The sequence below is a fragment of the Martes martes genome, assembly GCF_963455335.1.
Source record: "Martes martes genome assembly, chromosome: 1".
NCBI classification, from domain to species: domain Eukaryota; kingdom Metazoa; phylum Chordata; class Mammalia; order Carnivora; family Mustelidae; genus Martes; species Martes martes.
Window position 1 is genome coordinate 154,254,955 of NC_137888.1, and position 112,471 is coordinate 154,367,425.

The window sequence follows — 112,471 nt, forward strand, 5'->3', positions numbered from 1 at the left end:
TACTTGCAGATTTCCATCAAGGAGATAATTAATGCCTATATTACTTATAAGACTTTTACTTAGGAATCATGCTACAAAAGTATACTGAAGTGATAATCATTTAGTAGGATACTGAACAGCGTAAAATACACTATATAGTTTAATATAAATTATATTTTGTATATTTTAACATATATTTATATAAATGTATTTTATAGGAATACTATGTATTTTATAAATATATATTTTGATATCTAAACTATGGTGTTGTGTTAAAAAAGAAAGTTTCAGAATAATAACTGTGCAATACTTATATAAAGTTGAATGATTAATAATGTGTTATTTATATGTTTTAAACATGGACTAGAAAGATATATACTATCTATAGCATAGTGGATATCACTGGGAAGGGAGTAAAGGAAATGCAATCAGGAAGGGAACATAAACTGGACTCATCTGTTCTAATAATGATTTGCATATTTTTCAAAAGAATATTCAAAGCAAATGTGGCAAATACTAACTTTGTTAAATCTGAGTGGTAAATAAACTTGTCATATTCTTCATTTTTTGTTTGTGAAATAGCTCATAATTATGATGAGGAGGATTAAAAAACTCTGGCTTAAAAAAAAAACAAAAAAACAAAAAACCCTGGCTACTTAATTTTCCCGTGTTTATAATTGAAATAATCTCAAAGTCATATTTTAGAGAATTAAAGTATGTCTAACACACATACATTTTTTTCTACACTTGTAAATTAGAAATGCCCACTGGAGGTGGCGCCAAAGAGTCATGAAAAACACTAGGCTATATGATAGAATAATTCTCTCTCTCACTCTCTCCCTTTTTTTTTTTAAATTTTATTTATTTATTTGACAGGCCCAGAGAGAGCAAAAGCAGGGGGAGTGGTAGGCTCCCCAGGGAGCAGGGAACCCCATGCGGGACTTGATTCCAGGACCCTGGGATCATGACCTGAGCTGAAGGTAAACGTTCAACGACCTGAACCACCCAGGCACCCCCAGACTAATATCTAGGTACTAGATATAATTGTGAAATCCCACATATATTATTAAGACTTCTAGCAACAATATCTTGTATCTGCATATTAGTGGTTCAGAAATAATGATAAAGACACAAATATAAATGCCGTTTGTAGGACGCCTCCAGAAGGAATATCGAACCTCCTTTAGGAGGGCTTAGGATGAGAAGAGACTCCCCAACTCAGTATGTTGTTTCTAAGTCTTTTGCCAAAGGATTTTTTTTTTTAAGATTTTATTTATTTATTTGACAAGACAGAGATCACAAGTAGGCAGAGAGGCAGGCAGAGAGAGAGAGGAGGCAGGTTCCCCGCCAAGCAGAGAGCCTGATGTGAGGCTCGGTCCTGAGCCAAAGGCAGAGGCTTTAGCCTACTGAGCCACCCAGGCATCCCTGCCAAAGGATTTCTATTGGTCAGAGTCTAACTAGGAAAACAGAAACCACTCTAAGCATTGAAAAAAAGGGGAAAGCCCCAGAGGGAACCTCATACAGGGAATTGGAGGGAGGATCCCAAAAACCCGGCTAGGCAAGGAGGCAACTCAGCCCTTAAAAGAGCTGGACACCACTATTGCCCCCCACTGGAGCAAGGCAAGGGAAGAAAGGAAGCTGCAGAAAATCATCAAGTCCAAGGGCTAGGGTCATTGAGCAAATCCCTGTCGAGGGAAGAAGAATTTGCCAGAAAGACTACCTGAGGCAGAAAAAGAAGAGGAGAAATACCCCTGGTTTCTCCCTTCCTCTTGCCTTTCGAGTTCCCAGTGATGCCTCTCATTGGCTGGACCTGGCCAGAAATCAGCTAACTTGGGAGCGTGGGAAATAGTCTATAGGAGTCAGCCGGGTGGTACAAAGCAGAGCAGAGCAAGGGCAAAAATGAGACCTGAGGGCAGAGTGGATCCACCCTATCAGTTGTAGACTTAAGTAGTTATCGTTGAATTTTCTTTTTTTTTTTAAGATTTTATTTATTTATTTGACAGACAGAGATCACAAGTAGGCAGAGAGGCAGTCAGAGAGAGAGGAAGGGAAGCAGGCTCCCTGCCGAGCAGAGAGCCCGATGGGGGGGGGGGGGGCTCGATCCCAGGACTCTGGGATCATGACCTGAGCTGAAGGCAGAGACTTTAACCCAATGAGCGACCCAGGCGCCCCTTGTTGCATTTTCTTGTTTCTCATATTTCTTTTCAAAATGGTTCTTGCACACCTGGGTGGCTCAGTTGGTTGGGCATCTGTTGTCAGCTCAGGTCATGATCCTGGAGTCCCAGAATCCAGTCCTATATCCCACTCCCTGCTCAATGGGGAGTCTGCTTCTCCCTCTGACCCTCCCCACTCTCATGCTTTCTCCCTCTAGCTCTCTGTCTCTCTCAAATAAATAAAATCTTTAAAAAATAATAATAATAAAATAAGATAAAATAAAATGGTTCTTAACTCCTGGATACCTTGAGTTGTCAGATTTAGGCAATGGGAGGGGAGACATGGGATGCCAGTTGAATCTGAATTTCAGATAAACAATCCAATATTTGGAATATATTTATAACAATGATATTTATCCAAAATTCAAATTTAACTGGGCATCCTGTGCTTAAAATTGTATCTCACACACTGTATACCATATACCAAGTACAACTCTAAATGCAACACTTTAAAAGCAAAATTACCTTATACACCCAACTATACAAAACCAGAATTTATCCTAACTTGTACACCTGTAAGACAGTAGGAAAGACTATTTCACAAAATTGGATAATGCCACTATGCTCCTAACATTCTGATGACATAGCCTTTGGATACAGGGCCCACACATAGGGTAAACAAGTGAAGCAATGACCTTGGGTGCAAAATTTAATGGAGTGTCAAAAAATTTAGAAAGCAATTAAGATAAATAATACATTAATGCAATATTTTGAAATAAAAATAAATACAAAAAAATCCACAAAGAACAAAAAATTGAAAATTTTAATATAACGGGATCAGTAACAGCGCTGTGCTGAGACATACTGAAACCTGAGAAAAAAGGAAGGATCAGTATTTACTTACTTTAAACCCATCTTTACTTAAAATATTGATATACTGCTCATCATGAATATATTAATTCCTGATTTTTAAAAATATTGTCTTAAAATATTGTTCGTCTTGATTACCGAATTTTTTGGCACTTCCTTAAATTTTTCCACTTGAAATGAGTGTTCAGCACTGTTTGGATCCATTTCAGGGTTACACAAAATTCACCAGATTTGGGTCAAATGATTACTGGCACTCTTTAAGTTAGGACATAGTTTTGCCTTAGAAGCTTGATTTGAACAGATTGTGAATGAAAAGTTAAGTTGGGACAGGAGCTTGATGTCAATCCCTTTGGATGTAACTGCTTTGGCAAAATGGGTAGAAATATATGCTTTCACATCTTTGAAATATTTCTTGGTAATTATGTATTCACTGTGTTGAATTATTGGCAAAATAATTTGTAGTTTCCACCAGAAATTTGATTATGGGAATAACATTTGATTTAGCCCTTTGTATCATTAAAAAGAAAAAAAAAAGCCCAGGTCTAGAGTCCAAGAACTCTTTCCAAGTTCCAGTTCTGACACTTATTAGCTGAGCAAAATGATTCATAGAGCTACTTCTTGGAGCCGCAATTTCCTCACCCTTAAAATGGGTTTGAATATCCATATTGCAACAATTTTGAGGATGAAAAGAAACAATCATTGCAAAACCTCTTTAAGAAACTGTAAAAGAGGGGTACCGGGGTGGCTCAGTGGGTTAAGCCTCTGCCTTTGGCTCAGGTCATCAGGTCATGATCTCAGCATCGTGGGATGGAGCCCTGCATCGGGAATCTCTGCTCAGCAGGGAGCCTGCTTCCCCCCCACCCCCCACCCCCCCACCTCCCCCCACCCCGCTCTCTCTGGCTGCCTCTCTGCCTACTTGTGATCTCTCCGTCAAATAAATAAATAAAGGAGCGCCTGGGTGGCTCAGTGGGTTAAGCCTCTGACTTCGGCTCAGGTCACGATCGCAGGGTCCTGGGATGGACCCCCCATATCAGGCTCTCTGCTCAGCAGGAAGCCTGCTTCTCCCTCTCCCACTCCCCCTGCTTGTATTCCCTCTCTCACTGTGTCTCTCTCTGTCAAATACGTAAATAAAATCTTTTAAAAATAAATAAATAAATAAATAAAATCTTAAAAAAAAAAAAGAATCTGTAAAAGACCATTCAGAAGTGTCAACACTCCTAATACACTGGGGAATTCTCGTCTTTGTAGGGGGAGGGACAAAGGAGGAGGGAGACAGAATCTTTTTTTTTTTTTTAAGATTTTATTTATTGGGGCACCTGGGTCGCTCAGTGGGTTAAGCCTCTGCCTTCAGCTTAGGTCATGATCCCAGGGTCCTGGGATCAAGCCCTGCGTATGGCTCCTCTGCTGGGCGGGAAGCCTGCTTCTCCCTCACCCTCTCCCTCTGCTTCTGTTCTCTGTGTGTGTGTGTGTCTCTCTCTCTGTCAAATGAATAAATAAAATCTTTTTTTAAAAAGATTTATTTATTTATATATTTGATAGAGACACAAGGAGAGAGGGAACAACACAAGCAGGGAGAGAGGGACAGGGAGAAGCAGGCCTCCCGCCCAGCAGGGAGCCCCATCCCGGGCTCCATCCCAGAACTCCAGGATCATGACCTGAGCTGAAGGCAGACGCCCAACGACTGAGCCACCCAGGCGCCCGGGGAGACAGAATCTTAAGCAGGCTCCACACCCAGTGCAGAGCCTGACACAGGGCTCCATCTCACAACCTTGAGATCATGACCTGAACTGAAATCAAGAGTCGGATGCTTAACCGACTGAGCCACCTAGGCATCCCAGAATTTTCATCATCTTAAAGTCATGCTGCATATATACACATGCTGCATTTGTTGGCATGCTTGCTAAGCATCAATATAATGATGATATTTAAAGACAGTATTTGGAGATTACAGCTGAGGTGACCGAGAGAGGATTCATATCAAGAGATTGTTTCTGTAGTGCAAGAGAAGATTTGAAAATGGTTAGTACAGTCTTTGGCAGTCAGGAACATCTTTTTGAGAAAATGATGCCCGTGTTTCCTGGGAAGGAAATGGCATAAGCTACAAAAGAGGGTGTGTATGGGATAGAAACTGAAAAGGGATTATAAGCAGGTCATGAAGTGTCTTAAAAGTCATTTTAAGGAGTTTGGAACTGGGGCTAAAAGCAAGGAAGTGTCTTAAATGGGTATGGACATGATCAGATTAGCATTTTAAAAAACCTGTCTTGGGGCACCTGGGTTGCTCAGTCCATTGAGCATCTGCTTTCAGCTTAGGTCATGATCCCATGGTCCTAGGATCAAGCCTGACATCCGTGTTAGGCTCCCTGCTCAGCACGGGGGTCGACTTCTCACTCTGCTTCTCCCTGCCGCTCTGCCTGCTCATGCTCTCTATCTCTCTGTCAAATATAAAAATAAAATCTTTTTTAAAAAATTAAAAAATAAAATATCTATCTCTGGCTAAATGAAGACATTCTGGAAGGGGAAAGACTGGATAACAAGGTTGCTGTGGCATTTGTCTCAGAGGCAATAATGACTTGGGAATAGAATGGCAGTGAGAATGGAAGGATCCATTAAGTGGAGGAGGTAGAATCCACAGACCTCAGTTGGTTGGTTGAACCAGATGGGGAATGAAGAACTGGGAGATGGTGTTTCAGTTATGTATTATTACACCCTCAAATTTAGCAGTTTAGAAGAACAACTTGTACATCCATATGCAAAAGAATAAGGTTGGGGAGCAATTGGGTAGCTCAGAAGGTTAAGGATCTGACTCTTAATTTTGGCTCAGTTCATGATCTCAGGGTCATGAGATTAAGCTCCGAGTGGGGTTCTGAGCTGGGTGTGGAGCCTGCTTGGAATTCTCTCTCTCCCTCTCCACCTGCTCTCCCCCACCCGCCCCTTTTTTTTGAGAGAGAGCGTGCATATGTTTGAGAGGGAGAGGCAGGGAGCAATTGAGGGGAAATGGAAGACAGAAAATCTCGAGCAAGCTCTATGCCCAGCACAGAGCCGAGCCCAGGGCTTGATCTCACCACTCTGAGATCATGACCTTACCTGAAATCAAGAGTCAGATGCTTAACCGACTGAAATAAAAATAAAATCTTAAAAATAAGGCATTCCTTAAAAATAAAATCTTTAAAAAAAATTTAGAAATTGGTAATGACTGTACAACATCATTAATGTACTAAAAACCACAGAACTGCACACTTTACAAGGGTGAATTGCATGGTATGCTAATTATATCTTAATTTTTAGAATTAGATTTAAAAAATGCAACAACAATGCCTTAATATTTTTTGCCATTCTGGGGGTTGACTGAGCGGCTTTTCTACTTTGTATGGTATTAGATGGGATCATTCATGTGACAACATTGAGTTGATAGCTGAGTTGAGCTAAAAGATTCAAGAAGGCTTCATTCTTGGGGTGCCTGGGTGGTTCAGTCAGTTGAACGTCCAACTCTTGGTTTCAGCTCAGGTCATGATCTCACTGTCCTGGGATCAAGCCTGGTGTCAGTCTCCGTGCTCAGCACAGAGTCTGTTTGGGATCTTCTCCTTTTCCCTCTCCCTCCCCCTCTGCCTCTCTCCCAGCTCACACATGCTCACTGTTTCTCAAATAAATAAAAAAATAAAAAATAAAATCTTAAAAAAAAAGAAGAAGAAGAAGAAAAGAAGAAGACTTTATTCTTTTTTTTTAAATTTAATTTTTAAATTTTTTAGTAAACATATAATGTTTTTTATCCCCAGGGGTACAGGTCTGTGAATCGCCAGGTTTACACATTTCACAGCACTCATCATAGCACACACCCTCCCCAATGTCCATATCCTCACCACCCTCTCCGTCCCCCCTTCCCCCAGCAACCCTCAGTCTGTTTTTTGAGATTGAGTCTTTTATGGTTTGTCTCCCTCCCAATCCCATCTTCTTTCATTTTTTCTTTTCCTACCCCCTAAACCCCCCACATTGCATCTCCACTTCCTCATATCAGGGAGATCATATGATAGTTGTCTTTCTCTGATTGACTTATTTCGCTAAGGATAATACCCTCTAGTTCCAGAAGACTTTATTCTTATGTCTGGAACTTTGGTGCTGGCTGTCAGTTGGGGCATCTTGGGTCTCCTTCATGTGGTCTCTCTCCAGCAGGACAGCCTGAGCTTCCTTACCCCTTGGTGGCAAGAACAAGAGAGGAAAAGTGGAAGCTGCCATACTTTTTAAGGACTTAGACCCAAGCCTGGCTCACCGTCCCTTCTGCATTCTGTTGGTCAGAGCAAGTCACAGCTTGGTTTCAAATAAATAAATAAATAAATATTTTTAAAAATTATATACATATATGTGTGTGTTTGTGTGTGTGTGTGTACTGTATGATCCATTTGTATTAAATTTGAATAGAGGTGAAACTAATCCATGGTGTTAGCCATCAGTATAATGACAACCCTTGTGGAGGAATGGAGGAGGCATGAGGGGGGCCTCTAGTTACAGATAGTTTGTTGTCCTTTCTCTGGGTGCTAGTCATGTGGGTATGTTGAAAATTCAATAAACTGCACTTATGATTTGCACACTTTTCTATGTGAACGTTAATGTAAATAAAAGAGGTTTTTTTTTTTTTTTAAGTGGGCAACCACTTAAAAGGGACACAGGAGCCTACTGAAAAAGCTCCTAATTAATAAAGGTGAAACAATTTCAACAACAAAATAACTTAATATTGGATTGTAAATATAGCCATGAGTCCATACTCATGAGATTTATGATTAAATAAGTAACTAAATGGGGGAGAAGAGACAAATCTCCCTTAGAGAAGATTATCTACATACACTCTCCTCACTGCACGAGGTAGAGTTTAAAACATCCTCCACGCCCCAACCTAAGTGTGAACTGCACTTAATGACTCATTTCCAAACAGTAGAGTGTGGAGGTAATTTTACATACCCTACCTGAGCCAGGTGATCACAGTTAACATCATCATTTGCTAGCATGTACTCTTCACTTGATGTGATGGGAATGGCAAGTCACCTCTGGTTTTCCTCCTAAAAACCCATAATCCTAGTCTAACTGTAACTGAACTCAACGGGTGGTACACTTGGGATGCACAAATCCCAAAGAAGTGTTGAAAGCAAAGAACCTCTCTTTTTTTCAAACTTTTTAAAGATTTCATTTATTCATTTGAGAGAGAGAGAGGAGAACACAGAGGGAGAGTGAGGAGAAGCAGACTCCCTGATGACCAGAGAACCTGATGTGGGACTTGATCCCAAGACCCTGAGATCATGACCTGAGCCAAAGCAGATGCTTAACCAACTGAGCCACCCAGGCACTCCAAAAACAAAGAACTTTCTATTACTTGTTATGTGTAAGGAGACAGTTCTCAAAGCACTGTCTGCCCATGGATTAGCACAGGATGCTTTTAGTCACTGTTTTAGCGGCAGGACAGGTAGCTTGCATATAGATTAAGAAACTTATACATATTCTATTACCAACACTCTTTGCTTCAACTATGCTTGTCTAACACATTAACATGCTAGTGCATATAGGTATGTTAAAAAAATGGCAGAAAACCCCACCTATAGGAGGAGGTATTAGTACTATAATGAACTAAAGGCAACTTCAAGACAACTCAGGGGGATAAATAATAATAATAATAATAAGCAAACAAACAAATAAATAATGGGGCTCTTGGCTGGCTCAATTAACAGAGCATGCAGCTCTTTGATCTCAGGGTTGTAAAGTCAAGCCCCATGTTGTGTATAGAGATTACCTAAAAATAAAATCTTCTTGGGAGCACCTGGGTGGTTCAGTCCGTTAAGTGTCTAACTCTTGATTGTGACTCAGGTCAAGATCTCAGGTTTGTGAGATCGAGCCCTGTGCCAGGCTCTGTGCTGGGTGTGGAGGCTGTCTAAAATTCTCCCTCTCCTTAACAACAACAACGACAGCAGCAGCAGCAAAAACAACAACAATAATAAATACAATCTTAAAAAAGACAACTCAGTGGGGCTTCTGCACAGATCCTCAGCTCCAGTCTCTCTCACACTGGCTCATGTAAGGGGCTACCAGGTGAAACACCTAGCTGGATAGTCTCCTTGGCTGGAACTGCTGATTCTGGAAAATGAAACGCATTCCTTCCCTGCTTTTGTCCCTTCCCCCTCCTTCTTCTGCTGAGAGCTTTTAGCCCTCTGATAGAAGTAACTCCCCCGCTGGAGGCTTGCTAATTGGGCAGGGGTGTCCTGAGAAGGTAGACCCTGTTGACTGAAGGCCCGTGAAGTTAGCAGGTGTCCTGGGTGCCACCTTGTCTGATCCTCTGTAGGTCTTTTCCATTCCAAGATACTTGGAATCTAAAATATACCTTTTTTCTTTATGTTAAAGATTTCATTAGGTATATTTGGTAATTGTATCTCTAGTGTAGTGTTGACTAACTACTTGTCCCATAGGTTGCTTTTGAAAATAAAGCAGGCATTCCTATTCCTTGAAGCTAGGCCTATGTGTTCCTTCTTCAGTCCAGCCATGCCTGGGGACAATTTGACTGCTTCTGTTCTGAATTGACAAGATGAATGTCTGGGTGCCAACTTCATAACCATGAACAAAATAAATCAAATCAGATGTGCATTCTTCAAAAGTCCTGACCAGTACTCCTTAAAGCTGTCAAAATCATCAAGGACAGGAAAAATCTGAGAAACTATCACAGTCAAGATGAGCATAAGAAGACATAACGAATGTAACGTGGTGTCCTTGACAGAATGCTGGAACAGAATGGGGGCATTGGGGAAACTGGTGAAATTTAAAAATAGATTTTAAGAAATATTTAAAAATAATAATAAAATTATTATTTCGTTATACCAATCAAGGTCGTTTCTTAGACGTGACGGATGTACCAGTTATTTAGTCAAAATTTAAGATGCTCACAACACGGGAAACAAGGTGAGGAGTATACAGGAACTCTATGTATCATCTTTGCCATATTTCTGTAAATATAAAACCATTCTAAAATAAAATGTTTTGTTTTTATTATTATTTTTTAAAATATTTTATTTATTTGACAGAGAGAAATCACAACTAGGCAGAGAGGCAGGCAGAGAGAGAGGAGGAAGTGGCTCCCTGCGGAGCAGAGAGCCCGATGCGGGGCTCGATTCCAGGACCCTGAGATCATGACCTGAGCCGAAAGGCAAAGGCTTTAACCCACTGAGCCACCCAGGCGCCCCTAAAATGTTTTGTTTTTAAACGGGAACTGCAACAGTGCCTTCTCACAAAATTGGGAGAAATCAGTGAAAGCGTACAGGCCAAGCGCAGGGCTCATTGCTCAGCACACAATGTTATAATTGTGATTTTACGTAAAATGCGGGAGGAAAGTTCTGACACTTCAGAATTTTAAATAGTCTCAGCTACAGGTAACCTCGTGCAGACCCCGCCCGCGCTACCCAGCACACGCCCACAGCCGCAAGATACCATTCATCGGGTCGGGCGCGCACGCTTACGCACACACGAGCGCCGCCGTGGGCGGGGCGCTCGGGGGACGCCAGCGTGGGGCGGGACCAGCTTGCAGTTCCCACACGGGCGGCGGCACCCGGAAGTGGTGTATACCGGGAAACCGTGCAGCGGAAGCAGTGTCTGGCCGGAGACTGTGGGGCTACCCGGCGGGAGACGCTGCCTCTTGTTGCTAGACGACGGGAGCTAGCCTTCGTCACTTCCTAAGCCCGCGTCAGCCCACTCCCCCAGGCCGGAACCCAGGGGCCCGGAGCCCGGGTGGACTCGTCTTCCGAGGTTCAGGATCGCAGCCTGCTCGGCAGCTGGAGTCAAGGCCACGCCACCTGCGGTGAAGAACAGAAGCTGGGGTGGGAAGATGGCTGCAGACAAGCCTGCAGGTGAGGTGCCCATGCCGGTGTGCTAAAGCGGTGGGACACGCAGGGGTAGGCCGACCCTGGCGCGGAGTTGGTGGGGACACGAGGGCGACTTGAATCTGGATGTGCATTTCTCTCCCCCGGCCTCTCCCACGGCCGTCCCAAGTGTGAGTCTTTGGGTCCCAGATCTATAGGTTTTTTTACCCAAGTGCAGTATGAAGTCACTACTGACCGCCTCTCTCCAGAATATCTGACTTAAATTTATTTAACCACTTCACAGGCTTTTCGGTTTTCCAGTGGGGAAGGCAGAATAGGTAAAGTTCACCCTGGAGCACACAGCTGCCTTGTGTCCTCTGGCTCAGGATAAGACTCATCTGGGCTGTTTCGCCCCACATAAACCTGCCTCTGGTCTGCGACGTCCTATGTAATTGCTTTGTGAAAACTACTTGTTTAAGTAGACATAAAATTAGAGTGTCTCTCTTCATTCTGTGCTCTCAGATATCTTGCGTTTGTAACCTATTCTCCCTTAGTTCCTTAAAGTTAATTAATTTAATCTCATTTATTTTTTTTATGGATTACTTCTCCATTCCTAGAAACTTCTCCATTATGGTATATAAAATTCTTTCTTGCCTACTTCTGGGACGGTCTGCCATATGTGTCTTGTAAGAAATTAATGTTCTCTGTGGCATCTCATTTATGTTGGGAGAACTTAACTGACAGATCTTCGAAGTGAGCAACACTTAGACTTTTTGCAGTGAAATTTAGAAAAAAAGAAAAGACAGTCTCTATATTCTGTAGGTTTTGATCTCAATAACTGACAGATGGACTTGATTTGAAATAAAAGTGAGCCGATCCTCATATAGGTACAGATGAATAAAATTGTTGAAAGTTTCTTCAGTAAACTGAAAAGAAAAACAATAGAGAAAGGGTTTACAAAGTGAGGATAATAGAGTATGCTACAGAATTTCAGGTAGGCTGGTCACAGAAGGGCTTGGGTGAGGTGATGTTTGAACAGATACCCACATGAAATGAAGGAGAGAGCCATGTGGAAGGGGTAGGATGGGTAGGGAGTATGTTCCAGGCAGGAAATAAGCATGACTTGTCCAAGGCTGGACCAAGTGGACCAGCATCTTCCTTCTTAATTGAAGGCAGTATCTGTTTCCCAGGTTTACCATTCCTACTTGCCGGTATTTTTTGCACTTGCCTGGAATGACCTTTTTAGGCCGAGAGCCCATCTAGTTTTCAAGTCCTATCTCAGTTATAAAGCACTCTTCGACTTGTTCATTCACTCACAAAGATTAAGTACCAGGCACTGCCTTGGATATTGAAGAAATGAATAGAACATACTCCCTGCCTTTGAGGACCTACTGCTCAGTCTGTGAGACATCTAACATAGTAGCATATCCATTTGGTAGTATGTATGTAATATAGCCAGGTACCATAGCTGTGTAATATGTGTAGTGGAAGAATAAGGTCCAGGGCGTTTGGGGACTGTGTCTTTGGTTGAAGTTTATAGGTCACAGTGTAGGAAATTCTTACCTAGATAATGTTAAATTTATATTAAGTAGATGAGTGTTTAATATGGTTCCTTTGAATCTCTCCTCCTCTCCATCCCCCTTTCACCTGCTGTGATTCTAGCCTTTATTTTTTAATGTGGTCTGTTTCACATTAAGCAGCCTTCTGACTGGTGTTTGTTTCTCTTCCTATCCGGTCCATTATTCTCACTACTGTATTTTTATTTCTAAAACACTAATTGGAACATACCATTCCCATGCCTGTAAACTTTCTAAGATTGTACCATCTTGTGTGCATCAAATCCTCACTCTTTAATGTCATTTGTGAAACTTTACAGTCTGTTCCCAGCTAATGTTTCTATATCAACACACCTAGTTCTTCACACCAGAAAGGACTCTCTTGAAAAGCATTGTGTTCTTTTGAGTTTCTGAGTGGTAAGAAAGAAGAGAAAGTGGTATCTTCCTTTCTCTTCTCAATCTGGTAAACTGTGTCTAGTTTATATGCTGCTTCATCTGTGAGCTCCTGAGCTCAGAGCCCTTGTCATGGAGGGTATTGTGTGCTTATTCTTAATTAGTTAAGAAAAGAAACCCATGAAAGCTTTTAAGAACATAAGTGACCTGATCACAGTGTGGGAGGGGGTAGATTTAAATGAAACAAGACTGGAAGCCCAAAGAATAGCTAAAGCCAGCTAATGTTGTTATATTAATTTATTCAGTAAATATTTACCCATGGCCTGCTTTGCCAGGCACTAACATAACTTTGTAGTTATGAGGCTTATAGTATGAAAGACAGGGTAAACAAAATAAATAATTGTGTTTTTTTTTTTTTTTTAAGATTTTATTTATTTGACAGAGTGAAAGAGCATGAGCGGGAGGAATAAAAGAGAGGGAGAAGCAGGCTCCTTGTTGACAGGGAGTCTGATGCGGGCTCAATTCCAGAACCCCGGGATTACAACCCAAGCCGAAGGCAGACACTCAACTGTCTGAGCCACCCAGGCGCCCCAGGAATTATGATTTTTAAGTTGTGATAAATATTGTGAAGAAAAGGAAGATGAGTAGGATGACACAGGATAACTGAGCAAGAACCCTATTTTGAATAGATTGGTTAGAAAAGGAAGGGCTCTCTTAGAGGTAACACTGGAACAGAGACCCTGAATATAAAGAGCCAGCCATGTGGGGAAAAAAATGATCCAGGTAAGAAGAGCAACAAATGTATAGACCCCTTGGAAAATGTTTAAAGAGAGTGAGAAGACCCCTTGAATATAAGCACCCCGAAGAAAGGTACTTTTATCTGTGTTAGTCTTGCTCTTATCTCCAGTGCCTAGAACAATGGCTGGCATATAGGAGGCACTTGATACATATTTACAGTGTAGTGAGCAAAGGAACATAAAAGAGATGAATTCAGTTGTGTCAGGGGCTGGCTTATGTCAGTTTGAGTTCATTGTAATCAGAAGCCATTGGGAGATTTCAGCAAGAGCATCGTGTGACCTGATGTATCTTTTAACGGAGCTAGGTGAGAACTGATGAAGAAGTTAAAAACAAGAGAATTGAAACCAGACAGCCTGGGTTCATCCTACCAAGACACCACTTGGTATCCGTGTGACCTTGGGCAAATTTTCTTTTTTAAAGTAGGCTCCACGGGGTGCCTGAGTGGCTCAGTGGGTTGAGGCCTCTGCCTTTTGGCTCGGGTCATGGTCCCGGGGTCCTGGGAGCAAGCCCGGCGTCGGGCTCTCAGCAGGGAGCCTGCTTCCCCCTCTCTCTCTCTCTGCCTGCCTCTCTGCCTACTTGTGATCTCTGCCTGTCAAATAAACAAATAAAATCTTTTAAAAAAATGAGAATAAAGTAGGCTCCACACCCAGCATTGGAGCCCAACAGAGGGCTTGAACTTGGTGACCCTGAGATTAAGACCTGAGCTGAGATCAAGTGTCAGACACTTGGGGTGCCTGGGTGGTTCACTTGGTTAAGTGTCCAGCTCTTAATTTCAGCTCAGGTCATGATTTCAGGGTTGTGAGATTGAGCCCCATGTGGGGCTCTGTGTTCAGCAGGGAGTTTGCTTGAGATTCTCTCTCTGCCCCTCTCCCCTGCTTGCTTGCTCATGTGCTCTCAAATAAATATATAAATGAGTCAGTTTAACCGACTGAGCCACCCATGTACTCCTTTGTTAAATGTTAAGACCCTTTTTTTAAGCCTCAGCTTTCCTCTGTGTAAAATAGGAATGATAACAGTATCTATGTCTCAGCATTAGTAAAGGTTAAAATGATATCATCTGAGGCCCTGATTTTTTTTTTTTTTAAAGATTTTATTTATTTATTTGACAGAGAGAGATCACAAGTAGGCAGAGAGGCAGGCAGAGAGAGAGGAGGAAGCAGGCTTCCCGCTGAGCAGAGAGCCCGATGCGGGGCTCGATCCCAGGACCCTGGGATCATGACCCGAGCCGAAGGCAGAGGCTTTAACACACTGAGCCACCCAGGCGCCCCTGAGGCCCTGATTTTATTTTAAATGTGGGTTAGTATTACTTTGGGGTTGGTAGGATGGTGAGGAGAGGCAGATATGAGAAATGTTTAGGGAGTAAAACTGGCAGAGTTCGTGACTAATTGGGTATAGTAAGGTGAGCAGAAAGCCTTGCTCCTTAGGAAAGGTTCTTAGTTGAACCTCAGTTTCTTCTTTTGTAAGATGGGTGTTCTGACAGTTTTCTAACTTTTTTTTAAAGATTTTATTTTTAAGTAATCTTTCTACCCAACATGGGGCTCAGACTTAACCCTGGGACCAAGAGTCACATGCTTTACAAACTGAGCCAGCCAGGCGCCCCCTAACTTCTTTTTTTTTCTTTTTAAATTTTATTTATTTATTTGACAGAGAGATGGTGAGAGAGGGAACACAAGCAGAGGGAATGGAAGAGGGAGAGGCAGGCCTCCTGCTGAGCAGGGAGCCTGCCCTGGTATTCGATTCCAGGACCCTGGGATCATGACCTGAGCTGAAAGCAGATGCTTAACAACTGAGCCACCCAGGCACCCTACCCCCTAACTTCTAATAACATTATATTTCATTTATTTTTTGTCTTTTTTTTTAAGATTTCATCCATTTATTAGCATTTTTTTGTTGTTTTTTCTTGTTTTTTTTTTTTTAAGATTTATTTATTTGTTAGAGAGAGAGGGAGAGCACAAGCAGGCAGAGTGGCAGGCAGAGGCAGAGAGAGAAGCAGGCTCGCACTGAGAAAGAAGCCCAATGTGGGACTCGATCCCACGACCCTGGGATCATGATCGGAGCCAAAGGCAACCACTCAACCAACTGAGCCACCCAGGCATCCCCATTTATTAGCATTTTTGACTAAGAAAATACCATCAGTGTTTTAGGATGATTTATTTGACGTTATTTTTTTATGGCTATCTGAAAGGAGAAAATGGCTAGAGTTAGGACACAAAATCCTAGATTAGAATTTATCTGAGAATTTGAACTGTGAGCCTGGCTGTAGTAGGCTTAATACGAAAAGATTGATAATATGAATAAGGGTAAGATCAGACCTGATGGGTAATATGAAATCAGGAGAAGGGTACTTAAAGATGGCTTTGAAATTTTAAGCCAGAATGGCCATAAAAATGATAATAACAGGGGCGCCTGGGTGGCTCAGTGGATTAAAGCCTCTGCCTTAGGCTCAGGTCATGATCCCAGGGTCCTGGGATCGAGCCCCGCATCAGGCTGTCTGCTCCTTGGGGAGCCTGCTTCTTCCTCTCTGCCTGCCTCTCTAACTACTAGTGACCTCTGTCTGTCAAATAAATAAATAAAATCTTTTTTTTTTTAAGATTTTATCTATTTATTTGACAGACAGAGATCACAAGTAGGCAGAGAGGCAGGCAGAGAGAGAGGAAGGGAAGCAGGCTCTCTGCTGAGCAGAGAGCCGGATGCAGGGCTTGATCCCAGCACCCTGGGATCATGACCTGAGCTGAAGGCAGAGGCCCTAACCCACTGAGCCACCCAGGTGCCGCAAATAAAATCTTTTTTTTAAAAAATGGTAACAACAAACAAATGGGAAAATTTTTAGCCAAGGCTATTTTTATTTTATTAAAGACCCAAAACTGATGATTATTAACAAATGTATAAAGTAAAAAGTGTTAAATTCTCTGCTGGCTCTACCCAGTCTTTACCTCCAGGTAGCTTACACTGAGAATGTGTGTTCTTCCAGACTTTTCCTATGCCTACTCAAACTCATATTGACTTAAAAATATATAAGGGGCGCCTGGGTGGCTCAGTAGTTAAGCATCTGCCTTCAGCTCAGGTCATGATCCCAGAGTCCTGGGATCGAGCTCCACATCGGGCTCTCTGCTCAGCGGGGAGCCTGCTTCCTCTTCTCTCTCTGCTTGCCTCTCTGCCTACTTGTGATCTATCAAATAAATAAATAAAATCTTTTAAAAAATTATATATATATGCAGGGTTGCTTGGTTGGCTCAGTTGGTTAAGCTTCAGACTTGTGGTCTAAGCTTCAGACTTGTGGCTCAAGTCATGAACTCATGGGTTGTGGGATCGAGACCCACTCCATGCTCAGGGCAGAGCCTACTTGAGATTCTTTCCCCCTTCCCTCTGCTCCTCTACATCCATGCACGTTCACACTCTGTCTCTCAAATAAATAAATAAAATCTTTGTTTATCTAACTATCTATGCGGATGAGGAAATAAACTATGCAGTACTCTTCTACCATTTACTTTCTTCAGGGTTCTGTAAGGAATCCATGCATATTTGATATTTTTTCAACTTTGTATTACAGATGATTTCAAACACCCAAAAAATTGAAAAAATGAGTATCCATGTGCTCACCACCTAGTTTAACGATTGTTACATTTTGCCATATTTACTTCCTCTCTCTCTAGCTACAACTTTTAGTGTTGAATCATTTCTAAATATTTCTAAATATCAATATTTCTAAATATTCATCTCTAAATATTTCACCATGCAATTTTTTCAAGATTTTATTTATTATTTGATAGAGCAAGCAGGGGAAGTAGAAGAGGGAGAAGCAGGTTCCCCACTGAGCAGGGAGCCCAACACAGGGCTTGATCCTAGGACCCTGAGATCATGACCTGAGCCAAAGACAGATGCTTAACCATCTGAGCTACCCAGGTGCCCCTCACCATGCATTTTTAAAAAATAAGGCCATTCGCTTATATAACCATTGTCATACTTTAGAAAATTAATATTTGAATATATTACTTTTCCCAGTTGTCCCAAAAATGCTATTTGAAGCCTTAAAGAGGCTGTGCTTACCTGGCAAAGTATCAGTTAAAAGATAATAGTAAGTTAAAAAGATGAAAAGTACAGCATAGGAAATAGAGTTAATAGTACTGTACTAACGTTTTAACTGCACATACTGTGGCAAGCACTGAGTGATGTATATACTTGTTCAGTCAATGTGTTGTACACCTGACACTAATATAACACTATGTTAATTAGACTTCAATTAAAAAAAGAAACGTGTGCTTTTCAAACTAAGATCCAGTCATGGTTTACACATTTGTGTGTGTGTGTGTGTGTGTGTGTATAAAATATATATTGGGTTTGTAAGTTCAAGCCCCACATTGGGTGTAGAGACTACTTAAAAGTAAAATCTTTAGGGACACCTGGGTGGCTCAGTTGGTTAAGCAGCTGCCTTCAGCTCAGGTCATGATCCCAAGGTCCTGGGATCGAGTCCCACATCGGGCTCCTTGCTCATCGGTGAGCCTGCTTCTCCCTCTGCCTCTGCCTGCCACTCTGTCTGCCTGTGCTCTCTCTCTCTGAAAAATAAATAAATAAAATCTTTAAAAAAAAAAAAGTTAAAAAAAAGTAAAATCTTTAAAAAAAAAGTCTAAGTTGAATATAAAAGCTTAAGGGAAATCTAGGATTTCTGAATGTAGAGCCTTAATAAATCAGGTATTAATATTTGAAAACCAGAGTAAATCTCTTTTCTGTACATAAAAACTACTCTCCAGTATGAAAATTAAAATACTCCCCAGCAGGGGCACTGGCTGGCAGTCAGTGGAGTGTGCTCTTGATCTTGGGTTGTTTGAGCCTCACAATGGATATAGAGATATACTTAAAAATAAAATCATAAGAAAAAAATACTCAGCATGGTAGAGGTCTGGTTTGCCTATCTTCCACAAAGCATGTTATTGTTAATTCTTGATTATTTTCTTCCTTTATTTCTGTCGTGCTGCACATGGTGCTCAAGTCTGAGGCATTGCTGGTCACATATTTCTCTGATTATGTAATAATCAACTGTTATATGTGTAGGGTTTCGATAAGTCAGAGACACTTGTCCAAGTGATAGAAAACCACGTGAGCTATGTGAACTTTATTTATATGGTGACTTTGACAGACCTGAATGATTTTTCTTTGAAATGGCATCCTTCTTTTTTTAAAACTTGCTTTCAAAAAGGCATCAACACTACTTTATGACCATATTAGTAGGTTTCCTTAGTTTTTAACATTCCTTTATTCCTATGGGGACAAAAATATCTTTTCTTGAACATCATTGGAGCTGTATTTTAAAATGTGTAGCTTGTGTGGAAAACCCTCCTCCAATCAGATTTGAATTGTTAACATTCTGTATTAGAATGTGTCTGTGCTTTCAGTTAACTGACTTCTTTCAGTTTTTAAAAAGCAGTGTATTTCTTTTCTACTTACTTCAAACCTAAAGGCAATTGTTTGGTTCAAAATGAAGCCTATTGGCTTAAAGGGTGTCAAGGTTTTTGCTCCTAAGAGCTCTGTACACCTGGAAGGTCAGCCATGTTCATTAGGCCAGAGTAGAAGGAAAGTCAAGCTTATGGATGAACGGCCATACACTCTTACAATTGGCAATGGAGACTACTTTTGGACAAATAAAGACACATTATGGAATTACGTGCAGACTCTTTCTGGTAAGAACTCTGAAGTTACAAATAATGTTTTAAAAACTGATTACAGGGGCGCCTGGGTGGCTCGGTGGGTTAAGCCTCTGCCTTCGGCTCGGGTCATGATCTCGGGGTCCTGGGATCGAGTCCCATATCGGGCTCTCTGCTTGGCAGGGAGCCTGCTTCCTCCACTCTCTCTGCTTGCCTCTCTGCCTACTTGTGATCTCTCTCTGTCCAATAAATAAATAAAATCTTTTAAAAAAAAATGATTACAAAATAACACCCATTCCATACAGAAAATTTGAAAGGTGCAGAAAGATAACAAGGAAAATAAAAATGGTAAACCCATTGGAGTATTTTTGTTTTAAAGTTTTATCTTGAAGTAAAAGTGCAAATAAAATAATGTTTGGTTACCTTGGAAAAGGCTACCTCTTGCACTGATTTCTCCAAAATATCTGTAGAAATGACTATTTCAGAGTCTCTTGTCAGCCTTAGAGTCTAGCTTGTTTATTAAAGTTGGCATCTCTCTTTGCTTGGAAGATTGTAGGAGGCTTTTACAGTTCCTGAAGGATAATGGTAGAAAGTAGAAACTTAAACTCCTTTTTTTTTGAAGGTTTTATTTATTTATTTGACAGACAGAGATCACAAGTAGGCAGAGAGGCAGGCAGGGTGGGGGTTGGGGGTGGGAAGCAGGCTCCCTGCTGAGCAGAGGGCCCAATGCGGGGCTCGATCCCAGAACCCTGGGATCATGACCTGAGCTGAAGGCAGAGGCTTTAACCCACTGAGCCACCCAGGCACCCCTGCAGATTTTATTTTTAAGTAATCTCTACACCCAGCATGGGGTTTGAATTCACAACCCCCACATCAGTAGTCACATGCTCTACCAACTGAGTCAAGAGGTGTCCCCAAAATAAAATCTTAAAAAATAATAATAGTAAATAAGTAAAGTAATTGATCCTTACTGTTATTGTATACGTAAAAGTTTTGGAAAACAGATGTATTGTGAAAACAGGTTAACAGTAACTCATTGTCATTGACTTTCTAAAGAAAAAACTGTTTAACAGTGTCTTTATTCATTTACTTATTTATTTATTTTTTAAGATTTTATGTTTTAAGTAATCTCTACACCTGGGGCACCTGGGTGGCTCAGTCGGTTAAGCATCTGCCTTTGGCTCAGGTCGTTTTTCCAGGGTGCTGGGATTGAACCCCCACATCGGGCTCCCTGCTCACTGGGGAGTCTGCTTCTCCCTCTGCCCCAAAACGCACCTGTGGTTGCTTTCTCTCTCTCTCTCTCTAATAAATAGATAAAATCTTAAAAAAAAAAAAGGTATGAAAATTTTCAAAATTAAAAGTTCGCAGAGAGGGTTGGAGAATAAATTATTAGAAAAGTTGATTGGTGGGTTTTTTTTAATTTTTTTATTTTTTTTTAATTTTTTTTTTAAGATTTTATTTATTCATTTGACAGAGAGAGATCACAAGTAGGCAGAGAGGCAGACAGAGAGAAAGAGGGGGAAGCAGGCTCCCTGCTGAGCAGAGAGCCCGATGTGGGATTCGATCCCAGGACCCTGAGATCATGACCTGAGCCAAAGGCAGCGGCTTAACCCACTGAGCCACCCAGGCACCTGGTGTTTTTTTTTAAATCAAAAGAAAGTTTCCTTCCTTCCTTCAAAAAGAGCATAAGCAGGGGGAGCAGCAGGCAGAGCCTGGCAGAGGAAGAAGCAGACTCCCCGCTCCCCGCTGAGCAAGGACCCAGATGTGGGACTCAATCCAGGGTCCTGGGATTACGACCTGAGCTGAAGGCAGGTGCTTAACCCACTGAGCCACCCAGGCGTCCCAAAGAGAGTTTTCTAAGTGGGAAATACTTGTAAATTGTAGAGGACAGTTTCTAAAGACTGATCTTGACTAAGTACAAGCTTTCATTTGAGCTTAGTACCTCAGGGAAAAGCAGGAATATCATGAGTAATTTGAGATTAAGTGAAGTTAAAATAATCCATGGCATTATAGCTGGCTATACCTTCTCAAGGTGCTATCTTTCCTCTCTTCCCTGCAATTCCCGTTCCCATAGTCTTTATTATTATTATTATTATGCCATTGAATAAATGTGAAAAAGGCTGAAAGACTTAAAGGATTTAACTTTTTTTTACAGTCCTTTGATATACTAGATGCTGCATTTTTTTTTTCAAGAATGAGGAGTGTTTTGTGTTTTGTTTTTTTTTAAGATTTTATTTATTTGACAGAGATCACAAGTAGGCAGAAAGACAGAGAGAGGGGGCGGGAAGCAGGCTCCCCGCCTGATGCAGGGCCCAGTCCCAAGACCCTGAGATCACAACCCAAGCTGAAGGCAGAGGCTTAACCCACTGAGCCACCTGGGCACTCCTAGATGCTGCATTTTTATTAGCTATGTAGTTACGGTTACCTGGAAGTATTTATGCTTACTAATTTTTATGACTTTATTGTTTCCTTTCCTTTAAAGAGTAATTAAGAGCTCATGTTTCTTAGTGTTGAATGGAAACTATGTTTTGTGGCTACTACATGTAATTTTACAGAGGAAACTTGAAAGTTTGTGAAAACCGGATAAGCATGATGCTGTCTCCAGAGTGTGATATTATGGTTTAGGTTCTTGTCAGTTATCTGACATCAAGGCCCCAAATCCCAAGGAAAAGAAAGATTTCTGCCAGCCCCTCTCCCAAAAAATCTCTGCCACAGTATATAGATGAGGCTTAGTCCAGAAAGATCTCTTGTGAACAAGAAGAGATGGGATCATTTGACTGCATTGTGCTCACAAATGTTGGGATCAATGATGCTGCTGCTTTCGTGAAAGAAAAAGTATTTCTTCGGGATGCCTGGGTGGCTCAGTGGGTTGAGTATCTGCCTTCCGCTGAGGTCATGATCCCAGGGTCCTAGGATTGAGTCCCACATCGGGCTCCTTGCCCAGTGGGGAGCCTGCTTCTCTCTCTGCTGCTCCCCCTGCTTGTGTTCTCTCTCTGACAAATAAATAAAGTTTTTAAAAAAGATGTGTTTATTTTGAGAGAGGGGGAAAGAATCTCCCACAGACTCCCCACTCAGAACAGAGCTCAATGAGGGGCTCAATCCCACCACCCAGAGTTCATGACCTGAGCCAAAACCCAAGAGTCAGACACTCAATCTAACTGAGCCACCAAGGCACTCCAGAAAAAGTTCTGTGTTTTTTTGTTTGTTTTGAAGCATTTGTCAGAACAGTTAGAAGTATTGAACTCGAGTAGTTTGAAACTTGATTTAGCGGAGATTTTTATGTTTATTTTGGAATTTGGTTTTCAAATAAAAAATGTCTAATTTTGAAGTACTGAATTGTGGGGCAGGAATCATTAATCTTAGAAGGTATATGGATACTTAATCATGTTAAGGAAGCTTTTTAAATGTGTTAATCTTGGCTTTTGGATTTCTAAGCCTATGAAAGTATTCTTGGCCTAGAAATTAACTATGAGTTCTTATCAAAGTAGTTTTCTAATTGTTAAATGTTACTGTATTCCAACTGGATTATAAACTTTTTGAAGGTATTGTATATATATTTATAATCTTTTGTCTCTGGAACGTAGTTTCTGGTATATGTAGGACTTTGATATATTGTTGGGGGGCAGATCTAATCTTTTTAAGGGAACACAACATTCTCAGCCCAGGTGTCCTGATGGACAGAGCTGTAATCTTTACATAAGCAATGGTGGATTTTCATTGTGCTTGACCATGGCTAAAGAAAACATTTCTTTAAGTTTTTGGAGGAGTGGCTTCTAACTCACCTATAACACTAATATGCCATCGTAGCTGAGAAAACCCTAACTGTAGCAACTTCATTAGGAGGAAGACAAAAGAAAACTGGGGCACGTTCACTGTATAACTTTATTTCTAAACAACTGTGAAACTTTTGTCCTTGCAGATCAGGGAGCAGAGAAACATGAAGGGGCAAGTCAGTCCTCTGGGATCACTGATCAAGAGAAGGAATTGTCCACCAGTGCTTTCCAAGCTTTCACAGTAAGCAGTGGTTTCTTTCTGTCGGCTCTAGTTTTAGGGTCTGTCGAATATGAATCTTTTCACAGTGAATTTTTTAAATTTAAAATTTTTGTTCTGTAATAATTCAAGAATTAAGTTTAGGGAGTAGGTTTAGTTTTAATATTTAAAAAATTAGAGTTTAAATATGATAAAAGGAATGGAAGTAATTGGAGCCATTACCAAGTTTTTGTGTTTTCATAAACATGTTTAACTCTCATAGTCCTTTTTAAGTCTTTAAAACTTAGATTTGTAAATATGTGGGTCACTCTTTTTAATTCACTGCTTTGTTCAGTTCTTTTTCTCGAATATGCTTTAAAATGGAACTCCAAAGGTTTCTTGTCAAAACTTTAACTTTTCTGACATTAAGCTATATGAAAGTAAACCTTATTTGATTTTCAAGTTATATACATGTAAGCAGAAGAATTTGGTACTTGGGTATTCAAAGTGTATATACTGGAAATTAAAAATTAGAATAATTAATCATATTACCTTTCTTGGCTAGCCTCAGCTATTATGTCCTACTAGCAGTATACACCTATAAATAAATAAATAAATAAATAAATAAATAAATAAATATTTGTGTATATCATGTTGTTTTATGCAGATATAGAGGTGTATGGTATACCTCTGTGTCTCTGTATGTGTCTTATACAAGTATTGGTGTTTGAGTTTGAGCCTTAGGAAATATCTACAATTTTTTTCCAGCTTTATTGAGATATAACTGACATATCCCAGTTTCCTTCTCTTTTTTTTTTTTTTAAAGGATTTTATTTACTTATTTGACAGAGAGAGAGTGAGAAAAGGAACATAAGCAGGGGGAGTGGGAGAAGAAGAAGCAGGCTCCCCACCAAGCAGGGAGCCCATTGTGGGGCTTGATCCCAGGATCCTGGGATCATGACCTGAGCTAAAGGCAGACATTCAACGACTGAGCCACCCAGGCACCCCGACATATCCAGTTTCTTTTTTCCTTCCCCAGTTTCTTAATTAATATGAATATTGCTTCACCTAGTGACTTTAATTAGTGTACTTAGGAGAGTTGTAGGTCTTTTTCTTTCTTTTTTTTGTTGTTGTTGTAGGTCTTTTAAAGTTTGTCTTTTTTTAACTTTTTTTTTTTAAGACTTTATTTATTTGTCAGAGAGAGAGCACAAGCAGGGGGAATGGCAGGCAGAGGGAGAAGCGGGCTCCCCGCTGAGCAGGGAGCCCAACATGGGGCTCAATCCCAGGACCCTGGAATCATGACCTGAGCCGAAGGCAGACGCTTAACCGACTGAGCCACCCAGGCACCCCTTTAAAGAGTTTTACAATGAAGAATGAAATATATTTGGAAATGATTGTATAGTTTTAAAGCTGATATGTAATTCTGTCTGTTTTTGTGTTTGTTTGTTTTAGGCTGGAAATTACGATGCCTGTCTGCAACACCTTGCTTGCCTACAAGAAGTAAACAAAGATGATTATAAAATAATTTTGAATACAGCAGTGGCTGAGTTTTTTAAAAATAACCAAACGACAACAGATAGTTTGAGACAAACGCTTAACCAGCTGAAGAATCAGGTGATACACAAATGAATTTAGCTGTAAAAGTACTGTGGTAGTCTCTCAATTGTTCAATAGAAATACTTAAGGAAAATTAATAGGACATGTCTGATACTGATAGCATAATTTCTAATGTATCTAAAACACTTCCATCAGTTTTATTTATATAAAATTATTATTCCAGGAAATGAAAGATATGTTGTATAATTTTATTTTCTGTTGTATTTTTAAATTGAACAGAATAGACTAATAGACCAAATTTGAATGAGTTTGGGAGTTTTGAGTAAAAATTAAAGTGGAAAATATATGAAAAGCTTAGCTACTGAGATTATCTTTTTTATAACTGCAAAGATCTGATTATAATAATGTCAAGATTGTTTTAGCACGTTGGATCAGGACATGATTAATTGATTAAATAGAAGATATTCTGATTTATATATGGTTTGGGGCTTGTCTTGGTCATTGGTCATAGCAGCAACATTTCTCAGATCACAGAGTTAGAGCTTTGATAGTCAAGAGGGCTGATGGTGATGATAGGATCAGATAGTAGACATTTATTGCTTATTATGGAACAAGGCCCTGCCAAGAACCTTACATGCAAAGTGTCACTTACACTTCCCAGTAGTCCTATGAAACAGCTACTATAATTTTTCTCATTTTACAGATGGGAGAGCTGAGGTACAGATAGCTTGTATAATTTGTCCAAAGACACAAATCTCTTAAATGAAGAGAGTTCCATCAACCCAGTCCTGTTTGACTCAAGGGCCTGTGCTTCTAATTATTGCTTCATGCTGTAGAAGCACTTAAGACCTTTTTGAGCCTTTGTCCTTGTTCATGAGTACCACTGTATGGTAGAGTATCACCCTAATATGTGATATAGACCCCTTCAGGACCTTTATAATTTTTTTATAGGAGTAAAGCTACCCTGCAGTATCACCCAAACATGGTATTGTTAGAAATAAGTAACCTGTTCATGCTCTTCCTAATTCTTTACAGGAGTGATTTTTCAACCCTATTACAGTTCTTCAATGAAAATGAGAATAATAAGGGTGCCTGCCTGGCTCAGCTGGTGGAGCATGCAAATCTTTTTTTATTATGTGAACACATAATGTATTTGTTTCAGGGGTACAGGTCTGTGACTCACTAGTCTTACACAATTCACAGCACTCACTCTAGCACATACCCTCCCCAGTGTCTATCACCCAGCCACCTCATCCTCCTACCACACCTCCCCTCTAGCAACCCTCAGTTTGATTCCTGAGATTAAGAGTCTCTTATGGTTTGTCTCCCTCTCTGGTTTCATCTTGTTTCATTTTTTCCTCTCTTCCCCTATGATCCTCTGCCTTGTTTCTCAAATTCCACATATCAGTGAGATCATATGATAATTGTCTTTCTCTGATTGACTTATTTCACTTAGCATAATACCCTCTGGTTCCAGCCATAGAGCATGCAATTCTTTTTTTTTTTTTTTTTTTTAAGATTTTATTTATTTATTTGTCAGAGAGAGAGAGAGGGAGAACACAAGCAGGCAGAGCGGCAGGCAGAGGCAGAGAGAGAAGCTGGATCCTGCTGAGCAAGGAGCCCGATGTGGGACTTGATCCCAGGAGGCTGGGATCCTGACCTGAGCCGAAGGCAGTGGTTTAACCAACTGAGCCACTCAGGCGTCCCATGTGCATGCAATTCTTGATCTCAGGGTCGTGAGTTCAAGCCCCCTCTTGGGTATAGAGATTACTTTAAAATATAATTTCTTTCTTTTTCAAGAAAAGAAAATGAGAATAATAGCCCACGTATATTAAACACTTATGTGATTCCAAATTCCTTGTTAAGTGCTTTTTAAGTTTTATCTCAAATAATCCACACATTCAATCCTTAATATAGGTACTTTTTATCTCAGTTGTAAAACTGGGGTTTAGGGAGCCTGATAATTTTAATTTATATAGCCAGAGAGGGGAGGAGCAAGATTTGAATCAGACCTCTGATTTTTTTTTTTTTTTAAGATTTTTATTTATTTATTTATTTATTTATTTTGACAGAGAGATCACAAGTAGGCAGAAAGGCAGGCGGGGGTTGGGGAGCAGGCTCCCTGCTGAGCAGAGGGCCCAATGCGGGGCTCAATCCCAGGACTCTTGAGATCATGACCCTAGCCAAAGGCAGAGGCCCAACCTACTGAGCCACCCAGGTGCCCCTGATTTTTTTTTTTTTAAGGCAAATTTTACATGCGGGTTTGAACTTACGACTCCAAAAATCAAGAGTTACATGTTCTACAGACTAAGCCTTCTAGGCACCCCCAGACCATCTGACTTTTGAGCCTGTTTTCATAGCTACCCCATTCTTCACAAATTTATATGACATCACATTTCTGTATTTCTCTAGCTTAGTAACTGTGACTTTATCTGGAGCTCCAGAATCAAAGGAAAGATGATGTTTGTGGATATCTAGTACACATACCCTATGACCCCATAGACTGTTTATTCCAGGGAATATTTATTTGGTCTTTGAGCACAAGTTCATCCTTAAAACCCTTTTTAGGGTAAGAGACTCCTGCAGACTTCTTATTAAGCCAAGAAAACAGTTTTGGTTTTTTTGGGTTTTTTTTGTTTTTTGTTTTGTTTTTTTTTTTAATTTTTAGAATATTTTATTTATTTATTTATTTTAAAGACTTTATTTATTTATTGGACAGACAGAGACACAGCGAGAGAGGGAACACAAGCAGGGGGAGCAGCAGAGGGAGAGGGAGAAGCAGGCTTCCTGCGGAGCAGGGAGCCCGATGTGGGGCTCGATCCCAGGACCCTGGGATCACGACCCGAGCCGAAGGCAGACGCCTAACGACTGAGCCACCCAGGCGCCCCTTATTTATTTATTTGACAGAGAGAGAACACAAGCAGGCAAAGCAGCAGGCAGAGGAAAGGGAGAAGCAGGCTCCCTACAGAGCAGGAAGCCCGATGCGGGGCTTGATCCCAGGACCCTGGGATCCTGACCCAAGCCGAGTGCAGATGCTTAACCAACTGAGCCACCAGGGCACCCCAAGAAAACAGTTTTGAAATCCTTTCACCAGCCTTAGTTCTTTTTTTTTTTCTTTTATTTTTGATAAGGCTGCTTCAATAATCCCCCCATGCCCTCCAACTCTCTTAAAACCTAGAAGTATTTGTACCTGTGTCTCCTACTTTTCACTAAATCACACTTCTGTTCAGAGTCTTATGTCCTCGGCCTAGTTACATACCTTTACAACCTATTCCACTTTTATTGATGTTTTATCTCATTTAACAAGTAGTTTTTGTTCTGGCTGGAGCAATTACTAGATGTTTTTGGTAAGTCCTAGAAAATGTTGCAGTTATTTATGTCATATGTTCAACTATTTGTGCTTTTGTTTTGTTTTTGTTTTGTTTTTTAAGAAGAAGGAATTTATTTTTTTATTCATTCATTTGCTAGAGAGAGAAAGAGAGAGAACTTGCGTGCACACAGAAACAGGGGGAGTAGCAGGCAGAGGAAGAAGCAGGCTCCCCGCTGTGCAAGGAGCCCAGTGTGGGACTTCAGGACCTCAGGATCACGACCCAAGCTGAAGGCAGAAGCCCAGCCAACTGAGCCACCCAGGTGTCCCTACTTAAAAAAAACAAGTCTTAAAAACAAACCCATAGCAGTCCCTGCCATTTGACAGCAAACTCCCAGTCCCAGCAACTAGTAATCTGCTTTGTCTCTATTTATTTGCCTACTTTGGCTATTCCATGTAGGTGAACATTCAACCATTTTTTAATCCAAAATTCGTTAATTTGTCCAGACCCCTCTTTTGTGGCTAAGAATTAACCTTTTCTTAGTTCATTCTCTCTCCATTATATTACCACCAGCAAGTATTGTTTTTCTTTGGAAACTGAGCTTTCTCTAAAGAGACTATTTTTAGTCACTTCAAGACTATGACTTGGTAAGCGAAGGTTATACAGAATCTGCAGACAAATGGAGATGCAAGTGCTTGTGGTCAGAGAGGACCAGTTGTTAACATTTAAGTTCATCATATGGATGACTGAAGTCACAGGTGTCTGATTACAAATTACTCTGTGTCATGAACCTTCGGGTTCCTTGCCATCAGCCAAACCAAAGTTAAGTTCATCATGTATATCATAGTCCCACTGCCTGATATAGGGAAGTGTCAGTCTTAAAATTAATTACTTAACATTGCTCAATAATTTGTTCCAATCTTTAGGGGCACCTGGGTGCCACAGTTGGTTGGGAGTCTAACTCAGTTTTGGCTCAGGTTGTAATTTCAGGATTGTGAGATCGAGTCCCATGTGGGGCTCCAAGCTCAGTGCAGAGTCTTCTTGGGACTCTTTCCCTGTTCCTCTCTCCCCCCTCTACACGCACTCTTGTCTCTCTCAAATAAATAAATCCTTAAAACAATAATTTATTCCAATCTTACCAGTGGCAGAGAAAAATTGGTTTTAATACAGATAGATTTCCAGTTTTGTGTGTTAAATGAAATTACAGAGTGTTTGCAAAACTTAATTAAAATTTGCAAGCCTAGGGGCACCTGGGTGGCTCAGTGGGTTAAAGCCTCTGCCTTCGGCTCAGGTCATGATCCCAGGATCCTGGGATCGAGCCCCGCATCGGGCTCTCTGCTCAGCAGGGAGCCTGCTTCCTCCTCTCTCTCTCTGCCTGCCTCTCTACCTACTTGTAATCTCTGTCTGTCAAATAAATAAATAAATAAATATTTTTTAAAAAATAAAATTTGCAAGCCTAGGGGCACCTGGGTGGCTCAGTGGGTTAAGCCTCTGTTTTCGGCTCAGGTCATGATCTCAGGGTCCTGGGATCCAGCCCCGCATCGGGCTCTCTGCTCAGCAGGGAACCTGCTTCCTCCTTTCTCTCTCCCTGCCTCTCTGCCTATTTGTGATCTCTCTCTGTGTCAAATAAATAAATAAAATCTTTAAAAAAAAAAATTGCAAGCCTATTGCTTCAGCTTGTGGGGGCATGCAGGTAGTCATTAGCTTTAAAATGCAAAGTGGTGTGATTTTTTTTTTTTCTGGTATCAGATGTAAATGTTAGTGTTTTAGCAAAGCCATTAAAAGCCTATTTTTTTTAAAGACTTTATTTATTTATTTATTTATTTATTTGATAGACAGATTACAAGTAGTCAAGAGAGGCAGTCAGAGAGAGAGAAGGAACAGGCTCCCCGCTGAGCAGAGAGCCTGATGCAGGGCTTGATCCCAGGACCCTGAGACCATGACCTGAGCTAAAGGCAGAGGCTTAACCCACTCAGCCACCCAGGCGCCCCAAAAGCCTATTTTTGTTGTTTATTACTTCAAACTTTTTTTTTTTCTTTTTTTTAGTTATAGGAACAAAACCTGAAAATAAGAGGAATATCAGAAAATATACTTCCTAGCTCTAAAGCCTTAGGCAAGATAATTAAGCTTTTTGTGCTGGTCTCCTTATTTATAAAATGGAAATGATAATAATTTCTGTGTCCTCAAGGTATGGTATGGATTAAATGAGGTATTCTTTATGAAAGGTTTAACACAGTGGGCCTGGCACATAGTTAAGTAGTTAGCTCTTGTCTATTAATGTTTAAATTTTACTTTAGTTTTTACAAAATGAAATCAAGGTTATGTATACATAGCGCATAACATAGTGCATACAGGAAAGGTCTTTCAGTTTTGCCCACTCCCAGGGAGACTAAAAAGTGGGGGAATAATTTGGAAGTCATGTTGGCAGTTAAATCATTGATGATATTGTCACAGTAGCAAGGAAGAGACTTGCCTTGCTTTGTGCTAGGTACTACATAAAGTCCACGAAAATGTTTTACTTAATGGAATTTTATTATGAATAAAATAATTTTGAATATGTGAGAATAATTAAAATCTAGATGTCCTGTAGAAAAGATGGAAAAATTCAGAGTAAGAAACAGCCTGTGTTTCTGTTTGTTCATATAGATCCTTTCACTTTTGCTCTTTATTTTCTTACTGTGTGAGAACATATTCTTTGTTGATTTTGTTTCATAGGTCCACTCGGCTGTTGAAGAAATGGATGGATTAGATGATGTGGAGAACAGCATGTTGTATTATAATCAGGCAGTCATTCTTTATCATCTGCGGCAGTACACAGAAGCGATAGCAGTTGGTGAAAAGCTTTACCAGTTCATAGAACCTTTTGGTATGTTCTGTCAAAAATTTTCCTATCTTTGGGGGACTTGGGTGGCTCAGTCGGTTAAGTGTCTGACCCTTGATCTCAGCTCAGGTCTTGATCTCAGGATTGTGATATCAAGTCCCACATCGGGCTATGCCCTGGGCATGGAGCCTGCCTGGGATTCTCTCTCTCCCTCTGCCCCTCTTCCACTCTAAAAAAAAGAATTTCCTGTCTTCTCATACTTGCAGTGGCCTCTGGTCCTTTTACCTAGTTAACCAAAATCAGGGAATTACCTGTTAGTATTTAAAGAAAGAAAGCTGTATCATGTTTTCTTGATAGCTAGAAAAGATAAAAAATGACATCACTTTTAGATGAACCCAAGTTTTCTTTTAGCATTTCCTCTCCATCTCTCAATTTTTTTTTTTTTTAAAGATCTCATCCACTCGTTTGAGAGAGAGGATGAGCAAGAGAGAGAACACGAGCAGGGGGAGCATCAGAGGCAGAGCGAGAAGCAGGTTCCCCACCAAGCAGGGTGCCTGATGGGCAGTCTGATCCCAGGACCCCAGGATCATGACCTGAGCTGAAGGCAGAGGCTTAACCCACTGAGCCACCAGGCGCCCTTACTCACCCTTCAGTTTTTAAAAATAACTTAGGGGGAGGGTGCCTGGGTAACTCAGTGGGTTAAGCCTCTGCCTTCAGCTCAGGTCATGATCTCAGGGTCTTGGGAGGGAGCCCCGCATCTGGCTCTCTGCTCAGTGGGGACCCTGCTCCCCCACCCCCGCCGCCTGCCTCTCTGCCTACTTGTGATCTGTCTCTCTCTGTCAAATAAATAAATAAAATCTTAAAAAAAAAAAAAAAACTTAGTGCCTGGGTAGCTCAGTGGGTTAAGCCTCTGCCTTTGGCTCAGGTCATGATCTCAGGGTCCTGGAATTGAGCCCCACTTCAGGCTCTCTGCTCATCAGGGAGCCTGCTTCACCCTCTCTCTCTGCCTACTTGTGATCTCTGTCTGTCAAATAAATGAATAAAATCTTAAAAAAAAAAAAAACAACTTAGAAATTATGTTTCTGATTGGAAAGACTTCATGATATTTGTTTTTTCTCTGCTCTTTAAAAACCACCTAGTGTACTCAATCCATTCTTACTTGAGCAGTGTATTAAGGCATGTTCAGGGATGTTAAGGGACAGTGAAATATTTTGTTCATTGCCTTACTGACATTTTTGTGGGTAATCATAGAATAGGTAGTACAGACTATGCTAGCTTTCTTGGTATCTTAAGTTACTTATTTTATGGTTACTAGCCTTGAGTAAGTAAAGTAAGAAAGGTGAGGGCAAAGGAACAAAGAGGGAGCAAATAAAGCAGCAAAGCCAGGCTCAGGAAATGGTTGTTAGAGAGACCTGTTTTTTTCCAGTCCACAGGCAGGCAGAATTCAGTTGTGATTTTTGTCTTTTTCTCCATGTTACTTTCTTTTATTTTTTTATTTTTATTTTTTAAAGATTTTATTTATTTAGGGCGCCTGGGTGGCTCAGTGGGTTGAGCCGCTGCCTTCGGCTCGGGTCATGATCTCGGAGTCCTGGGATCGAGTCCCGCATCGGGCTCTCTGCTCAGCGGGGAGCCTGCTACCCTCTCTCTCTCTCTGCCTCTGCCTGCCTCTGTCTACTGGGATCTCTCTCTGTCAAATAAATAAAAAAAAAAAAAAAAAGATTTTATTTATTTATTTGACAGAGAGAGATCACAAGTAGGCAGAGAGGCAGGCAGAGAGAGAGGGAGAAGCAGGCTCCCCGCTGAGCAGAGAGCCCGACGCGGGGCTCGATCCCAGGACCCCGAGATCATGACCTGAGCTGAAGGCAGAGGCTTAACCCACTGAGCCACCCAGGCGCCCCTCCATGTTACTTTCTTTTAAATTGAAAACACTGATGCCAGTTCCTGATTATTATAAACACCTGAGTGCTGATGTGGTCCCCACAGGACAAGAGGTAGAGTGTGATGGCTCCTCTGTGGGACTTTGGGAAGAGTTACAGGGTCCCTATTTGCTGTCAGCCTTTGAACAGCTGCTTACTGTGAATCTAGGGAGGCGTTTTCACGGTGCTCCTCTTCTGTACTGAGGCCATGGTGGCTGGACAGATTGGGCAGGGGAAACACCAGTGGTGAAGATGGTGTAAATTCTGACCTTTCCCTATAAAACTGGAAATCAGCATTATACTTCTATGTTTTTCTATAAAGCTGAGAGGGAGGTCTTTTGTTTTTTGTTAAGTAATCTCTAAACCTAAGTGGTGCTTTAACTTACGACCCCAAGATCAAAAGTCACATGCTCTGCCAACTGACCCAACCAGCCAGGTGCCCCTATAAAGCTGGTTTTTAGAAATTCTGGAACAGTTTATGAAATTCTGTTGATCTATACTGTGGCTGAGTATGGAATATAACAACCAACTAGGTAGAATTAAGATCCATTTTTCTTCCTTGAAAATTATTATTGCTCTTTTTATTTTATTGGTTTTTTTTTTTAAGATTTGTTTGTTTATTTATTTATTTATTTATTTATTTTTTTGCCAGAGAGAGAGAGAGTACACACAAGCAGGCAGAGAGGCAGGCAGAGGCAGCAAGAGAAGCAGGCTCCCTGCCGAGCAAGGTGCCTGATGTGGGACTCGATCCCAGGATACTGGGATCATGACCTGAGCCGAAGGCAGCTGCCTAACCAACTGAGCCACCCAGGCGTCCCTATTTTATTGTTATTTTTAAAGATTTTATTTTTAAGTAATATCTACACCCAATATGAGGTTCAAACTTACAACCCCAAGATCAGGAGTTGCATGCTCTTCCAACTGAGCCAGCCAGGCACCCCCCGTTATTGTTATTTTTAAAAACATTACTAGGGAGATGCCTGGGTGGCTCAGTTGATTGAGCGTCCAACTCTTGGTTTCAGCTCAGATCATGATCTCAGTGTCCTGGGATTTAGCCTCGCATTAGACTCCATGCTCATCGGTGAGTCTGCTTGTGGATTCTCTCTCTTCCTCTCCCAGCTCATGTGGGAGCTCTCTCTCACTCTCTAAAGTAAATAAATCTTTTTTTAAAAAGTATAAAAATATCACTACTTGGTTCTTCTACAACATGTATTTATTGAGCATGTACTGTGGACCAAAATTGTTCTGCGATGTAAAGATAACGCAGTGAATGAAATAAATCCTGACCCTCATTAAGGTTATATTCCAATGGGAGAGCCACACAATAAATATAAATTGTGAGGTAGCTGAATGCCACGAAGAAAAGCTAAAATTGGGTAAGAAGATGCAGATGAATTGGGAACATTATTTTTAGATAAGTCCATCAGAGAAGGCCTGGGATACGGCAGTATTTTTTTTTTTTTTTTTACTGCAGTATTTGAAAAGAGACCCGAGTGGAGAAAAGAGGTGAGCCACATGGCTCTTGAGGGGGAAAGCGTTCCAGTCAGAGGTGGTAGTTTATGCAAAGAACCTGCGAAGACCTTAAGTTTGGTGAGAGGGGAACAGCAGAAGTCCATTGTGACTAGAGCTAGGTGGGGAGAACAGAAGCAAATGAAGTCGGAAGTAGCAAGGGGCAGAACAGGTAAAGTCCTGTGGCCTAGGTAAGGACTTACTATATTAAGAGTGATGGGAAGCCCTTGGCCCTTTGTGCATCGACCACCTTGATTTTAGTTTTAAATGGAATCCACTCTGTTTGCTGTGTAAGAGCAAGAATGGAATCAGGAAGACTTGTTAGGAGGCTTTCAAGGGCTTTTGAAATTTTCTGTTCTTGATTTTAGCATTCTTTTTTAAACCTTATTTTTTCTTTTTTCTTCTGAAAGGAAAGGAAAGTAGTGTTGTGACCTAACAGGTTACCCTTCCTCTCTTTTTGGGCTCTTCCTCCTTTGAAATCCTCCTCAGAGTTGAAAGGACCTCAAAAGATCATCTGGCTCACCTCCCCCCTGCCTTCAGGCAGGTGAAGTATTCTCCCCATTTTACAGGTCTGCTAGCTGAGGTCTAAAAATTAGCTCAGTGATATGTAGAGATCACATACCTAGTAAGTAGCTAAGTGGGTACTAGAATTAGGATTTCCTTCTACCTAAAGTAATACTCCTCATTTCATGTATTGGCGTTTGGTAGATATTTTTTGTCAAAGGAGTATCTGTCCCTGCAATGAGAGGCCTTGAGATGCGGAATAGAAAAGCACTGTTGGTATTGTAAGTTGTTCCATGCACGGCTCTAGGTGATGAACATTCATTTAAATAAAGACTTAAGTGTCTTTGCTCTTTAGAACTTTCTGGGGAGGAGTGGTCTGAAATGTTTGCTTCACTTTGGATTATAACTTTTCTTTTCCTGTTTTTCCCCCCCAGAAGAAAAATTTGCCCAAGCAGTGTGTTTTTTGCTTGTAGACCTATATATATTAACCTATCAAGCTGAGAAAGCTTTGCATCTTCTTGCTGTCCTAGAAAAAATGATTTCACAAGGCAGCAACAACAAAAATGGGAAGAATGAGGTAAGTGTTCTGAGGTGATCAGATTAAAATTTATGGTTAATATTTTGGGTTATTAAATATTTTAACAGCTTTATTGAAATGTAATTCAGTACAGAATGACCACTATTCTTAGTGATAAGAAAATAAGAAAATGGCCAAGCGAATCGGTCTTCAGAGTCCTCAGTTCAAGAATAAAAACCTTTTGTAATTGTGTATAGTATAGTGATAGATGTTTTAACTAGACTTATTTCACAATATATACAAATATCATTATGTTGTATACCTGATAGTCTTTACCTCAATTACACCTCAATTTAAAAAATACATATTTTTTTAAGATTTTATTTTTTTATTTATTAGAAATCAAGAGAGGGAATATAAGCCAGGGGGGTGGGGAGGCAGTGGGAAAGGGAGAAGCAGGCTTCCCACTAAGCAGGGGGCCTGATTTGGGGCTCGATCCTAGGATTCTGAATCATGACCTGAGCCGAAGGCAGACACTTAACAACTGAGCCACCCAGGTGCCTCTAAAAATTTTTGTAGTAAATAAAAAATCAGAAGAACTATGCCTACCCTCAGGCGGCCCACAGACTAGGTGAGGAGAGGCAGAGGAGTTAAAATTTTGATTAATGGCGGCAACTAACTGGCTCAGTTGGTAGACCGTGTGACTCTTGGTCTCAGGGTCGTGAGTTCAAAACCCACGTTGGGCATGGAGCCTACTTATTTAAAAAATAATTTGATCAGTGACCTAAAAAAAAAACAAATATAATTCACATCTACAGAAACTAACGTTTTAAGGTGTACAGTTCAGTGGTTTTTAGTATACTCACTGAGTTGTAGAACTGTCATCACTAAGTTCCAGAACATTCCATCACCCCAAAAAGAAACCCTGTTCCTGTTAGCACTTTTCCCCTTCCCTCAACCCTTGGCAACCACTAGTGTACTTTCTATCTCTATGAATTTGACTACGCTGGACATTTCATATAAATGGAATTATATAATATATGGCCTTCCGTGACTGGGTTCTTTCACTTGGTAGACCTTCAAAGTTTATCAAGTTGTAGCATGTACTTCATTCCCTTTTCATGTATTTCATTCCTTTTTATGGCCATGTACTCCTCCACTGTGTGGATTTGCCACATTTTTTTATCTATCAGTTGATGGTCATTTGTGTTGTTTTCCACATTTGACTAATATAAATGATGCTGCTGTTAACGTTTGTGTACATATTTTTGTGATGGCATATATGTTTTCATTTCTCTTGGGTATATATTTAAGAGTGGAATTGCTGGATCATATGGCAGTTCTATGTTTAATCTTAGGAGGAACTACCAGCCTATTTTCCAGAATAGCTACACTATTTTACATTCCTGCCATTTTTGCCAACCTTGTTATTACCTTTTTTTTTTTTTTTTTTTTTTTTTTTAACATTGTAACTGTCCTGGGGCGCCTGGGTGGCTCAGTGGGTTAAAGCCTCTGCCTTTGACTCGGGTCATGATCCCAGGGTCCTGGGATTGAGCCCCACATCAGGCTCTCTGCTCAGCGGGGATCCTTCCTCCTCTCTCTCTGCCTGCTTCTCTGCCTACTTGTGATCTCCGTCTGTCAAATAAATAAATTTTAAAAATTAAAAAAAAACACCATTGTAACCGTCCTAATGGATGTAAAATAGTATCTCATAATGGTCTTAATTTCTGCACTTACTAAGGGAGTGTGTTTGCATCTTTTCACGTGTGAAATGTTCGATTTACAGGATGTAAAGATTAGAATTAAGACAGTAGAAATCCATAATTTGGATAGACAGGGCAGCTTTCACTAGAGAAAATTTCATCATTTAAGTTCTTTAGAAAGAGTGCATATTTATGATGTATTTTGGAATAAGGGATTTGGTGTACATTAAGAATACTTCTCATGGGTTTTTTATTTTTAGATTTTATTTGTATTTTTAATTTTTTTTTGAAGATTTTATATGAGAGTGTGCGCATGCACATGTGCAAGCAATGGGGAGGGCCAGAGGAAGAGGGAGAAGCGGTTTCCCGCCAAGCAGGGAGCCTAGTGTGGGCTTTGGTCCCAGGGCTCCAAGATCATGACCTGAGCCAAAAGCAGACACTTAACTGACTGAGCCACCAAGGTGCCCCAAGATTTTATTTTTAAGTAATCTCTACACCCAGTATGGGACTCAAACTCACAACCCTGAAATCAAGAGTCACATGCTCCACAAAGCCAACAGAGGTGGGTACCATGAGGTGCCCCTTTTGTTTTTGTTTTGCTTGTCCTCTGGTTGTCAAGGGATAGTCCTTCTCTCTTTCTGTTCCTACCCTTTTGTTAGAAAAGGAGTATTTGTAGGGCACCTGGGTGGCTCAGATGGTTGGGCGTCTGCCTTCAGCTGAGGTCAAGATCCTGGGATCGGGTCCCCCATCAGGCTCCCTGCTCAGGGTCTGCTCCTCCCTCTCCTTTTTTTTTTTAAGATTTTATTTATTTATTGGGGACAGAGAGAGATCACAAGCAGGCAGACGCAGGCAGAGAGAGAGGGAAGCAGGCTCCCTACTGAGCAGAGAGCCCGAAGCAGGGCTTGATCGCAGGACCCTGAGATCATGACCTGAGCCGAAGGCAGAGGCTTTAACCCACTGAGCCACCCAGGTGCCCCTCTCCCTCTCCTGCTGCTCCCCCTGCTTGTGCTCTCCCACTCTCTCTGTCAAATAAGTAAAATCTTGGAAAAAAAAAAAAAGGAGTATTTGTAGAAAACACATTGTTAATAGTACTTTTCTTTCTACCTGTGTAAGTTCTCTAAGTTTAAAAATAAACATTAGCATTACTTTTTACAGTTTAACAGATGTGGATAGAAAAGAACTGAGTTAAATCATCTCAGCATTATTCCTAAACACTGTGTGGTAAAATACTTTGTTTTTATATTCAGTACTTATGAATGAGTTGATAAAAATATAATTCTGTTCAGCAGATGCTTGTGTCCTTTGCTAGATACTAAAGTGACAAAAATAAAAACCTTGTAGTTCACACTTTGTGTGAGAGGAGAAAGATGGGGCAGCATCTCTCCAGGCACTGGGAGGAAGGCGGGTAGGGATGATTTTGGAGAAGTTTAGGGGTGCGTGGGTGGCTCAGTCAGTTGAGTGTTCAAGTCTTGATATTAGCTCATGTCATGATCTCAGGTTCATGAGATCTAGCCCCATGTAGGGCTTTGTGCTCAGTGTGGAGTTGGCTTGAGATTCTCACTGCCTCTCCTTCTGCCCTCCCTCCCCAGATAAATAAATAATTATCTTGGAGAAGTTTGGATGTCTGATTTGGGCCTTGAAAGATGTAATATAATATAATTCAACTAGTCAGAAGCAGAAGGATGGAGCAGAATAAATGTCATGGCAGAGAAAACATCCCAGAAGGTGTGAGAGTGGTACTTGGAGGAATTTCTGGTAATCTGAAATACATAGTATACCTAAAAAATGTAGGTATAGGAGATCAGGAGATGAGATTGGCAACTCAAATATTGGTCACATTGTGAAGGATTTGGGATATTACTGGGAATCTAGTGTATGATGTTGGCAGTGTTTATATAATTAAAAGCTTATATGACATGGGGGCACCTGGGTGGCTCAGTTGGTTAAGTGTCTGCCTTTGGCTCAGGACATGATCGCAGGGTCCTGGGACTGAGCCCCACGTCAGTGGAGAGTCTGCTTCTCCCTCTCCCTCTCCCCGGTACCCCCCCCCAAATAAATAGAATCTTTTTTTAAAAATGTAGACACTGATCATTATATTTTGTTTTTGTTTTTGTTTTTTTTCTTTAGAATTTTTTTTTAAAGATTTTATTTATTTATTTGACAGAGAGAGAGATCACAAGTAGGCAGAAAGGCAGGCAGAGAGAGAGAAGGAAGCAGGCTCCCTGCTGAGCAGAGAGCCCCGTGCGGGACTCGATCCCAGAACCCTGAGATCATGACCTGAGCCGAAGGCAGAGGCTTAACCCACTGAGACACCCAGGTACCCGATCATTACATTTTTTTTAAATGTAAACATCAAAAGTTTAAAAAAGGGCTGCCTGGATGGCTCATTCAGTTAAGCGTCTGCCTTCTGCTCAGGTCATGATCCCAGGGTCCTGGGATCTAGCCCTGCATGCATCTGGCTCTCTGCTCAATGGGAAGCCTGCCTCTCCCTTTCCCTCTGCCTGAAGCTGCCCCTGCTTGTGCCCTGTCTCTCTCTCTCTGACAAATAAATAAATAAAATCTTAAAAAAAAAAAAAAAAAGAAAAGAAGTTAAAAAATAAAGAAGGAGGGCGCCTGGGTGGCTCAGTGGGTTAAAGCCTCTGCCTTTGGTTCGGGTCATGATCTCAGGGTCCTGGGATCAAGCCCCATATCGGGCTCTCTGCTCGGCGGGGAGCCTGCTTCCTCCTCTTTCTCTCTGCCTGCCTCTCTGCCTACTTGTGATCTCTGTGTGTAAATAAATAAATAAAATCTTTAAAAAAAATAAAAAATAAAGAAGGAAATGACATGATCTGTTTTGGGTTCAGAGAGATAATCTTGAGTTTTGCCCGAGTAATATCCATGCTTTTTAAACCTGGTATATCATTATTTTCAATGAGAGTTTCTCAAAAGTAGTTTTCTTTTAAAAAGGCGGGGGGCGTGCAACGTTAATTGTCTGCCTTTGGTTTGGGTCCTCACCTGGGTCCTGACCAAGACCCAGCATCCTGGCATCCAGCCCCGTGTAAGGGCTCCGTGCTCAGTGGGGAGTCTGCCAGCCCATGTTCCTTCTCTCACTGTCTCTGTCAAATAAATAAAATCTTTAAATAAATTTTTTTTTCCTATTACCCGCTCCAGATTATTACATCTGAATCTCTGGGTGTAAGACCTGGGATTCTGTAGTTTTAAAATGTTTTAGGGGATTCAGATAAGCTCACTTATAAATCACTGATTTAAATTATGGTAAAAATTTTTTAATTAATTTTGATTAACTTTGTTTAACCACCCTACAGACTGGTAATAACACCAACAAAGACGGATCGAATCATAAAGCTGATAGTGGAGCCCTAATAGAAGCTGCAAAATCAAAGATACATCAGGTATCTTTATTTATTCTAAGAGAGGTTATGCATCACGTATATTTACTAATAGTTAAGAATGATGAAGAATATGATAGATCATTGAAAGCAGTAAATAATTCAGGGCATGTATGTTTGTTTGGCTTTGAAGTATTATAATTTAAAAGCATATTTATCCTTCTAATTATATTTGCTTAAAATGATAATACAGCACCTTTTCTTTTAATTACTTAAGAAAAGATATGGCCGGGGAATGTATTGGATGAAAAAACCAGTTTGTAGACTACTAAAATTCATTCTTAATTAGTCAGGTGCAGATAAAAATTGATAGGAAGTAGAGAATTGCTGAATCACTATATTGTGCACTGAAACTAATACTGTATGTTAATTATATGGAATTAAAATATAAATTAATTTTTTTGAAAATTTTACTATTTTTGCTTGGAATTTAAGTATAAATTTTATTCTCCATGTTTTTTTTGTTTTTTTAGAATGTATTCTAAGAGTATAGTGAAAATAGGTTATTTAAGATAATTTAAAACTTGCTTTTGAAAGTAACTGTTGTAAACGGATTGGGTTGAACTTTCATTTTACTAGAAAGTAAAACTTACAGCGTGTGTAAATCCATCACAGTTCTCACATACTAGCATTTTCCTTTGACAGTATAAAGTAAGAGCTTATATCCAAATGAAGTCCCTGAAAGCATGCAAAAGGGAAATCAAGTCAGTCATGAATACAGCTGGAAATGTAAGTTTCTTCTTGATTTTTCTTTTCTTTTCTTTTTTCAATTTATAACTTTTATGTCTTAAAACTTTCTTGTTTGGATAGTAGGTATTTGTCAGTCTTAAATAATTTATTTTAGTCTATTATACTGTATATATATATAACTAGATATAGAGCTTGACATTGGGATGTAAAGTGGTGATCATACTGTGGCTATAATTTAATACTTTTCTCACTTAAAATTATAGCAAGCATTTTCCCTTGGTGCGTAGCCCTCAAATCTTAAATAGCTATCTAGTATTCTGGAAATGGCTTATCACAATTTATGTAAATATTTACTGTTGGATACTTCAGGGTATTTTTAGTTTATACCAAAATATTTATTAAAAATGTACAGTTCAGCTATATCCCAAACCTGCCACTTCCAAATGATCTTTGGCTTGATAGTACCTTCAGTTTGACTAATGCTGCTAGAGTATTTGAGATAAAATTACTCCTTCCTTCCACTCCCTCCACCGCACTCTGATAACTAATTACTAATTAATTATGATAATTACTGATAACATAATTTTTAAGATGGTGGAGGAGAATTATGAACATTCTTGATGCTTTTGGGAAAACTGTTAACATTTTAAGTATGAAGTCACAAAGAGAAATAGTTTGGTTTTGAAGTATTGTAGTAGTTTGTACTACAAACAATAGTTTGTAGTAGAAACGGTTCAGGAAAATTGACCCCAGAAATCCTAGGCAGGATCCACATTAGTCACTGGGTCAGTACTCAAGTGATTTTTGAGGAGAACAAATTGTAGCCAAAGTCAGAGGAGGGTAGACTTGAGGCTAAGAGGGAAGAACCTAACTAGCCAGCTAACCATTATCAAATCTTTTGAGATAAAAAACATGATCCTTGCCTTAACAGAAACCATAGTCACGGGAAGAGAGAAACAGGAAAATAAATAATTGTAATGCAGGGTAGTAGTAATACCTAAATCAGGAGGAAGTACTGCTACCTGGAATAAGCTTTGGAAGCCCTTGTTTCCTCAACCTGGAGGCAGAGCAAAGCATGAACAAGGACTTAGAAGAAAAGCCTATAGCTAAGCTAAAGTGAATAAATGATGGAACCAGGATTCCTGATGTCCTCCTAGATGAATGTTCAGCCTGTAGATCTATGCATGCTTTTGCATTCTAAATAGGTATGATACACAGCCATCAAAAGAAATGAAATCTTGGCATTTGCGACGATATGGATGGAACTAGAGGGTATAATGCTTAGTGAAATAAGTCAATCAGAGAAAGACACTTATATGATCTCCCTGATGTGAGCAAGTTGAGAGGCAATGTTGGGGTTTGGGAGGTAGGAAAAGAATAAATGAAACAAGATGGGATTGGGAGGGAGACAAACCATAAGAGACTCTTAATCTCACAAAACAAACTAAGGGTTGCCGCGGGGAGGGGGTTAGGGAGAGGGTGGTGGGATTATGGATATTGGGGAAGATATGTGCTATGAAGTGTGTAAACCTGGCGATTCACAGACCTGTACCCCTGGGGCTAATGATACATTATATGTTAATTAAAAAATTAAAAAGTAAAAAAGTAAATAAATAAATAGGTAAGACACAGATGATCCTCCACTAGGAGGGTTCTTAGGGGAAGTAAAACGTGGTCTGCCATCCAAAATGTGAAATTTGTCACAAGCAAGATGAGCTCTCGAAAATAAGGCATTCTGTTAGTTAATTCTTCCATCCATAGAATACTTCTTTTTTTCTATCTAGAAAGGCATTGGATTATTTGTATCCCTTTGGGTTCTGATGAATGTGCATCTACCCTAAAAAATAAGGGAGACCTCCAGTCTTTCTAAACAGTCATTGAACTGAAGGACCTAATTAAATTGGCTTCCAGTTAGTAGTATAATAGAAGAAGGCAGTCTGTTAATAATCTGCAGACTGTATTCTTATCCATATATACTGTATGTTTTTTTTTAGGCAGACCCTTAATTCAGTTGATAAGGTGCTCTCTGATAGGATTAATTTTTTTAGAACATGAAAGCAATGAAAAATTGTGAAGCTATAGTTTTTTGTGAGCACAACTTAAATGATTCATTTATGCTCTTGAATACATGCCAGTACAGCAGTATGATTATTATCTCACAGTAGACATCTGAAACCAAAATGTAAGCAACTTATATTTTCTTTACAGTCTGCACCCTCTCTGTTTCTTAAAAGCAATTTTGAGTACTTAAGAGGCAATTATCGGAAAGCTGTGAAACTATTAAATAGTTCAAACATTGCTGAACATCCAGGATTCATGAAAACAGGTAAAAGAAAATGGTGAAATTCTAGTATTGTCTTCCTGGCTCTTCTGTCTTTTGTTGTTTGTTTCCTACAGTGCTCTTCAGTATGATTTTTGCTAGTTTTTTAAAAATGAAATGTTTTATTTCTGCTGCAAAAAATTCTTAGAACTTACTCTATTATTTGTTTCCACTTTATTTATTTTATAGATAGATTTATTTATTTTAGAAAGAGCAGGAGTGTGCATGGGGAGGGCCAAAAGGAGGGTGGGGGTAGAAAGAGAGAGAAGCAGACTCCCCACTGGTTGCAGAGCCTGAGGCTAGACTGATCCCAGGACCTGTGTCAAAATTAAGATTTGGATGCTTAACCTACTGAGCCACCCAGGTACCCCTATTTCCATTTTAGAAGAAGCTTCTAAAACTAAACTTTTCTTTCACTTCATGTATGCTTTCTTTCATTTCTTTTTTTTTTTTAGAGATCACAAGTAGGCAGAGAGGCAGGCAGAGAGAGGAAGGGAAGCAGGCTCCCTGCCGAGCAGAGAGCCCGATGCGGGGCTGGATCCCAGGACCCTGAGATCATGACCTGAGCCGAAGGCAGAGGCTTTAACCCACTGAGACACCCAGGCGCCCCTCATTTCATTTTTTAATACCAGCCAACAAATTATGTCCAGGACATAAGGTCCTTGGGCTTTTACTTTGTGAAATGAAATCTTTTAAGGAAATGAGGTGATAATGTTTTTACTTTTCCCTCTTCTCCCATAAAAACTGTGAGGATATGATGATTTTTTAGACTATTAACTATATCAAAAATATTTCTATAAAGTTAAGAAGGTAATTATCGTTATCTGTCCTCTATTTAGAAAGTTGTTTTTTTTTTAAGATTTTATTTATTTATTTGTCATAGAGGGAGAGAGAGAGCAAGCCAGTGAGCACAACAAGGGGGAGCAGCAGGCAGAGGGAGAAGCAGGCCCCCTGCCAAACAAGGAGCCAGACAGGGAACTACATCCCAGGACTCTGGGATCATGACCTGACCCAAAGGCAGATGCCTAAGGGACTGAGCCACCCAGGCATCCCTTTTAAGAAAATTTTAATGAGGAGCAGCATCTGCGTGGCTTAGTCAATTAAGCATCCAACTCTTGATTTTGGCTCTGGTAATGATTTCAGGGTAGTGAGATCAAGGCCTGCACTGGGCTCCGTGCTGGGTGTGGAGCCTGCTTAATTAAGATTCTGTCTCCCTCTGCCTATCTCCCTGTCTAAAAAAGAAAATTTTAATGAGTTGCTTAATACTGTTGGTAAAATGAAAGGTAAAATTTGAGTCTTTCTTTTAAATTCACATCATTGCTGTTTTATGGGGAGAAAGGAGGAAAATCCATTTATTCAAGAAGTGAAGTCAAACATTTGAAAATGTTTTATCCCAAGTTTAAAATGCAAAGATGGGGGGCACCTGGGTGGCTCACATTGGGCTCTCTGCTCACCAGGGAGCCTGCTTCCCCCTCTCTCTCTGCCTGCCTCTCTGCCTACTTGTGATCCCTTGTCTGTCAAATAAAATATATTTTTTCCAAATAAATAAAATCTTTAATAAAATAAAATAAAATGCAAAATGGGGGTGCCTGGGTGGCTCAGGTGGTTAAGCCTCTGACTTTTGGTTTCAGCTCAGGTCATGGTCTCAGTATTGTAAGTTTAGGCCCCACGTGGGACTCTGTGCTCAGCATGGAGTCTACTTTTAGGATTCTTTCCCCTTCTGTTCCTCACTGCCTTCACATGTGCATGCAGTCTCTCAAATAAGTAAGTAAATGAATAAAATCTTAAAATGCAACGGATGAATAAGTTTTTTGGGATGTTTTGTTTTAGATTCTATTCAGAAACGAAGACAGAACACACATGCAAGGGCGTCTGGGTGGCTGAGTCCATTAAGCATCTGTCTTTGGCTTAGGTCGTGATCCCAAAGTCCTCGGATCGTGCCCCGAGACGGGCTCTCTGATCAACAGGGAGTCTGCTTCTCCCTTTCCCTCTGCCTGCCACTCCTCCTTGTTGTGCTTGCTTTCTCTCTTTCTCTCTCCCTGTCAAATACATAAATAAAAGAAAATCTTTAAAAAAAAAAAAAAAGCATACCTGCAGACATACTCACTGTCCACCCCCACTTTACCCATTCTGTTAAGTGGGGTTGTAAAAGATGGAGAAAAGCAGTTTGTTCCATTACAGTTCTCTTGGATATTCTTTTTTTTTTTTTTTTAAAGATTTTATTTATTTATTTGACAGCAGAGATCACAAGTAGGCAGAGAGGCAGGCAGAGAGAGGAGGGGAAGCAGGCTTCCTGCTGAGCAGAGAGCCTGGATGTGGGGCTCGATTCCAAGACCCTGGGATCATGACCTGAGCTAAAGGCAGAGGCTTTAACCCACTGAGCCACCCAGGTGCCCCACTCTTAGATATTCTGTTTATTCTGAGTACCCATTTTTAATTCTGCTAAATTTTTGTTTTTGCTTTTTTTGTTGTTGTAATTTCCCCTCAGAGGCCCGTAACAACCAAACACTGAAATAATCTTTCAGACTAAATATTCAGTATCCTTTGAGAAAATTTTGCTTAGGGTTGTCTTGATACAGATTTCAGAATCAATATTATTAGGCTCGGGGCGCCTGGGTGGCTCAGTGGGTTAAGCCTCTGCCTTCGGCTCAGGTCCTGATCTCAGGGTCCTGGGATCAAGCCCTGAATCATGTTCTCTGCTTGGCGGGGAGCCTGCTTCCCCCTCTCTCTCTGTCTGCCTCTCTGCCTACTTGTGATCTCTGTCAAATAAATAAATAAAATATTTAAAAAATATATTATTAGGCTCTACAGTAGAGTGAGGAGCAGGACATATAGTTGACTAGTCAACAGTTAAGATGATCTAATGGGGGGTCGCCTGGGTGGCTCAGTGGGTTAAAGCCTCTGCCTTCGGCTTGGGTCATGATCTCAGGGTCCTGGGATCGAGCCCCACATCAGGCTTTCTGCTCAGCGGGGAGCCTGCTTCCCCCTCTCTCTCTGCCTGCATGTGATCTCTGTCAAATAAATAAATAAAATCTTAAAAAATCTAACAGGAAAGATTTTTATATAGTAGTTATATATTTTATGTACTAATATTTTTCCATAGTTGTTAATTTTAAAATATTTCATTCATTTCTCATTTGTAAAATTTAGTTTTTGCTGCTGATAAAATATGCTTATTGGAGAAGATTCGGGAATAGAACATTTCTTAAATTGTTCACAATGCCACTACCAGAGACAGCCTCCTTTAAACATTTTAATGTATATCCTACTATCTTCCGCTGAAGTCCACTATTTGTCTTTTTAAAATACACATCAGAAGAGAATCTTTAGATTTTAGTATTAAGCATTGACTATCCTGAGTGTTAGTTTTGTCAGTCTAGTCTGGCATTTTATTTTTTTATTTTTTTAAACATTTTATTTATTTATTTGACATAAAGAGACAGTGAGAGAGGGAACACAAGCCAGAGGCAGAGGGAGAGGGAGAAACAGGCTTCCTGCTGAGCAGGGAGCCTGATGTGGGGCTTGATCCCAGGACCCTGGTATCATGACCTGAGGCAAAGACAGATGCTTAATGACTGAGCCACCCAGGCACCCCAAGTCCGGCATTTTATATCATTGTGGAAAAGACTATCAGTAAATTGTTTTGGAGTATTTGGAAGCAGTTTACAAGAAGAAAACTAACGGTTGGATTGCTTTCATTACACCAAAATAAAGCCCAGAGAAATGAAGGGTTGAAATGTAAAAATCATAAAAGCAGCTAAAGAAAACTTGAGTATTTTAATATTGTGGGGGGGAGACTTGAGTAAATTTCATCCAAAATGCAAGAACCATAGAGTTTAGGAAAGATGATTAATATCACCACATAAAAATATAAAACTTTTTATGATTAAACACACATACATACACACTGAAGCAGGTCATAAGACAGATGACACACTGGCTTTGAGAACAATATTTTAAACAGATGTGACAGGATTCTGTAGCATACTAACAGGTAACCAATAGGAAAAACATCCATAACCAAATTTTTAAAATTGGGTGAAGAGCAGAAAGAAGCAGTGTGTGTATTACAGGATAAGAAATACAAATGCCTGGGGTGCCTGGATGGCTCATTTGGTTAAGCCATTGCCTTCAGCTCAGGTCATGATCTTGGAGTCCCGGGATCCAGTTCCACATCAGGCTCCCAGCTCCATGGGGAGTTCGCTTCTCCCTCTGACCTTCTCAGCTCTCATGTTCCCTCTCACTTTCTCTCTCTCAAATGAATAAATAAAATCTTTAAAAAAAAAAAAAAAAAAAAGGAAAGAAATACAAATGCCTAACAAGCTTGAGAAGATAGATGCTCAGCCAGTGATATTTAAAGAAATATGAACTAAAAGAACAGTGGAGACTTTAACAGGCAAAAGCAGGATATTATATATTCTGTTTTATGTGTTCTTGCTGCTCATTTAGTATGTTTCCATATATATTGATTCTTTGAAGTTTCTACATAGTATTTTGTTGTGTGGATGCAATGTGTATAATGTTACTAATGCTACTTTTTGTCCTTTGCATTATTGTATTATTTGCGTATAGTTATTTAAAAATCAGAAGAAGAGATTAAGCAGGCTAACAAAATCAATGGGTAGGGTTGGTTTATCACCTTTAATAAAAGATTTTATTTTTTATTTATTTTTTAAAAGATTTTACTTATTTATTTGACAGAGAGGGAAAGAGAGATCACAAGTAGGCAGAGAGGCAGGCAGAGAGAGAGGGGGAAACAGGCTTCCTGCTGAGCAGAGAGCCCGATGCAGGACTCAATCCCAGGACCCTGAGATCATGACCTGAGCCTAAGGCAGAGGCTTAATCCACTGAGCCACCTAGGAGCCCCTAATAAAAGATTTTAAAAGGAAAGGAACTTAGAAAATTTTCAGATGTCCTGAATTTCAGATGCCTTGTAAACTTTTCCACGAGGACTAGGTGGAATTGCTGTTGCACTGCCAATTCTTGTGTGGCATTTGTCAACTGTAACATTTTTGGACAAATTTATTTGTGTTTTTGTCAGGTGAATGCTTGAGATGCATGTTCTGGAATAATCTTGGTTGCATCCATTTTGCCATGAGCAAGCACAATTTGGGAATTTTCTACTTTAAAAAGGCTCTGCAGGAGAATGACAATGTTTGTGCACAGCTCAGTGCAGGCAGCACTGATCCAGGTGAGCCCATTGCTGGTGGACAGTTTGTATTTTACTACTTGAGAGCATGATATTAATGATCAAGCGTCTGAGCACTGAGTAATGTATAACATTGTTGAATCACTTATGGTGAGTGCTGTGAAGTGTGTAAGCCTGATGATTCACAGACCTGTACCCCCTGGGGCAAATAATACACTGTAAGTTAATAAAAATAATTTTTAAAAAAATAAATTAAAAAAAACAAAGAAAAACAAAAAAAATTGTTGGATCACTGTATTGTATACCCAAAACTAATATAACATGGTAAGTAAATTATACTGAAATTTTAAAAATAATGTTTTTTAAAGAATAAGTAGGTAGAGGGTATGTGCTATTGTGAGTGCTGTGAAGTGTGTAAACCTGGCAATTCACCGACCTGTACACCTGGGGCTAATAATACATTATATGTTTATTAAAAAATTATTAAAAAAAAAAAGAATAGGTAGACGGTGATCAGTGTCTGGTCAAAATGCACCCATATGCGCCTGCCTACAATTAACATTGACCCTGACCAACATGTTTGACTCTGGGAATCTTTCGTAGATATGGCCACTTCAAATAGCAAGGTGATAGGAGTAATTATCAAGGAAATTTAAATTACATTCACTTCTTCATGGATTTGAAAATCAGTAATCCATTACGATAATGTTACAAAGCAAAGTATGTTGCTGAGATTTCTTGACTACTTTTTTTGGTGTTTTTGTTGTTGTTGTTGTTTTGTTTTTTAAGTAAGCTATATGCCCAGTATGGGGCTTGAACTCACAGCCCTGAAATTGAGTTGCATGCTTTACCTACTGAGGCAGCTACGTGCCCCTAAACTAGTTTTATTATAGCTTCTTTCCAAGGTTTCACATGGGATGTTATAGGCAGCCTGACAGTCTTTATTTTTTTAATTTTTTGCACCTGACAATCTTTGAGCAAATTCCTGAAGTCTCTTAAGTTAATATTCCTATGCTATGAATCCTTGACCTGGAATGCTTAAAATCAACCAATTATTTAGCTTTTTTTTTTTTAAAAAAATTTTATTTATGTATTTATTTATTTATTTACAGATAAGAGATCACAAGTAGGCAGAGAGGCAGGCAGAGAGAGAGGAGGAAGCAGGCTCCCCGCTGGGGGAGCGGGGAGCCCGATGCAGGGCTCGATCTCAGGACCCTGAGATCATAACCTGAGCCGAAGGCAGAGGCCTTAACCTACTGAGCCACCCAGGCACCCCTATTTAGCTTTTTTAAACATAAAAATACTGATGAAATGTTTATCCAAAATCACAAGTAGTCTTATTTTGTTGTAGACTGTGAAACTTCGAATAAGCTAGTAAACCATAGTCATCATAGATATAGTATATTTTTTATTTTCATTGTAAGGGTCCAAAACCCCTGCTAACATTAGCAGAATACTTTTGGCTAAGAAAGCACATTACAATAAAATGGTTAACCGGGGCGTCTGGGTGGCTCAGTGGGTTGAGCTGCTATCTTCAGCTCAGGTCTATCTTCAGCTCGTAGTCTCAGGGTCCTGGGATCGAGTTCCGCATCAGGCTCTCTGCTCAGCAGGGAGTCTGCTTCCCTCTCTCTCTCTGTCTGCCTCTCTGCCTACTTGTGATCTCTGTCAAATAAATAAATAAAATCTTTTTTAAAAATGTGGTTAACCAAAATGAAAGTTAAAAAATAAAATGAATCTTTTAAAAAGGTAGAAAGGTGGTTTAAGATTCATAGAAGTCAGTGGGTCCTGTCTTTGTTTTCCTGTCTGGACCATTGTTACCTGGGGAGCTGGCAAATAAGAGACATCTCTGGCTACACCAGCACAAGCAATTGAGATGACTCTGGAGAATATTTGTGGGGTTGAGGATGAAGATCATCACTGTCAGAGAGCTATTAGAACTTTACACTGGGCCTGAACACCTGGGTGGCTCAGTTGGTTAAGCATCTACCTTTGGCTCAGGTCATGATCCTGAGTTCCTGGGATCCAGCTCCATGTTGGGATCTCTGCTGAGTGGGGATTCTGCTTCTCCCTGTCCCTCTGCCACTCTTCTTGCTTGTACTCTCTCTGTCAAATAAAATCATTAAAACAACAGCAGCAAAAACATCACACTGGAGTCCTTGGTATTAAACAAGGTAGTATTTAAGTATTTAACAGAATAAATGTTTTCAATGTAACTGTTATTTTTAATCTAATTTTTTTTACCTAATTTGTATCATTAGGCAAGAAATTTTCGGGAAGACCCATGTGTACATTACTAACCAACAAGAGGTATGAGTTGCTATATAACTGTGGCATTCAGCTTCTTCACATTGGAAGACCTCTTGCTGCCTTTGAGTGTCTGATTGAAGCTGTTCAGGTTTATCATGCAAATCCCCGCCTCTGGCTAAGGCTGGCTGAATGCTGCATTGCTGCAAATAAGGGGGTGAGTGCTCCTTGAATATCTTTTTGAACCCATAACCTCCCCTTGCTTGTTCATAGAAAACAAAAAATACTTGGAAACACACAAGACGTCATTCCCTTATAACTCTCAGGGAATTTATAAAGATAGTCTGTTCTTTAACGGTTGGATAAAAGATTTAGTTTTGTTTGTGTTTTTTTTAAGATTTTATTTCTTTATTAGAGAGAGAGAGAGAGACCATGAGAGGGGAGAGGTCAGAGCGAGAAGCAGACTCCCCGCCGAGCAGAGAGCCTCATGTGGGACTCGATCCTGGGACTCCAGAATCATGACCTGAGCTGAAGGCAGTTGCTTAACCAACTGAGCCACCCAAGTGCCCCAAGATTTAGTTTTTTATTTTTTATTTTTTTATTTTTTTATTTTTTTTTATTTTTTAAGATTTTATTTATTTATTTGAGAGAGAATGAGTGAGAGAGAGCATGAGAGAGGAGAAGGTCAGAGAGAGAAGCAGACCCCCCCCCACCCCAAGGAGCTGGGAGCCCTATGCGGGACTCGATCCCGGAAGTCCAGGATCATGACCTGAGCCGAAGGCAGTCGTTCAACCAACTGAGCCACCCAGTCGCCCCAGATTTAGTTTTTTAAAGTCATTTGTTAACATTCTGGTTCTTAAAGTGTAGCAGGCCGTATCAGCAGTCACATTAAAGAGGTATAGCCAACGAGAGGGCCATATCTGTTGGAACAGTGACCTACTAGCTGCTGGGGCAGAGGCTCTATCATCTGCTGGCCTGAGTATGGTATGTGCATGAGGTGGTTAGAGTAGGACTAAGACCCTGAGTGTGGAAAGAACTGTACAACACTGCATTTCCTTAGGTGCCTACGGGCTTTGCTTTAGATTCAGTAAATGGTTCAGAGTTCGTGGATTATCAGGCTGTCTCCCTCACACCTTTGTCACCACTGACTGTGAGAAATAGGCCAGTTCACATGAGTGTCCTTGCCTAGATTATCTGCATGTAATGGTTGGTAGAAGCCTTTGGAATCTCAAGTGGGGAGTGGTCAGTAGGAATAGAAGAAAGGCAGGTTGTATCAGAATTACCAGATGCGTGTATCACCCCATTTCCTACCCACCCCCCACCCTTGCTGTGCTCTTTGGCTGTGTGGATATTGGGAGGCCTGGCACCTAAGTTTTGCCTGCCATAGGTGAGATAGATGTTTTTGCGCTCCTTCTACTGCTGAACAGCACTTCCTGAGAAACAGCTGCAAAAACTAACATTTAGAAGTATGTTTGCCTGACAGTATTCACACATGATACTGAAGTAGTTTATGATTTGGTACATATATACCACTAGGGGAAGAGATAAGTGCTATCTTTGAAGGGCTTTAATCATTTATTTAATTGTGATTTGTCTTTTAAAAGACAACTTTTTTTTTTTTAATATTTTTTTTATTTGAAGAGAGAGAGCACAAGCAGGGAGAACAGCAGGCAGAGGGAGAGGAAGAAACAGGCTCCCTGCTGAGCAAGGAGCATGATGTGGGACTCAATCCTTGGACCCTGGGATCATGACTCGAGCCGAAGGTAGATGCTTAACTGACTGAGCCACCCAGGCACCCTAAAAGACAACTTTCTTATTGGGTAATTCTTAAATTAACTGACAATTCTAGGTAGTATTTATACTTTTTTAAAACAATCTCTAGAAATTTATGACTCTTTAATCCGTTGATGAATGTGAGTGTTGGAGGCCTCTCATTTGGACAGTTATTGGAAACCAGGGAATTAGATCTTCTTAGGAGTAGAGAAATACAGTAAGGTTTAACATTTTCTTTTTAAAATTACTTATTTTTAGAAATAGTACCTTTAGGATTGTCTTCATTCTATGGATTTTATTATGAAATCCTACTCCCCCCAATTTTCTTATACAAAGTTCTAAATTTCTAATTTTTTTTTAAAGATTTTATTTATTTTGAGAGAGAAGAAAGAGTGTTCACAAAAGGCAGTGAAGGGCAGACAGAGAATTAGAAGCAGACTCCATGCTGAGTAGGGAACCCAGTGCAGGGCTCAATCCTGGGATTGTGGGATCATGACCTGAGACAAAGGCAGACACTTAATCAACTGAGCCACCTATGCGTCCCCAGAATTTCTGATTTTTTAAAAATGGTAGGGGTGCCCTGGATGGCTGTGTCAGTTGAGCATCCACCTCTTGGTTTCAGCTCCAGTTGGGATCTCAGAGTTATGGGATGGAACCCTGCATCCAGCCCTGTACTCAACAGTGTGGAGTCTGCTTGGGATTCTCCCTCTCCCTCCTCTACTCCTCCCCCCTGCTCATATACACACTCTCTCTGAAATAAATAAAGTCTTTTTTTTTTTTTTTTTTAAGATTTTTACTTATTCATTTGACAGAAAGGGAGACACAGCAAGACAGGGAACACAAACAGGGGGAGTGTTAGAGGGAAAAGCAGGCTTCCCACTGAGCAGGGAGCATGACGCAGGTCTCGATCCCAGGGTCCTAGGATCATGACCTGAGCCAAAGGCAGCCACTCTAAACAGACTGAGCCACCCAGGCGCCCCAGTAAATAAAAAAAATTTTTTAATGGTAAAGATGACTTGATTGCCATAATTTGGTGAATCTTGGAACACTCAGTTTGTGCTACAAATAGGACTTTACCAAAAATGATTATCTAGGGGTGCCTGGGTGGCTCAATGGGTTAAAGCCTCTGCTTTTGGCTCAGGTCATGATCCCAGGGTCCTGGGATAGAGCCCCGAATCGGGCTCTCTGCTTATCAGGGAGCCTGCTTCCTCCTTTCTCTCTGCCTGCCTCTCTGCCTACTTGTAATCTCTGTCTGTCAAATAAATAAATAAAATCTTTAAAAAATAATAATTATCTATGTCTATGCTTCTCCTTCTAAAAAGGATCTGAAAAAAAAAATAAATAAATAAAAATAAAAAATAAAAAGGATCTGAAGTGCCCTAAAAGACAGTGAAAACAACCCCCAAAATAATCCTGAATAAAACCAGAAAACAGGGGCGCCTGGGTGGCTCAGTTGTTGGGCATCTGCCTTCAGCTCAGGTAATGATCCTGGGGTCCTGGGATCGAGCCCCACATGAGGCTCCCTCCTCAGCGGGAAGCCTGCTTCTCCCTCTGCCTGCCTCTCCTTCTGCTTGTGTTCCCTCTCTCGCTGTCTCTCTCTCTCAAATAAATAAAATCTTTAAAAAAAAAAAAATGGAAAACAAAATCCCAATAAGTAATATAAACTCCAAATAAAATTCCATAAAATGTATTTACTCAGTATAGAAGGAATATTGAACAAAGCAGTTCAGAAATAAAATCATTTTGGAGGTGCCTGAGTGGTCTGTTAAGCAAGTATCTGCCTTTGGCTCAGGTTATGATCCCAGGATCCTGGGATCAGGGTCCCTGCTTCTTCCTCTGCCCCTCCCCTCTCTTGTGCGCTCTCTCACTCTGTCTCTCTCTCAAATCTTTAAAAATAAATAAGTAGATAAGTTCATTTTTTAATAAGAAGAACCAATTAATTGTTAAATTGGTGATGCTGAGATGATTTATGTCCTGTTTATGTGATACTCATTGCTTCAGACCTGCTTTTAGCAGAAGCAGGGCTTAGCTTATTGGGTAGGTATAATATATGAGAGATCTGCTCATTACAGAATGTAGACTTAATTGTAGGAAGGTGTTTAAGCAATTTAAGAGAAGACTATTAAAATATATAAATAAAATGTGCTATTTATTTTTCTTAGTTCTGAAACTCAGATATGTTGAGTGGTATTGCTGTTATGGCAGTATAAAGTAATATTTTAATTACATACGATTCTTCTACATCATGACTCATCTGACACTTTCTGGCTATTGGTGTATTATTTAAAGTATAGATTATTATTGTGGATTTTTATTTCCATTCCATCTTTGTTTTCATCTATTACATATTCACATGTAGCCATCTGATCTGTGTGCATGACCTTAAAGATCAAGAAAGAATGTATGGATGAATCTGGGGCAGCTGGGTGGCTCAGTGGGTTACGCCTCTGCCTTCGGCTCAGGTCATGGTCTCAGGGTCCTGGGATCGAGCCCCGCATAGGGCTCTTTGCTCAATGGGGAACCTTTCCCCCCCACCCCGCCTGCCTCTCTGCCTACTTGTGATTTCTCTCTCTGTCAAAATAAATAAATAAAATCTAAAAAAAAAAAAGAATGTATGGATGAATCAGAATCATTCTAAATTTATCACCACCACTAGGAAAAGAAGTCAGAATGGAAGTCCCTCCTGGTACTGGTTCAGAATATCCACATTCTGTAATTTTTCATTAATGTTGCTTGGCTACCTCCTTGACACAAAATTTCCAATCAGAGAGGCACCTGGGTGGTTCAGTCAGTTAAGGGTCCAACTTTTGGTCTCCACTCAGGTCATGATCTCACGGTTGTGGGATCGAGCCCCTTGTTGGACTCTGTGCTCAGTGTGGAGTCGGGCTCTCTGCTCAGCAGGGAGCCTGCTTCCCCTGCTCTCTCTGCCTGCCTCTCTGCCTACTTGTGATATGTCTGTCAAATAAATAAATAAAATCTTTAAAAAAAAAAAAAAAGAAAAGAAAAGAAAGCTGTTTCCCTTTTTCATTGGGTTTTTGTGGCTCTCCTGTGTTTCCTTACTCTGATGTCAAAGTACCATAATATGCAGCATGGTCCCTGGGATGTAGAATGTTCTAAAGAAATGCTTGAGTTGGGGCGCCTGGGTGGCTCAGTGGGTTAAAGCCTCTGCTTTCGGCTCAGGTCATGATCCCAGGATCCTGGGATTGAGCCCCACATCCGGCTCTCTGCTCTCTGCTCCTCCTCTCCTCTCTCTGCCTCTCTGCCTACTTGTGATCTCTGTCTGTCAAATACATAAATTTTTTTAAAATCTTAAAAAAAAAAAAAAGAAATGCTTGAGTCATTCTTGAATTGCCTTTTTTCCTTTGTATTACCTCAGACTTCATATTAAAATATGGCGTATATCACAGACCTCCTGCTTCATGTACTAACTACCCTTCAGTATGGAACGTCCTTCTCTCCACATCAGTGGATCTTAGGAACTTCCTTGGAGTAACTGGAAAAGTATTAGATCATTTTTCACATCCTGTCTTACAGTTGCATTAGATTAATTGGAAATTATTTGTATTTTGTAGACTGCTGAACAAGAAACTAAAGGCCTTCCGAGTAAGAAAGGAATTGTACAGTCTATTGTTGGTCAAGGCTATCATCGTAAAATAGTTCTGGCATCACAGTCCATACAGAATACTGTATATAAGTAAGTATTTTGCAAAGAGGAAGTCTAGATATTTAACATTGTTTCACGTAATATTATTTATGTATAAAAATATGCAAAAGACTTATCACTTCATGGGAGGAACCACTTTGTAGCTAGATTTTATTGCTACTTCAACAAATACATCCCCATGTATAGGTTCACAGTGAGTATTACCTGATACAGGATTTCATTTTATTACATCTGTGCTGAAACTGTTGATGGCCTAAGAAACCCTGGTCTAGGGCGCCTGGGTGGCTCAGTGGGTTAAGCTGCTGCCTTTGGCTCAGGTCCTGATCCCAGGATCCTGGGATCAAGTCCCACATCGGGCTCTCTGCTCAGCGGGAAGCCTGCATCCCCTCCTCTCTGTCTCCTGCCTCTCTGCCTACTTGTGCTCTCTGTCTGTCAAACAAATAAATAAAATCTTTAAAAAAAAAAAAAAAAAAAAAAAAAAAAGAAACCCTGGTCTATTCAGTACCATTATTCACAATGTCCAGAAGAGGGCATCTTGATGTTTCCTTTTTATATAATTTATTATGTAATTTATCATTGATGCTTTTATTTAGGTGTTTTCTTATAGTCCCTAAAACTAATTCTTACTATTTAGAAAGAAAAGTCCTAATAATACATAAAGTAACCAAAGCATTATAAAGCTATCACATGTAAACCTTCAATAACTTTTAAATATGAACATTTTTATCTTGTATAAAGATTCCAATTTGGAGTTGCTGTTATTTCTAAAGTAGTAAGCCTTGTAAAAAATTTGCTGTAGTTTTACTTTTCCAAAAAATAAAATGGTTCCACTGCCATTTAAAAGTTCTCCCAAAGTTTTAATAATAGTAACTGGCACACGATAGTTTGGTCTTAGTTTATTTCAACTATAATGCACTTTTCTTTTAAAGGCTTAAGATGAAGGATCATCTTCCTACAGTTTCAAAATTACTACTGCTTTTCACCTTTTTTTTCCTAATAAAGGTTAGTTTGGTATATTGAACAATACAAAGTTACATAAAATCTCAAAAAAATTATAAGACAAAACTTAGAAGTATTTTCAAAATGAGATCAACCAAAATGAGACTCAAATGTGAATATCTACCTTCTTTCCAATTCTTACTGTACTTGCCCTGGCCCTCACTACAATTATCCTTGTCTGTAACTCTTCTGTTACATTAACAGCAACATTACAGATAACCTTTAAGCTGGTTTCTATCCTTAATCCCATTCCTAGAGATACAATTTATGTGATGTGTGTACTTGCTATGTATTATTCATACGTTTTTAAATTTTATATGTAATATTTAGGATTTAGGTTCTTTAGGATTCTCTTGTAACTGCTTTTTTTCAAATTTCTACCTGTCGGCAAATTTTCATTTACAATTATATTGGTTTTTTTCCTGATACTAGAAAAGTCTTATTTATTTTTAAGTTATTTACTTAGCTAATTTGGTTTTGTTTTTTTAAGTGATGGACAGTCTTCAGCCATTCCTGTAGCCAGTATGGAGTTTGCAGCCATTTGTCTCAGAAATGCCTTGTTGCTCTTACCCGAAGAACAGCAAGATCCAAAGCAGGAAAATGGGTCTAAAAATAGTAATCAATTAGGTGGGAACACGGAAAGCAGTGAAAGCAGTGAAACTTGCAGGTATTCTAATCCCTTTGGCCCCCTTTGGTGAAACCCCTCAGGAATTCATCAGTAAGCCTCTTTGTCCTTTAGATGAATTCCTAAAATCTGGAGCCTGAATTTCCTAAATCCCCTGTTTTGAATAATAAGAAAGGAAAGTATGAATGTTAAGTATTTCTGGAAGAGAGAAATAATTTGGAGACTGAGGAGAGAACCTTAGAAAAGTGGAAAGAAACAGCTTTTCTCTAACAGGAGGAATATTTGTAAAGAAATCCTGTTGCTCTCAGAGAGGGCACTTTGTTTTTATGTTCGTTAAAATACCTAAATCCTAAAACTTCTCCTTTCTTCTTAACCTATGCCTTTTCTCGTAACATCCCATAAACCATTAACCTCCAGAATATTTCTATTAGATTCTAGTTTTTTAGTATAAGTTAAATATTAACCAGTCTCTAGAAATTAAAAGAACTTCTGATAATAATAAAACACCATTATATATAAAGTTCTTTTTACACGTGGCACCTTTAAATTGAAGTGTTTCATCCCAGTGTCTTTTCTTGATTTTGATAGAAATATATGTAGTAAAGAAAATTTGAAACAAAATTACAGGGGGGTTTGTTTTTTTCCTCCATCAGGGGGTTATGTTTTACTGTAGTTGATAGAAAGCAATCAGAAGACCAAGAAATGTGTGAAAATAAATACAGGAGTGGTTTCCTTTGTAGAGATACTATTTACAATTAGAAATTTTTAGAAACAGTATTTTGTACTGGGGGAAAGAAACTGAAATACAGTATATCTTTAACACACTGGTGATACCAACCTACTAAGCATTTTGCATTTGTTGTGTTTGGCTCTTCTTTATGTTTGGCATAAACAATTGCATGTGAGTGGGGAGAGGGAAACAATTTTATATTTAATTGTTTATTTGCTTTTCATAATTTAGAGTCTATCTTTGTTTTAGCAGTAAAAGCCATGATGGAGATAAATTCATTCCAGCTCCACCTTCTTCTCCATTGAGAAAACAAGAATTAGAAAACTTAAAGTGAGTATCTAAACAAAATTAGTATAGCAACTAGTGTACATTATTTCCAATCTTTGTTATGTTATGAATTACATTGATGGAATGTCAAATGTTAAACCAGCCTTTCAATCTTGTGATAAACCCCGCTAGTCAGAATGTGTTATTTTTTTTATAAATTGTTGGATTCAATTTATTAATATTTTGCTAAGAATATTTACTTCTTGGGTGCCTCACTGGCTCAGTTGGTGGAGCATGCAACTCTTGATCTTGGGGTTCTGAGTTTGAGCCCCATGTTGGGTGTAGAGATTACTTAAAAATAAAATCTTGATGGGTGCTGGGTGGCTTAGTCATTAAGTGGCTGCCTTCAGCTCAGGTCGTGATTCCAGAGTCTTGGGATCAAGCCCCACATCAGACTCCCCACTCAGCAGGAAGCCTGCTTCTCCCTTGTGCACTCCCCCTGCTTGTGTTCCTGCTCTCACTGTGTCTCTCTCTGTCAAGAAAAAAAATCTTAAAAAAAATAAAATCTTGAAAGAGAAAAGCCATCTTTTATATTCTAGTTTCCATAAGATACCATTTTTCTTCATTCTGAGGCTCTTCTTTCAACATTTCTTACAATATAGGTCTTAATTTTCCTAGGTTTTTTTGTTTTTGTTTTTATATTTTTAGCTGTTTAAATCTACAGTTGTTTGGGCGCCTGGGTGGCTCAGTTGTTAAGCGTCTGCCTTTGGCTCAGGTCATGATTCCAGGGTCCTGGGATTGAGCCCCACATTGGGCTCCCTCCTTGGCAGGAAGCCTGCCTTTCCCTTTCCCACTCCCTCTTCTTGTGTTCCCTCTCTGGCTGTCTCTGTCTGTGTCCAAGAAATAAATAAATAAATAAATCTACAATTGTCTTTATTTCATCTTCATTCTTAGAGAATATTTTTGCTAAAAATAGAACTCTTCAGTTGATAGTTTGTTTTTCCTTTCACTGAGTTCTTTGAAGAGGTCACTGCATTATCTTCAACCTCTGTTACTTGTGATTAGAAGTTTATAGTCATTGGGGCACCTGGGTGGCTCAGTGGGTTAAAGCCTCTGCCTTCGGCTCAGGTCATGATCCCAGGGTCCTGGGACTGAGCCCTGCATCGGGCTCTCTGCTCAGCAGGGAGCCTGCTTCCCCCCACCCTCTTTCTGCCTGCCTCTCTGCCTACTTGTGATCTCTGTCTGTCAAATAAATAAATAAATAAAATCTTTAAAAAAAAAAAAGAAGTTTATAGTCATTGTACGGAGGTGCCATTTTTCTATCTATAGATTACCTCTGTTTTTCAGCAATTAGACTATGATGAGTCTGAGTGTGATTTTCTTCATTTTTACTCTTAGAGTTAGCTGACTTTAAATCTGTAAATTTATCTTTCAACTAATTTGATATATTTTGACCATAATTTCTTCATATTATTTCTGGAGCTAGGCTGAACGATACAGCATTACTTTTAAAAATTATTTCAGTAGGGGGCACCTGGGTGGCTCAGTGGTTTAAGCCTCTGCCTTCCGCTCAGGTCATGATCTCAGGGTCCTGGGATCGAGCCCTGCATCTGGCTATCTGCTCTGCAGGGAGCCTGCTTCCCCCTCCTCTCTGCCTACTTGGGATCTCTCTCTCTGTCAAATAAATAAATAAAATCTTTTTTTAAAAATGATTTCAGTAATAGAATTGCAAATTAAAATGAAAAGAAAGAGCCATTATTTCTTTTATTAGACTTATTACTGTTTTTTGGGGCACCTGGGTGGCTCAGTGGGTTAAAGCCTCTGCCTTTTGGTTCGGGTCATGATCCCAGGGTCCTGGGATCAAGCCCCACATCGGGCTCTCTGCTTAGCAGGGAGCCTGCTTCTTCCTCTCTCTCTCTCTGCCTACCTTACTCTGCCTACTTGTGATCTCTATCAAATAAATAAAATCTTTAAAAAAATAAAATAAGGGGCGCCTGGGTGGCTCAGTGGGTTAAGCCTCTGCCTTCGGCTCAGGTCATGATCCCAGGGTCCTGGGATCGAGCCCCGCATCGGGCTCTCTGCTCAGCAGGGAGCCTGCTTCCCCCTTCTCTCTCCGTCTGCCTCTCTGCTTACTTGTGATCTCTGTCTGTCAAATAAATGAATAAAAAATCTTTAAAAAAAAAATAAATAAAAAATAAAAAATAAAAAAATAAAATAAAATACTTTTAAAGAATTATTACTGTTTTTTAAGAGCCATGATTTCTTATGTTTTTGCCTACTGCACAAGATTGACAAAAGTACATTTAAACGTATATATGTTGCTGGTAGCATTAGAAATTGATGGATTACTTTTGGAAACATTTCATTTATTCCCATTTTTTTCTTAACAGTGCTAGCCTTGTGAAAGGTACAGAGGAATTAGAGGAAAAAAACACTACCTTCAAAAAGAAGGGGTGCCTAGTGGCTCAGTTGGTTAAGCAACTGCCTTCAGCTCGGATTGTGATCCCAGAGTCCTGGGATCAAGCCCAGTGTCCAGCTTCTTGCTCATTGGGGAGCCTGAATCTCCCTCTCCCTCTACCTTCTACTCTACCTGCTTGTGCATGCACGCACGCTCTCTCTCTCTCTAGCAAATAAATAAATAAAATTAAACAAAGAAAACAAAAGCAGATGGTGAGGAGCACCTCAGTGGCTCAGTCAGTTGAGTGTCCAACTCTTGATTTCAGCTCAGGTCTGATCTTCGATTGTGCAATCAAACCCCACATGGGGCTCCACACTCAGGGGGGAATCTACTTCTGTCCCCCTCTCCCTTTGCCCCTCCCCCAACTGGCATGCTCTCTGTCTCTCTCAAATAAATAAATCTTTTTTTTTTTTTTTAAAGCAGATGTCCAACACCTAGGAGAAAATGATATTAATTAGTAGTTTAGTTATTAGGTGGTGAGATTTGGGGTGTCCCTTTTTTTCTTGTGATAGTACCCTGAGAAGTGAAAAATTACATCACTTTAAAATTTTGCATTTCTTTCAGTCTGCTCAAAGTGCTCAGTCTGATGCCAAGGTTTACTAATGGCTTGCATTTCTTTTTCTGTGAACCACCTGTTTGTAGAATTTTACCATTTTCATATTGGGATTTTCATCCTTTTTTTTATAAGAGTTCTTATATATTATAGAAATTGGCCTTTGTTTATGATATTAGTTGTAAAACAGAATTTCATAAGTATTCATGTAATGTGTAGAAAGGCCTTCTTGCCTCCAAGGATGAGAAAATAATTCACCCATGTGTTCTAGCATTGTCACAACCACCAATCTAAATTTCTGTTTCATCTAGAATGTATTTTATAGAAATGAATAAGGTAGGGATCTATCTTTACTATGTGTAATTTTTCATAGTATAACCCATTTGATTAACTTCATTTAACTTTCAAATCAAACATGAAACAACTATAAAATGTTAAGATTTTAGGCCTAAACAGTTTAAAATTATATTTTTATAAAATAACATGTATATGTTTATTTGCATAAAATAAGTAGGGGGATCTATGTCAAAACTTTCATGTGGTTATCCCTGAATGGTGGAATAACTGATGATTTTTATTTTCTTATGGGGTATCTGTTTTTTCTAATTCTTTAAAAAGGAAGATATTGCATTAATGTTAGCGATGCCCTTCCTTGCATACCTAGTATTTTTGGAGGAAGATTGGCCAGTGGATGTATTCTTTTCTCTCTCTCTCTCTTTTTTCCCCCATTTAAATAAAGATGTGCCCTTTTCATTTTTCTTTTTCTTTTTTTTTAAAGATTTTTATTCATTTATTTTGAGAGAGAGGGGATTCATTAATTATAATAATTATAATAATTCATTAATTAGTAAGTTATTTATTTGTTTTGTGTGTGAGAGAGAGAAAAGGAGAGAGGGTGCTTGTGTGGGCAGGAGGAGGGGCAGAGGGAGAAAGAATCTCAAACAGACTCCACACTGAGTGCAGGGCCTTGACACAGGGCCCAGTCCCACAACCCCAAGATCATGACCTGAGCTGAAATCAAGAGTCAGACGCTTAACTGACTGAGCCTCCCAGATGCCCCCAAGATGTGCCCTTTCCTGATCATATTCTGTCAGATCAGTGTGTTTATGACAGGGCATTGCTGTCCATGAGCACAAGGCTCTATGCACCATTCTCACCTAGACAACAACTTTTATTTCTTTATGTTATTCTATTGAGGTATACCAGAAATTCCCTCTTTGCATTAATACCCCTCTCTGTCCTGGGTTTTGTTATCAGGAGAAAGGAATTAATCCTCTGATTATATGGAGGATTAAATCTTAAGTTCAATTAGAAACGAATTGGTCATTTAAGATTTTGAAAGTAAAGTTTTGGTTTTTTAAAACTTGACGAAGTTAATTAAAAGTTTCTTTGGGGCGCCTTGGTGGCTTAGTCTGTGAGCATCTGCCTTCAGCTCAGGCCATGATCCCAGGGTCCTGGGGTCAAGCACTGCACCGGGCTTTCTGCTCTGTGGGGAACCTGCCTCTCCCTCTTCTCACTGCTTGTGATCTGTCTTGCTGTCTCTCTCTCTCTCAAAAAAATAAATCTTAAAAAAAAATGTTTTCTTCAGTAATCTTCAGTTATATTAAAATTCTTGAATTCTCAGATGACCCATAAGATAGCAAGGAGATAAAAGTACTGTAACAAAATACCAGTTAAGGGACATCTCTGTGGCTCAGTCGGTTAAGTGTCTGACTCTTGATTTCAGCTCAGGTCATGATCTTAGGGTCGTGGGATCGAGCCCCATGTTGAGCTCTGCGCTCAGCATGAAGTTTGCTTCCCTCATGCACATGCTCTTTCTCTCTCTCTCTCAAATAAATAAATCTTAAAAAAAAAAACAAATTAGCAGTGAAACACCAGTGATAACAAAATACACAGAAGAATGTTGCCACTGAGTGAAATAAAATTGAATTTTTAAAAAGCAGCCAAATTCCAACCATATTACTAAAACTCACCATGTTAGATTTTTGTCCTAAATGAAAATTTGTAAAAACAAAGCAAATTAAGTAAAGCTAGACTGTACTTGATATAAAGTGAGCTGGCAGGAAAGAGGTGAATTATAGTGCTCAGCCAGTATGGTATTAGGGAAAATGCTTTAATTTGCCCAAAAAAATGTATTGTTTTTCCTCCAGTATTCCTAATGTTTTCTAGAGATATCTCTCTTTATGGAGCCACCTACATTTTATATTTATCTAAGGGGTTCATCTATTTTTTTTAAGATTTTATTTATTTATTTGACAGAGAGAGATCACAAGTAGACAGAGAGGCAGGCAGAGAGAGGGGGGGAAACAGGCTCCCCGCCGAGCAGAGAGCCCGATGCGGGACTCGATCCCAGGACCCTGAGATCATGACCTGAGCCGAAGGCAGTGGCTTAACCCACTGAGCCACCCAGGCGCCCAGTTCATCTATTTTTAATAGGTTATTGTGTGTGAAAAAAATCTCAGTACAAAAAGTTATATAGTATAGCGTGCCTAGCTGGCTCACTCCGAAGAATGTGTGACTCTTGATCTCAGGGTCATGAAGTTTGAGTTCTCTGTTAAGGCATATAGATTACTTAAAAATAAAATCTTAAAATGAAAAAAGATGTGGTATGGTATAAGTAAAATTTGACCCATCCCAGTCCTCTGTTTCCAAGATCTTCCCTGAGGGCCAACCAATAAAACTGCATTATATGGATATGACATACTTTATCATTACTTTAAATTTAGATGTGTTTTTGTTTTGTTTTGTTTTGTTTGTTTTTTGTTTTCTGTTTTTTTAAGATCTTATTTATTTGACAGAGAGAGAGATCACAAGTAGGCAGAGAGGCAGGGGGAAGCAGGCTCCGCACTGAGCAGAGAGCCAGAACCAGGGCCTGATCCCAGGACCCTGAGATCATGACCTGAGCCTGAGGCAGAGGATTAACCCACTGAGCCACCCAGGCGCCCCTATTTAGCTGTTTTTAGTGTTTCAGTCTTTTTTTTTTTTTTTTTTTTTTTTAAAGATTTTATTTATTTATTTGACAGACAGAGATGACAGGTAGGCTGAGAGGCAAGCAGAGAGAGAGGAGGAAGCAGGCTCCCCTAGGAGCAGAGAGCCTGATGTGGGGCTCGATCCCAGGACCCTGGGATCATGACCCGAGCCGAAGGCAGAGGCTTTAACCCACTGAGCCATCAAGGCGCCCCTAGTGTTTCAGTCTTTGATGTTACAAATATTGCAGTGAATATCATTATACACAGTTTTTTAAGGAGAATCCTTAATGAATAAGGGGTTTTTTTGGTTTTTTTTTGTTTGTTTGTTTTTAAAGATTTTATTTATTTATTTGACAGACAGAGATCACAAGTAGGCAGAGAGGCAGGCAGAGAAAGAGGAAGGGAAGCAGGCTCCCTGCTGAGCACAGAGCCCAAATCAGGGCTTGATCCCAGGACCTTGAGATCATGACCTGAGCCTAAGGCAGAGGCTTTAACCCACTGAGCCACCCAGGCGCCCCAATGAATAAGGTATTTTAAACAATTTTTAAATTTGATTTAATTTTTACATTTTTTTTTTTGAGTACTAATCTTAGGATGGCTTTATGCCATTTAACAAGTATATTATTCTCTAATGGCTGAACAGCTGCAGAGTTGTGTAAATTAATTTTGCCTTTTGAAAGTGGCATTAAAGAGAAGGGTATGTGCAGAGTGGTATACTCCCTCTCTGAATTTTGTTCCCTTCCTGGCGTAACTCTTTGCTTTCCATTGCCCTAGTGGGAGGATTGATGATTTTTAGAGAAAATAAAATTACTTACTCATTTTCGTGGAAAGGGGCAAAGGGTCTCCATGGGGAATTCCATCATCATAAAGTGAGGTAAGGATGGGTTTGCTGGTATATATTAACCTTTCTTCTTATGGAGCAGATGGGAGAAAGGAAATGGAACAAGATGGAAGGAGCCTTAGGGTAGATTTATAAAAAGAGCTGCTATGCAAGACAGTAGTAATGGTAATGTGGAGACAAATGGTGCAGGGAGGGAGTTCTAAAAGATTTGTGTCGTAATTTTCAAAGCTATAAAAGCTCATAATACAGTTGGGTGTGTTAAAGGGCAGTCTGTGGCAAGAGCCAGCTGTCTTCTGTAGAAGGAAGGATACTGAGTACACTGGTTTTCTGTTAAAATCATGAAATTCTTAGAGATTTCATCTATTTCTGACCTGAATTCTTTATGTGATTGGAAATGTGTGTGACTAGTGTATAGTTTAGTTTTTATGGACTATTATATTTGACCCCTTGTGCCCTATGATACCCAAGACAGCAATGTAAAACCTCATTTCCTATTTCCAGCATAACTAATATGCAGTAAATTATCGTGAGTGTTCTACTGGCCACTTCTTATGGTATGGGTTCACAGCCTCTTGAGTACATTCATTTTTTTTTTTCATTTGTATATAAATGAAGATGGCTTCCAAAAAATATTCATTCTAACCAAGTTTCAAGTATGTTTTTGAGGACAGATGACACCTGAAGCAATTGTGAGATTCTATATTAGAATTAAGATAGTTTTCAGAATAATATTCTCACAATTAAAACAGAAATTTGCTCCACATCAGGAAGTGTCTCAGAAATCAACTAAGCATTTTAATTGTGAGGCTCAGATGAACAGATGAACACTATTAGAGTATTGTTCAGTTCCTGAATCATTCAGAGCTCTGCAAAAACATCAGTTTCATTCAGTTAGGAAAGCACATGCACACACACACATGCGTGCACACATTCTACAGCCTTAAATAAATGCTGTGACTTAAAATTTTCAAAATAAAAGGTGATTCTATTTTTAGGTATTTACCCAAGATAAATGAAAACTTATGTATACAATAAATCATAGCAGCTTTATAGAGAAAAACGAGAAATAGTCCATGTAACCATTAGGAAAAGAACAGATAATTAAATTATAACCATTGTATACACTGGAATACTACTCAGCTATAAAAAGCAACAAATTATTGATACACAACATCAATATGAATGAATCTCAGAACTACTGTATGATTCCATTTATGCCATTTATATTACAGGCAAAGCTATACTAAACTGATTTATATTGATTGAAATCAGAGCAGTGGTTGGGAGGAATTAACTTGAAGAATCTTTCTGCAGTGATAGAAATGTTCTATATCTTAATTGGGCTGGTGGTCACATGTATATATTCAAATTCATCAAACTACACTTAAAGTGATGCATTTTAGTATATATAAATTATATCTCATTAAAATTACAATGTATTGGGGGATCTGGGTGGCTCAGTCAGTAGAGCACGTGAGTTTTCATCTCAGGGTTGTGAGTTTGAGCCCCATGTTGGGTGTAGAGATCACTAAAAAAAATTTTGAAAAAAAAAAAAAACAAAGATAAAATGTTAAGGTATTTTGAAATCTTAAAAATATTAATATAATTCTAAGTATATTCTTTTGAGGGGTACCTGGATCACTCAATCAGTTAAGCATCTTCCTTTGGCTTAGGTCATATCTCAGGGTTCTGGGATTGAGCCCTACATCGGGCTCTTTCTGCTCAGCAGGAGTCCACTTCTCCCTCTGTGCTCTCTCACTCCCTCTCCCTCTTTCTCCCTCCATCTCAAAAATATATTCTTTTTTTTTTTTTAAGATTTTATTTGTTTATTTGACAGATCACAAGTAGGAAGAGAGGCAGGCAGAGAGAGAGGGGGGAAGCAGGCTCCCCGCTGAGCAGAGAGCCTGATGCAGGACTCGATCCCAGGACCCTGAGATCATGACCTGAGCCGAAGGCAGCGGCTCAACCCACTGAGCCACCCAGGCGCCCCTCAAATAAAAATATATTCTTTTGGGAAATATAATTTAACCACTAATGATTAATACATGGTCAGTTTCCTTTACATATTTAGCAAGACGTGGAAAATTTCGTTTTCTTAACAACACAAAAACCATTTTGTATTTAGCGTGTATTCTGCAGATCCTAAGGTTACAGAATCCTGTACCAGAGCTACTTACCAGGTCACTACTAAGCACATGAAAGGCGCACTGTTTAAGCGTATGGTACAACAAGGGATTTCAAAACTTAACTACCAAAAACAATGTAAAATGTATCAGTAATTTTTTATATTGATGATATGTTGAAATGATAGATATAGTGGATTATTTTAAATACATTAAAACTATTTTAAATACATTAAGCGTCTGCCTTCAGCTCAGGTCATGAACCCAGGGTCCTGGGTTTGAGCCCCACATCAGGCTCCACACTCAGCAGGAAGCCTGCTTCTCCTTCTCCCACTCCCCCTGCTTCTATTCCCTCTCTCACTGTTTATCTCTCTGTCAAATAAATAAATAAAATCTTTAGAAAAAAAAATGTAGACAGTAGGAGCATAGTTAAGCACTTGCCTTCAGCTCAGGTCATGATCCCAGGGTGCTGGGAGTGAACCCTGTGTCAGGCTCTCTGCTCGGTGGGGGATTCTCCTGCTTCACCCTCTGCCCCTCCCTTTGCTCACGCGCCCACACTCACTCTATCATTCACTCACTCTCTCAAATAAATAAAATCTTTTTAAAAAAAGAATGTAGACACTTGTGCAGGATTGATATTTTGACCATCTGCTTTAAGTATTAATGTTGCCACATGCATTTGAGAGAGAATGATTTTCTTATACAATGACTATATTATAAGGGTATACTTTTAAGATCTTATTTAACAAACATTTATTGACTTCTACTGATACCTTAAATTTTTAAAACACTTATTGAGATACAATTCACAGACCATGCAATCTCCCCATTTAAAATTTACAATCCACTGTTGTTTTTTTATGATTTTATTTATTTATTTGACAGACAAGGAGGCAGAGGCAGGCAGAAAGAGAGGGGGAGGCAGGCTCCCTGCTGAGCAGAGAGCCCGATGCGCCCTGATCCCAGGATCCTGAGATCATGACCTGAGCCAAAGGCAGAGGCCCAACCCACTGAGCCACCGGGCGCTCCATCCACTGCTTTTTAAGTATAGTCACCGAATTGTACAGCCATTACCACAGTCAATTTTAGAACATTTTCATCACCTGAAAAGAAACTATGCACCCTCTAGGTTTCATCCCTTTGCACCAGTCTACTCCCCAGCTCTATTTAATTTATTTTCTGGAGGCACCTGGGTGGCTCAGTTGGTTAAGCCACAGCCTTCAGCTCAGGTCATGATCCCAGAGTCCAAGGATCAAGTCCCGCATCAGGCTCCCAGCTCTTTGGGGAGTCTACTTCTCCCTCTGACCTTCTCCCCTCTCATTCTCTCTCTCTCTCTCTCTCAAAGAAATATATAAAATCTTTAAGAAAAAATAAAAATAGTTTATTTTCTAGCTCTATAGATTTTTCTATTCTGGACTTTCATATGAATGGAATCAGTGTTGTGGGCTTTAATGACTGGTTTCTCTTTCACTTAGGATGTTTTCAAGGTTTACCCAAGTTGTAGCATATATCATATTCATTTTTATAGCTGAATAGTATTTCATTGTATAAATATACCACATTTTGTTTATCCTTTCATTCATTGAAAGACATTTGGATTGTTTGTCCTTTTTTAAAAAAATTTTTAGGACTTGTGGGTGACTCAGTTAATCGTCTGCCTTGGGCTCAGGTCATTATTCCAGAGTCCTGGGATCAAGTCCCATATCTGGCTCCTTGCTAAGCAGGGAGCCACTCTGCCTGCTTGTCCTCTCTTTCTGTCTATCAAACAAATAAAATCTTTTTTAAAAAAATACTTTTTTAAGAATTTTTCTAAGTAATATCTGTACCCAGTGTGGGGCTTGAACTTAAAACCCTGAGATCAAGAGTCACTTGTTCTGGGGCGCCTGGGTGGCTCAGTGGGTTAAGGCCGCTGCCTTCGGCTCAGGTCATGATCCCAGCGTCCTGGGATCGAGCCCCGCATCGGGCTCTCTGCTCAGCAGAGAGCCTGCTTCCTCCCTTCTCTCTCTCTGCCTGCCTCTCTGCCTACTTGTGATCTGTCTGTCAAAAAAAAAAAAAAAAAAAAAAAGAGTCACTTGTTCTGCTGACTAAGCCAGCCAGACACCCCTTGATTTTCTTTTTTTTTTTAAGATTTTATTTATTTATTTGACAGACAGAGATCACAAGTAGGCAGAGAGGCAGGCAGAGAGAGAAGGGAGGAAGCAGGCTCCCTGCTGAGCAGAGATTCCCGATGCGGGGCTGGATCCTAGGACGCAGGGATCATGACCTGAGCCGAAGGCAGCGGCTTTAACCCACTGAGCCACCCAGGCGCCCTAATTATTTTTGTCTTTACACTATTATGAATAATGCTGCTGTATATATTTGTGTACAAATGTTTGTGCAGGCATATGTTTTTCTGTTTCTCGTGTATATACCTAGAAGTAGAACTGCTGGATCATAAAGTAATTCTGTTCAAGTAATTCTGTTAAAGTAATTCTGTTCAATCACTTGAGGAATTGCCAGACTGTTTTCTAAATGGCTGTACTATTTTATAATCCCACCAGCAGTGTGTGAGTATTCCAGTTCACATTCTCACTAATATTTGTTATTGCCCATCTTTTTGATTATACATTGTGGAAGGTGTGAAGTGGTATCTCATTTGCTTTGATTTACATTTCGCTGAAAATTAATGATGTTGAGCTTCTTTTCATGTGCTTATTGGGCATTTGTATATCTTCTTTGGAGAAATGTTTATTCAGATCATCTGCCTGTTTTTTAATAGGGTTATATTACCCTTTTACTATTGAGTTTTAAGAGTGCTTTATACATTCTAGACATAAGACCCTTTTCAGATACATGATTTACAATTTTTTTTTTTTTACTATTCTATGGGTTATCTTCTCACTTTTTTGAAGGTAGCCTTTGAATCACAAAAGTTTTTCATTTTAATTGAGGTTTAAAAAATAAAATTGAAGGAAAAGTTTTTCATTTTGATGTTCAACTTCCCTATTTCTTTCTTTTCCTTTTTGTTTTTAAGATTGATTTATTTTAGAGAATGTGAATGGGGGGACAGAGGGAGAGAAATCCTCAAGCAGACTCAACAATGAGCATGCAGCCCAACATGGGTCCAATCCCAGGACCCTGTGAGATCATGACTGGAGCTGAAATCAAGAGCCAAATAACTCAGCCACCTAGGCGCCCCTTATTTTTTTCTTTTATTGACCATGCTTTTTGTGTCCCATCTAAGAGTCCTTCACCAAATTCAAGGTCATAAGGGTTTAATCCCTATGTTTTCTTCTAAGAGTTTTATAGTTTTACCTGTTACATGTAGGACTTTTATCTGTTTTTCAGATAATTTTTATATATGATATAAAGTAAGGGCTCATCCTAATTCTTTCACATGCTGGTACCTTATTAACAGGAAAGAAGTAAGTTCGTAGGCTTAGTCATATAGTAACATTTTGTTGTTGCACAGTGGTTTAATAACTGGCTTAGGTATGTACTGATTTTTACATGTTGCATATTGTAGGACATCTTCGTTATTCATTCTGAGATTGTGGTATTAGCTGAACTTTTAATTTGTGAAACTAAAATGGAGCTGCTCTAGAATGTGGAAAAAAGTGTAACAGAACTGGAAAAGGGTAGGAAATCATTTGGGGGCCCACATGGCAAATGTCTGCATGGGAAATTAAAATCACAGCATACAGAATAAAAATGAAATTTCAGTTTGTCTTTTTTTTTTTAATAAGAGGCTCAAAAATGGATAAAAGAAAGTGTTCAGATCAAATTTAATTAAACCTAGTTAAGTTATTCTTAAGTATAAATTATAAAACTCTAATTAGTTCATTTAGAATTTGATATAACACTTAGTAATGATTTCCCATTCAGTTAAAGGGGACCTCCCATGACCCAATGTTTATGTGAGAAGATAAATCAAACAAATTGTTGATGACATAAGTATTATAGTCAGTTCTGTTGTACCTAAGGAATCCAGTTTCTTTTGGTTTTAGCTTAGTGGTTTTATTGTAGCTCGTAAGACATGCCTAAAACAGAATTACGGCTAACAATCTTTTGAATCTCCTGTTGCTCTTACAGAGAGTGTGTGGTCCTGCTAAAATGTATCCACCTATAATCAATTCTACCAAAGAAGGAACCTGCACATGTGACATTTCCTTCACTCGTCAGTAGTGTTCATATTGGCAGGGTTCAAGTAATTCTTCCGTGGTCTGCCATTGCTGTGGAAGCCCATATGGCCACTGCTGACATTGGACAAATCCTTTAACCCCTATAGGTTTTATTTTTCTGTCAAATAAGTGAATTGGGTCGGATGATATTCAGGTCCCTTCTGTATATAAAATGCTGTGTCTCTGACTTCCTGAATCTTGTTTGCTGCCTAGACTAGGACTGGGTACATTGAGATGCTAGATTTGGTTGAAAAAACTTTTTTCAGCTTCTTTCTGTTGGACTTCTATTTGTTTTCGATTTGGGGTGTGTTTGTGAGTATGCTGCTTTTTGTACAGAACTGTTACTAGAAAAGCAAAATGTTTACAAAACATGTGCAATAAAAAACGTTTGAATTTTCTTAAGATTTGAATGTTGAGGGGCTCTTGGGTGGCTCAGTTGTTTGGCTTCTGCCTTGGGTTCAAGTCATGGTCCCAGGGTCCTGGGATCAAGCCCCGCATCAGGCTCCCCGCTCAGCAAGGGAGCTTGCTTCTCCCTCTGCCCCTGCATGTATTCCTTTTCTCGCTGAGTCTCTGTCAAATAAATGAAGAAAATCTTAAAAAAAAAAAATTCGAAATTTGACAAGTTTAACATTTTGAAATTACTGTAGATAATGGAAATAGCTTGAAAGACTTTTTTTTTTTTTTTAGATTTTATTTATTTATTTGACAGACAGAGATCACAAGTAGGCAGAGAGGCAGGCAGAGAGAGAGGGAGAAGCAGGCTCCCCGCTGAGCAGAGAGCCCGATGCGGGGCCCGATCCCAGGACCCTGGGATCATAACCAGAGCCGAAGGCAGAGGCCCTAACCCACTGAGCCACCCAGGTGCGCCAAAAGACTTTTTTTTAAAGTAGGCTCGGGGCACCTGGGTGGCTCAGTGGGTTAAAGCCTCTGCTTTCGGCTCGGGTCATGATCCCAGGGTCCTGGGATCGAGCCCCACATCGGGCTCTCTGCTCAGTGGGGAGCCTGCTTCCTCCTTTCTCTCTGCCTGCCTCTCTGACTACTTGTGACCTCTGTCTGTCTAATAAATAAATTTAAAAAAAATAATAATAATAATAATAAAGTAGGCTCCATGCCCGCAATAGGGCTCAAACTCACAACCCTGAGATCAAGAATCAAGAGCTCTACCAACTGAGCCAGCCAGGTGCATGATTTTTTTTTTTTTTTAATAATATAACCTAGTACCATATTCAGCTTGAAAGAAATAATTATTATTTTAAGATTTTACTTATTCATTTGAGAGAGAGAGAGGAAAAAAAGCAGGCTCCCTGCCTAGCCTCCCATTGTGGGGCTCAGTCCCAAGACCCTGGGACCATGACCTGAGCTGAAGGCAGATGCCCAACCAACTGAGCCACCCACGCACCTCCCCTGGTAGAAATTCTTTATGGGAATTTTTGGGCCAATTTTTCAAATATATTTGCTATAAGATTGCTTTATAAGTTTATTTTCCTTTGACACATTTTGACTGACTAGATTTACCTCCATTTTAGCCTCTTTTAAAAAGGGTTAAACTATTTCAGACATTTGGTTTAGAGTCATTTAACTCACAGAATATGTGGCTTGGCAGATTTTAATGCCCAGTCTTATATGCCTTGCTGTAAGTTGTTTCTTTAAGGAAAGTCCCTACCCTCATTTCTTTCTTCTTTTTTTTCTTTCCTTTCAGAGGGTTTGCATTCTGTGGACCTAGAGCAAGCTCCTCCCACATGTGGAGAAGAGAGTGTGGGGTTGTGTCAGATCCTCCATGGTGTGGGGCGGGTAGAGGGTGGGAAGCTAATGTGTCTCTTCCCTTGAGGTATAGTTCTTCCAGTCTGATGAACTGTCAAATCCACTGTGTGGTTGGTAAAGCAGATTGGACAGTGACTCGAGGAAATAGTGGGGTGGGGGTTGGGGGTTCAGTATTTAAGTAACAACTCTCTAAAGTAAAGTGATTTCTCCAGGGGCTTAGTAGATTAGAGCTATGTGTGTTTCTAGTGTTACCACTCTGTAGGAATTATGCAGAATGGAGTGTTGCTTCCTAGAGGAAAAGGAGGATGAGTGGGGATGATGAGCCGTTGGGGTGGATTGTAAGGCATTAAGGGAAAAGGGGCCATAAATGTTAGTTTTAGTTTTGTGCAATGAAACTTGCTTAATCCTGACAGCTCTTAATCCAAATGCCAGCCGAGAGTTCTGCGTTGACATATTTAAGTATTTTTGAAAAGAAATTATTATTAGAATCTTCTACCCTGTTGTGATTTGATAGGATATCTTCTGGGGAAAGAGGTACAAGTTGAGGAAACCATATTTTTACCTGGTATATAACTGCAGTTTGGACTTCCTGGGCAGCAGAAACCTGTTGCCATCTTACATGACTGATTTCTGGACCCAAAGTGGGTTTGACAGTGGGCTGGAGCAGTAATAGCCCCCTACTGTCGGGAGAGGCCAGGGCAGGCTTTTCCCAGCAAGCCTGCCTGAGGTGTGGCTATCCTAGACGCTAGGCCCTAGAGCATGCAGGATGACTCTCGTGTCTGTGGGAGCTGGGAAGGAGGTGGCTTCATCAGCGAGGCAGCCAGCCAACAAGACAGGTAGAGGTCTGGATGCCTGGAGCAGTAAGTCAAAAAATGTTGAAATCTGTTGTCTTCAGTGATTACCTATTAAACACCTACTATGCAGATGATGAGGAATTGCTCTAGTGTTAGTGCAGGAAACAAAAGATGGTGGGCTTCTGCTTTTAAGGAGCTTATGTTTTGCCCTGACCTTTGACCGTGTTACATTTGAAGATGGATATTAAACTTTATGATTTTCATTCATATAGATCCTGAGCTGATGGTTTTCTTAGGCCTCTGGAGACCTAGGCCTTAAAAGTCCTTTTCTTCATAAGCAATACATGTCTGGCTGATGAGTGAGTGTTCATTGCCATTTTAAAATAGTACAAATAAGCCAAAAGAGGTAATTAAGTCACCCTAATCTCACAACACAGAGCTAAGCGCTGAGGAGCTTCTGCACAGGGGAGATAACTAGCCAGTGCCTCCCTTCTTTGGGCCGTTGCTTCTTCCAACAGAGAGAAGATGCCCCCACCCACCCACCCAGGGGCTGTGGCCACAGGACAGCCTGGCTCATAAAGACAGCTCTTGGAAATACAGGAATATTGACCATAAGCTTGTCAAAAAATCCTTTTAAGAAGGGCATTACTTATGTGCACTTATTCTGTTCTGTGAACAGGTTTAGATTTTAAATTATGTGATTGGTAAGAAAATTTAAACTTTGGAGGGATGCTTGGGTGGCTCAGTGGGTTGGACGACTGCCTTGGGCTCGGGTCATGATCTCAGGGTCCTGGGATCAAGCCCCACATCAGGCTCCCTGCTCAGTGGGGAGTCTTCTTATCCCTCTCCCTCTGCCTCTCCCCCTACTTGTGTTCTTTTGCTTGCTGCGCTTTGCTCTCAAATAAAATCTTCTTTAAAAATTTAAACTTTGAGGGGCGCCTGGGTGGCTCAGTGGGTTAAAGCCTCTGCCTTCGGCTCAGGTCATGATCCCAGTGTCCTGGGATCGAGCCCCGCATCAGGCTCTCTGCTCCATGGAGAGCCTGCTTTCTCCTCTCTCTCTGCCTGCCTCTCTGCCTACTTGTGATCTCTGTCAAATAAATAAATAAATAAAATCTTTAAAAAAAAAAAAATTTAAACTTTGAATTACATTCTGTTTTCTTCCCTTTTAAAGAGACAAGCTTAAATACCTACATTTGTATGCATAGTTATGTATGCATTGGGAAAATCGTAATGTAATCTTTTCTTTCTACTTTATTTTCAGGTAGTCGTGTGAACCAATAGTAAAGCAATATGATCGGATGGGAAGGGCAGTGAATTAGGAGTCCATGGTGTTGAATGTTAGTCCTAACTCTATAATCACACACTCTAAGCTAGAGAATATATTTAATGACTTTGGATTTCAAGCTCTCTCTTCTTAAAACAAGGGACCACATTAGGCTCTCTGTCAGCCCCTACCATTGTAGCCTATGGCCATAAATCTCAATTTCTTTGTGTCACCTCTGGGTCCAGTCTCCTTTTCTGTGTTGTGAGAAGCTGAAGGGACTACTTTGCCTTTAGTGGGATAATTTTCCAAGGTTCCAACAACCAGGATTCATCCAGTGAAGAGGAAACAGCAGGCTATTTCTGGGTTTGCCCAGCTGCACTTTTAGAAAGGCCATTTCTGTCAGGGGTTTCAGATTATTAGAAAACTGCAGGGCCGTGGGGGTTGCATTCTTCCTTAGACTGAAATTACAACCCGAATGCACTTAATGATACGCATATGTACTGTAATTTGTAAACATAACTCAAAACCCTATATCTAAGTTGGGTCATTTGCAGTTGGCCATTCAGACCTCATTTCTATTTGACAGCGGTTTATTTTAAGATTGCTTTTTGGAGCAGTTGTTTAACATTCAAGTGATCTATTAGTGTCAAGTCTTTAGCTAGACCTGTTTTAAATGAGCTGCCTGTTAAGTAGAAAACCAAACAGAAATTTAGCTTCCCAACTTAGCAAAGTCAATGTAACTTAAATGTTCTTATCTTCACGTGTATTTATTCAGCCTGATTTCTTTCTTGAATATTCATTTAGGGTAATAGTACATGTATGAATGCAATTCTTTTAGTTAGTCTTGATGCTGTTGCTTAGCAAGAACTATAAACTTCTTAATAGATTCAGAGAATAACACTTTACAGTAAGCTAAATGGATTTTTTAGTGTGTTAATTGTGTTTCTTAGTGAAATGAGTTTGAAAGAATAGTATCTGCTTCTGGAGCTTTATTTCTGGATATTAAATGTTCTATGGGAAGTAAATTCTCACTAGGCCATTAACTACATTATTTTTTTACAGGCTAAATATTTTAACCCCCTTTTGGTTATTTTGTTGAAGATGGGGGTCAGTTGGATGGAAGCTAAAGATGGTTTGGGTAGATGGCTACACTGTGCCTCAGATGGTAGTTTTATACATCATCCTAATTCTTACCATTACTATTTTGGCTTCCTCTCTTCTTTCCTGGTGTTCAGATCGTCACAGCTATAATTAGGGCGTTTTTCCCTATTTAATTAACAAATACAGCCATTGTCAATTTTGTAACTCAGGTTTTCAGCCCTTTTCTTTTGTGTTTCAGATGCTCCATACTTGCCTGTAGTGCTTACGTGGCTCTGGCTCTGGGTGATAACCTTATGGCTTTGAATCATGCAGATAAACTTCTTCAGCAGCCCAAGCTGTCAGGATCGCTTAAGTAAGTGTGACTTCCCCCCTCTGTCCCAGGGTCATTTTCTTTGGAGGTTTTCAGTTAGTTTGTGGTACATACTGCTGCTCTTTACTCCCCCAGTGGGATATATTATCTAGACAAAGCAACTGACTGAAACATTAATTTGGTAGTTCTTTTCCCTTAACTGTATCTCAAGGATTAAGGGAAGTAGCATTTGCTGCACTGAATATCAGTAGGCAGGAACTTTGCACTGTCTAGTGGCAGCTACAAGCCCTAACTGGAGCATATTTTCACAAAGGGGTCCCCAAAATAAGAGGAGTCCTCAGGAAGAAGACCAACAAAAAAAAGGAGTTTAGTCAGCATCATAAATCTGCTCCAAGGTTCAATTTAAATAGACATAAGAATTCTGACTACATGAGTTTTATTCAAACTCTTCAAATGCCTCTTTAGTATTAGTGTCATTGTCATTCTAAAATTTGCTAAATAGCACCTCTTTCCTTTCATGGATATTGAGTGAGATGCAGCATTTTTTGAATCTTTGTATGATGCCATGCTAAAAATTTTATTCAAAGCCACAAATACTCTGCTTATCGTTAGGACAGTTGTTTTTTCATTCATCCTGTGGGTATATGCCTATAATCTCCAAAATATAATTACTTTTGTGGTCTTTGTTTATAACATACACTGCTTACAATTGGGAAATCATACTCTGAGGAATAATTCTGTTGACGTTTATTTTTGTCTTTAAGAAAACTTATTACTTGGGGCACCTGGGTGGCTCAGTGGGTTAAGCCTCTGCCTTCAGCTCGGGTCATGATCCCAGGGTCCTGGGATCGAGCCCCGCATCGGGCTCTCTGCTCAGCAGGGAGCCTGCTTCCTCCTCTCTCCCTCTCTCTGCCTGCCTCTCTACCTACTTGTGATCTCTGTCAAATAAATAAAAAAATAAAATCTTAAAAAAAGAAAATCAAAACTTTAAAAAAAAAGAGAAAAAGAAAAAAAAAAGAAAACTTATTACTTTATACAAGCATCTAAAATTAACATTGATTAAGGTTGTTTCAGGCCAATGTTTCCCAAACATACATTGTGTCTCCAAAAAAAAGGATAATAGAATATCCAGTAACTTAAGAGACTTTGCCACAGTCAACTATAAGAAAGGTCCTGCCCTTTTTCGAGAAAGCCTTTTCTAACATTCAGGCCTGGAGGGATCCCGAGTTCTAGTTCAAGGCCATGGGGTTGCCTCTGAGGGCACCACCGCCCAAATCAGTGAAGTGGCAGCCCAGAGCTGGTGCCGCTGCCCTCGCTGTTGCCACCGCCGGACTCGGCGCTCAGGCTGTGGCGCATGCAGCCATTATGTGAGCAGTGTTCGGTTTGCTTTTCTTTTTTACAAAAATGAAACACAAATCTTCCCTGCTTTTTCAAATCCTTTGGTCGACATTGTGGTCACTGTTCTCAAATCCCAAGTAGATTCTTGGCATTTGGTGGAAGGTTTTAACTTTATCAACTTTTGAGGGATTGGCCAAGCTGTGTCTGGCAATTTCTTTTTTTAATTCTCGAGTTCTTTTTTCAGTCTCTTAACTGTTCTTTCCCAAGTATTGGTTTCTTAATTAATAACAAGGCCACTGTCTGTCTTCCCAGTAAAGACGAGCATTTTGCATTTGGCAGCTCACATACCACAGCAGCTTTACCCCACAGCTTTTTGCTTTCTGTACACCCGGTCAAAGATTTCTTGTCTTTGGGTGTCATGAAGCATTTCATTTGGCTAAAAAAGGAAAATGTTTTTTAAGTGAATTCACAGAAGACAATTTGAAGTAGTTCTTTGAATTTATATGTTTATGTTTTGTAGTGATTACAGGCTTGTAGATATTACTTTAATTAAGTTTTTAAATTATCATATTTCAAAATATAATTGAAGTTACTGATTTCCTTAAAAGTTATCATTTCTGTTAGGGTATTTGGTAGAGAAGCAAAATGAAAGGTCATTGCAGCCCCTGGCAATTAGAAGAAATTGCTTAATAAAGAATTAAAGAACTCTTGAGTAGTTAATATGTGTAAATATCTAAAAAGGTTATATTGAGGGGCACCTGGGTGGCTCAGTGGGTTAAAGCCTTTGCCTTCGGCTCGGGTCATGATCCCAGGGTCCTGGGATCGAGCCCCGCGTCGGGCTCTCTGCTCAGCAGGGAGCCTGCTTCCTCCTCTCTCTCTGCCTTCCTCTTCATCTGCTTGTGATCTCTCTCTGTCAAATAAATAAATAAAATCCTAAAAAAAAAAATTTAAAAAAAAAAAAAAAAAAAAGGTTATATTGAAAAAAGCCTATTTGAGGACTCGAGATAATGGGGACAGATTCATTTGGGGGCAGACTAGCTAGAGTAGGTGAGATGTAGCCGGACATTTAAAAGGAGGAGTAGAGAGGTGGCTGACTGGCTCAGTTGGTAGAGCATGCAATTGTTGATGTCAGTTTTGTGATTTCAAGCCACATGTTGGGTGTAGAGATTACTTGAAAATAAAACCTTAAAAATTAAAGGAGGAGTTGATATTAACTTGTGGAGATGAGGCCAGGCTTGCCCAAGAAAGCCAGGCCATGGGGGAGCAGTGGGTGTGCCCTACCCAGGATAGGTAGGGCACATGGATCCGGTAGGAGCAGAGCAATTTTGAGGGAGTGGGAATATTGACTGGACATAAAAAAGTGGCACCAGGGGCGCCTGGGTGGCTCAGTGGGTTATAGCCTCTGCCTTCGGCTCTGGTCATGATCCCAGGGTCCTGGAATCAAGCCCCGCATCGGGCTCTCTGCTCAGCAGGGAGCCTGCTTCCTCCTCTCTCTTTCTCTCTGCCTGCCTTTCTGCCTACTTATAATCACTGTCTATCAAATAAATAAATAAAATCTTAAAAAAAAAAAAAAAAAGAAAGAAAGAAAAGTGGCACCAAATTTGGAGAACTCTAAGTTGAAGAAAGTTCTGTTTTCAGGTAGGAAAAAGTCATTAAGATTTTTCCGCAAGGGTATAATATATCTAATCCAATTTTAGTTTTGAAAATTCAATCAGGTGATCATAGAGAAAAATGGCCTGTAAGTAAAAGACTGGAAGAAGCAGGCTCTTAAAAGCCAGGAGGACACGTATGTGTCCTGAAACATCAATGGGCATAAAATAGATGATTTGAAAAGCAGGAAACTTTGGGATAGAAAGTAAAGTTGATCTGACCCAAATCTGGTCTCAGTCCCATTTGGCACTCTGATGTCTTTTGACTGTTCCAGCAGCAGAGCCTGGAGGATTCATCCCTTGACCTGTCTCTTATTTTAGAACATCATTCCCTTCTAATGTTAATGTTATTTTCTGCATAAATAGAATAGTAAATTTGCCAGTTCTGAACTTTTTTCTTAATTGATATGTGTCATTTGTTCCAGCTTAGCTGATATAAAAATTATTGTATATTTTAAGATACTTTTATATAAAGAGATAAGATTTAAGTGGCCTTTAATTGATCCGTTGGTAAACTTCTATTTCAATTCAAAGATTCGAAATATGTGAAGCATGTGTACACCAAATCTTGTTACACATTGGGTGTTTTGTGATGATGACCTATTTCTCAGTTTGGAATCTGTTCTTTTCATCTTAGGTTTTTGGGCCATTTATATGCTGCAGAAGCCCTCATCTCTCTGGACAGAATATCTGATGCCATTACTCACTTGAACCCAGAGAATGTCACTGATGTTTCCTTAGGGATTTCTTCAAATGAGCAGGACCAAGGTTAGTGAGGACACATTTGATCAGAACTGGTCATCATTTCCACTGCCTTCTCAGATATGTGGAAATTTAAAGGGAAAGAAGTTTTAGGTTGGCTCTTTACATATTTGGCTGTACATATTTTGGCTGAATAGACCTAAGAGTTGATTATCACATGGTCTAAATGCTCACATCAGAGGGTCGCCTAGCTGGATCAGTCAGAAGGGCAACTCTGATCTCAGGGTATGAGTTCAAGCACCATGTTGGGTGTAGAAATTACTTACCGCCAAAAAAAAAAAAAAAAGACTGACTTTGGTTTTTTTACGTTTTTTTTTTTTTTAAGATTTTTATTTATTTATTTGACAGAGAAATCACAAGTAGGCACATGTAGGCGGAGAGGCAGGCAGAGAGAGAGGGAGAAGCAGGCTCCCTGCTGAGCAGAGAGCCCAACGTGGGGCTCGATCCCAGGACCCTGGGATCATGACCTGAGCCGCAGGCAGAGGCTTAACCCACTGAGCCACCCAGGCGCCCCCTCCCCCTTTTTTTTAAGATTTTTGTTTATTCAGAGAGAGACAGCAAGAGAGAGTGAGAGCACGAGCCAGGTTGAGGGGCAGAGGGAGAAGCAGCCTCACCATTGAGCAGGGAGGCTGATGCGGGGCCCAATCCCAGGACTCCGGGATCATGACCTGAGCTGAAGGCAGACACCCAACTGACTGTGCCACCCAGCTGCCCCAAGAAAGACTATTTTAAAGAAATAAATAGATTCTCACTTTTGAAAGACTGGTAGTAGAAAAATTTGTTTTGATTCTCATACTGTATTTTTCTCCTTAAAGGGATTCTGCAGTGCAGGGGAAAGTAGAAATAAGCATTCAAAAGTCAGTTGTAAACCATGCCTAAGTTTTTAAGAAAGTGAGACTGGTATTTACTTTATTCAAGATTATTACGCAGGAATGGGGTGGTGGTGGTGGGTATCTTCTAATAGAACCTCCACAATATGAAAAGTAAACACTGTAAGGTGACAGATTGCTTTGATACCAGATTTTTCATTTCATAAACAAAATTAGGTTTCTAGAAAATATACGCTGTTGTCCTTCCCCCTCAGGTTTATTTTCATGTTTTGTAGGATCAGACAAAGGTGAAAATGAAGCAATGGAATCCTGTGAGTAAGAAGTTCTGTAAATACTTAAAGTAGCCTGGCTTGCATCCCAAAGATGTAGACTCAAGCCTTCTGTGCCCTTCATTTGTCAGCCTAAGAAGTAGCACTGTGCTTTAGTCTGAGCAGTTGCTGGGGTGGTGGATTGGGTTGCCCCCTTGCTCTTGACCCAGCCTCTTCACCAGGGTCCACACTCTTTTTCCCCAGCTGGGAAGCGGGCCCCTCAGTGCTACCCCAGTTCGGTCACCTCTGCCAGGACTGTGATGCTGTTTAATCTTGGCAGCGCCTACTGCCTGAGGAGCGAATACGACAAAGCCCGGAAGTGTCTCCACCAGGTGAGGCTGGAGGTGGTGGGGCCACGCCCTCTTGTAAAGCAAGGTTTTGGAGCTTCTGGGTTTTGTTATTCTGTTTGGGGCTCTGGTCAATTTGTTAAAAATTGGAGTATTGCTTTCCCAAGCTTAAAAATATTCTTATAATGGGGCGCCTGGGTGGCTCAGTGGGTTAAGCCTCTGCCTTTGGCTCAGGTCATGATTCCAGGGTCCTGAGATCGAGCCCCGCGTCAGGCTGTCTGCTCAGCAGGGAGCCTGCTTCCTCCTCTCTCTCTGCCTGCTTCTCTGCCTACTTGTGATTTCCGTCTGTCAAATAAATGAAAAAATCTTTAAAAATATATATATATTCTTATAAGGCAAACAACTGTTCAGCTATTACAAGTGAACCTAGGTACTTAATGGAGGGTTTTTCCCAATGGTTTTAATAATTAAAATTTCAGAAGATTGGAGGGGCGCCTGGGTGGCTCAGTGGGTTAAGCCTCTGCCTTTGGCTCAGGTCATGTTCTCAGGGTCCTGGGATTGAGCCCCACGTCGGGCTTTTTGCTCAATAGGGAGCCTGCTTCCCCCTCTCTCTTCCTGCCTCTCTGCCTACTTGTGATCTCTCTCTCTGTTGAATAAATAAATAAAATCTTAAAAAAAAAAAAAACAGATTGGAAACTATCTAAATGAGGGATCACTTAAATAATAGTGCATCCATACAGCTGAACACACTGCAGCTATAAACTCTGTGTACTAAAATGATATCTAAGACCTACTAAGTGAAAGACCAAGATTTAAAACAGTTGCTTTATAATTGTGTATGTGCATATGAGAGCTCTGGAAGGACATATGAGAAACCAGCAACATTGGTTATGGGGCAGCAGGATAAGTACTGTGTTGCTGGAGCACTAGAACAGGAGACTTAAGAAGACAGCTGGTGCCAAAGAAATTCCACATACACTAAAGGAAGTGACTGGCAACATATGACTAAAATATGCCTCTGAATTCTACCACTGAAATGATGCTTCATGAGTAGGTCTCAGGGAAGATTCTGATTGAGCCTCTTTAGATTTCTTGGCCATCCCTGGGCCTGTCATGGACATGGACCCTTACCTGCAGTAAGGGACCTGGTGGCCAGGTTTCACCAGTGGCAATTCCAGAGGCTATATCACAGACTCAGAAAGCATATGAGCACTTCTTGGTAAGCCATGGGAATGAGACAGTAAAAATAGGTAGGCATGTTGCAACCCTGCCTATAAAGGGAATTGCAAGGTCAGAGGGTATGCAGAATTTTAAGACTTTAATATGGAAGTTGTAATATGTGCCAAATTGTATAATCACCAGCAGCACAGGAGAGAGCCAACATCCCTGTATGCTTTTCAGAGTAGCAGAAATTGAAATTAAAGCTATTCTGAAGAGATTTGTTGGCTTCTGGAAATGTTCTTCCTCTGAAGACCATCTTGTCATGTAGAGCCGTGAAGAATCTTACCATGTGGAAAATAACCACTGATGATATTTAGTTAACTTAGTGGCATCTGGTCGGCACTTCTGATCCAAAATCAGAAATGTAAGTGGTCGACTATCCGGGGAGACATATTTGCTATTATCTCGCAAGTTGAGTCATACCACTTGATTGGGAAGGAGTTGACTACAGCCAGCAGGACTTCTGATCTAATGTTGCAGTATGCATGATCTAGTTCAGGTTCTCGTACAGCAGGTGGCCATGGAGGCTGCCATTCTGGGAGAGACAGATGGATTCAGGCCTGGCTCAGGGTCTGAAGGGGGTTTTGTTTTGATCCCTTGGTTTTTAGGTTAATCCAGTGGCTGGATCTTTGTTAATTGGGAGGCCTGCTCTGCCTGGGAGGGCAAGACAGTGATGTGAAGAGTTGGAAAGGGCTCCACGGAGATGTTTCTGAGGTTGCCTGCCCGCCACTAGCCATTCTGAACAGCCAGTAAGCAGAGCACCATCAAGTCTCATAAAGTTGCTGTTGTGAATTCCTGTATTTTAGAGAAAGCTGCAGACTGTGGTCAGCGCAAAAAACAATAAGTGACCTGTGTTAACCAGCCACTTGGAGGCAAAATGGAGATTTTAATACCCACAAAATGCTGTAAAGATTATCTTGCCTGTATGAAGCTTGGCCTAGAAGTGTAAAAATCTCATTTTCTGAACTGAGTTGTTAGACCTCTGTGATGTGGTGAGAGGAATAAAAGCCTCCTTGCTTCGTTCATGAAGAACTTAGGGTGTGCCGTGGACGAGAGAGTCCCTGCTCATTCGAGATCTCTTCTGAGGCTGCCAGGAACTGACCTTGTGCAGGCTTCTGGTCCCCCAGACATCTCCCATCTTCACAGCTCGGCCTACTAGGCCTTTCTCCCCACTTTCTTCTTATCCAGTATCCACCCTGCAAGGACTGAGGCAGGTGCCCCATGCCCTGAAGCTCTCCATTCAAAAGAAACCTTTTTCTCTCTTCATATTCACAGTGCATTCACTCTGTTCTCTCCCTAGTATTTGGGTAAATTTGTTTGGATTATTATTAGTTGTGTGCATGCCTGTTTATTATCAAAATGAGACCCTGTCTTACCCACACACTCACCTCTGCTCAGTAAATGTTTATACAAGTATACTTTCTGATAAGATGAAGGAAAGAAGCAGAGCAGCCTGGAAGCCAGACCACCTGAAACTGGATGGGGGAATACAAGTCGATAGTAAGGTGTGAGGAAAAGACTGCCGCCCAAAGAAGCCCAGACTGAGGGAATAAAGATTGACCAGAGCAGGCCAGGCTTCCTTTCTCAGGGCTAGGTCAGAGAGAGACTGCTAGCTGGAGAAGTGACTCTCAGATCCAGGAAAGAATAGCATGTTGCTTAAGCAGTTAAATTATTTTATTTGACAAAATTGTACTGTTTCAGTCCTTAGAAATGGGGACATTGAACATGCTCAGTGGTACATTTTTTTCTCTACTACCAATTTCTTAAATTTGAATTCTTATTGCTAACATTAAGAACTTGGGACCTACAATACTGAGTTGTTACTTAGGCAAACAAATGAACATGCAGATTTGAATGTAAGTGCAACCATGTCTGTGGTGAAGAGCCACCAATAGACCTGGACCAATGACGGGAGTGTAGAATCAAGAGTATCTGGTCACCCGTCTCAAAGCCAAATAGAGCCAAGACATGGAAGAAGAACCCCAAGTAGGTGAAAAGCTTTCCCCTATAAAAACTCATTTTGGTAAGGGAAAATAGTGAATCCTTTAATGAAAAATTATATGTCTGGTTTAGTCCGTGGGGATGAGATCATAGGTAGCTGAGGGACATCAGAACAGAATGATAGTAGTTGCTAGGAGGTCACCTGGGAATGAGCAGGCTTCCTCCCCACCCCCAGCATTACTTGGAGTTTGTGTACTAAGCTGTTGGTTTTTCATGGGTATCTTTTTTGTTTTGAGCAAAGGCGGCTTCGATGATCCATCCTAAAGAGGTGCCCCCCGAAGCCATCCTACTGGCAGTCTACCTCGAACTGCAAAATGGTAAGTAATTCTTCTCTCTAGTTAGGACTCTTTCCCTTCAGAGATGGCTGGCTCAGTTGGAGGAGCGTGCAATCTTGATCTTGGGGTTGTGAGTTTGAGGCCCACGTTGGGTGTAGAGATTACTTAAATAGAAGTTTTTTTTTTAAAAAAGGACCGTATCCCTTCAAAGAGCCCAAGGTTTTGGGTGTCTGATTTATCTCTTCAAATTTGAAACTTTGCCTTCCTTGAAGATATTACCCATCAAGTTCTTCTAGAAAAAAACATAGCTAGGGAGTTTGTAGTGTCTTACAAATTCCTGCTTCTTATGACTTAACCATATTTCCTTTTATCTGTGAAAATGCAGGAAAGCATAACTTCTGACAATTATAATTAATCCCTACTAAGTAATCTTTCTCTTAGGCAGCCAAATGACTTGCATTGAGAACATGAGTCAGAATGCCAGTTGCTAAGAGTTGTACACTGTAATATTTTGAACATAGATGTCATTAATGAATTTTACAGTAAACCAGTTCTTGCTGACAGTTATCCAAACCTAAACCCAGGTCATACCTCTGGGGCACATACAACCTTTAAGGATGGGGCTTCTGAGAAAAGACTGGGAGCCCTATGTAACAGACAGCATGAAGTAGAGAAGAGACATGAATGGAAGAAATTAAACAGAAACATTAAGAGTTCTAAGTCATGCCTCCTTTTGACCATGAGAATCCTTACATGGTTCCCTCTTTTGAGAGCTTGTTTATAGCATTCAGTGCTTGGCACCCACCTGGCCTTGGCCTCTTGAAAAAAGTGTGATTGGGGTTAGTGCATTGGTCCTAGTGACCTTCCTCCATGCAGTCTACCTGGAGACAAGTTCACAAGCTGGGTTATACCTTAGAAAAACCTTAGGGCTTTTAAAAATCCCTTTGCCCAGACCACACCCCCAGTCTCTTAAATCAGAATTTCTGGGGATGGGATGGAGACATGGGGGGCCCCAGTGTACAGCAAATGTTGCGGACCACTGCTCTCCCAGACCGTCTTTTACTTCCTTTGCATGATGTTAATGGCGTGCTTTTTACATGGTGGTATTGTTTATGCTTTTTTTAATGGGAAGTGTTTTTGTAGGTAATACCCAGCTGGCCTTACAGATCATCAAAAGGAATCAGCTGCTCCCTGCAGTGAAAACACTGTCTGAGATGAGAAAGAAGCCAGTGTTCCAGCCTGTCCACCCGATCCAGCCCATCCAAATGCCGGCTTTCACTGCACAGAGAAAGTGACATTTTTGCTCTTGGAAAACTGTTACTTGAGACCCAGGGGAGTATTTATGGGCCTTTTTAGTTGTATCACAGCAAAATGAATAAAAGCAAATGGTGAAAGGTGCTAGTTTTGAAGACACAATTTTGAAATGATTCTAATCCCTGGCTTTTTGGGGTTTTTTGTTTTGTTTTGTTTTTGCCAGAAGCTTACTTAAAATTAAGGATTCACAAACTCATTTTCATCTGTTTTTCTTTAATCTTATATTTTGTGCCATTATGTGATGTATCCATGTCATAGGCAATTAAAACATGGTCTTATCAAAACAGTCTTGTATAATAAATACATTTTGTCTTTCTCATAACTGTTGGACAATTTTAGATCTGATGTTAAAGTTTTAAAACCTGAGATACCTGTCAGCAGTAAATGAGTAGCCAATCCAGAAGCTGATCTGGGTGCAGAGAGGAGGGGAAGTGGATGTGTTTTCTGCCTGGTTAAGACTAAAAGGACCAAAAAATGTATAATAGAACCTGTAGGGCCAGTAACACTGGCTTAAGAGATGACTGGTCCGATAGGAATCACTTGCTTCAAGATTACAAACCAGGTTCAGGGCACTGATCATGCTCCTCCTGTACCGCTAGGCAGAGGCAATGGTTCTAGAGTCTGTTAGTAAGGAGCTCAAGGTTCATTGCTCACACCTTTGCAGATGTAAACAAAAATTTAAAATTGCTTCTTTCCTGGGTGCTTGGCTGACTCAGTTAGTAGAACGCATGACTCCTGGCCTCGGGGTTGTGACTTTGAGCCCCATGTTGGATGTAGAGATTTAAATTTAAATTTAAATTCTTAAAGAATTAAAAAAAAAAAAAACTTCTTTCGAAGAGACAGATCTATGTTATGGGATTAACATGGCCAAAATTTGTCCAGAGGGTTGATATATTAACTTTAGGAAGGAAAAGCCATAATAACAGACGTTCGTTAGAAAAATTGGGTCAGGGCACCTGGCTAGCTCAGTTGAAGAAGCATGTAACTCTTGATCTCAGGGTTTTTGGTTCAGGCCCCATGTTGGGTGTACAGATTCCTTAAAAAACAATTTTTTTTTAAAGGTTTTATTTATTAGGGAGAGAGCATGAGCTGGGGGGAGGGGCAGTGGGAGAGGGAGGAGCAGACTCCCTGGTGAGCAGGGAGCTTCACACAGGGCCCATTCCTATGACTCTGGGATCATGACCCAATCCAAAGGCAGACACTTAACCGACTGAGCCACTCAGGTACCGCCAAAAATAAAATTTTTAGAAAAAAATGTGGGGTACCTGGTTCACTTGATTAGGTGTCCGAGCTCAGGTCATGATGGTCTTGAGGTCAGGGCCCGTGTTCAGCAGGGAATCTGCTTGAGGTTCTCACTCACTCTCAAATAAATTTTATTTCATTTTTTTAAAAGGATTTTATTTATTTATTTATTTATTTATTTATTTATTTATTTATTGGGGAGAGAGCATGAGGAGGGGTACAGAGGCAGAGGGAGAAGCGGGCTCCCCACAAAGCAGGGAGCCCAGTGTAGGGCTTGATCCCAGGACCCCAGGATCATGACCAGAGCTGAAGGCAGATGCTTAACCAACTGAGCCACCCAGGCACCCATAAATAAATCTTTAAGAAAGGAAAGAAAGAAAAATTGGTGACCTGGTTGAGAACATGTTTGGTAGGTTCATCAAAGCTTGCTATTTAGAAGTGTCCCTTGCTGTCTACATCTCTTCAGTTCCCTGGTTTGGAGACCAAGTTCAGATAGGGAAGTACGACACACCTGCTGACTCTGATGCTTCCTCACTTGCACACCTGGAGAGGAAAGTGTTCGATAACAAAGCATATAATTTACCCAAAACTTGATCTTACTCTGTTGCTGCAATCACTTTAGATAGGGATATCTACTAGAACAGGGTATCTGTGATGTAATAGAAATTGCACATAAAGGACTCCACTTTTTTAAAGGTTTTATTTATTTATTTGACAGAGAACAAGTAGGGGGAGCAGCAAGTAGAGGGAGAGGGAGAAGCAGGCTGATGTGGGACTCGATCCCAGGACCCTGGGATCATGACCTGAGCTGAAGGCAGACTCTTAAGGACTGAGCCACCCAGGTGTCCCTTCTTTTTTTTCTTTATGATTTTATCTATTTGACAGACAAAGCACAAGTAGAGAGAGCAGGCGGAGGGAGAGCAGAAGCAGACTCCCCACTGACCAGGGAGCCCAGTGTGGGGCTAGATCCCAGGCCCTGAGATCATGACCCAAGTCGAAGACACTTAACCAACCAAGCCACCCATGTGCCCTCTTTTTCCAATTAAACGTTCTGTTGTTCTTTTAAGAGCCACACGGCTCTTGGGGCACCTGGGTGGCTCAGTGGGTGGGTTAAAGCCTCTGCTTTTGGCTCAGGTCATGATCCCAGGCTCCTGGGATCAAGCCCCGCATCAGGCTCTCTGCTCCGCAGGGAGCCTGCTTCCTCCTCTCTCTGCCTGCCTCTCTGCCTACTTGTGATCTTTGTCTGTCAAATAAATAAATAAATAAATAAATATAAATAAATAAATAAATAAGAATACATTTGGGGCACCTCGGTGGTGCAGTTGGTTAAGCTTCTGACTCTTGGTTTAGGCTCAGGTCATAATCTCAGGGTCATGGGATCAAGCCCCACACATACGGCTCTGCACAGAGTCTGCTTGGGATGCTCTCCCCCAACTCCCTTTTCTGCCCACCCTACCCCCACTCACTGGTATGCTTTCTCCCAAATAAATCTTTTAAAAAAAATACATTTGGCTGCTAGTAGTAAACAATGGGTTCATGATATCAATGAGCAGGGAGCCCAACATGGAACTTGATCCCAGGACCCTAGGATCATGACCTGAGTCAAAGCAGATGCTTAACCAACTAAGCCACCCAGGTGCCCGAAGATCTTACTTTTAAATAATCTCTACACCCAACATGAGGCTCGAACTCACAAGTCTGAGATCAAGAGTCATGCACTCTACTGACTGAGCCAGCTAGGTGCCCTTCAGGAGGCAAGTTTTGAGAAGAGCCTCATCAGCTTCTGTTCAAGCTCCACTACCCATTCAGCTTCAAAAAGGGAGAAATTTACAGACCCGATGAGAATGTAAGTGTTTCCCAAACTGTAAGGCACTCACCCTCAGAAGAACTGGAGCATTATGCCCCTGGCCCTCATGCCATAGGATGGCTTCCTGCTGAGCTCCACACTGCCAATTCCTTGATGGGCATCCTAGCCCACTTCCGCCTGCCTGTGCATGGACACCACACACCGTCCACCAGCCTGTTACCGTGTCATCCTTTCACAATAACATACCCTGATATTTCTACCACTCACACTCCACTGTCTGATAGTTAGCTGGAGCTCTGCCCCTTACTCAACCCAAGTGACCAAACAAATGACTTGATCTCTTGAGGTTTTTAACCAATTTGCAAAATGAGGGGGCCTTTCCTCAGCACCCGGTGTGAGGATTGCAAAGTGCACCTGGTGGACATTCGATACCAGTGAGTACACATGCCCTTCCTGGTGCCTACACCCTGCTCAGCCCAGCCATCCTTCACACTTCCCTCCCGTGACTGTTACCCCTCTGAATCTCCCATCCATTCCCCTTCTTGGAAGCCTTCTGGAGAAAAGTGACTAATGACTTCATGGACCCAAAGCCAGACTCTGACTGGCTTCAGATCTTTGTTCTCTCACATACTAGGACAAGTCTGATCTGGAATAAGTTGTTTTGCTTCTTTGTGCCTCAGTTTTTTCATCTGTAAAATGAGGATACTAATAGTACCTCCTCACAGGGCTGGAATGAGGTTTTAAGGGCCTGACCCCTGTTATTTCTGGAAGTGCCTTGAACTTCCAGATGGGAGCTCCATGATTTTCACTGTGCAATATAGGATATCAAAGCAGAAACAGTTTTCTGCTTTATTAAGGAAACGTTATATATTATCCCATTATTGACATAGCTCTGCAGGTGGCTGGTAGGAGCAGGAGGGCTCTTTGGGTAAACTATCTTCACTTTGGATATGTCCAATATTAAAAGATAATCTTTTTTAAAGTTAAGAGATAAACTCCGAGGAGCTGTACAAAATGAAAGACTTATGCCAGAAGGGACTAGGAACAAGGAAGTTATGCTGGCAAAAAAGGTTATTGCAAAGTATTTTAGGGATGCTAGGGATCTATCAGGCAGATTACTTAACTAAGGCTGATCAGGTGATTCCTGATTAACTGGTTTAAGATTCCATTTCTGAAAGACACAAAACTAAGTAGGTTGAGGCTTAAAAAAAAGAATGGGATGGGAACACAACTATTACACCAGAGAAGCTGGAATGTTTTATAGAGCTCTGAGTATGGATTGTTTTATCTCTTTATCTGTCTGTCCATCTATTTGCCATCTTTAACTCAAGTCCAGGCTAGGGTTATCATGAAGACAGAGAGCAGGATTCTGGGAGGAAATGACAAACTTTGGTCCCTCATCCTCTGATTTGTTATGTAAAATTCATACCGGCAAAGGGATTCAAGGACCCCAGGAAACCTGCCTGAGCCAGCAGAAACAGCTAAGGATGGTCTGGACTTTTCTAACTATGGTCTTTTGTATTTGGGGAATTTCAACTATGTTTTAGCTGTTCAAAGATTTTATTTATTTATTTATTTATTTACTAAGATTTTATTTATTTGACAGCAAGAGAGGGAATACGAGCAGGGGGAGTGGGAGAGGGAGACTTCCCACTGAGCAGGGAGCCTGATTGGGGCTCAATCCCAGGGACCCTGAGATCAAGACCTGAGCCAAAGGCAGAGGCTTAACAACTGAGCCACCCAGGCGCCCCTCTCATCCCATTCTTTCCAACCTTGCCCAGGCCCTTGCCCTCCTGTGAGAAGAGCTCCCAAATATCACTGCCTCACATCTCTCCTCAGCTGAGCTGGTAACTGCCTACAGCGCAGTGCTGAGTGCTGCCCAGGGTTCAGGAAGACCTGAAGGTCTTCCCTAGTTGGGGAGAGCCTCGTTGGCTCTCCCTAGTTCTGTTGACCTCTCCCTTACGCCCCAGGTGTCACCCAAACGATTCTCTGCCATCGCCCCAAGGAGTCTCCATTTCCCATTCCCTAGATATTCCTCTTCCAGTTTCAACATGTCAACATCCTAGCCATCCCACACTACCTGTCCGCAGCCCTAACCCCCAAGGGGATTCATTTCTCCTACACCCCAGCTCTTCATTCATGCCAGCCATGCTTGCCTGGGGTGTGTTCTGGGCTGGTGAGCTTTTTTGTTGAGCCCCATAGTAACAAATCTTCAGCCAGACTGGATGTTCTGTTTTTTGTCAGCGATTTTCTTCCTGCTCTGGGACTGTGAGTACTTTGAAGACAGGGCTGTACATTATACAGTGTGTGGGTTGTGCTAGATTAACAAAGTCCACTGAACAGAATTTTTGGTGATGTTTTTTCTTTTTAGGCCTGGCAGTGTCAAAAGACCCACTTCTTTCAAGGTGGGGGTGGCCTATTAACATATCCCCCAAGGTTCACAGGGCCTCAGCATCCTTGACCTCCTGAGCCTTATCAAGTGAGATTTAAATAGTGGCCCGGGATGGGTGGGTTAGTGGTGAAATTCAGCCCGCCCAGCCTAGAGTAAGCAAACCCAGACATACACAAAGCAAGCAATTTACACATTCGGCTTCTGTTTCTCCCCGGGATAGTGCAAGGCCGAAATACAGGCTCTGGTAGGAGTGGGGGTGCCACGGGAGGAGGTAGCGAAGTTCATTAGCCCCCTCATTTGGGGCAAAGGGGATCCGTGTGGTGACAAACAATTGTCCTGGAGGATTTAGGAGGATTTGGCCAAGTGTCCCTGTGGGCCCCAAGCCTCCTCCTAATCCCGTCCACATTTCAGACTACTTAGGATCGCATTAAATGTCAAAGCCGGCGTTTAGGGAAATATCTACATTTCGTATGCATCGCTCGGGTCAAAAGAAAAGCTGAAACGAACCTTCGAGCATTTGGCGCGAGAGGCTCTCTGTGTGGTCTGGAGCGTGAATGGGGAGGGGGGCCGGCGCCCTCGCGGCCTCCCCGCCCAGGAATGCGGGCTTTTCACATGTAGAAAATGCTAATGCTTTGTTCCAGCCTCGGCCTCCCGGAGGCGCGGAGGCGCCCAGCCGGATTGTCACAGCTGCATTTGCATGTGAGCGGCCCCTTGTTCCCGTCCCCACCCCCATCCCTCCCCTCCCCCCAGCACGGCTGGGCCGAAGACTTCTGGGACTGCTGGAAAGGCCGCCTGCAAATGTCCTCTGCCACCCCCTAATCCCCCGATCAGGCCACAGGTAGCCCTTCTGGAACTTTCTGAACGAATATCCTTTTCCTTGCCACCAGGCAGGTTAACTTTTTTTTTCTACTCCAATATCCATTTTATTTAGCACTTTCAGTCATTTCATATAAAACAACTTAGTCCATCGAGAAAGACGAAGGCGTTGGATGAAGCATTCACATCTGCGCCCTTGCGGCAGGAACCCTGTGTTCCCTGTGACGCTTTGCAAGGGCTCCATTTCGCATTTCCTCCTTAGAGTGAGCAGCCGAGAGACCTCGGGTAGAGACCCCGCGGGGCGGGGTGGGCTGCGTGTGTGTGTGTGTGTGTGTGTGTGTGTGTGTGTGTGTGTGTACACGCGTGTGTCTTTACGGAAGGGGACACAGCCCACCGGTTGGAGAGGAGGCCGGGGGTCCCGCATCACGGAAGCTCCCGGCGCAGACGCTGTCCAGGAGGCAGCGCCGGGCGGACTCGATCCTCGGGGCCCAGGGCGCCACCTGCCGGCGACGCGGTCACCGCGGCGAGCGAGCTCCAGAAGAGCGGGGATGCTGTCACACCCGGAGGGCCCCTGCTCCTCCACGCGGCGCAACCGCGTTCCCCGGCTCGAAAGCCACGCCCCACCCGAGAGGACCCCGCATTTCCCAGAGCCGAGCTTTACCTCTGGCCGACACCTGGGAGCCCGAAGATGCGGGCGGCCGAACGGGATCCTGCCGAACACAGTTTCCTTCAATGATTGCGGTGTTTATCTGATTAATTTCTTTTTCTTCCCACTTTCTTTTATTTATTTGGTTTTTCATTTAGGTTTTCTTTTTTAGTTTTATTTTACTTTCATATTTCCTTAATTTTATTTCGTTTATTCCATTTCGTTCTTTTCTTTGGTTTATTATTCACATTCATTTCATTTTACTAATTTACTAATTTTATTTTATTAATTCTGTGTTTTAATTTCTCTTTAGCCCATTATTTAAATTTAATTTTATACACTCTATGTCATTTAATTTAATCTCATTTCTTTATTTGCGGGTGAAGGAAAAAGGTGGATACCTTTTTTCATCCTCTTTTAAGGTTTATGTAGTCTCCTGAATCTGAATTTTGAGAAATAGTGAAAACAAATACTACCTTAGCTAACTACTCAGTTTGTCTCATCTCCACAACCAATCCTGAAACACCTAAACGTCTGAGGCAAGGTTTAATATCATAATTGGGCCAGGGAAACACGTTCATTGGCTGAAAGTCATTAATACATATTTCTCCCTTTGGCATAGTGTAAAACACTCATTGTGGGTCCTGTCAATCTGATTTCTAAACTCCAAGGCACCCGCTCTGAGCAAGAGAAACTGCCAAGTATGGGGGGGGGGGTGTCAAGTTCAGAGCACAAAGTCCTAGCCTCAAGAGGTCCAAGCCAAATAGAGGATGGAGACAAGGACCCAAGAATTCAAACAAGGCGACCTGGAGAAAGTCTCATTTCAGGTGGTCTGATGGGGAGGGGCAGGAGACTGCTGCAGGTGACTGGATCATAGGGGGCACATTCCAGATAAATAATACCAGGAAAGAGGGTCTCTGTCACACTGCAGAGAGTGTCAGGTGCTGGAGGGAGAGTGGTTTGTATTAGGAGGTTGTCCAGGGGTCTTTCATCAGGGAAGTGTCAGTTCTCAGACCCTGTGCTCCTGGGGGTTCCATAGAAGGCCTTAGTGCTTGTGAGTCCCCTGAAAGACCATGTATATTACAGTGTGTGGCCTGTGTTATTCTGGGGAAGGGTCTTTATTTGCTATTGATTCTCTAGAAGGCTTTATGAATTGCATTTCTAAAATTTCACCTACCCTCCTTTTATTTTGAGAAAGATTAAACATTTAAGGAGAGGGGCACCTGGGTGGCTCAGTGGGTTAAGCCTCTGCCTTCGGCTCAGATCATGATCTCAGGGTCCTGGGATCGAGCCCCACATCGGGGTTCTCTGCTCAGCAGGGCGCGTGCTTCCCTTCCTCTCTGCCTGCCTCTCTACCCACTTGTGATCTCTGTCTGTCAAATAAATAAATAAAATCTTTAAAAAAAAAATTTAAGTAGAAAAAAATGAAAAAGCTGTTTAATGAACACCGTTATGTCCTAGATCCACCAGTTAACACTCAGCTAACATTTGGTTTCGCATGCTTCCCCTCTCTCTTCAACACACAAATACCATACAAATACCTATCTGCCTAGTGAACTTTTGAGATTAAGTTGCAGACACAATGATACTTCATCACTGAATGCCTCAGCCCGTATCTCTAAAAACAGGGCCACTCACTATGTAACAAAATGGAATTATAGCTCCCAAGAAATTTAACATCAATATGATGATTTTATTTAGTAATACACAATCTATATTTAAATTTTCTCAGTTTGCCTCCACAATGCCCTTTATTGACCTTTTCCCCCTCAGTCCAGAATCTACTCCAGGATCCTGCACTGCATTTGGTTGTCATAGGTCCTCTTTTTTTTTTTTCTTTTTAAGATTTTATTTATTTATTTGACTGGCAGAGATCACAAGTAGGCAGAGAGGGGAGGGGGACGCAGACTCTCTGCTGAGTAGGGAACCCGATGTGGGGCTCGATCCGATCCCAGGACCAGGACCAGGACCCTGGGATCACGACCTGAGCCGAAAGCTGAGGCTTAACCCACTGAGCCACCCAGGCACGCCTTTCATAGGTCCTCTTTAATTCAGGACATTCCTCAAGCCTTTTCAGTCACTCATGACATTAGTAGTTTTGAGGGCTCCAGGCCAGTGATCCTGGAGAAGTTTCCTCTGCCTAGATTCCTCTGATTTTTTTTGATGATCAGACATGCATTTTTATGAGTTGAAAGCCCACTATTTTCATTCCTGATACCCCGTGCCCCAAGCTGGGGTACCTCTACTCAGAAGCCAAGGCTGTGGTTTCTTACAGAGCTTTCTTCTTTTTTTTTTTTTTTTTAAAGATTTTATTTATTTATTTGACAGAGAGAGATCACAAGTAGGCAGAGAGGCAGGCAGAGAGAGAGGGAAGCAGGCTCCCTGCTGAGCAGAGAGCCCGATGCGGGACTTGATCCCAGGACCCTGAGATCATGACCTGAGCCGAAGGCAGTGGCTTAACCCACTGAGCCATCCAGGCGCCCCTCTTACAGAGCTTTCTGTTCTTGCTTTCCTGTCTAGATTCCAACCCAGTAGGAAAGCACTAAGATGACTAGATTTCCCTGTCTGAAACTGGCACATTTTCCAGGTTGAGAAACTCAGTTTTCATTGCCCCTTAATTACTGTGGCTTTCATTAGCACGGAATGCTGGCAAGGGAACAGTCTGGGAGATATGGCAAGGCGGACCCAGGCAACAGCCGAAATGCTGCTGGGATGGGAAAGTACCACAGCAGTGAGAAGCCACTAGGTATGGCTCCTCATGCCTGACCCACATCGGGTGAAAGGCTGGGTGGACAGCAGTCTTGAGTTAGGATTACCCCGTCTGCAGGTGGGGGCAGATCAGATCTTCGGGGGCCTCTAGCTCCGTTAAGGCTTTTCGAGTCTGCAGATGGGCAGGGATGGGAGGGGATATAAAGAAAGAAGATATATATCTTATTTATATATTATATAAAGAAAGAAGCCTCCCTCCAGTCCTTGGACCGCATGGCTCCTGTTGCCACAGTCAGTAGCAGGACCAAGGAGCCTGCTTGGATGGGATTCCCGCTGTCCCTGTGGGAAAGGGCTCCCTGGGAAGGGCAGTGCTGGGTGTCCCCGTGGGAAGGACCCAGTGAAGGCATTGCCCAGGCATGACTCCCAGTGAGACTCTCATCACTCAAACCGGGCAAGAGACAGGTTTTTTGGGGGAGGTGTCCCACTCTGCTTTCTTCCTAATTTGTATATGATGCATCCACTTGTCTGCCCTCTCTTCCTGGAGCTGGCTTCAGGGAAGAGATAGGAAACACACAGATTCCAGAGCCCAATTACCTGGGTCCAAGTCCCAGGTGCGCTACTTCCTGTGTAACTTCGGGAAACTTACTCTCCTCTCTTGCTACAGTTTCCTTCTTTGTAAAATGGAATCATAATAACAGGAACTTCAAAGGCCTGTTTGGAAGCTTACTTGGGTAATACTTGTAAAGCTCTGGGAGCATCGCCCGGCATTTCTGAAGCACCAGGTCAGTGAAGGTTAAGGAAGTCTATGCAGGGCTGCTACCACACCACATGAAGATCCTGAGTCCAGCCCTCCCCGACAGTGTGGGAAAGGAAGAAGGTTGAGTTCATGGGAAAGTCTCGAGCTTTGGAACCAGACACTCTTGGGTTCAAATCCCAGCTCTGCCACTTTCTGGCTGTGTGGCTGTGTGCAGGCTGCTTGCCCTCTCTGGACATCAGCTTCCACATCTATAACATGAAAGAAGGCTCGCCCTGTAGGGTGGTGTTAGGGAGTGCTTCCCTAGCAACCCTAGAAAAATTGGCTCAGTAAACGGCCTCTAGTCATTTTAGGAATGGTTCTTTGAGTTTCTGATTTCTGCCTGTTACGAAATTCAGTCTGGGGGTGACTGGGTGGCTCAGCGGGTTGAGCATCTGCCTTCCGCTCAGGTCATGATCTCAGGGTCCTGGGATCGAGCCCCGCATCGGGCTCTCTGCTTGGCAGGGAGCCTGTTTCCCCCCTTCTCCCTGCCTGCGTCTCTGCCTACTTGTGATCTCTGTCTGTCAAATTAAAAAAAAAAAAAAATCTTAAAAAAAAAAAATTCAGTCTGCTCCGCTGGAAGGAATAGTCTGAAGGGGCCTCCCCTGGCCTGATCCTTGCCTGGAGCCTCTGACTTTTCCAAGTTTTCTCTCCTAGAGAGGGAAATGGGCTTTTTCTTCCTTTCTCGCCTTTCATAAAAACAGCGAAAACCCCTGAAAAACCCAACAGTGGTCTCATGGATCAGGAATCAGAAGTCACTAGCGGCCCCACATTTGACCCCTGTCATCCCCTCAGAGGCCAGAGAAGCTGGAATGTTTTATAGAGCTCTGAGTATGGATTGTTTTATCTCTTTATCTGTCGTCTGTCCATCTATTTGCCATCTTTAACTCAAGTCCAGGCTAGGGTTATCATGAAGATGGAGAGCAGGATTCTGGGAGGAAATGACAACCTTTGGTCCCTCATCCTCTGATTTGTTATGTAAAATTCATACCAGCAAAGGGATTCAAGGCCCCCAGGAAACCTGCCTGAGCCAGCAGAAACAGCTAAGGATGGTCTGGACTTTTCTAACTATGGTCTTTTGTATTTGGGGAATTTCAACTATGTTTTAGCTGTTCAAAGATTTTATTTATTTATTTGACAGTGAGAGAGAGAGTACAAGCAGGGGGAGCAGCTGGGAAAGGGAGAAGCAGGCTCTCTGAGGAGCAGGGAGCCGGAAGTGGGGCTCGATCCCAGGATCCTAGGATCATGACCTGAGCCAAAGGCAGATGCTCAACCGACTGAGCCACCCAGGTACCCCTGTCCAAAGATTTTTTTTAATCAAAATAAAAAGGGTTTGTTTGTTTGCTTTATTATTATTATTTTTTTAAGATTTTATTTGTTTATTTGACAGAGACAGCGAGAGAGGGAACACAAGCAGGGGAAGTGGAAGAGGGAGAAGCAGGCTTCCCGCCGAGCAGGGAGCCCAATGCAGGGCTCCATCCCAGGACCCTGGGATCATGACCTGAGCCCAAGGCAGGTGCTCAATGACTGAGCCACCCAAGGGCCCCCGTTTGCTTGCTTTCAATGAGAGTAGCTTTCTGAAAGGGTCACAACAAGTGGCTGACTTGGGCCACAGGAGTGGTTTAGGCCTACCTACCAAAAGGATAAGTAGAGGTAGCCAAGAGGGCCTCAGTGGTGGGTTTCCTTTCTGAGAAAGAGAAGGGGATGTTTTCATTATAGGCCAAAGCAGAGGTGAGTTCAGGGTGCTGTGTGGCTGGATTTTCCACCCCTCGAAATCCTACTCTGCTTAGAAAAGGTCTTAATTAGTCTAGCGGCCTTAACCTGCCTAGCCAGTGTTTCTTTTTTTAGAGGGTGATCCTACTGAATTAAAATTCAATTAATCCAACTTTAAGGGCAAGAAAAACTATTTGTGAAAAATCATTAAACAGCACATAAAACCCTTTGAGGAACAGTGAATAGTCAGGAGAAGTACAGCCTGGCTTTTGTTAAGGTACTTTGGGGCCAACGAGTTAACTTTTTAAGGAATTTTAACAAGATAGTGGTCAAAGTGGAATTTGTTCACGTCGTTTATTTAAGGTTTTACAAGCCCCTGAAACGAGCCCCTCCCCTGGGTCTGGATGAGAAGAGTTTGGTAGGCGTGGTGAGAGGTAGGATCATGGAGGGGAGGGTGGGTGGCATTTGAACCCTCTAAGGAAACGAAACAACTGGCCTGAAAGACAAAGTACAGGGGGCATCTGTCCCAGGTTAGGGGGGACAGGAGAGCCAGGGGCACTGAAGGCAGCATGTGCCCTGGTGGAGCCCCGGAAAGCAAAAACAAATGTGCCCAGAAAGAACATTATTAGGAGAACCCATGAAATGTGGATAGAGTCTGCAGATTAGGTAAACGGATTGGATCAATGCTAAATTTCCTGATTTCGGTAACTGTACTTTGGTTCTGTTAGACAACATTTGTATGTTTAGGAAATGCACAAGGAAGTGATCAGAAATAGAAGGGTATCCTGTCTCCTCCCAAATGGTTCAGAAAAACAGTTAACATATATAAAAAATTATTTTATGTGTATGCATATGTACATATATATATAATTATATACACACACACATACATAGTTGGCCCTTGAACAACACAACTTTGAACTGCGTTGGTCCACTTAACCTATGTGTGGATTTTTTCCAATTAATGCGGTACAGTATTGCAAATGTATTTGCTCTTCTATTTTATTATGTATTTCTTTTCTTAATGACATTTTCTTCTCTCTAGCTTACTTTATTGTAAGAATACAGTTTATAATCCATATAACGTACAAATATGTGTTAATCAACTGTGTATATTATCGGTAAGGCTTCTGGTAAATAGTAGACTATGAGAAGTTACGTTCTGGGGGAATCAAATATTATATGCAGAGTTTTGACTGCACAGGGGGTGATACCCTTAACCCCCATGTTGTTCAAGGATGTGTATAATACATACAATGTACATGTAACATACAAATATTAATGTATAGAGGCTCATGGGCAGCTCAGTCAGTGGGGCACATGATTCTTGATCTCAGGGTTGTGAGTTCAAGCCCCATACTGGGTCTAGAGATTACTTAAAAAAAATAATAATCATTTGGGCACCTGGGTGGCTCATTTGGTTCAGTGGCTGCCTTCAGCTCAGGTCATGATCACAGGGTCCTGCTCAGCAGAGAGTCTGCTTTTCCCTCTACCCAACTCTCTGCTCGTGATCTCTCTCACTCTCTTTCTCAAATAAAATCTTAAAAAAAAAAAAAAAATCTATATATAGAAACATAGAAGAGGCAGAGAGAGAGGGGCGCCTGGGTGGCTCAGTGGGTTAAAGCCTCTGCCTTCAGCTCAGGTCATGATCCCAGGGTCCTGGAATCGAGCCCCGCATCGGGCTCTCTGCTCAGCGGGGAGCCTGCTTCCTCCCCTCTCTCTCTCTGCCTGCCTCTCTGCCTACTTGTGATCTATGTCTGTCAAATAAAGAAATAAAATCTTTAAAAAAAAAAAAAAAAGAGGAAGAGGCAGAGAGAGAGAGAGAGATAATGCAAATAAGGGGAAAGTTAACATTTAGGGACTCTGGGTGAGGCTATATGGGAATTCTTTGGATTATTATTATAATTTTTCTGTACATTTACAATTATTTCAAAATGCAAGGTAAACAAAAATAAAAATAAGTAAAACTAAATAAAATTAAGAAGAGATAAAAGCTAGGGATGCCTGGGTGGCTGGCGTAGTCAGTTAAGCATCTGCCTTTGGCTCAGGTCAAGATCCCAGGGTTCTGGGATTGAGTCATATATCTGGCTCCTTGCTCAGCAGGAGGCCTGCTTCTCCCTCTGCCTTCTTCTCCCCTGCTTGTGCTCTCTCTCTCTCTCTCTGACAAATTAAAAAAAAAAAATTCTCTTTAAAAAAGAAGAAGAGATAAGAGCTAAAAAATGAAAGAGAAAGAAAGGGGGTAGCATATAGGGAAATGAACAAAATGCTCATATCTGAAGACAACATTTACTGCTTTCCTCCTGCCTAATAAGACCCTCAGGAGGTGCCAACTGTCTGCACAGGAATTAGGAATTCCCCCAAGAGAGGCCTGTGACCAGACTGGGAAGACCTAAGGCACTCGCTTACAGCAGTCACTGAGAACACATGCTCATCCCTGCATCCAGCGGCATGCATTCTGTGAAGAGTCACCAGGGCCACTGGTGTCCAGACCAGAGCTTGTGACTTAGCCCTGCGCCCCCCAGGAGCTGTCCGTTTTATATGGAGACAAACATGCATACAATTATTGCAGTGTGGTTTGACAGAAACCTATGACAGCATGAATGTGGGAGTTTGTGTCTAAGTCTGGGGAGGAAACCTGCCATAAATGACTTACTCCCCAGGTGGACACTTTAAGTCTTTTTTTTTTTTTTTTTTTTTAAGATTTAAGGATTTTTTTTTTTTTTTTTTTTGAGAGAGAGAGCACACAAGTAGCAGGAGCAGTAAAGGGAGAGGAGCAGGGAGCCCGATGAGACGCTCAATCCTAGGACCCCGGGTCATGACCTTAGCCAAAGGCAGATGCTTAACCAACCGAGCCCCCCAGGTGCCCCTTAAAGTCAGTTTTGAAGACTGAGTAGAAGTAGAGGGGCAGTTGGCCAAGCACAGAGGCCAGAGACAGCACGCCACTCCCCAATAACGTTTCAGCAAGTGCACTCGGAGCAGAGGCAAGGGCCAGAGGCTGGACCGCTGAGTCACTGTTGAAAGGCTTAGAAGAGGTCAGGGTTTCTGAGCTGGGATTTGAAGAGGAGATTGCCATGGGTGTGTGAAAATGATTACACACAGACGCAGGGAGTGTCTGGTACAAAAGCACAGAGGTCAAGAACAAGCAAATCCCAAGGTGAGGGCTGGTAAACACCTGGAGCCCATGAGTCCAGGTAGGGTTGTGCAAGGTGTTTGCTTCTCACCTGGGCCTGCGTGTTTTCATGTCAGTCCTCAGCCTGTAGCTGCCCCCCGCTCCAACCCGGTCAGGGGCAACCCAGGAAAACAGCGTGACTTTACATATTTATAAGAGGGAATTTCATGGAGAGATTTGGTTAGAGAGGTGATGGAACCCAAAGGTCAGCTGGAGCAGGAAGCTGCTGCCACTTCTTGCTGGAGGGTCAGAGGTCAGGGTCACCTGCTGGAAGTTGAATCCACAACAGGCCCGAAGCTGGAATCCCAGAAGAGAGGCAGTCACTGCTGGAGATGAGTTGCTGCCTAAGTGGTTGGGGGCGGAGAAGGGGTGAAGTACCCTCCTGCTTGCCTTTCCCCTAGCAGCCTCCTCCTGCACAAACCTAGCCAGAAAGGAACGGACTCTGGAACCTGGAGAGGATAGCCAGGATCAGCATCTGCACTCTGGGACACAAACCAAGCCGGGAAGGGTGAGAACAGGTCTGAGGGCACACAGGCCCACAGGGAGCCTTGGCAGGATCTCTCCAGGAATGGTTTTTTTTGTCCTTCCCATAAACTGCACAATCCCTTTGGTACTAGTACCAGCATAAACCAATTCAACCCCCCAGTACCACCGGTTATCCAGCTGCTCAGGCCAAACACTGGAGTCATCCCCCATTTCTACTCCTTTTTGTCTCTATCCAGTCCGTGAGGAAATCATCCCCTACCCTCTCTGTTCCCTGACCCAGTTTTGACTTGAAGCACTAATCATGAGAAGAAATGCACTCCACCTTGATTCATATGTAATCTGTCTGTCTCCTCCTTCTAGGGGCATTCCCAAAGTCTGGCACACAGTAGGTGCTCAGTAAATAAGCATTAAGGGAATTCACCTGGTACCTCATTCCCTCCCTGTGTTCACTTGGATTAGTCAGTCTGCTGGTCAGTTGGCAGGTAGGCTGGAGGTTGGCTGTACCTGCACAGCCTCACTCACGAGTCTGTTGGAGGCCAGCCATCCCAGGGCTAAAGAGGGTACCTGGGCCTCCTCTGTGGTCACAGGGGTTCAAGAGCAGCAAGAGAGCTAAGTTTCCAAAGCTCAAATACTTTCAGGTTTCTACTTATGTCATGTTTGCTACTGTCCTATTAATCGAAGCAAATGATATGGCTGTGCCCAGTCTTTGTGAGAGGGTACTACCAGACGACATGAGCACAGGGAGGCACGGACAGCACAGGGACCACAATTCCTACAGTGCCTTCCAATGGGAGAACATGGTAAATTTCAGAACAGAATGAACAGCCAAAGTGCAGTGAGCGTAGGAGGTGGCAAGGTGGAGAAATGACTTATGACCCAAGGTTATGGAAAAGCAGTGGACTCTGAGTGAGCCTTTATAGGACAGGTGCATTTGGATGGATGATGTAGAGGGTAAGGACGTTTCAGATGATATAGCATCAAAGTGCTTAGGGAGAAAAAGTATGATTAACAATATAAATAGCATACATCACATAATTTTCTGAGCTTTTCTATGTACCAGGCTCTGAGCTAAATATTTTTTAAATTTAATTACTATTACTTTTTAAAGATTTTATTTATTTAAGAGAGGGACAGAGATAGCAAGAGAGATGAGCAGGAGGCAGGGTGAGGGAGATGGAAGCAGGCTCCCCTGAGGAGGACCCCAATCACGGGAGGATTCTGAGATCATGACCCAAGCCAAAGGCAGATGCTTAACCAATTGAGCCACCCACGTGCTCTTTACTATTATTTTTTATTATTTTTTATTTTTTTTTAAATTAAAGATTTTATTTATTTATTTGACAGAGAGAGAGAGAACACAAGCAGGAGGAGTGGGAGAGGGAAAAGCAGGTGCCTCACTGAGTAGGCAGCCCGATGTGGGGCTCGATCCCAGGACCCTGGGATCATGACCCGAGCTGAAGGCAGACGCCTAACGACTGAGCCACCCAGGCGCCCCGTCTTTACTATTATTTTTTAAAAGATTTTATTTATCTACTTATTTGAGAGAGAAAAAGTAAGCGGGTGGGGGTGGGTGGGGAGGAGCAGAGGGAGGACAAGTGGACTTCCGGGCTGAGCACGGAGCCCAACATGGAGCTCAATCCTGTGACCCTGAGATCATGACCTGAGCCGAAACCAAGAGTCAGATGTTCAACAGACTGAGCCACCCAGGCACCCCATGAGCTAAATACTTTTAAAGCATTATCTCATTTAATCCTCATCGTCATCCAGAAAGCTAGGATCTATCTTTACCCCAATTTTATAGGAAAGGAAAACAAGGCCTAGAGAAAGATTTTTTTAGATCACCAAAAGCACAATCCATAAAAGATTAAATCAAAAAACTTAATACATTGGATTTCGTAAAATTTATAATTAACACAAAAGAGAATGGGGCACCTGGTGTGGCTCAGTCAGTTAAGGTCTGCCTTCACCTCAGGTCATGGTCCCAGGGTCCTGGGATCAAGCCCCGAATCAGACTCCCTCCTCTGGTGGGAAGCCTGCTTCTCCCTCTCCCATTCCCCTTGCTTGTGTTTCCTTTCTCACTGCCTTTCTCTCTGTCAAATAAATAAAATCTTAAAAAAAAACTGAATAAAACAAAACCACAATGAGGAGTGCCTAGGTTGCTCATTCGGTTAAGCCACTGATTCTTGATTTTGCTTCAGGTTGTGACCCTGGGTGGTGGGATCGAGCCCCTCGTCAGAGTCCATACTCCACGTGGAGTCTACTTGAGATTCTCTTTCTCACTCTCCCTTTGCCCCTCCTGCCACTTGCACACATGTTTGCGTGTTCTGTCTAAATACATACATATAAGCGTAAACACACACACACCATGAGAGACGACATGCATCTATTATAACGGCTAACATGAAATTAAAAAACAAAACTGACCATACAAAGCTGTGGTGAGGGTGTAGACAAAACCGAACTCTCATACCTCCCTGCTAGAAATGTAAAATGGTGCAAGCAATATTTAAAACCATTCTGTAGTTCCTTGAAAAGTTAACATACACTTACCCTTTGACCCAGCCATTCTACTCATAGTTATTTTTCCAAGAGAGAAGATATACTTCTCCAAAGACTTGTACTTGAATGGTCATAGCACCCTATTTGTCATAGCCAAAACTTGAAAACAGCCCAATGACCATCAGCGGATAAATAAATCAACAAATTATAGTACATCTACACAGTGGGATAGTACTCAGCAATAAAAAGAAATGAATTACTGATTCACACAACAATTCAGATTAATCTCCAAGTCACGCTGAATGAAAGAAGCCAGACCCCTATTCCCCGAAAAGTACAAATTGTACGGAAGTGTATATATTATGTGGTTCCACTTATATAAAACTCCAGAAAATGCAAACTGACCTTTAGCGATGAAAGCCTGAGCAGTGGTTTCCTGGGGAGATGTTCAATGGAGGGATTATTAAGGTGCTCAAGAAAACTTTTGGGGGTGAGATATATTCATTCTCATGTGGTGATGGGTTTACAGAAATATCCATGTATCAAAACGTGTCAAACTGTATAACTGTGAACAGTTTGCGACACTTGGGTGTCTCAGCTGGTTAAACGTCTGTCTTTGGCTCAGGTCATGATCTCGGGGTCTTGGGATTGAGTCCGGCATCGGGCTCCCTGCTCAATGAGGAGTCTGCTTCTCCCTCTGCCTGCCATTCCCCCTACTTGTGTGCTCTCTCTCTGACAAATAAATAAATAACATCTTACAAACATGTGAATAGTTTATTCATTATATGTCAATTATGTCTCAATAAGGCTGTTTTAAAGAAATAGGAACCTTAGGGACATTAATCGGACAGAGAATGTGGAATGGGCTGGAGTGGGAGTGTCCTAATTATCTATTGCTATGTAACCAATGACCCCAAAATTTAGCGGCTTAAGACAACCACCATTTAATTTTATTTCACAGCTTTGTGGATCCGGAATTCAAAGTGGTTCAGTGGAGTGATGCTCTGTGGCATCAACTTGGTGGCGTTCAGGTTGGCATGGTAAGGTCCAAGATGGCTTCACTCACTTTCCTGGCACCTTGGCAGGAGTGGTGGGAGCCTAGGCTCTGGGCCCCTTTCCTTCTCCCTGGGACTCTCCAGAAGGGATGTCAGGCTTCTTACATGGTGGCTCAGGCTACAAAGGTAGAAGCTGCCAGTTGTTTTAAAGCCTGGGCCCATGGCTCAGTCGGTTAAGCATCTGCCTTGGGCTCACATCATGATCTCAGGGTCCCGGGATTGAGCCCCATATGGGGCTCCCTGCTCAGCGGGGAGCCTGCTTCTCCCTCTCCAGCTCTTGTACTTGTGTTCCCTCTCTCGCTATTTCTCTCTGTCATAAATAAATAAAATCTTGAAGAAAAAAAAAAGATTGTGCCCAGAAGGGGCATAGCATCACTTCTGCCGTGCTCCCTTGGCTGGAGTGGCCTAGACTCTAGAGGAGGGGGACTAGAGCCCACCTTTCAGTGAAAGCTCTGGGAGTCCGGGAGACAGAATACCCAGAGCCAGCAAAAGACAATGCATCTGAAGCAGTTGAACTGGGGTGTACATAGATAGGCAGTGGGCAGGGTTTGTGTTCAAGAGGGACAGAAGTGGAGGTTTGAGACAGAGCAGAGAGATCCTTGGTTGTCAGGTTAAGCCTTCTGAGTTAACTTTTAGGTAAGAGGGAGCCCTTGAAATTTGGCACAGGTGGAATGAATGAGGGTCAGGGTTAGGCCAATAAAGGGAAACTTAAATGGGATAGAGATTTTTCAGCTATAAAATCAGAGCATCTGAAGTAAGAAGCTGCTCAGGATTAACAATATGTACTGATTTAGAGATATTTTGATTTTCTGCTATGTTCATCTTAAAAACAACCTTTATTGTTTTTTGCCCCCTTAGGAAAGGCACACATTTCATTTTAGAAAATTTAGGCTTGGGGTGCCTGGGTGGCTCAGTTGTTAAGTGTCTGCCTTTGGCTCCGGTCATCATCCCAGGGTTCTGGGATCGATTCCCCACATTGGCCCCCACATCAGGGTCTACTCTGCGGGAAGCTTGCTGCTCCCTCTCCCACTTGCCCTGCTTGTGTTCCCTCTCTCGCTGTGTCTCTCTCTGTCATAAATAAATAAAATCTTAAAAAGAAAAAAAAGAAAGAAAAAAGAAAATCTAGGCTGAGAGCTTAGCTTCAACATGGTGGGCCACAGGCAGCTGCACTGGGGCCTGGAGAGCAGAGTGAGGCGCGGGGATGGCAACTCTTGTTAGGGAGGGAAGGAGAACATGACTGCTTGTATGAGATGTGGAGGGCCCATGGAATGTAGTGGTGAGGCAATGACAGAATGTAGTCGTAGGCACTCTGCGGAATAATGATGTGACAAAGCTGAGATTTAAACGTGGGCTTGCGTATTTACACGTGACTGGTGCTATACGAGGCATCGTATATTTAGCAGCGCTTTGATCCTGGATGAACTAGGCGTTTGCACCAGTTACAAGCATGAGAAATCTGAGGTGCAGGGAGTTCACCTAACTTGCTCAGAGTGGTGGAGCTGGGTTAGAAATTTAGCTGAGCTCTGCACTTCCTTTAACTTCCGAAGCTGCTTACTGATTTTTTTTTCCCTTTCGTATGTACTATTCAAGTATCTCTACTGCAGACTATTCATTTCTAGGTGACTAGAGCTTACATTATATCGTCTGATTTGCCGCTATGCTGAACTTGAGGTTGTTGAAAACAGCTGACACACGTCTGTCAAATGATTTCAAGGCCAGAGTCAGGGTAGAGTCAAGAGTTGGCCAGGTGTGTAGAACTCCACCCCCCACCCCCTAACTGGCAGGATGCAGGCAATGATTCAACAGCGTCTGTTAAGCTGGTTACCAGCCTGCTCATGGCTCAAAATAGTAATTGTGATGTAATATTTGTTTAATGTCTAAAAAAGAATACTCTGCTGATTTATGTACCTAAAAATTATGTAAATGCACCCTCAGGATGCTGGTGAAAGGTACAATTTTGACATCAGAACAGGCGATGCATCAAATATTTAATTAAAAGACTAGATGAAAAAAGCAGATGATGGAAATGTGGTCTAGCCACCCCACCCCCTCACCCCACCCCCAGGTCTGAGAGAGCAGCAAAGTCTAGTGTCATCTTTGAAAACAAAATATGAATACAGATGAATTTGAAAAAAAATGCAAATTTACTCTCTACATAATTTTAGGGCTGGCTTCTTTTAAAAGTGGCTATTAAAATACAAATGATTTATTTTCAGGATTCAGGAATGAATGTATTTATACTCCCTTTCTAATGTTACCTAGTGGAGAGAAAACTGGAAGGCTGCTTGTTCCTCCCTTGCTAAGAGAGGGTGTTTATTAGCTAGGGTGGCAATGAAAAATTTAATACTAGTTTATAGCAGGGGACTGTCTTGGGGCTTTCATCTGGATATGTGGCTCTTATTCTTCTGATGGATAAGCTCTAGCCTTAGGAAGTCTAATCCTAAATTGTTCTGTATCACTACACCATATTTAAAAAACCCAACTATATTTCTATACAAGTGGAGTTCATCAGTTGCTTTACAGATTACCCTCTTTCCTGCCTAGGTAAATGGTCTTAATGGAAACTAGGAATGTGCTACTTTAAAAATTTACACTGCAGCCCTGTTTCCTGGCAATGTCCTGTCAATTCAAGAAAGGAAAGAAAGGGAAGCTACTTCTTGACGAGAAATCAAAACCTTTTTTCTGTCTTCTCTTTCTTTTTCTTCTCTTTTTGGTTTATTCTGAGCAATTGTCCCCAGGAAACCCACGAACCGCCGTCAAGTTTGATTCCTGTTCTGGAGTTAAATCTTCCTGCTCTTCCAGAATGTCTCTGCTGGCTTTTCATCTTGGTCATCCACTTGCAAACTATCTAGAGTCTTAGGACCAAGAGGACTGTAGAGGGTTCCACACACCCCACCACCTCCCCCCCCCCAGCCTTGGCACCTCTTTTTTTTTTTTTAGATCCTAGAGGGTGCGTCCAACCCACAGAGAGTCGGGAGGGTTGGCCTATCCCTTTTCTGACCCTCTGGGGCCATCTTCCTTCTGGCAATTCTCTTCCCCCATCTGTTTTCCTTTTGTTTTTGTTAAAAGAAAAAAAAGAGAGAGAGAGAATTAAAAACAACCAAAGCAAGGAAAAGAAACAAACCCTAGAAATACAACAACTCTGGAGCGAGGCCAGTATGGTGGAAAATTCTATAGGAGTGTGTAGATTCACGTGGGAGCATGTACATGTTTACACGCAGCTCTCAAATTATGGAAGAAACTCATATTTGGCAGTACATGGTAGCAAGAGAAGCTCCTCCCTAATCTTTATTTATTTATTTTAAAGATTTTATTTATTTATTTGTCAGAGAGAGAGAGAGAGCCAACACAGGCAGACAAAGTGGCAGGCAGAGGCAGAGGGAGAAGCAGGCTTCCTGCTGAGCAAGGAGCCTGATGTGGGACTGGATCCCAGGACACTGGGATCATGACCTGAGCCGAAGGCAGCTGCTTAACCGAGACACACAGGCATCACTCCTCTCTAATCTTTAAAGTCTAAGAGGTTTCCTTCTCCTTCATTGGAAGAGAAGGAGCTTTGTTTTGTATTTTATTGAGATACAATGAACATATGTTTTGGTTTTATGGGACATTTTTGTTCTCTTTGCACAGTTCAGTGAATGCTCCCTCAGCTTCGATTCGCTCCGGGTGCTAAGGAAGCCTTCCAAGGGCAGCTGAGGACCTGGGTGTTCATGGGGCGGCTGCCAGGCTCTTCCTCCACCTGGAAGCTCTCTTCCAACTCGGGGCAATTCTTGGGCCTGGGGATGGATTTGTCCCTTTAGGGAGATGTTTCTGCATCCTGAGTCCTTCAGCTCGTTTTTCCAGCTGGGTTGATTTGAGAGCTTTCCAGGTTGATCTTTCCTTGGAAAACTCCTGGAATCTGATGCACAAATTCAGAGGAGGAGCTGGGGATGATGATATAGTTGTGTGTGTGTGTGTGTGTGTGTTTTCCTTTCCTTTATCTTTTTGGTTATTTAGGCTGGACAACAAGTTTTTTGTTTTTTTTTTTTAATTGAAGTACAATTTACACACAGTGAAATTTTGCACAGATCTTAAATGGCAGATTTACAAGTTTTGACAAACGTATACACCAATGATACACTTCTATTTCAGTACCTCAGAGGGTTCCCTCATCCCCGTTCCCAGTCCAAGCCCCTTACTCCCAAGGATACTTTTCACATCTCCACATCTTAGTTGTGGCCTGTTCTAGTCTCCTGTAAACGGAATCACACAGTATGAACTCTTCTGTGCTTGGGTTTTTCCTCCTATCACCAGAGGTTTTTGAGATCCACTCAGGTAGTTGCCTGTACAAGTAAAATCCAAGATGTAACTAACAGCTTGACAGTGTTAGATGTGCCAATTGTTCCACCAGTTGGCCTTCAGACCAGACACCCTCTAAAGCCTGGTATGTGGCCCTCTCTGCTCCTCTAAGTCAGTCTCTTTCCAGGGCCAAGCAAGTTCCTCTCCCAAAACTGCCCAGGCAGCCTCAGACACCACCCAGATGGCCGTGGGGCCATCACCCGGGTAGCCTCCCCTGAACAGCTGCCCTCTGCCCCCCACCCCCCATTAAACTCAAAAGGAACCTGGCTGCTCCGCAGATCGGAATTCGGATTCGTTAAATTCCACGCATCCAGTTGCACACAAGTGTGTGTTTTGGTGTTGATATGTAGAGTCCTTAAGAAAACGTAAAAAGGAAAAAGAAAAAAAAGTGGGGGGGAACCTAGACCTCACTGGCAGGGGATATCAGCATCGGTTGAACCAGGATTCAAAATGAAATCTTTTCTTTTTTAAATAAACATAAGAGTCGCTCACCACTCCTCGCTCGGAAGGTTTCAAAGGTCGTCACACCGAAGCCCGGGGGCGTTCATCTCCCCAGCGGCCTGGAGAAGGGAGGAGGTTGGAGGGAGGAGGGAGGGAGCACACAAAAGCGAGCCAAGCCGAGAGGGCTAATGTTTCCTGTTTGCCTGGAACCCCCTCCCCTGTGTCCCCTCCCCCAGCCCCCTCCCAGCACTCGGGCGGAAGTGAGTTTGCTCCTTTGGAGATTAAAAGGATTCCGAATTCCGATCAGTCCCAATAACCGGCGTACTGAGAGGAGAGGAGGAGGAGGAGGAGGAAGAGGCGGCAAAGCAGAGAAAGAGGGGGCACGCGCGCGCGTGCACGCACTCAGCCCGAATTGGGGGAGTCGTGCAAAGCCCCAGGAGGCCAGAGCGCACGGCGCGAGCAAAGGCCGGTAGGCGTAGCGCGGCCGGGGCCACCCGAGTCTTGGTCGGTGACTCGTTTCAGAAAGAAGATGACGCGGGCCAGCAGCGTTGGCCACGCGGCTTCCGAGCTCACCGAGCTGGGCCGTTGCCGGTTCCACTGATTCCAGCGCGCCCCAGAGGAGGCTCCGTCCCCGCGGCTCGGGATCGGAGGGGGGACCAAGGCGAGGGCGAAATGGCCCGATGACAAAGGAAATGTGATCCCCCTTCGCTGCCAAGGTTTCAGAGAGGACGGACGTGAGGAGGAGGAGGGGCGCGGGGCGCGCGCGGAGCTCGGATAGCATTGCACGACGGCTCGCGCGGAGCGGGCAGCGGGTACATCTAATATCTTCCTGCCGATGAATAATTCAGGACGGCCCGCGGGGACCTGCGGCCCCGCGCTGCAACGCGGCTAAACCGAAGGGGAAGGAGCGCGCGCGGGAGGCGCCAAGGCCGGGCGAGGCGGGGGCACGAGGGCCCTGGGCCGCGTGGGGCGCGCGTGCGTGTTAAACGCCGGCAGCCGCGGCCAGGCTAGGCGGCGCGCGGGAGAATCGAGGCGCGTGGGACGCGCGTGCGTACTACACGCGTGCGGCCGCGGCCGGGCCCCCAGTAGCTGCAGCTGCGGCGGGGCCGACCGCCCTGCAGGGGAGGCCGCGCCCGGCCGTGCGCAAGCCCCGGGCGCTGCAAGCCGGGCCACCCAGGAGCCCC

The 112,471-nt window shown here is 41.6% G+C and overlaps 1 protein-coding gene across 2 annotated transcripts; it reads left to right on the forward strand.

Moving 5' to 3' along the window:
• Nucleotides 1-10,588: 10,588 nt before the first annotated feature.
• On the forward strand, nt 10,589-87,987 carry CNOT10 (CCR4-NOT transcription complex subunit 10). Of its 2 annotated transcripts, none has more exons than XM_080828219.1 (19): nt 10,589-10,873; nt 23,131-23,225; nt 24,633-24,794; nt 30,761-30,911; nt 35,230-35,372; nt 40,321-40,407; nt 41,050-41,133; nt 43,303-43,420; nt 48,456-48,605; nt 50,822-51,024; nt 56,153-56,274; nt 57,734-57,910; nt 58,848-58,928; nt 77,128-77,241; nt 80,824-80,954; nt 82,054-82,089; nt 82,291-82,418; nt 85,837-85,912; nt 87,014-87,987. In XM_080828219.1, the coding sequence occupies exons 1-19, from the start codon at nt 10,852-10,854 to the stop codon at nt 87,163-87,165; spliced, it is 2,232 nt and encodes a 743-aa protein (XP_080684345.1). In that variant the 5' UTR covers nt 10,589-10,851; the 3' UTR covers nt 87,166-87,987. The 2 variants fall into 2 exon arrangements, with proteins under 2 accessions (XP_080684345.1, XP_080684346.1); XM_080828220.1 differs by having other exon boundaries at nt 10,602-10,873; nt 58,851-58,928.
• The last annotated feature ends 24,484 nt before the right edge of the window (nt 87,988-112,471 follow it).

Coding starts and splice junctions, on each gene's coding strand:
- CNOT10 (XM_080828219.1), top strand. CDS start 10,852: ATGGCTGCAGACAAGCCTGCAG. Junction 30,912..35,229: donor CCAGTTCATAGAACCTTTTG/GTATGTTCTGTC, acceptor TTTCCCCCCCAG/AAGAAAAATTTGCCCAAGCA. Junction 82,419..85,836: donor CCCGGAAGTGTCTCCACCAG/GTGAGGCTGGAG, acceptor TTTTGAGCAAAG/GCGGCTTCGATGATCCATCC.